Raw genomic sequence first — 144,179 nt, 5'->3', positions numbered from 1 at the left:
TGTGCAGGTTTTTCTCTTCTCTAGTTGTGGTGTGTAGGCTCCAGAGCATGTGGGCTCTGTAGTTTGTAGCACACGGGCTTAGTTGCCCCGAGGCATGTGGGATCTCAGTTCCCTGACCAAGGATCGAACTCCCATCCCCTGCACTGGAAGGTGGATTCTTTACCACTGGACCACCAGGGAAGTTCCAGTTAAAAATATTTAATGGCAAGAAGATGGTATATTCACATTGTATTGGAAAGCCAATAAATACTCAGCAGTTTATGTGATATCAAATTTTGAAATTAATTTATTTGCTATTAATGTGGCTACTGTTCAATATTCTACACAAAATATGAAATTTAACATGTCACTAATCATTACTAAATTGTGAGTTCCTTTATCTCTTTCCATAGATAAAACACTAAAAGTAGTTTTTTCTGCTAGAAATGGTAGAGTTGAGTAGTCATAGTTCCCTATTCCCAAAAACTTCAGCAAAGCAAATATGTGAGTATGAAGAGCATATAGTCAACTTCATCATCAAAGCAAAATACAAAGTATATTATGAGCCTCAAGACTGTTTATAAATATTTTCTCAGGTGTTTTACATCAAAAATTATATAGACCCCACAGTACAATGTTTTTCTTTTACTTATTCATCTATTCATTCATCAATGCACTCATCAAACCATCAATCATTTGATGACTATTACTGCCTAGATCATTTTAGAATCTATGCAATCTTAATTCCACAACCATACTATATTAGAATTGTATGAGAATAGTTATTGGACAATTTTATTTATGAACATACATGCACAAATTCTCAAAAATATTAGCTTAAACACAATAGCATTTTAATAGTGGAGTTTGTTTTAGGAATTCAAAGATGGTTCTATATAAGGGAAAAACTATTATAGTTCACCATTTGAATAAACTGACAAAGAAAATTTAAATGATTATCTCAACTGTTCAAAATTACTTGATGAAGTTTAACACATACTGATGATAAAAACTCAACAATATGAATACAAGTGTATTCCCTTAACTATGTAAAGTTTATATATCAAATACCTGAAACAAATATCTGAAATAACTTTTGAAAGATTCCTTTTAAAATCAGGAACAATATAAAGATGTGAACTTCTGCAACTACTTTTTAACAAAGTACCAGTGATGCTGACCAATGTTATAAGGAAAGAAAAATTAAAAAAAATAAGAGACAGACAGACAAAACTGTCACTATTATTAGGAGATATGATCATCTAAAAAATAGATCAACAAGAAAACTATTAGAAAATTTTGATGAGTTTAGCAATCTGTTGGATACAAAGTCAACAAAAAATAACAATAGCATTTTTTCTCACACCAACATACACCAACTGGAACTTATAATAAAAGTACATTTCACATTAGAGGAAAAAATATAAACATTAATTTTCTAGAAATTAATTTACTCAAGGAGTCACTTTGAAAATAAAGTCTATTTTCATATAATATTTATAATACACATACTTCAGGCATTATAACTATAAAGTCTAAACTATTTTACTTAAGAAAACCAATTCAGAGCACACAGACCTAACAAATATCTCATGTCATTAAAAATAGGCAATTCCATTAAATCCATTCAAAGTTCTTCAAGGTTTTATGGGAATGAAAGAAAAAGAGGGTCTTAAGCTAAAGTATTAAATATGAACTGTAACTTAAATAGTTGGGAGTTTCTGAGTGATATATTTCTTATATTAGGATACCCTATCTAAGAATGAGGAATTTTCCTCTAATTATTTAGATGACCTATATGTCTTTTATCACAGCTTTAGTGTTTTCTTCACACCCTGGAAATAGGATATCCAGGAAGAGGTCAAAGAACATAAAAACAAGAGAGAAATGTTTACATGTGGCCTGGCACTGAGATTAAAAAGGATAATGTATTCAGCTTCTAGGCAGTTGACCTGAGGGCATAAAGTCTGCCAGTCTTTCAAACATACTTCCCTACTTAGTATCCTCCATATGTCTGAAGAAGTAAAAAAAAAGATCCAGTTAAGAAGTGAAATACCACCCTGCTCTACAGGCTTCTCAAATACAAAGACTGCTTGTTTATCTTTGGACCTCCTATATTCCAGAATCGTTCCAGGTATAGAATAGATAGAGGTATGTATGTCTTTTAAATTTAATTACCATAGGAGCCACATACCAATCAATATCCTAAAAAATATTTTTTACTGTTTAGATTTCTTGTTCCTGTTAAATCAAACTTCTTGGACAAATTGATTATGAACACATGTCAAAGTGTTTGTGCAAACTTTTCATGAGAGAAGAGGCCCCTTAAAAAAGACTATTCAAAATTTTCTGTTCTGCAGGAGACATTTTATAAGAAAGAAAAATTGTTAAATAATTATTGTTAAGATGGTTAAAAAATATGTATCTCTGATAAAATATTTTTATTACTTTTACTCAGTTGTATGGGCAACCTTAGCTTCCCAGAATTTCTTAATCTCATTTAGGTATATCAAAAACTTACTCGTGTTTATCATAAATCATAATTACTTCCTAGTTGGAGGTCATGAATTATGTCAAGCAAAAATGATCTGTCTCAGCCCAGGTTTGGGAAACACTCTTTTCTCACTAATTTTATTATAAAGTGTACCAAGACAAAGTAGGTTAAAACTATATAGCATTCCCTATTTAAAATTAATTTGGATATTACTTGATTGGTGGTTGGCTCCTCTGGCCAGCCTTTTTTTCCTTTTTGGTGGAGAAGAAGAGAGGATATGCAGTGGAAAGGTCATGGACATGCAGAAATTGGTAGGCAACTTCTTCTAGGGAAGCAAGGAGACAAAGCAGGGATCTCCAGATCACTAATATTTACTTACTTTCTCTGTTGCTATTTCCAGCCACCCAGGAAAAGCTATAAAATTTATATAAGATCCCAACAGAAAAGTGAATTTAATTACTTGGTATGTTATTCTCAAAAGATTTATCAAAATAGCTTGTAGCCTCTTAATTGTTATTTCCTTTTTTGTCCACTCCAGAACCAAAGTACTAAATGCTGGTTAATTACTTTGCAGACTCAGAACCTAGGGTATTTTGGGTGTGAATTTTTTAGCTGCATCCCAAAGTGAAAAGGAAAGAGAGATTGATTCAACTTAGGCTGAGAAGGGTCCCAATATGAAGCCAGCTAAGATGTGGTCTATCCATCCTGACTTCTCCCAAAAAGAGATGAGCTTTTATTATGTTTATCTGCCATGCTACAAAAGGTTAAGTATCACCACGTTCACTATTTGCATTAAAAAAAAAAAAAAGAAAGAAAGAAAGAGAGAAAGAAAGAAAGAAAAGGACAGCTCTTTATTTAGAAGGCCTAGATGCAACTCTTAGCGTTTCACAATTTTTCACAGCCTCCCAAAGAGGCAGTATTTTTCCACTGCTGGTGGAACTCGTAACTTAAACTGGCTGGTCCTGTCAAATTCAATTTGACAGCGTCACTTTGAAAATAAAGTCTATATTTCATATAATATTTATAATACACATACTTCAGGAATTATAATTATAAAATCTAAACTATTTTACTTAAAAAAACAATTCAGAGCACAAAGACCTAACCAATATCTCACGTCATTAAACATAGGTAATTCCATAAAATCCACTCGAGTTGTTCAAGGCTATATGGGAATGAAAGAAAAGGAGGGTCTTAAGCTAAAGTAAATATGAACTGTAAGTTAAATAGTTGATATAATATATTTTAAAGGTCATTTAAATTTTTTGAACTATTACTCCAAAAGGAGTCACTTTGTGCCTTATAAGAGAAATCCTTCTGCAACATATACATATACAGTAAGAATCTGTCATTTTATTATTGTAATATTTAAAATATTTTATCCTGAGTATTTTTATCTGCTGTCAAACTTGCTATCATTGTACTTAAAATTAATATAACAATTCAAAATGTTCCATGGGATAAATGAAGTATGCTGTTATTAAAATAATTAGATTGAACTCTATTTTATCATTTCTCTTACTGCATGATTATGCAGTATTTCTTGAGTACCCAGAGTAACATACCAAAACAACTTAAAGTGTAGAGTGTTTAGTTCTCTTTAACTGAGGATTAACTAAATAATTTATACTCATCAAATTTTTATTAAACATCAACAAAGAACTCAAAACAAAACTAGGTCACAAATAAAATCTCAGTTATTACCATAGAATTTCAATCATGCAGACTGTGTTCTCTGTTTAAAATGTACTGAAATTAGAAACCAGTAACAAAACTGTAATTAACTCACATATATTTGAAAATTTAAAAAATAATAACGTTCAAATAACTGTCTGGTGAAAGAAGTAAGCATAATAGAAATTAGAAAATATTTGGAATTGAATAATATTTCAAACATGATGTATCAGACAAATGAAAAAGTTATTGAGTACTCACATTAGAAAACAAGAACTAAAAATTAACTAACCAAGTGTCCATCTCAAGATGTTAATAAAATAAAAACAGAATAAACTGACCAAAAGCAATAAAAAAGAAAGAAGCAGAAAATAATGCCATTAAAAACAATGCAACAATAGAGATGATCAAAAAAACAAAAAAGTGGTGCATTATGATGAGAGCTCCTGATATCTACTTCCTTAGCAAATTTCTTGTATTCAATATGATATTATTAACTATAGTCATCATACTGTATATTAGATGTCTGGATTTATTCATCCAACATAACCTTAACCTTGTACCTTTGACCAACATCTCCTATTCCACCCACCTCCCTGGCCCAGATAACCCTAGTTCTACTCTCTGCTTCTATGTATTTGACTTTTTTAGGTTTCACATATAAATGACACCATGCAGTGTTTTTCTGTCTGTGTCTGAATGATCTTCTGACTATAATAATGATTTCACTATGTACATGTATATCAAATTATTATGCAGTGCACCTTAAATATACATGATTTTTGTCATAAAATAAATAAAAAGTTGTTCTCTGGAAGTTTGCTTCTGACCAATACAGAGTAATTCCCCCATAAAACTCTATAAAGAAAGAGAGAGAAGAGAAGAGGAGAGGGGAGAACAGGAGAGGAGAGGAGAGGAGAGAAATGAGGTGAGCCTGACTGTAATGGTTGCCACAGCTTACTGCCTTGAGAGAGTTTCCATGATATAGCACAGAAAGGAGGAACCCAGATAGAGCCAGGCATTGCCTGATTTAAGGAGATCAAGCTGAGATTTGGGGGAGAAGAGGAAGCCAGAGTTCAAAGAATTCAGTGCCAGAGAGGAAAGAGCCACACAGAGAGAAAACTCTGGAGATCTGAATAGCAGCCCCCTGAAGTAACCAGCAGAGTACTCAACAGACCCTGTGTGCAGGGAAACAGTCCAAGGCCAGAGAAAGAACCATGCAATTAACATAAAAGGTAACAGTGACTGGTGCTCACACAGGGTCAAGAACAGCACCTGTTCCTACCAGTCTGACTGGACAAACTCAACTTCATGGGGCAGAGAGTAGTGCAAACAGAAGAAACTTGCCTCAGTTTTGGGAAATAATTACCTATAGAATAAGCAATGCTCCAGTCCCTCCTAAAAAACACACACACAGCTCAAAAGAGTAAAACTTTTTTTCTAAAATACTTAGCTACATCCCAAAACAAAGCTCAAGAATATTTATAGGAATACAGATATACTCAGAACCAAGCAAGGTAAAATTCACTATATCTGGCATCCAATCAAAGGTTACCAAGCATGTCAGAGATGGAAAAGAAATATAGCCCACAATGGGGAGAATAATCAACAAATCAAAACCAACCCAGAACTGATGCAGATATTAGAATTAATAGAGAAGAACATTTAAAAAGTTACTATAATGGCAACACACATATTCAGAAATTTAAGTAGACATCATATAAATATATGGAAAAGATATTAAAAAGATCCAAATCAAACTTTGAGAGGTGAAAACTACAATGTCTAAGATGAAAAATGCACTGGATGGAATAAATGGCAGATTAGACATCACAGAAGTAAAGCCTAAGAAACTTTGAGGCATACGATAGGAATCATCCAATATGAAACACAGAGAGAAACACCAACTACTAAAATGAAAATAGTGTCATTGAGTTATGATACAATTTCAAACAATTTAACATAGATATAAGTGGAATCCCCAAAGTAGTGGAGAGAAAAAAAATATTCAAGAAATAGGGGCCAACAGGGAGCCTGCTGAGATCCCAGGCCAATCCCCTGCCCTCCAAGCCCCCTCCAGACTGCGTGGGTCCTTGGGGACATAGGAGGGAGGCCAAGGAGATCAGGAGAGGCAGGTGGCAGGAGCCCTGTGAGAGGAGTGGGAGAGGAGCAGAGGGCGATTGCCCCACCCACTTGGGCCCAGGGAGCCTGCTGAGCTCCCAGGCCAATCCCTGGCACTCCAAAGTCCCCTCCAGGTCATGTGGGTTCTTGGGGGCATAGGAGGGAGGCCAAGGAGAGAACAGGAGAGGCAGGTGGGAGGGGCCCTCCCAGAAGAGTGGAGGGATATTGCCCCGCCCACTCGGGCCCAGGGAGCTTGCTAAGCTCCCAGGTGAGGTCCCCTGCCCTCTGAGACCAGGGGTGGGGGACACGCCTGGACACCTTCTGTTCCTTGAGCCTAAGCCCCACCCTCCAGAGCCCCCAGGACCTTTTCCAGCCCTGTGGGTCCTGAGCATTGGTCCCGCCCACCACCCAAACCTCACCCTTGCTTAGGCCCTGTTCTCCACAGCCAAGGCCTTTCCCCCCACCCCCTTTTATATTTTTTTTCTTTTCTTTTCCCTCCTCCTCTTTTTTACTATTGTGGTACTGATGTACCTTCCAGTTGCTGATTCATCTATATTTTAATTTTTACATTCTTTCTAACGTATTTGTTAGTTTCCTAGTCTAATTTTATTTTTTACTTTCTTATTGTTCTCTTTTTTTTTTTTGCCACCCTACATGGCTTGTGGTATCTTGATTCATGAGCCCGGGGTTGGGCAGAAGCTCCTGTGGTGGGAGCTCTGAGTCTGAACCACTGGAATAACAGAGAACCTCAGACCCCAGGGAATATTCATCAGAGAGAGGTCTCATGGAGTTCCTCATCCCAGCACCAAGACCCAGCTCTACCCAATAGCCTACAAACTCCAGTGTTGGAAGCCTCAGGCCAAACAACCAGTAAAACAGGAACACAATCCCACTCATTAAAAAACAAAAAATGAGATGGCAAAAAAATAGGTCACAGATGAAGGAGCAAGGTAAAAACCTACAAGACCAAATAAATGAAGAGGAAATAGGCAACCTACTTGAAAAAGAATTCAGAGTAATGATAGTAAAGATGATCCACAATCTCGGGAATTGAATGGAAGCACGGATTGAGAAAATACAAGAAATGTTTAACAAAGATCTAGAAGAACCAAAGAACAGACAGAGATGAACAACACAATAACTGAAATGAAAAATACACTAGAAGGAATCAATAACAGAATAACAGAGGAAAAAGAATGAATAAGTGAGCTGGAAGACAAAATGGTTGAAATAACTGCCAAGGAGCAGAATAAAGAAAAAGAATGAAAATAATTGAAGACAGTCTCAGAGACCTCTGGGACAACAGTAAACACACCAACATTCGAATTACAGGGGTCCCAGAAGAAGAAGAGAAAAAGAAAGGGTCTGAGAAAATATTTGAAGAGATTTTAGTGGAAAACTTCCCTAACATGGGAAAGGAAATAGTAACCCAAGTCTAGGAAGCACAGAGAGTCCCATACAGGATAAACCCTAGGAAAAACACACCAAAACACATATTAATCAAACTAACAAAAATTAAATTGAAAGAAAAACTATTAAAAGCATCAAGGGAAAAACAAAAATGACATACAAAGGAATCCCCATAAGGTTACCAGCTGATTGTGCAGTGGAAACTCTGCAGGCCAGAAGGGAGTGGCATGATATACTTAAAGTGATAAAAGAGAAAAACCTACAACCAACATTACTCTACCCAGCAAGAATCTCATTCAGATTCGATGGAGAAGTCAAAAGCTTTTCAGATAAACAAAAGAAGAGAATTCAGCAACACCAAACCAGCTTTACAACAAATGCTAAAGAAACTTCTCTAAGTGCGAAACACGAGAGAAGAAAAAGACCCACAAAAACAAACCCAAAACAATTAAGAAAATGGTAATAGGAACATACATATCAGTAATAACTTTGAATGTAAATGGATTAAATGCCCCAACCAAAAGACACAGACTGGCTGAATGGATACAAAAACAAGACCCATATATATGCTGTCTACAAGAGACCCACTTCAGACCTAAGGACACATACAGATTGAAAGTGAAGGGATGGAAAAACATATTCCATGCAAATGGAAATCAAAAGAAAGCTGGAGTAGCAGTACTCATATCAAATAAAATAGACTTTAAAATAAACACTGTTACAAGAGATAAGGAGGGACACTACATAATGATGAAAGGATCAATCCAAGAAGAAGATATAACAATTATCAATGTTTATGCACCCAACATAGTAGCCCCTCAATACATAAGGCAAATGCTAACAACCATGGAAGGAGAAATCGACAGTAACACAATAATAATAGGGGACTTTAACACCCCACTTACACCAATGGACAGATCATCCAAACAGAAAATAAATAAGAAAACACAAGCTTTAAATGATACAATAGACCAGATAGATCTAATTGATATTTATAGAACATTCCACCCAAAAGTGGAAAAGTGCACTTTCTTCTCAAGTGCACATGTACCATTCTCCAGGATAGATCACATCTTCGGTCACAAATCAAGCCTTGCTAAATTTAAGAAAATTGAAATCGTATCAAGCATCTTTTCTGACCACAACGCTATGAGATTGGAAATCAACTACTGGAAAAAAACTGTAAAAAACACAAATACATGGAGGCTAAATAGTGTGCTACTAAATAACAAAGAGATCACTGAAGAATTCAAAGAAGAACTAAAAAATAGAAACAAATGACGATGAAAACACGACGACCCAAAACCTATGGGATGCAGCAAAAGCAGTTCTAAGAGGGAAGTTTATAGCAATTCAATCTCACCTCAAGAAACAAGAAAAATCTCACATAAACAATCTAATCCTACATTTAAACCAACTAGAGAAAAAAGAACAAAGAAAACCCAAAGTCAGTAGAAGGAAAGAAATCATAAAGATCAGAGCAGAAATAAATGAAATAGAAACAAAGAAAACAATAGCAAAGATCAATAAAACTAAAAGCTGGTTCATTGAGAAGATAAACAAAATTGATAAACCCTTAGCCAGACTCATCAAGAAAAAAAGGGAGAGGACGCAAATCAATAAAATTAGAAATGAAAAAGGAGAAACCAAAACTAACACAGCAGAAATACAAAGGATTACAGGAGACTACTACAAACAACTATATGCCAATAAAATGGACAACCACGAAGAATGGACAAATTCATGGAAAGGTACAATTTTCCAAGACTGAACCAGGAAGAATTAAAAAATATAAACAGACCTATCATAAGTAATGAAATTGAAACCGTAAGTAAAACTCTTCCAACAAACAGAAGTCCAGGACCAGATGGCTTCACAGGCAAATTCTATCAAACATTTAGGGAAGAGATAATGATAACACTGATCCTTGGCAAACTCTTCCAAAAAATTGCAGAGGGAGAAACACTCCCAAATTCATTCTACGAAGCCACCATCACCCTGATACCAAAACCAGAAAAAGATGTCACAAAAAAAGAAAATTATAGACCAGTATCACTGATGAACATAGATGCAAAAATCCTGAACAAAATAATAGCAAACAGAATCCAACAGCACATTAAAAGGATCATACACCATGGACAAGTGGGATTTATCCCAGGGAGGCAAGGATTCTTCAATATACGCAAATCAATCAATGTGATAGACCACATTAACAAACTAAGGAATAAAAACAGTATGATCATCTCAATAGATTCAGAAAAAGCTTTTGACAAAATTCAACACCCATTTATGATAAACACCAGAAAATGGGCATATACAGGACCTACCTCAACATAATAAAGGCCATATATGACAAACCCACAGCAAGCATCATACTCAATGGTGAAAATCTGAAAGCATTGCCACTAGGATCAGGAACAAGACAAGCATGTCCACTCTCACCACTATTATTCAACATAGTTTTGGAAGTCCTAGCCACAGTGATCAGAGAAGAAAAAGAAATAAAAGGAATACAAATTGGAAAAGAAGAAGTAAAACTGTCACTATTTGCCGAAGACATGACACTTTACATAGAAAATCCTAAAGATGCCACCAGAAAACTACTAGAACTAATCAATGAATTTGGTAAGGTTGCAGGATACAAAATTAATGCACAGAAATTTCTGGCATTCCTATACACCAACAATGAAAAATCAGAAAGAGAAATTAAGGAAACACTGCCATTTACCACTGCAACAAAAAGAATAAAATACCTAGGAATAAACCTGCCTACGGAGGTGAAAGACTTGTACTCAGAAAACTATAAAACACTGAAGAAAGAGATCAAAGATGACATAAACAGATGGAGAAATATGCTGTGTTCTTGGATTGGAAGAATCAATATTGTGAAAATGACTATACTACTCAAACTAATCTACAGATTCAATGCAATCCCTATCAAGCTACCAATGGCATTCTTCACAGAATTAGAACAAAAAATCTTACAATTCATATGGAAAGATAAAAGACCCCGAATAGCCAAAGCAATCCTGAGAAAGAAAAATGGAGTTGGAGGAATCAGGCTCCCTGACTTCAAACTATACTGCAAAGCTACAGTAATCAAGACAGTATGGTACTGGCACAAAAACAGAAATATAGATCAGTGGTACAGGATAGAATGCCCAGAGGTAAACCCACGCACATATGGTCACCTTATCTTTGATAAAGGAGGCAAGAACATACAATGGAGTAAAGACAGCCACCTCAATAAGTGATGCTGGGAAAACTGGACAGCTACATATAAAAGAATGAAATTAGAACACTACCTAACACCATACACAAAAATAAGCTCAAAATTGATTACAGACCTAAATGTAAGACCAGACACTATAAAACTTTTAGAGGAAAACATAGGAAAAACACTCTTTGACATAAAACACAGCAAGATCTTCTTTGACCCACCTCCTAGAGTAAAAGAAATAAAAACAAAAATAAACAAATGGGTCTTAATTAAACTTAAAAGCTTTTGCACAGCAAAGGAAACCATAAACAAGGCAAGAAGACAACCCTCAGAATGGGAGAAAATATTTGCAAATGAAACAACAAAGGATTAATCTCCAAAATATACAAACAGCTCATGCAGCTCAATATCAAAAAAAAAAACAATCCAGTTAAAAAATGGGAAGAAGACCTAAATAGACATTTCACCAAGGAAGACATACAGATGGCCAAGAAGTGCATGAAAAGATGCGCAATATCACAAATTATTAGAGAAATGCAAATCAAAACTACAGTTTGGTATCACTTCACACCAGTCAGAATGGCCATCATCAAAAAAAGCTAGAAACAATAAATGCTGGACAGAGTGTGGTGAAAAGGGAACCTTCCTACACTGTTGGTGGGAATGTTAATTGATACAGCCACTATGGAGAACAGTATGGAGTTTCCTTAAAAAACTAAAAATAGAACTACCATATGACCCAGCAATCCCCATAGTGGGCTTATACCCTGAGAGAACCATAATTCAAAAAGAGACATGCACCACAATGTTCATTGCAACACTATTTACAATAGCCAGGAAATGGAACCAAACTAAATGTCAATTGACAGATGAATGGATAAAGATGTGGCACATTTATACAATGGAATATTACTCAGCCATAAAAAGAAACGAAATTGAGTTATTTGTAGTGAGGTGGATGGACCTAGAGTCTGTCATACAGAGTGTAGTAAGTCAGAAAGAGAAAAACAAATACCGTATGCTAACGCATATATATATAGTCAAAAAAAAAAAAAAAGGTACTGATGAACCTAGTGGCAGCACAGGAATAAAGACGTAGACATAGAGAATGGACTTGAGGACATGGGGTGGGGAGGGGGAAGCTGGGGCAAAGTGAGATTAGCAGTGACATACATACACTCCCGAATGTAAAATAATTGACTGGTGGGGAGCAGCAACATAGCCCAGGGAGATCAGCTCGGTGCTTTGCAATGACCTAGAGGGGTCGGATAGGGTGGATGAGAGGGAGGCTCAAGAGGGAGGGGATATGGGGACATGTGTATGCATATGGCTGAGTCGCTTTGTTGTGCAACAGAAACTAACACGGTATTGTGAAGCAAATATACTCCAATAAAGATCTATTAAATAAATAAATAAATAAATAAATAGAGGACAAAATTTTCCAAAATTTGGTGGAAACTTCATATCCACAGAACTAAGAAACTCTACAAACTCCAAGCACAAGACCATAAATAAAACTACAAAAATACCTAATAATTAAATTTCTCAGAACCAATGGGAAAGGGAAATTCTTAAAATCTGTTTCAGGAAAAATTACACAGGAACAGAGAGAAAGATGACATCATAATTCTCATCAAAAATAATCAAAATGAGAAGACAGTGGAATACTATTTTAAAGTTCTGAAAGAAAAGAAAAACTGTCATCCTAAAATTCTATATGCAGCATACACATCTTTCAAAAATGAAGGCCAAATAAAGACATTTCAGACACACACACAAAAGCAGAAAGATTTCATAAATAGCAAAACTACACTATAAAAAATGTTGAAGGGCAGAAGGAAGATGTAAATATGGATCTACACAAATGAGAAGCAATGAGAGGGAATAATTACAAGGATAAATACATAGGATTTTTTCTCATTATTTTAACCTCTTTAAAAGATAATTAACTGTTTAGACAAAGATGATAATACTATAATGTGAGGTTTATACATTATGTAAGAATAAAACACATGCTAATAATAGCAAGTCATAATGGAGAATTTAAAGTATACTATTAAACTTTCTTATACTATATGTGAAGTCATATAGTATTCCTTGAAAGTAGAGTATAGTAAGTTAGATAGGTATACTATAAACTCTAAATTAACTGTTAAAATAACAAATCAAAGAGTTAGAATTAATATTCCAACAAAAGAGATAAAATATAATTGTAAAATATGTTCAACTAATTGAACAGAATGCAGAAAAATAGGAGGAGGGAAGCAAAGAAGATATGGGACAAATAGAAATAAAATAGGAAGATTATAGATTTAAAAGTAACCACACAATAATCACTAATCCAATAAAAATCAAAGATTCTTAGATTAAATATATAGTAAGACCTCATTTTAAGCTGACTTCACAAAATACACTTCTAATATAAATACACTAATAGGCTTAAAATAAAAGAAGAGAAAAAAATACACCATGGTTAACATAAGCAAGTAAAAGTTGAGATGCCTATATTAATATTAAAGTAGGTTTCAAATCAACAAATATTACCAGTGTTAAAGAGGGTCATTTGGGCCAATTCACCAAGAAGAACATAACAGCCCTAAATCTTTATACAACTAATTCAACCCAATAAGACTTTGCTGAGACACATTATAATCTAATTCTCAAAACCAAAAGACAAAGAGAATTTTGAATGTGGCAAAATATATATATATATATTTCATACAAGGGCACCTCCCTTAGACTACCATCAGTGGATTTCTCAGCAGAAACTTTGCAGTCCAGAAGAGAATGGGATGATATGTTCAAACTGCTGGGAAAAAAAACAAAACAAAAAACTGCAACCAAGAAATAATATAAAAATATTAAACAATAAAATTATAGGCCAATGCCCCTGATGAACATAGATTCAAAAATCCTCAACAAAATACTAGCAAAAGAAATTCAACAATACATTAAAAGGAGCATACATCATGATCAAATAGGATTTATCCCTGAGGTGCAAGAATGGTTTAACGGATGCAAGTAAATAAATGTGATACACCAAATTAACAAAAGAAGAATAAAAACCATATGAATATCTCAGTAGATGCAAAAAAAGCTTTTGACAAAATTCAGCATGTTTTCATGATAAAAATTTATGTACAGAAGGAATGTACCTTAACATAATAAAAGCCTTAAATGACAAGCCCACATATAGCATCATACTCAGTGGTGAAAGGCTGAAAGCTTTCTTCTAAGATCAAGGAATAAGACAAGAATGCCCACTCTTGCCACTTCTATTCAGCATAGTACTGGAACTCCTAGCCAGAGGAATTAAGCAGGAAAAAGAATCCAAATCAGAAAGGAAGAAGTAAAGTCATCTCTGTTTGCACATGAAATGATCACATATATAGAAAACCCTAAAGACTAGACAGACAAACAAACAAACAAAAAAACCTGTTAGAACTAATAAACAAATTCAGTTTAGTTTGCAGGACACAAAATCAGCATACAAAAATAAGTTGTGTTTCAAATACTAACAATAAACTATCTGAAAAAAAAAATTTTTTAAGCCCATTTACAACTGCATCAGAAAAAAAAAATTACTTAGACATAAACTTAACCAAGGAGGGGAAAGATCTGTACAATGAAAACTATAAAACAATGATGAAAGAAACTGAAGAAGACACAACTACGTTTAAAGATATCCCATGGATTGGAAGAAATAATACTGCTAAAATGTCCATACTACCCAAAGTGATCTACAGATTCAATGCAATCTCTATCAAAGTTCCAATGGCAATTCTCACAGAAGTGGAAAAAAACAATCCTACGATTCATATGGAACCACAAAAGACCTTGAATAACCAAAATAATCTTGAATAAGAAGAACAAACCTGAAGGTATCATATTTTCTGATTTCAACTATATTTCAATACTATAGTAACAAAACAGTATGGTACTGGTGTGAAAATAGACACATAGACCAATGGAACAGAATTGAGAGCCCAGAAGTAAACTCACACATATACAGTCAATTAATCTTTGACAAAGGCACCAAGATTACAAAATGGGGAATCAATAATCTTTTCAAGAAATGGTGTTGGGAAAACTGTATATCCACATGCAAAAGAATGAAACTGGACCATTATTTTACATCATACTCAAAAGTAAACTCTAAATGAATTAAAGACTTAAACGTAAGATCTGAAACAGTAAAACTCCTAGAAGTAAAACATAGGAGAAAAACTCCTTGATATTAGCCTTGGAAACTACTTTTTGGATTTGACAACAAAAGCCCAGGCAACAAAAGCAGAAATAAACAAGTGGAAATGCTCACACTAAAAAATTATCTTCATAGGAAGCAATCAACAAAATGAAAAGGCAAACTACAGAATGGGAGAAAATGTTTGCAAACCATATATCTGATAATAGGTTAATATCCAAAATATATAAAGGACTCATACAACTCAATAACAAATACACAAATAATGTGATTTAAAAAGTGGGCAAAGAACCTGAATATACTTTTTTCCAAAGAAAATACTCAAATGGACAGATATACCATGTTAATGGATTAGGAGACTCATTATTGTTCAAATGTGAAATGCCCACAATTTACCTATAGATTCAAGGCAATTCCAATCATAATCACCACAAGCTTTTTAGATATTTACAATATGGTTTTAAATTTTTTAGAGAATGGCAAAGTAATTAGAATAGCCAAAATAATTATGAAAAAGGTAAAAAAAAGGGATTCCACTCTATCCAACTTCAAGACTTACTAAATCTACAGTAATCAGAGTAATGCTGAAAGGATAGACATAGATTAATTAAACAGAATACAGAGACAACTAACTGCTGAACAATCATCGACAGGAAGACACTGGAAAGCACCAAAAAAGATACCCCACATGCAAAGACAAAGGAGAAGCTGCAGTGAGACGGTAGGAGGGGTGCAATCACAATAAAATCAAATCCCAAAACTGCTGGGTGGGTGACTCACAAACTGGAGAACACCTATACCACAGAAGTCCACCCACTGGAGTGAAGGCTCTGAGTCCCACGTCAGGCTTCCGAATCTGGGGGTATGGCAACGGGAGGAGGAATTCCTAGAGAATCAGACTTTGAAGGCTAGCGGGATTCGATTGCAGGACTTCAACAGGACTGGGGGAAAAAGAGACTCCACTCTTGGAGGGCACACACAAAGTAGTGTGTGAACTGGGACCCAGGGGAAGGAGCAGTGACCCCATAGGAGGCTGAACCAGACCTACCTGCTACTGACGGAGGGTCTCCTGCAGAGGTGGGGAGTGGCTATGCCTCACCATGAGGACAAGGACACTGGCAGCAGAAGTTCTGGGAAGTAATCCTTGGCGTGAGCCCTCCCAGAGCCCCCCATTAGCCCCACCAAAGAGCCCAGCTAGGCTCCAGAGTTGGGTCGCCTCAGGCCAAACAACCAACAGGGAGGGAACCCAGCCCCACCCATCAGCAGACAAGCAGAATAAAGTTTTACTGAGATCTGCCCACCAGAGCAACAGCCAGCTCTACCCACCACCAGTCCCTCCCATCAGGAGACTTCCACAAGCCTCTTAAATAGCCTCATCCACCAGAGGGCAGACAGCAGAAGCAAGAACTACAATCCTGCAGCCTGTGGAACAAAAGCCACATTCACAGAAAGATAGACAAGATGAAAAGGCAGAGGGCTATGTACCAGATGAAGGAACAAGATAAAACCCCAGAAAAACAATTAAATGAAATGGAGATAGGCAATCTTCCAGAAAAAGAATTCAGAATAATGATAGTGAAGATGATCCAGGACCTCGGAAAAAGAATGGAGGCAAAGATCGAGAAGATGCAAGAAATGTTTAACGAAGATCTAGAAGAATTAAAGAACAAACAAACAAAGACGAACAATAAAATAACTGAAATGAAAAATACACTAGAAGGAATCAATAGCAGAATAACTGAGGCAGAAAAACGGATAAGTGTCCTGGAAGACAGAATGGTGGAATTCACTGCTGCGTAACAGATTAAGAAAAAAGAATGAAAAGAAATGAAGACAGCCTAACAGACCTCTGGGACAACATTAAACGCAACAACATTCATGTTTTAGGGGTCCCAGAAGGAGAATACAGAGAGAAAGGACCCGAGAAATTATTTGAAGAGATTACAGTTGAAAAATTCCCTAACATGGGAAAGGAAATAGCCACCCAAGTTCAGGAAGCGCAGAGAGTCCCATATAGGATAAACCCAAGGAAAAACATGCCGAGACACATAGTAATCAAATTGGCAAAAATTAAAGACAAAGAAAAATTATTGAAAGCAGCAAGGGAAAAATGACAAATAACATACAAGGGAACTCCCATAAGGTTAACAGCTGATTTCTCAGCAGAAACTCTACAAGCCAGAAGGGAGTGGCATGATATACTTAAAGTGATGAAAGGGAAGAACCTACAACCAAGATTACTCTACCCAGCAAGGATCTCATTCAGATTCGATGGAGAAATCAAAAGCTTTACAGACAAGCAAAAGCTAAGAGAATTCAGCACCACCAAACCAGCTCTACAACAAATGCTAAAGGAACTTCTCTAAGTGGGAAACACAAGAGAAGAAAAGGACCTACAAAAACAAACCCAAAACAATTAAGAAAATGGTCATAGGAACATACATATCGATAATTACCTTAAATGTGAATGGATTAAATGCTCCAACCAAAAGACACAGGCTCGCTGAATGGATACAAAAACAAGACCCATATATATGCTGTTTACAAGAAACCCACTTCAGACCTAGGGACACATACAGACTGAAAGTGAGGGGATGGAAAAAGATATTCCATGCAAATGGAAATCAAAAGAAAGCTGGAGTAGCAATACTCATATCAGGTAAAATAGACTTTAAAATAAAGAATGTTCTGAGAGACAAGGAAGGACACTACATAATGATCAAGGGATCAATCCAAGAGGAAGATATAACAATTATACATATATATGCACCCAACATAGGAGCACCTCAATATATAAGGCAACTGCTAACAGCTCTGAAAGAGGAAATCGACAGTAACACAATAATAGTGGGGGACTTTACCACCTCACTTACACCAATGGAGAGATCACCCAAACAGAAAATTAATAAGGAAACACAAGCTTTAAATGACACAATAGACCAGATAGATTTAATTGACATTTATAGGACATTCCATCCAAAAACAGCAGATTACACTTTCTTCTCAAGTGTGCATGGAACATTCTCCAGGATAGATCATATCTTGGAACACAAATCAAGCCTCAGTAAATTTAAGAAAATTGAAATTATATCAAGCATCTTTTCTGACCACCACACTATGAGATTAGAAATCAATTACAGGGGAAAAAATGTAAAAACACAAACACATGGAGGGTAAACAATACGTTACTAAATAACCAAGAGATCACTGAAGAAATCAAAGAGGAAATCAGAAAATACCTAGAGAGAAATGACAATGAAAACACGACAATCCAAAACCTATGGGGTGCAGCAAAAGCAGTTCTAAGAGGGAGGTTTATAGCTATACAAGCCTACCTCCAGAAACAAGAAAAATCTCAAATAAACGATCTAACCTTAAGCTAAAGGAACTAGAGAAAGAAGAACAAACAAAACCCAAAGTTAGCAGAAGGAAAGAAATCACCAAGGTCAGAGCAGAAAAAAATGAAATAGAAACAAAGAAAACAATAGCTAAGATCAATAAAACTAAAAACTGGTTCTTTGAGAAGATAAACAAAATTGATAAACCATTAGCCAGACTCATCAAGAAAAAGAGGGAGAGGATTCAAATCAATAAAATTAGAAATGATAGAGGAGAAATTACAACAGACACTGCAGAAATACAAAGCATCCTAAGAGACTACTACAAGCAACTCTATGCCAATAAAATGGACAATCTAGAAGAAATGGACAAATTCTTAGAAAGGTATAACCATCCAAGACTGAACCAGGAAGAAATAGAAAATATGAACAGACCAATCACAAGTAATGAAATTGTGATTAAAAATCTTCCAACAACAAAAGTCCATGATCGGATGGCTTCACAGGTGAATTCTACCAAACATTTAGAGAAGAGCTAACACCCATCCTTCTCAAACTCTTCCAAAAAATTGCAGAGGAAGGGAAACTCCCAAATTCATTCTATGAGGCCACCATCACCCTGATACCAAAACCAGACAAAGATACTACAAAAAAAGAAAATTACAGACCAATACCACTGATGAATATAGATGCAAAAGTCCTCAACAAAATACTAGCAAACAGAATCCAACAACACATTAAAAGGATCATACACCATGATCAAGTGGGATTTATCACAGGGATGCAAGGATTCTTCAATATACACAAATCAATCAATGTGATACACCATATTAGCAAATTGAAGAACAAAAACCATATGATCATCTCAATAGATGCAGAAAAAGCTTTTGACAAAATTCAACACTCATTTATGATAAAAACTCTCCAGACAGTGGGCATAGAGGGAACCTACCTTAACATAATAAAGGCCATATATGACAAACCCACAGCAAACATCATTCTCAATAGTGAAAACCTGAAAACATTTCCTCTAAGGTCAGGAACAAGACAAGGATGTCCACTCTCACCACTATTATTCAACATAGCTTTGGAACTCCTAGCCACAGCAATTAAAGAAGAAAAATAAATAAAAGGAATACACATTGGAAAAGAAGAAGTAAAACTGTCACTGTTTGCAGATGACATGATACTATACATAGAGAATCCTAAAGATGCCACCAGAAAACTACTAGAGCTAATCAATGAATTTGGTAAAGTTGCAGGATACAAAATCAATGTGCAGAAATCTCTTGCATTCCTATACACCAATGATGAAATATCTGAAGGAAAAATTAAGGAAACACTGCCATTTACCACTGCAAAAAAAAGAATAAAATACCTAAGAATAAATAAATAAATACTTTAAATAAATAAATACTTATGGAGACAAAAGACCTGTATGCAGAAAACTATAAGATACTGATGAAAGAAATTAAAGATGATACCAACAGATGGAGAGATATACCATGTTCTTGGATTGGAAGAATCACTATCGTGAAAATGACTATACTACCCAAAGCAATCTACAGATTCAATGCAATCCCTATCAAATTACCAATGGCATTTTTTACAGAACTAGAACAAAAAATCTTCAAATTTGTATGGAGACACAAAAGACCCCAAATAGCCAAAGCAGTCTTGAGGGTAAGAAACGGAGCTGGAGGAATCAGACTCCCTGACTTCAGACTATACTACAAAGCTACAGTAATCAAGACAACCTTGGTACTGGCACAAAAACAGAAATATAGATCAATGGAACAGGATAGAAAGCCCAGAGATAAACCCACGCACCTATGGTCAACTAATCTATGACAAAGGAGGCAAGGATATACAATGGAGAAAAGACAGTCTCTTCAATAAGTGGTGCTGGGAAAACTGGACAGCTACATGTAAAAGAATGAAATTAGAACACTCCCTAACACCATACACAAAAATAAACTCAACATGGATTAGAGACCTAAATGTAAGACCGGGCACTATAAAACTCTTAGAGGAAAACATAGGAAGAACATTCTTTGACATAAATTACAGCAAGATCTTTTTTGATCCATCTCCTAGAGTAATGGAAATAAAAACAAAAATAAAGAAATGGGACCTAATGAACCTTCAAAGCTTTTGCACAGCAAAGGAAACCATAAACAAGATGAAAAGACAACCCTCAGAATGGGAGAACATATTTGGAAACGAATCAATGGACAAAGGATTAATCTGCAAAATATATAAACAGCTCATGCAGCTCAATATTAAAAAAACAAACAACCCAGTCCAAAAATGGGCAGAAGACATAAATAGACATTTCTGCAAAGAAGAGATACAGATGGCCTAGAGGCACATGAAAAGCTGCTCAACATCACTAATTGTTAGAGAAATGCAAATCAAAACTACAATGAGGTATCACCTCACACCAGTTAGAATGAGTATCATCAGAAAATCTACAAACAACAAATGCTGGAGAGGGTATGGAGAAAAGGGAACCGTCTTGCACTGTTGGTGGGAATGTAAATTGACACAGCCACTATGGAGAACAGTATGGAGGTTCCTTAAAAAACTAAAAATAGAATTACTATATGACCCAGCAATCCCACTACTGGGCATATACCCAGAGAAAACCGTAATTCAAAAAGACACATGCACCCCAATGTTCATTGCAGCACTATTTACAATAGCCAGGTCATGGAAGCAACCTAAATGCCCATCGACAGATGAATGGATAAAGAAGATGTGGTACATATATACAATGGAATATTACTCAGCCATGAAATGGAACATAATTGGGTCATTTGTAGAGACGTGGATGCATCTAGAGACTGTCATATAGAGTGGACACCAAGGGGGGAAAGCGGCAGGGGTTGGCAGTGGTGGTGTGATGAATTGGGAGACTGGGATTGACGTGTATACACTAATGTGTATAAAATGGATGACTAATAAGAACCTGCTGTTTAAAAATAAATTAAATTAAATTGAAAAAAAAAAAGGAACTGAGTCTTAGAAAAATTTATCCCTTGGTATTGACAATGCCAGCAGACTTCCACTTTGGTTAGCAGACATCAAACTGTATTAAAAAGTGAACCTAAAATTTCTTCAGTGGTGATAAACATTGTTAAAATTGAAATAAAGATGATTAATGTCAAAAAGAAAATACAGAATAGAGAGCTCAAAAGTAGATCTAAACAAATACAGTGAACTGACTTTTTACAAAAGTATAAAGACAGTTCAGTGGAGACAGAATAACCTTTTCACATAATGATACTAAAATAACTGGACACAATTTACAAAATAATAAACACTGACATATGCCTCACACCTTATACCAATATTAATTCAATATGGATTATAGCTTTAAGTGTAAAATGTAATACTAAAAACTCTTCTAGAAGAAAATAAGAGAAAATCTACATGACCTTGAGTTTGATTAGGAGTTTTAAGAGATGACCTCAAAAGTATGATTCATAAAAGAACATATTAGTAAACTAGACTTTGCCAAAACTTTTGACCCGTGAAAGACATTTTTAAGAGAACAAAACGATAAGGCACAGACACCAAGAAAATAGTTCTAAATCACACATCTGCTAAAGGATGTATATCTAGAAAATGGAAAGAATACTTAAAACTTAACAATAACAAAACAACCCAATAAAAATAGTAAATCTGAATTGTCTCATCACCAAAGAAGATTTATAACTAGAAAATAAACATATGAAAGAATAAGCTGATCATTGGTTATTAGGGAATTGCAAGGTTTTTTTTTTTGAAGTATACCTCTATACCTATTAGAATGGCTAAAATAAATTAACTGAAAATTTTAAGTGGTAGTGAGGATATAGAGGAACAGAAATTCCCATCCACTGCTATTTGGAATGCAGAGTATCACAACCACTTTGGAAAATAGTTTTCCATTTTCGTATAAAGTTAATAATATGCTTACCATATGATTGATCATTTATACTCCTAGGAATTTACCCACATGAATTGAAGATTTATGTTAGCACAAAAACTTGTACATGAATGTTTCTAGCACCTTTGTTCATAAGAGCCAAAAATGGAAAACAACTCACATGTCCTTCAACAGATGAATGGATAAGCAAACCATGGTGCATCCATCTAATGGACTAATACTTAAAATAAAAAAGAACAGACTATTGATTCATGTACCAACATGGGTGGATCTTAAATGCATTTTGCTTAGAGAAAGAAGCCAGATTTCAAAGTGTTGATATTGTATGTTTCCATTTGTAGGAAATTCTGGAAAAGGCAGAATTATAGGGATGGCAAACAGATCAGTTTGTTGCCACGGGTTTAAGGTAGTGGTACTTTGAGTACCAAGGGGTCGCACGGGAATTTTTAGAATGATAGAATAGTTCTGTATGATATTGTGGTGATGGATATATGACTCTATGTAATTATCAAAATACATAGAACTGCACATCACTGAGTTACTTTTACCATATGCAATTTTTTAAAGTATCCCCTAAGATGTTGGGAGAACTCAGGATAGGATACAGACTTTTTAAACTTGTCTGTTCTGCAAATGTGTGACATAACCTCACTGAAGGAGATGGGAAGAAAAAAAGAAGACCTAATTACCTTTGAAAAACCATGTTTTGCCAAAATACTGTAAGACAAAAGAGAAAAAAAAGTATATAAAATACCTTCCCAGTACACTTTGAAAGAGTCAAGGTCATGAAAGACAAGGAAAGATCAAGAAACTGTCCAAATGGAGACTAAGGAGACAGGATAACTAAATGCAATATGTGGTATTCTGGATTGGATCCTAGAACACAAAGGACATTAATGAAAAAAACTGGCAAAATCTGAATAAAGTCTGTAGTTTAGTTAATAGTATTCTACAAATATTAATATCTTAGTTGTGATAAATGCATAGTGGTTATGAAACATGTTAACATTAGGGGAAGCAGTGTGAAGAGCGTGTGGAAGTCTGGAGAGGTAGCTTGGATCAAATTGTGAAGGTTTTATTTATCTGTTATTATTATTTTTTAATTACAAGCTAACAAGGTTATTTTCTATCCTGAAACCAAAGAGCAATAGTGTGTTTCAGTAGAAAAATGACATGATGATTGATTTGCTTTTACGTTTTTGTTTGTTTTAGGTTTTGTTTTTTTTACACAGATCACTGACTACAGTAGGGAAGACAGAGTTGGGAAGACAGGCAACAGTGAAACCGATTATCCAATAAAACTATTATTGAGAAACTATGATTAAAACTATTATTGGAAACTATGATTAAACCTACTATTGAGAGGATTTACTTTGTGTTCAATTATGAGCAACTGCCAACCTTTTTAAACTAGTATTAATGAACATTATTCAATCTTAATGAGAATGATGACACAAAGAAGATTGTCTCTTATCTGGTCTGCAATAGCGTAATTTTGATTCTGGTACACAGGCATTCCTAGTTGAAACACCTTCACAAACAGGAGGTCGAGCCCTAGAGGTAAAGTCAAAGCTTCAGGATCACCAGGGGCTGATAACCAGTTTTGCTAACTCTAGTCCAGTGCCCCTTCACTAGTGGCACCTGGTGGATTAGGCAGACATGAAGACTGACTGCTTGGCTGTATTTCATGCTGATGCTCTAAGGTAGAGCTGAGGAGAACTGAAACTGGGAGCCAGGGTTTGAGGACGCATCTAGCAAGGGGTACAGTGGAACTGGGCATACTATCTTGACAGTTACTTCTCTTCATTTTTGGAGGAATGACATGATATCATTACTGCCAATTTATATTTGGTGAGTGGTGCTATTTTTTATATACCTATACTGGGCATCTATTGTTTTTATCTGCTGAGCACACTGCTTAGTTCTCTTGGTAATAATAGCGATTCTCTTTTCCTTCCTTTTGGGGATTGCTCCTCATTCACTCTCTGAATTTCTGACAGGCCACTAGTCACAGTACCCTGCCCCTCCTGTCTGGGTTTGTCACTCAGGTCAGGAAAAGCAAAGCACTACACCTCCCTTGGTACCTAGTTCATGACAGACAAGAGCTCTTCCCAGGACTTTTCAGAACTAGAGTTGAACGGATGGCTCTCTTCTTCCCATGCATCATGACCTATATGTACATGACATTAGTCTTGCTGGTGGTCATGCCTCCCACCATGAAAAGCAACCTAAGAGAGAAAGGCCAAGATGAGAGGCAGAGAGACAGGGAGAAACATGGTGATTGTAATAGTTTGAGTTGCCCCAGGGGCAGACCCTTAGACAAGTATTCCAGGGTAACTAGTTTACTTAGAAAGTAAAAGAAACACCATCAGAGGAGTGTGGAAGTGAGACAAAGAAGAAAAGGAGGCTCATAAAGGGTAAGTTACAAAACCACTTACTACTGTGATAGTGCACAATCCAAAATGATATTTTTTTACACGTATAGTGGTTCCAGATTGAGATGTATGTGCTGGTGTTTGGAAAGCAGCACCTCCCTGGCTCTGAGGGAAACCAGATGATAAACAGATGATTGCTTCTAAAGGATGCAATCAGAACAAGAGGGCTTAGCCATTGGATTCAACATTCAATGAGCTCAGTCTGGACAAGCAGGAGCAACCATGAGTCCAGTCACTCATTCTTCCCCTGGGCCATGCTGGGTATGCAGAACCCATTTCCCCTCTCAAACACCTTAGATTCCTGTTTCATATCCTCTGTCTCCCTCTCTCTCCCTCCTTTCTCTCCTCTCTCTCTCTTCCTCCCCTCCCCGCCACCCACCAGCTCTCAATCATTGGTGGTTACTGTGTATCTGACACAAAGAGCTTAACCTGCATTATCTCAGTTGGTTAATTTTCCAAGCAGACTTATGATTTAGGTACTACTAGTTTTATCTTCTTACAGAGGGGGAAGCTCATGCATAAGAGGGTGAGACAGCAGCCAACTTGCGTTTATGTATTGATTAGTGTTTAGAGTTTGGGTGTATTTCTAAGGTATCAACAGCACTCCGTATCACTTTCCTTCAACATTTGCTCTTACTTTTACCTTTTATTTTACCTTTTATTTTTCTTTCCCTCCCAAATGCACTCTGCACTGCCTCCTCTTCGGCTTTTGATATTCCTGCTTTTATACAAAGTACTCAATATTGAGTCTGAAGAGGCTCAGGATTGAAACAGGTATGTTTTACCAACAGATTTTTAAGCTAAGGTATTTAAACTAAGGCAAGTGGCTTAAGCCCTCCAAGATTTTTCCATCTCAAAGTTGAAGCCAATCCTCTGCAGGATCCACCTCACACATCAAATAAAGTCACAACATGGAATCTCTTTGCTAACTGGCAATTGCTATGAAGATTAAGGTGTTGTGGAAGTGGGAGAGGGCATGTGTGGAAGTGTGGGTACAGTGGGAGAGGCAATAAGGCAGGGCTTAGATGGCCCCATTCCACATTTGAGATGGCACACAAAACAACTGTGGAATAGAGTCTGCAAGCTGGAAAGGGGTTTACAATTGCTGAGGTTTGAAAGGATCTGCTAAAGTGGTTTTAGAAAATTGTTGACTAAGTAGTTTATCAATCCTCATGTTATCAACCTGCACACATGTTTCATGCTCTGCAGCATCTCAGCAAATGCTTTAGTTAATTACCCACTAATTATAACATCATTGAATGGCTACACTGAGGCAACCACATAATTATGGAGCAGAAAGCTCTGAGCAATTACAAGGCTGAGCATATTGGTTGATTACAGTAAATCCCCAGCTCATTGTTGATATTTGTCACCTGCTTAATGTTCCTAATCTCTTGATGCATGTGATAAACCATGTGCAACAGAGGAAACAGGGCCTATGGAGAGAAAGCCAAATTTACGGGAGAAATAAGAACATATATGCAATGAACTAATGAGTAGATAGTCTGTTCACCTCTATTTGTCTAGCCAGTATGTAGGAGGTAACTGCTCTAGTGGTTCTCCTCCTCTAGGGCCTCCCAATCCATGAGAGGAGACAGTCTTGTATGCACAATATAGTGAATTAGCCTTGGTAGAGATGGATGTGAAGTCCATCTCTACCAATGGGAGCCTGGTAAGACAGTGACTTGGAACATTGGAGAACATTCCAGAAGATCTTCACAGAGGAGGTAATATTGAGGTCTGTTTTTGAATGATGAAAATATTGCTAAGTGTACAGGGGAGAAAGGGAGTCTCTGCGAATATACAGTTTTCTTTAAAGCTGTTAGTGAATCAGCAAGAACACACACAGAAATAAAATAACAATATTTTGTTGCATCTCCTGAAAATAATGCCCAGCTTCAAGTAAACAGAAGAATGAGGGAGATAACTAGTAGAAAGAAACTCCTGTAAAAGTGTATTTTAAATGGTTTGATTCTCTCTACCACACCCAGCTTCCTCAAGCTGGAAGGAAGCAGGAAGCTTGTGTTTCTGAAACAATTGTATGTAAGAGCTTCCCTTGGCAAATCCTATAATTGATCTCCATGCTTGGATAAACAAAGGAACCTTGAATCAATCTGGAAAAAAAGTTGTAAAATGTAATTAGGTAATTATAGAAGAGTTACATTTTCACATTGCCTTCAAGACAGCATTGTTTTTAGCCTTCTATCTTTCCCTCCAAGTCTAAAACTTCTTGAAGTGTCTCGGGTATTTTCACCCTAAACATTTTCTTAGACAGATTGTAAATATCTCAAAACATTGGATTGACATTTTTTGTATACGGCATATGGATTTCTCTAGATTTTTTTCAGATCCTGTAGGCCAAAATCAAAAATTCAGCTACTATGTAATTAATATTTACCTTTAATACCTAAGATTGGCCCATGATCATTTCACTGAGGAAACTGAAAATTAGTAATTGAATGTATTATATAGCTTAGAGCTATAGAAGTAGATTTTTCACATAGAACTAAGTTTCTGTTCCCAGGAGGGAAAAATGAACACATGGAAAAGAAAAGTGACAGTCAAGTTCCTTTGGTACACTATTTCAACAGTTATGTACTGCTCTGCACATAGTAAGATTCAATAAGTGTCTATTGACTGAATTAGAAATTTTCAGTCACCTTGACAGAAATTTGTGTGTGGTTATAAGAGATCAGATTGGGGATAATGTAGGCAAAACACTGTCTGAGAACTCTGCCCACAGCTAAGTGTTTTAAAGATCAGCCATTTTATTATAGCTTTTCTCTGCACAGAATTGGAGAGTCAGCACTGTTCTGTAAAACTCCTGCCCAACCAAATTGCCCTGTGTGAAGAACCAGTGCTCTCTTTGGAAGAGGCATTTCCCACTGAACTTTCCACACCATTCGCTACTTGAATGCTCTAATGAAGTCACCAGTTTCCTTAAGCATTATTCTACTATTTTAGGAAAATCTCTTATTGACATTTGTAAAGAAATGTCAATTTTATAAAATTACAAATAAAAGTAAAGATTTTATCATTGTTTTATCACAACCTAGACCTTTTAGAACCCTATATGTCAACATTGTGTCTAGCACAGTGTCCTAAAGGTACTCAATATACTCTTTTTTTTTTGGAGGCGGGGAGGTATTTTGTACATTTAGCTTCCCATTTTTACCAATGAGGTTTAAATTATACTTTTCCTATATATGTTAATATATTTTGAAAATTGGAAATAGCTGACCTATTATATAGTTACTAAACAGAATATAGTCAAGTATAACACATTCCATACTCATGCTAAACAATTGAATGTTTATTGCATTTCAAGATAATTGCTCTTAGATTCAGTTTCCCATTAACAAAATGGGAATGGAGATATTTATCTAGCCCTACAGCAAAGTGCAAAGGATATAATGACCTTAAAAGAACTTTGTGGATTATAAAACTGTCTGCACAGGCAAGGAATTGTCATCACTGTGAAAGATCTTCAGTGATTACAGTATTATGTGTGCCATTGCTTCATGTTTGAGACTCTCAAAACAGCTAAAAAATGCCCAGTTTTAAAGTGGAGACAAGGGATGCTTAAGCCAAAAGTGACAGACCTTTCCCTACCTTTCTCAGTGTGATGCAAACTCCAAGCCAGCCTGTCTGGCCATGCAGAGACTCCTGCTGAGGCCACTACATCATCTTTCCAAAAAGCACTGCACTAAAACATTGTCATTTAATCATTGAATCCTTGGGCTCAAAGACCATTTAGTACATTCATCTCTTTCCAAACTGAAAAGGTGTTGGTAAACATGACTATAAATCAGTATTACAAATTCTAGATTTGGCATGAGTATGAAGAGTGTTTAGTGTCACTAGGACTCTGGTCCAGTACTGAAATTCTCATATTGCCTTTTTTTTTTTTTAATCTACATATCTTTAAAACACATTATTACATCCTTATATCATTCTGCATCAAGTGAAAAGACTATCTTAAAGTATAAGAAAACTTGAAATATATAAAAAGAAAAGTAATGTTTTCTATGTTCAAGAGGGAAACCATTTGGATTAAGAGGTAACACTGGTCTTCATGGTTTAACCTTAAAGATGCTTATTTGAATATTTAGATGATTTTTAGAATTGAAATTGGGACAAGTATAGCCCTGAAGAATCATCCCATACATATTAGTGTCCTGATCATGTGACATTCTAACTCATGGAACTTGGTTTACTGTTTTTTGGGTTTTTTAAAATTTAATTTAATTTTTTTTATACAGCAGGTTCTTATAAGTTATCTATTTTATACATATTAATGTATACATGTCAATCCCAATCTCCCCATTCATCCCCCAACCCCACCGCTTTCCCCCCTTGGTGTCTATATGTTTGTTCCCTACATCTGTGTCTCTATTTCTGTCCTGCAAACCAGTTCATCTGTACCATTTTTCTAGATTCCACACATAAGCATTAATATACGATATTTGTTTTTCTTTTTCTGACTTACTTCACTCTGTACAACAGTATCTAGGTTCATCCATGTCTCTACAAATGACCCAATTTCGTTCCTTTTTATGGCTGAGTAATGTTCCATTGTATATATGTACGACATCTTCTTTATCCATTTGTCTATCAATGGGCATTTAGGTTGCTTCCATGACCTGGCTATTGTAAATAGTGCTGCAATGAACATTGGGGTGCGTGTGTCTTTTCGAATTATGGTTTTCTCTGGGTATATGCCCAGTAGTGGGATTGCTGGGTTATATGGTAATTCTATTTTTAATTTTTTAAGGAACCTCCATACTGTTCTCCATAGTGGCTGTATCCATCTACATTCCCACCAACAGTGCAAGAGGGTTCCCTTTCCTCCACACCCACTCCAGCATTTGTTGTTTGTAGATTTTATGATGCTGTCCATTCTAACTGGTGTGAGGTGATACTTCATTGTAGTTTTGATTTCATTTCTCTAACAATTCGTGAGGTTGAGCAGCTTTCCATGTACCTCTTGGCCATCTGTATGTCTTCTTTAGAGAAATGTCAATTTAGGTCTTCTGCCCATTTTTTGATTGGGTTGTTTGTTTTTTTAATATTGAGCTGCATGAGCTGTTTATATATTTTGCAGATTAATCCTTTGTCCATTGATTCGTTTCCACATATGTTCTCCCATTCTGAGGGTTGTCTTTTCATCTTGTTTATGGTTTCCTTTGCTGTGCAAAAGGTTTGAAGTTTCATTAGGTCTCATTTGTTTATTTTTGTTTTTATTTCCATTACTCTAGGAAATGGGTCAAAAAAGATCTTGCTGCGATGTATGTCAAAGAGTGTTCCTCCTACGTTTCCCTCTAAGAGTTTTATAGTGTCCGGTCTTACATTTAGGTCTTTAATCCATTTTGAGTTTATTTTTGTGTATGGTGTTAGGGAGTGTTCTAATTTCATTCTTTTACATGTAGCTGTCCAGTTTTCCAGCACCACTTATTGAAGAGGCTGTCTTTTCTCCATTTTATATCCTTGCCTCTTTTGTCATAGATTAGTTGACCATAGGTGTGTGGGTTTATCTCTGGGCTTTCTATCCTGTTCCATTGATCTATATTTCTGTTTTTGTGCCAGTACCATATTGTCTTGATTACTGTAGCTTTGTAGTATAGTCTGAAGTCAGGGAGTCTGATTCCTCCAGCTCCGTTTTTTTCCCTCAAGACTGCTTTGGGTATTTGGGGTCTTTTGTGTCTCCATATAAATTTTAAGATTTTTTTGTTCTATTTCTATAAAAAATGCCATTGGTAATTTGATAGGGTTTGCATTGAATCTGTAGATTGCTTTGGGTAGTATACTCATTCTCACAATATTGATTCTTCCAATCCAAGAACATGGTATATCTCTCCATCTGTTTGTGTCATCTTTGATATCTTTCATCAGTGTCTTATAGTTTTCTGAGTACAGGTCTTTTACCTCCTTAGGTAGGTTTATTCCTAGGTATTTTATTCTTTTTGTTGCAGTGGTGAATGGGATTGTTTCCTTGAGTTCTCTTTCTGATCTTTCATTGTTAGTGTATAGGAATGCAAGAGATTTCTGTGCATTAATTTTGTATCCTGCAACTTTACTAAATTCATTGATTAGCTCTAGTAGTTTTCTGGTGGCATCTTTAGGATTCTCTATGTATTGTATCATGTCATCTGCAAACAGTGACAGTTTTACTTCTTCTTTTCCAATCTGTATTCTTTTATTTATTTTTCTTCTCTGATTGCCATGGCTAGGACTTCCAAAACTATGTTGAATAATAGTGGTGAGAGTGGACATCCTTGTCTTGTTCCTGACCTTAGAGGAAATGTTTTCAGGTTTTCACCACTGAGAATGATGTTTGCTGTGGGTTTGTCGTATATGGCTTTTATTATGTTGAGGTAGTTTCCCTGTATGCCCACTTTCTGGAGAGTTTTTATCATAAATGGGAAAACTTGTTTTACTGTTGATCGAATCCAACCTACTGCTATATCAAGCAATTCATTATAACTCTGAAGGATATTCTTGAGAATTTTTTTCCCATAGTTCTTGAGGTTATATCCTCCCAGGAGAAAGCCTCAGGGACACTGGGATTTCAAATCCTCTGTTCAGACTGTTGTTATAATGCAAATAAATATTTAGAAAAACCGATAATTGTTTTTCATTACAGAAGATAGAGAATGAAAATATTAGAAGACTAGTTTTGGGAGAACCTGGTATCAAAGAAGAGGAGACTAGCCTTGCTTGAAGCAGTGGACTCTGTTGGCTTGTTTAAGGAAGCTATATCTAGTCACCTGATGTCAAAACATTTAACAAATAACAAAGAAAATAAGAAGTCCCCACACCAAAAAATAGTCAAGAAAAATATGCTATTTACATCCTTTGCCTGTGAGTTTTGAGAGGTTGGATCTAAAGTTCCAATATGATTCTTATTCTATGTGAGGTGTTTTAACAAGAGGACTGTTGTTATATGGCTGTTCAAGCCATAAGAGGTGGCTCCCACTACTTTGGCCTTTGTTTTGGAAACAATACACAAGTTCTCAGTTGATTTCCATGTATTACATATAGGCACGAATATACAGGCTCGTATCTAATTACAAGGGACTAATACTAAGTCCTAAACATAACTAGGGTCTGAAGAAATATGAGATTGAGATGTGCACATATATCACTGCATCAGAATGCTAGAGATCATGAGGAAGTATTTAGTGTTAATGTGATGTTTGCTAAGAATGCAGCATCATGTAAAAAGTAATTCTACAGGGATTTTATTTTTATAAATTCTGGCTCAAATTGCTGGCCAACATAGTGATGGTCAAAACTCTAAATTTACATGTGTTGTTTTGCTCCATATATACATAGCCTTAAAATACGTATTCTTGTTTATCTAAAGACTCTGACACCAATTTCACATTATTTGTCCTTCTCCTTTTTTGGAAACTTAGAGTAAATGGGCCCAAGATGGCACACAAAGCAGTCTTCATGTGATTAGATGTTCTGAGAATCATGCTTGTGAGCAATAACTGTTGTATTCTCTACTCCCTCCTTCAAAGATGGTGGCCAGCTTGTCTTTGATTAATGTTTCTAGGTTGCCACTAGTATGTGATCACACCCATTTTTCCAAGCAAAGATCAACACTGTCAGTCTTCACCTTCTGTTTACCCAAATTTGTAGCATACACACATACCTGCATCAGCTCCTTCAACAGACATGGATTCATAGCTATACTACATGGTTTGGCAAGGATAATAGGATGAATAAAACATGGTCATTACACTACATAAGCTTTGAGTCTAAAAGGAAAATGTGCAATGTAGTCAATGAATATATTACACTAAGCAGATTAGGTCACTTGTTCTAGAAGAGATTAACAGACACTGTGGTCCTTCATAAGAGGGAGATGATATAAGGCTGTGGGGCAGTTGGGCATGGGGGTGGAAAGGGAGGTAAAGATGAAGAATATTTAGGGGAACATGAGATTTGAAGTGATTCTTAAGAGAACACAATAACCCATGTGGGAATCATTGCTACTATTTAAATGTAGATGGGATGGAGGAAAAGATTGTGTTCTGTAAGCATCTTTGACTTTTTAGAGTGACCAACCAGTCTGTTTTAACCAGGTCTGAGGGTTTTCTCAGGATGCAGAACTTTCAGTATTAAAACTAGGAGAATCCTGGGCAAACTGGTCACTCTACGTTTCCTCCTCTTACCCCAATGCACACTTGTGATTTAAGGGCGACCTGTGGATTTCATCAACTGAATATTTCTTTAAAGTGTCTTGTCCTTTCTTTCGTCATTTTCACATTTTTTGTTCAATTTTCGTAATTTCTTGCCTGAATTACTCCAAAAGTCTTCTATCCATCCTCCTCCTGGATAATAGATGATCTTTCTAAAATACAAGTTTGGTCATGTCACTCCCCTGCTTAGAATTCTTCAATCACTCCTCATTACCTTTAGGATAAAATCCAATGTCTTTAGAGTGTATAATAATCATGCAGGAGGAGAGATTCTTTAAAAAGTTAAATGCCCATTCATTCATGTGTGTATTAATCCAACAAGTATGTGTTAAGGGTCTATTATATGTCAAACACTGTTCTAGGAATCAGGTTTAAGATGGTAAGCAAAGCAGACAACATCCCCATCCTCACATAGCACGTATTCTAGTAGGGCAGGGACGGACAGTACACAAATATATACTGAGTACAATGCCAGATAATGATATGCTGTTAGGCTTTCAAAGAAAACAAAGGTGAGTAAGAGAAGAGAGGGTGGGTACAATTTTAGATAGTGTAGTCAGGAAACACTTCTCTGACACCTGAGCATGAAACAGGGTCTTGAGGATATTTGCAGAAAAGAATGTTTTAAGAAGAGGGAACAAAAAATACAAACATCCTGAGTTGGAAGAGTGTTCAGTGCCCCTGAAGAGACAACAGGAATTCTGAGTATGGCTGGAAAGGAGTGAGTATGAGAAGACTGACAGGAAGCAATAGCAGAGGGAGAAGCCAGGAGCCAAAGCATCTAGACACTTGTAGGCCATTTTGAAGATGTTTGATTTCATTCCAATGAGATGGTCAGCTGCTTAGAGTTTTGAGCAAACGAGTGACATGATTTGCATTTTAAAAAGGTCTCTCAGGCAGTATGAAAAGAGTATTAGAAGAGTAGAATCAGGGAGACATGTAGGAAGCTAGTTACTATAGGAAGGAAATGATACTGGCTTAGAATACAGCGGTATCAGAGGTGTTAAGAATTGGCAGTGCCTCAGGCCTCACTCAACACCTCCCTCCAGCAGCCATACCTCACTACTTACATGCTTGCTCACACCTCTGTGTGTTGTTGGCTCTGCCAGTAATTCCTTTCTCCTCTCCACATGCCTTGTTCTAGATACCTCACCTTTTAAAAAAAAAAAAAGCCTAGTAAAATAATCATCTCTTTCAGGAAGCCATCCATAGGTCTGGGTTTGGATTTGATGTTTTGTCCGTGCTGCACTGCACCTGTCCTTAATTTACACACCGGTTGTGATTGCCTGTTTACATGTCTGTTTACAATCCACCCAAAGCTCACACTTATTCTCAATATCTCTCTATCTCTCTGTCACACACACATACACACACACAGGCACCACAGCTGTGATCCCTTTGAGGAAAGTGACTGGCATATAGTAAATGAAGAATACACGTTGTGTTGAATAAATGAAGGAAGGAGTTTGCATATCAAAATGAAAAGACAAGAAATTGGGCCCTACTTGTAAAGGCGTTATGAAAACAGAAATATTCAATCAATGGACTCCTTCATTCATTCAGTGTACATTGTTTAGCATCTATTATATGCAAACATGCAGATGCATGCTAGGTGTTGGAGATACAATGATGATAAGACACAATCAGCACTGATTGCAAATCCAATCATCAGTATATTCCAATTGTGACTGAAAAGTACATTATCAAAAATACCTAAACCCAGCTAGCAAACGATACGTGGAAGCTCATACATTGTGAAATAATCACAGATGATACTTTACAGAAAGCTCTCACTCCTACAGTTATACTTCAATGATTAAACAGAGTAAAATTTTTAAAATGTATAACAAATGTCCTCTATTCCAAAGAGTACAGACAGAAATGATTTTGATAGAAACCATGGAAATGAATTACGAGTGACATGAGACCAATCCCTGTCCAGGTCAGGGACAAGCTATAAAACAAAGCGCAGGCCCATAATAGAATCAGCACTATGCCCAGTATAATTCTATGGCATGAAACACTGATAGCAGATATAGAGAACAGTTGTTCTTTGTGTATAGACACTATAAAAGCCTAAAAGCAACTTACAGGTCAGGTGGCTTGTAGCAAATACCACCTTCTTGTAAAAATCATACAAGACTGATGAGAAAATCATGGGGTGAACCCAGAATAAGCCAAGGTCCCCAGGGCATGGAAAAACCAACCAGGGGGCATTGACCTTTCTGTTCTCATTATGACCAGGTTTTGCAGCAGAGCTATGCCCTTCTACTACCCACGTTGTCCAACAGCTTGCAGCTGGAGTAAATAGCTTAATTACTGACATCCACAAATGCAGTGGCCAACAACTCCCATGGGGATTTCTGAACCCACTCAGCTACAGATGGAAGAAGGGAATCTGCAGCAGGATAAATAACTGCTTGGATTAGAAAGCATCAAGGCAATCATGCCTGCTGTGAAAACCAAAACGGAATACTGCTCCTGTCTGTGGCTGAGTCTCTGAGAACTGATTACTGATGGACTAAAATTTCAGGGCACTGTATAGATTCAGAGACATCATCAGAGTCAAACAAACCTGGGTTCCAAGCATAGGGCTTTGTACATTTTTATTAACTGATTGTGAAATCTTAAAATTATTTATTTTTCCTATTCTTTTTTTTTTTTTCAGTAAGGACCTTTAATAGCATTATGTATCCTATCAGAATTGATCAACATTGTAATATTGAAACATGTTTTCACACCTTTTTTCTTTCTTTTGCCTCTTTTTTCATTTATTCTGTTCTTGTAGTTATTCCTTCAAATGCAAACAAAATACCCAAAAGAAATCTTGTGGACAAAGGATTTAAAAAACAATTGAATTCAGATCCCTGACATTCAGGAAATGATTACTAGAGAAATTCCAAAAGTCCATGTCTTCCTCAGTGTTTTCTTAAATACATTATCACAAAATTCATCACCATGCATCAACCAAAGGTGAGAAGTTATCAATTTTATACACATCTATTACTGGAAACTAATCTCTAACCCAATTTTAGTACTGGTACTGGTAGAAAGGGCATCTATCATTGTGCTCCAATTTCACAGTTTTATCCTATCCCAAGTGTTCTTTCTGATGCTTAATTGTGTTAATTGCAGATTACTAGCTAACATTTATTATGTCTTGATATCATGTGAACATGTGAATCATCTTTTTGAACTAATTGTTTGAGAATAGGAGAAAAAAAATTGTCATAACGGAAAAATACTGGATATGGATTATAAAAACTGTAAGAAATAGCATTAACAATAAAACATGATTTTCAGTGTTTGCTATATACCAGGCACTATGCTTATATTATTACATTGGGTTGGCCAAAATGTTCATTCGGTTTTAAGTAACAATAAAAGACATATTTTTCATTTTCTCCAAGACCTTTATTGAACGATGTATTCACTAATCGATCAAACTTTTTGGCCAACCCAATATTTAGTCAATTTAATTCTTGTCCTGGTATTTATTAATTTTGTATATCTGAACAAAGCTCTCTGAGACTCAATCACCTTCTATAAAAAAAAGGTATAGTAATATCTCTCATATGGGATTGTTGTGAGGATTAAATGAAACAAATATTCAAAAGTAGAGTGTCTGGTATGGGAATAGATAAATGTTAACTGATTATTTTAAACTTGGCATCAAGAACTGACCCCCTATAAAACTGGAAAAAGAAAAATTAACGTGCTACTTATGGCTGTTTCCTTTAAAACTGTTCCTTCATACAAATCCAATGAAGGAAAATATCAAAACCAGGAGCAAAGGTTAGAAAGGGAGGGGAACCACAGTCCTGAATTTCAATGGTTAAGTACAGAAATTTCAAGAGCTGTGAACATTCAGGAGCCTGATTTCACTTCTAGTAAGTGGTAAAACTTAAGGGCAGGGCTAATATGTGAGCTAAAGGAGAAGAAAAGATTGAATACTTAATGCTTTTAGAAGGTTGAATATAACATGATGCTTTGTAGTTATAAAGAGAGAGTTGTCTGCTATTTAAGATGACAGGACAGATCTTGGAGGAAAGATATTTGTAGATGAAAGTAATGAGATAGAATTCAATGAAAACAATGAACGGCTCAGAGATTAGTATGCAATAAATTACTCTCAAATTACTCTTTCCCCTCAAGTTGCCACCTTCAAAAATATCACATCCTTGACCCCACATTCCTTTCTTTATCTTATCTCATACTTTTCATTCACAGAGTATTCACTGCCTCATGAGCTTTCCTCTTATTCATTCCTAAGGCAACCCTTACCTCCCTCTTACTCCTCATATGTTGCTATTTCTCCGAATCTATATTTTTGGTCCGTAGCTGTTCTCAACCTATTCTTCCTAATCTAGAACTGACTCACCTTTGCAATAATTTAAAACCACATCTCTACAGAAGACCTCTCTCTTGAGCTCCAGCCCAAAGACTGGAGCTCATCATGACTTGAACAAGCCAAAAACTCTTCAATGGTCTCAAATAAACATGTTCATTTGTGGTAACTTCTCAAGAAATTATACCATCAATCAATCCACTGGCCTTAAAACATCCCAGATTTCTGCCTTTTCCATACCACTCACACGAAGCCGTTTTAACTTTAACGCCTACATATCTAACTATGCCCCATATACTCCATGCTCAACTCCAAATTTTAATTCTGAACTACTTCATTTCTCACCAGAATGACTATAGGAGTATTTCTAATGCAGACATTTGTTAAACCATGTTCTCCAAACATTGGGTATTTCCTGTACTGAAGAGGGAGGGGTGAAGGGAGGCAGAACAATCAGGTCCTGAGTTCCTCATCCCTATTTCAAGCAAGTATATCCCTCTCTATCTAAGGTTTCAAATAATATTTCCTTTGAAAAGTAAAGATTCTACTATTTAGAATATGTAAATAATTATTCTATATCTAATCCATTTTCCGTATTATCGATATCATGCTAATGTGAAAATCTTATATCATTTCCTTGATAAATAGCCTTGGTATCAGTTAGGGATTTTTCCTACAGCTCAGGAAACCAGAACCATAAGTGATAAGGAATAATAGATTTATTATAGAGGTTAGACCCTACACTATTGTGGAAACTGTTAAAGAGGTCTGTGGAAGGTTGTTGCTTATGCAATGTGTGGTGAGCTGAAGTCACTGTAGGTCAAAGGATTGGCAGTCAGGAAGAAAAACTGGAGGGAGAGTGAGAAAAACAAGCCCATGAGGACAGCTAGAATGTACTGCACAAGGCCAAACTGGAACTCACATCTGTCTCTCACTGATTTCAACCTTGACAATACATGTGACCTGCAGAAGAAGCCATTATCCTTCACACATACCTGCACATGTTCTGGCTTAGGACTCACCGAAACTGAAGAAGGAGATATGGTGGGAGGTGAAGGAGCCGTGACTCTGCCAACAAGATGAGTCTCCACATATAAGCAGCAGTGTGAACAAGTTATGGTAGTGTCTAGCTCCCATACTGACTTGCAGTATAGTGACTGTTACTTCACTTCTGCCCTTAAATCTTACACAGATTTGTGGGCAATACTAATCTCAAAGCATACAGGGAAGCAAATTCTCTGAAATATAGCTCCAGTTTGCTAAGCAGACACTATATCAAACCACAGTTCCTTTCAGTTGGCACCTATAGCCTTCAGGGGAAAAAATGTCATACCTCCCAGCTAATACAGAACTGTTTTTACAACCTTGTCTCAGTTTGCCTCCCTAGTCTCATCTCTGGGCATACTCTTATGTTCTAGACATATCAAATAAGTTTCTGCTCCCAAGTTTCTGCTTTTTCAATCTTTATTGCCTTTGTGCAGTTTCTTATCTAGAAAGCCCTTGTTTTCTTTGACTGATCAGCTACTACTCATTCTTCACTTAGTAGGTTAAATCTCAACTCCTCTAGAAATCCTTCTTCACACCTCCTTGTAGGTAGTCTGAATAAGATGTATTCGAATATGAACACTTCCATATGGTAGGTACTACCATAGCTATAGCTTTTGGTAGTTACTGATGGAAAGTTCTGGACTACTTATTCACTTTATTCACTATATTTTAAGTTCTTTGAGGACAGAAAATATGATCTTGTACATCCATGTATATAAATACTTCAAAGAATGCCTGGGTTATCATAAATATTCAAAAGATATTTGTTGACTTATTAATCAGTAAAATGAGTAAATGAATAAACGTATGAATACATGACAGGAAAGAAGACCAAAGGAGAACTACTGCTACAAACTGGTGATTCTAGTAAAGAATTGCTCATAAAGAATTGGGTGATAATTCTAGTGTGAAAAGCAAGACTTTCCTCTGTAAGAGCTTGCTTTCATTCACTACAGATGAAAACTCCAATCTCCATCTCAAAACTCACATGTTTTTACTTAAAGGTGAGTTTATGTTTAGCAGTTCCTACAGGAGAACTTCCTGCCTATCCCAAGTATACCGAGGAGTTGTCCATGTAGATTGAAAAGCCTGTCTCCATATAATGCGTGTTACCTGACACATTCACACACAGTTTTCAGTAAAGTATTAAATCATCCATGTCAATGGCTTACATTGGCCAGGCAGGGGTAGCTTCACGGCAGCCAGGGAACTGCATGCATTGTAGTCACTTCCCTTAGACAGCAGTGGGCGAAGTGAAGGATAGATTGTGGCCATCGGTCAATTGTGTATGTGGACTTCACTAAGGTGGTCGAGTCTGTCAAATACATCAGTGTGTGAGGAATCCTATGAGAGATCTGCTGTCGAGGGAAGTTTACACACATCGCTCTCTTACTTTATAAGGGAATCATGAAAAAAGATGTAGCTGTGAGAGAGACAGCAAATTCATTTACTGTGACTAGGTGTACAGGCCAAGATGACATCTCTCAGCCATTAAGATGTGCATTCCAGCAGTATTCCACACTGCCTTCAAGTACAGTATTCCAGCAAGGGGGAATCACTGTATGTGATTTTAGTTTTAGAAAAAAGGACAAATATCCTATGTTATGGACTACTCACAGAATAATTATGCAGCAGATGTGGTTATATTTAGGTTATATATATTGACTTGCAGTCAGTACTACCTTTTGACTTTTTTAAAAACAGAAGATGACAGGTTTTAGTGTATTTTACAATTTAGAGATTTCTATTACAAGTATATATCTCTAGTCCAAATCTCTTTCCCAGTCCCCAACTTCCCTAAAGAATATTCAAAATCAATGTGTACAAGTTCCACTACTTTCCCTTCTGTCCCCTGAACATATATATACCCAATTGGAGGATTAATTCTATAGACTCATTTTTATCAATTATTTTTTAATTTCCACTCTAACTCAGGCCCATATTACCTTTTATCTTTGAAAGCACAAGTCAGGAACCTAGAATAGAACTTTTTTTTTTTTTTAATTGGGGTATGGTTGATGTACAATATTATATAAATTTTAGGTGTATGACATAGTGACCTAAACTTTTAAAGGTTATATTCCACTTATAGTTAATATAAAATATTGGCTATATTCCAGAATAGAACTTCATATGTGCAAATTCCAGCTAAGCTTAAAAACAAGGCTCTTATGCTGACACCTGTATTTGAGCTCTTTGCGACTTTCGTGTCCCAGATACTCTTATAGGATTCTGTAGCTATCCCCCAAAGACTGACCATACTCTTGAGTGATGGCCAGTTTTTTCAGGTTTCCTTGAATACGTCCCTCTCTGCTGGTCAACGTTTGTCTCTTTAGAGTCTAACATACATTCTGAAGCCCTCACCCCAGCCTCTCTGGAGTGCATCAATGTCTCCCAGGGAAGGCTGACCTGACTGGTTTCTCTGTTCCTCTTAACCTGTTCCCTGTAGGTCCCACCGTTTCCAGATAACTCATAAGATAATACATTAAAGGGAAATGACTCTATTATAGAATGTTGACCAAAGTCAGGATCAGAAATCCAAGATAAGAAGATACTAAATGTGTTAGGAAATGGACTACAAAGAAATTGATTTTCCAGTATGTTGGAAGGTGGTAGGCAGAGATATTCATCAGACATCTTGTGCCCTACCTGTGCTTTCTCTTTATGAAACAATCCTCTCATATACCCTGGATGAAAATATGGTCTTACTGGCACTGACTTTAGTCCAAAAGAAAATCTGCTATTTCTCAATACTATTCAATGGAAACACACAGATTGTGTAATTTCTTTACAAATCATGCTGCAATGCCAAAGTAGAAAATGACTGTGACATAGTAAGAATTGAACTTGTCAGGACTTGCAAGACCCTATCTTATAAAGACAGTGTCATCCACATGCTGTGTGCTCATGCTTCCAACCCCCTTAGGTTCTCTGGAGACCAAGCAATTGCATTGAGATTTACTGTAACTCTCTCCTCTGTGTGACCACCTTACTTCTAATTAGACTTTGTAAAAATTAAATCAGAAATGCTATCTTACAATGCATGAATGTGTGACTTCCTACCTTAAATCTACAGCCTACTTAAAATGTTTCAGACATTCAGGAGGTGCCAAATAAATACCATCTATTCAGTACGGCCTTCAAGACTCTCCACAGTACCATTTCAACTGCATCTTCAGCCCTGTCACCTACAAATGTATGAGTGTATTTTATCTTCAGCTAGATGAATTATGAGTTGTTATTATCACCATCATCTTTCCATACCTGTGCCTTTGCTCTGCTGCTTTCCTGGTAGACTCTCCTTATGTCCACCTCTAAATTTCCAAGTCATCTCAAGTCCCATGTCAAAGCTGCCTCCTTCACAAATCCTTGGTTATTTTTCCCCAATATGTGCTGGTGTCTCTCTCTGCCGAATCCTCAAGGCACTTTATTAATATTGATTTTTTTTGCATTCTTCTTAATCTTCCTTTTGCTATTGTATTACCAACATGACACTCTTGCAAATTTCTGCTGGATTGTAACATTGTATCTTTTGGAATCAAAATGTATAGGCTAATTTAAGTTGCATATTTTCAAGAGGAAAAATCCCTTTTTAAAAAGGAGAAGCAGAATCTTCAAAGTGAAACCAATAGCAGTGCTTTGCAAACTTTAGTGGACAAAGCCAAAAGGAACTTCATTTATGAGGCCTGTGATAGGTTCAGAAAGTTGCATTTTTAACAAGCAACTCAAGTGATTCCATGCAGGTGGTCTGAGCACCACATTTCAAGAAACAATGCCAGAGAGAACATACAATTGCTAAAGGGAGCAGACAGGCAGTACCCAATGTGTATAACAAACAATTATCTGTAATTTAAATTATCTGTAGTTCTGGATTCACAGAACAGAAAGCTGGTCCAAGTACAGAAATGGTTAGCTGTAAACAATAAAAAACTCATGATTAAAAAGGTACAGTGAAGGGAAATTACACTGGACAATTGTTCTACACAACTTGAAAAATGGACATGTAGAATTCTTTTTTAGAAACAAAATTTTAAATAAGCTTTCTTGAACTGATTCTGTTGGCTTTACGAATGGGAGGCAGGAATTTCACATAGATACCATGTAAGAAACTTAGTTAGAAACGGTCAAGACAAACATTAAATTGTGTGATATCAATCTAGAGCTTAACGTAGATAAAGTATTATAAGTGACAGAAAGAGTTAAAAATGTAGGAAACAATTTATAAATATTAACTGCTTACAAAAGAGGTATGCAATTGCACATGGGGATTTGTCTTTTAATTATGCCCTGATTTTCTGTTTCTTTAAATATATAATATTTATTTAAAATAAAATTTATATTTACAATATAAGATAGGTCACAAGCATAGCCCAAGTTTCCTCAGGTCTAAACAGCCTGAAAGTAAGGATAAAGTCACATTAATAGCCATGGTTCTAATCTTGCTCCTACTTGCCCTGCTTGCAAACTTTGCCAGTTCCCTAGCAAAGTCGTCTTCACTGCCTGTAGAAGAATTCAAGAAGTGTCATGTATACTCAGAAATAGATCCTTTTTTATTATGCACAGATGCTGACTTGCTTGGCATCATCTGGGTACCACTATTTTGCCAAGTTCCTATCATCTCTTGTCAGTCATCACTGAGTACCTCCTAGTCCGCCAGATGCTATAATCTCCTTCCACAGCCGAGTCATTGGCACCACCAAGATGATAAACCTCCATGGTGTTCTTTTGCAAAATGGAGAAGACTTCTTCTCTCTCCTTTGGTTCTTAACTACATTAGAATGCACTGTGAATGCTCTTGCTTAAGATCAACATTTTACAGAGCCCTTTTTGCTTATAAATAAGCCCTTTTTGCTTATAAACACTCTAATTTTCATGGAACTTAGTTATGAACCCAAAGGTGGCTGGACCAAGAAGCTAATATGAACTATACACATACCCACTGCCTTCTCAAATACTTATACACCCAGGGTGCATTGCTCCAAGAGCTTCTCATTTCTCATGTGAGTGAGCTTCTCTTGATCCTCCATTACTATCTGTGTCGTGTCCAGTTTCATTTATAGTCCAATAAAGACCACTGTTACTTAAATAATACTTTTGTTTTGTTAAATTAAGAGCTCTACTTTTATAGTGAAAACATGCTCAAGTGGGGAAAAATGTTATATTGTAAAAAATATAGGTATCATACTTATGAGAAGCTTTTTAAAAAATTTAAATTATAAAAGCTTAATCCAGAGACTACCAACTGCCTGGTGGATACTTATATAAACTATGTATGTAGTGGCAAGAATAAAAGAATTTCCATAAGACTTAATCAAAAGTTGCAAATTGAATATTTTTGTTTAGCCTGCACAGTTTTTTAACTTAAAAAATACTTAATTGTTAATAATTAAATAATTTTAAAAAACGGTTTCTGACATTTATTAAGTGTTTATTATGTAGGGTCTTACATGAATTTAACTTATTTAGTCCTCACAAAATCCTATGAGGTAGGCAGTACTACAATAATGCACACCTCCCAGGATAACAATAATGGTATGGTCTTCATAGCCTTCAAGACAGCACTATATTGAACTACATTTTCAGTTTAGAACACTGAGGCATGGAGCAGCTGAGTAACAGCAGAGTCACAGACTAGTAAGTGGCAGAGCCAGGATTCAAATGCAGAGTCTCAGGCGCCAAGCCTGCCTTGGGCTATACTGCCTCTGAAATCAGAAGATTTCACATTACAACTCCTATTTCTGTCCTCTGTGGAAAAATCAGATGATCTGGCAACATTAGCCCCTCATTTTGTCATGATTCCAAAGGGCTGAAGGGATGATGGATGCCCCCCTGTGCCAGCACACATATCCATTTTGCACAGCCCATTCCTCTCTATTGCCTCCCTGTCAGGGAACCCTTCAATGTTATACCTGCCTTGTCGTCCTACAGTACAGGTGAAGGGAAAGTGAAACATTCCTGAACCCAAAAGATAGTTCAAGAGGGCCTGGTATTCTATCCATCATTCTTTACAAACCTATATCACCACTGGCCCTGTATGCATGTGACTTTGTGAATTTAGATCTAGGTTTCCAAATCAAGACTTCTTTATGAAATAACAGCAAATCTCAGAATTATAATTGTAGCTATATAATATAGAGTTTCACTCCAAGGCTGTAGAATATATAGATTTTGATCACAAGGCTTTGGATTAGACAGACCTAATTTAAATAATAGCTTTACCACCTATAGCTGTATAACTTAGAATAATTAAATTTTAAGTCCTGAGCTTCAGTTTCTATTACTATTCAGTGTAGCTAATGAAATAAATAAATGCCCAACCCATCCATACTCACTGAATGAATAAATGATTAGGTGAATGAAAATATAAATGAAACATTATAAAGTGTTAAATGAGTACTGCTATTTCTTATTATTTTTATTCATTAACTCAGTTTCATGTTCGGGTGTTTGATAGGAAAAAGAAAAGTGCTGATATTAATCACTCCAGGCTATCTATATACTGATGATTTTGTCCTGGTAGCTTCTAATCAGGACGCCATGAGACAATGGTTAAATAATTTGCTAAAGCTGTACTTTTCTTTGATCTATCAATGCTAAAGGAAAATACCTTCCTGCAGAGCTAGCAGAGACACCTGGGAATTGCTACCAATATTCCTGGCCAATGATTTCATTCCACTAACAACTGAGATGACTCTTGCTACTTGAATGTATTCTTCCTCTAACATCAGCCTTGAGGAAGTAATTATTAGCTTGAAAATATACTCATTGTTTCTTTATTGACAAAGCATTTGCAGAAGGTGGATGATAACAAACATGAAACTACAGTGCCCATTATTTTCCTATAACATGCATCTCTTTGAATTATAATGTCTGGATACTTGGCTGCTGAAATATTAGATCCTTGGAGACTACTATTATTAAGAACTAATACTGAGGACCCAGCCAAGTGTTTTACAGAAAGCAGACACTCAGTAAATACTTGCTCAAGAAACAAATTAATCGATGTATAAACAATTGAACATGTAGCAGGAAGTTCACTGGATTCACACTTATTTGCATGAGATCACATATACAATCAGCCTCGGCATCAAGAAGGGAGAAAAAATAGATTAAAAATAGATTAAGTCATGGTCTCAGCAGAACGCCCCTCACTTCACTAGATTAGGGTCTTTCCAGATTTCCGAAGGTAAGCAATGAGGTGCAAAGCTGGTTTTAGCTAATCCTTTGAGCATATAATGATTTCCTAAAGGGAACTTGAAGGGGCTTCATGATTGCCCCCATTAAATATACAAAGATTTCCTAAAGTTCAATTCAAAGGGACATTTCTCATGGGAACGGGATGTAAAATCAAACTCCAAATGGCTGCCCTATACCACAGCATGGACCAGCTGTTTCCAGAGAATTCCGTGAATATGTCAGGATCAAAGAATATTGTGAAGCAGGCATTGAATGAGAAGCCAAGTTCCAATGAGGCATCTGATGGAACATTAGACTATTCTATAACTAAGGAACTATCAAGACATCCCTAAGTGCACAGTCCAAAATATAAATTATATTTAGCAAAAATAATTTCAACAAATGCTTACATTTTTATTCAGTACCTCAAACTTGACACCTATGAAGCCTCGGTTTATTTTTCAGTAAATGTTGCTATTAATGACTCCAAAATATAAAAGTACTTTCATATGTTCTTATCTTGTAAGTATCAGACTTGAGTAATTTGGAGAGGAAAAAAACACACTCCTGAGAGGGCAGACAGCAGAAGCAAGAAGAACTACAATCCTTCAGCCTGTGGAACAAAAACCACATTCACAGAAAGATAGACAAGATGAAAAGGCAGAGGGCTATGTACAAGATGAAGGAACAAGATAGAACCCAAGAAAAACAACTAAATGAAGTGGAGATAGGCAACCTTCCAGAGAAAGAATTCAGAATAATGATAGTGAAGGCGATCCAGGACCTCAGAAAAAGAATGGAGGCAAAGATCGAGAAGATGCAAGAGATGTTTAACAAAGATCTAGAAGAATTAAAGAACAAAGAAACAGAGATGAACAATACAATGACTGAAATGAAAACTACACTAGAAGGAATCAATAGCAGAAGAACGGATAAGTGACCTGGAAGACACAATGGTGGAATTCACTGCTGTGGAACAGAATAAAGAAAAAAAGAATGAAAGGAAATGAAGACAGCCTAAGAAACCTCTGGGACAACATTAAATGCAACAACATTCACATTATAGGGGTCCCAGAAGGAGAAGAGAGAGAGAAAGGACCCGAGAAAATATTTGAAGAGATTACAGTTGAAAACTTCCCTAACATGGGAAAGGAAATAGCCACCCAAGTCCAGGAAGAGCACAGAGTCCCATACAGGATAAACCCAAGGAGAAACACGTCGAGACACATAGTAATCAAATTGACAAAAATTAAAGACAAAGAAAAATTATTGAAAGCAGCAAGGAAAAAATGACAAATAACATACAAGGGAACTCCCATAACGTTAACAGCTGATTTCTCAGCAGAAACTCTCCAAGCCAGAAGGGAGTGGCATGATATACTTAAAGTGATGAAAGGGAAGAACCTACAACCAAGATTACTCTACCCAGCAAGGATCTCATTCAGATTCGATGGAGAAATCAACAGCTTTACAGACAAGCAAAAGCTAAGAGAATTCAGCACCACCAAACCAGCTCTACAACAAATGCTAAAGGAACTTCTCTAAGTGGGAAACACAAGAGAAGAAAAGGTCCTACAAAAACAAACCCAAAACAAATAAGAAAATGGTCATAGGGACATACATATCGATAATTACCTTAAATGTGAATGGATTAAATGCTCCAACCAAAAGACACAGGCTTGCTGAATGGATACAAAAACAAGACCCATATATATGCTGTCTACAAGAGACCCACTTTAGACCTAGGGACACATACAGACTGATAGTGAGTGTATAGTAAAAGATATTCCATGCAAATGGAAATCAAAAGAAAGCTGGAGTAGAAATACTCATATCAGAAAAAATAGATTTTAAAATAAAGAATGTTACAAGAGACAAGGAAGGACACTACATAATGATCAAGGGATCAATCCAAGAAGAAGATATAACAATTATAAATATATATGCACCCAACATAGGAGCACCTCAATACATAAGCCAACCACTAACAGCTCTAAATGAGGAAATCAACAGTAACACAATAATAGTGGGGGACTTTAACACCTCACTTACACCAATGGACAGATTATCCAAAATGAAAATAAATAAGGAAATAGATGTTTTAAATGACACAATAGACCAGATAGATTTCATTGATATTTATAGGACATTCCATCCAAAAACAGCAGATTACACTTTCTTCTCAAGTGAGCAAGGAACATTCTCCAGGATAGATCACATCTTGGGTCAGAAATCAAGCCTCAGTAAATTTAAGAAAATTGAAATCATATCAGGCATCTTTTCTGACCACAACGCTATGGGATTAGAAATGAATTACACGGGAAACAACGTAAAGAACACAAACACATGGACGCTAAACAACACGTTACTAAATAACAAAGAGATCACTGAAGAAATCAAAGAGGAAATAAAAAAATACCTAGAGACAAATGACAATGAAAACACGACCATCCAAAACCTATGGGGGGCAGCAAAAGCAGTTCTAAGAGGGAGGTTTATAGCTATACAAGCCTACCTCCAGAAACAAGAAAAATCTCAAATAAACAATCTAACCTTAAACCTAAAGGAATTAAAAAGAAGAACAAACAAAACCCAAAGTTAGCAGAAGGAAAGAAATCATCAAGGTCTGAGCAGAAATAAATGAAATAGAGACAAAGAAAACAATAGCTAAGATCAATAAAACTAAAAGCTGGTTCTTTGAGAAGATAAACAAAATTGATAAACCATTAGCCAGACTCATCAAGAAAAAGAGGGAGAGGACTCAAATCAACAAAATTAGAAATGAAAGAGGAGACATTACAACAGACACCGCGGAAAAACAAAGCATCCTAAGAGACTACTACAAGCAACTTTATGCCAATAAAATGGACAACCTGGAAGAAATGGACAAATTCTTAGAAAGGTATAACCTTCCAAGACTGAACCAGGAAGAAATAGAAAATATGAACAGACCAATCACAAGTAATGAAATTGAAACTGTGATTAAAAATCTTCCAGCAAGCAAAAGCCCAGGACCAGATGGCTTCACAGGTGAGTTCTATCAAACATTTAGAGAAGAGCTAACACCCATCCTTCTCAAACACTTTCAAAAAATTGTGGAGGAAGGAACACTCCCAAACTCATTCTATGAGGCCACCATCACCCTGATACCAAAACCAGACAAAGATACTACAAAAAAAGAAAATTACAGACCAATACCACTGATGAATATAGATGCAAAAATCCTCAACAAAATACTAGCAAACAGAATCCAACAACACATTAAAAGGATCATACACCATGATTAAGTGGGATTTATCACAGGGATGCAAGGATTCTTCAATATACGCAAATCAATCAATGTGATACACCATATTAACAAATTGAAGATTAAAAACCATATGATCATCTCAATAGATGCAGAAAAAGCTTCTGACAAAATTCAACACCCATTTATGATAAAAACTCTCCAGAAAGTGGGCATAGAGGGAACCTATCTCAACATAATAAAGGCCATATATGACAAACCCACAGCAAACATCATTATCAATGGTGAAAAATTGAAAGCATTTCCTCTAAGATCAGGAACAAGACAAGGTTGTCCACTCTTGCCACTATTATTCAACATAGTTTTGGAAGTCCTAGCGACGGCAATCAGAGAAGAAAAAGAAATAAAAGGAATACACATTGGAAAAGAAGAAGTAAAACTGTCACTGTTTGCAGATGACATGATAGTATACATAGAGAATCCTAAAGATGCCACCAGAAAACTACTAGAGTTAATCAATGAATTTGGTAAAGTAGCAGGATACAAAATTAATGCACAGAAATCTCTTGCATTCCTATACACTAATGATGAAAAATCTGAAAGAGAAATTAAGGAAACACTCCCATTTACCACTGCAAAAAAAAGAATAAAATACCTAGCAATAAACCTACCGAGGGAGACAAAAGACCTGTATGCAGAAAACTATAAGACACTGATGAAAGAAATTAAAGATGATACCAACGGATGGAGAGATATACCATGTTCTTGGATTGGAAGAATCAATATTGTGAAAATGACTATAGTACCCAAAGCAATCTATGGATTCAATGCAATCCCTATCAAATTACCAATGGCATTTTTTATGGAACTAGAACAAAAAATCTTAAAATTTGTATGGAGACACAAAAGACCCCGAATAGCCAAAGCAGTCTTGAGGGGAAAAAACGGAGCTGGAAGAATCAGACTCCCTGACTTCAGACTATACTACAAAGCTACAGTAATCAAGACAATATGGTACCGGCACAAAAACAGAAACATAGATCAATGGAACGAGATAGAAAGCCCAGAGATAAACCCACACACCTATGGTCAACTAATCTATGACAAAGGAGGCAAGGATATATAATGGAGAAAAGACAGTTTCTTCAATAAGTGGTGCTGGGAAAACTGGACAGCTACATGTAAAAGAATGAAATTAGAACACTCCCTAACACCATACACAAAAATAAACTCTACATGGATTAGAGACCTGAATGTAAGACCGGACACTATAAAACTCTTAGAGGAAACCATAGGAAGAACACTCTTTGACATAAATCACAGCAAGAACTTTTTTGATCCACCTCCTAGAGTAATGGAAATAAAAACAAAAATAAACAAATGGGACCTAATGAAACTTCAAAGCTTTTGCACAGCTAAGGAAACCATAAACAAGATGAAAAGACAACCCTCAGAATGGGAGAAAATATTTGCAAATGAATCAATGGACAAAGGATCAATCTCCAAAATATATAAACAGCTCAATATTAAAAAAACAAACAACCCAATCCAAAAATGGGCAGAAGACCTAAATAGACATTTCTCCAAAGACATACAGATGGCCAAGAAGCACATGAAAAGCTGCTCAACATCACTAAGTGTTAGAGAAATGCAAATCAAAACTACAATGAGATATCACCTCACACCAGTTAGAATGGGCATCATCAGAAAATCTACAAACAACAAATGCTGGAGAGGGTGTGGAGAAAAGGGAACCCTCTTGCACTGTTGGTGGGAATGTAAATGGATACAGCCACTATGGAGAACAGTATGGAGGTTCCTTAAAAAACTAAAAATAGAACTACCATACGACCCAGGAATCCCACTTCTGGCATATACCCAGAGAAAACCACAATTCATAAAGACACATGCACCCCAATGTTCATTGCAGCACTATTTACAATAGCCAGGTCATGGAAGCAACCTAAATGCCCATTGACAGACGAATGGATAAAGAAGATATGGTACATATATACAATGGAATATTACTCAGCCATAAAAAGGAACGAAATTGGGTCATTTGTAGAGACGTGGATGGATCTAGAGACTGTCATACAGAGCGAAGTAAGTCAGAAAGAGAAAAACAAATATTGTATATTAACGCATGTATGTGGAACCTAGAAAAATGGTACAGATGAACCGGTTTGCAGGGCAGAAATTGAGACACAGACGTAGAGAACAAATGTATGGACACCAAGGGGGGAAAGCGGGGGGTGGGGGGGGTCGTTGTGTGATGAATTCGGCGATTGGGATTGACATGTATACACTGATGTGTATTAAATTGATGACTAATAAGAACCTGGTGTATTAAAAAATAAATAAAATAAAATTCAAAAAAAACCCCAAAAGAACTAAAAAACAACAAAAAAAGACATTCTCAAATTCAGATTATGATTTGATGGTACAAACAATAACAGAGATTTTAAATATTTCCACAAAATTAATTTTAAGGTATATTAAATTATGAATAATTAGAGAAAGAAGAATCTAATATCTTCTAAGATAAAAGTCACAGGAATTCTTTATTATTTTCTGCAAAATAACACATAATGGACAATAGCTTAAAACAGAGTAAAACAATAATGTTTAATAATACCTGATGGAGTAAAGTCATGTTTATTTAATTATTCTCCCTAAGTAAAATAAATGATTAAGAAAAAAGTGAGCTGAAAATTCTAGCTACAGTGAGATTAAAAATGACTACAAACCTCAAACCATATTTTGTCAAAAATGCCTATCAAATATTATGCAATTTGGATTAAATCAAGGTAGATCTTAAAACTCAATACAATGTTTCATAGTTCAAATAGCATATGTAGTTCCCTAAAAGATATGTATGGGACTTTGAGAACCTAATTTTTAATACTTTCCTTGGAAAAATTAGGGGGAGGGTGGGTAGGAAAACCATTAGAATAGTTGACAACTTCTAGTGTGCATGATTCTAGAGGGAAGGTCAACAGGGGAGACAATGTTAAAGACAGAAAAGCACAGCTTAATCATATTTATTTTAAAAGAACCAATATCCTCTTAAATTTTATAACCATGAAAAAAATAAATGGGAGGAGAAGTAGCAATCAACTATTATCTCCTGATTTCATTCAACATGTCAAAGAAGAACAAAAAATTAAACAAAAGACCTGTGAATTTCAGAGATGGCACCTCAACTTTCTGTCATTTCCATAGGATAAAATTTGAAGATAAACATGTTCCCGAGATATAAGACACAGAAGACTGAAATTTGTTTTGGAGTGCTTTGGGAATCAACATCTATTGGGAAGTGAAAAAAGCAATATTGGGTAGAGTGAGACGTTTGGCTATTATGCAGTCACAACAAAGGTATGCACTGATCTCATGGTGACTCAGGAATTGGAATAGCCCTACAGAGTTGTACCAAATTGGCAGGAGGCATCAGCCTTTTATAATTTGACATTTCCAGTTACTGAATGCTTCCATAGAGGTTGGAAACCTCTCTTAAGCTGAGAGCAATTCCCAATAGCTGGAGGAATGAGTGCTTTATTTCTGAAGTTGATGGGTGGAGATTAGGGCAGTACATGACAGTGTTCACTAAACATATTTGAATCAGTGAAACACAGGATGTACAGGTATTGCTGAAAACAAAGTCTATGACTTAAAAGATTTTCTTGAGGAAAATTATCAAAATCTAAAATAAAAAGGAGCAATGATATACAATGCTTAGAAAGCATATGATAAAAAGATGGAAGACAAAGGATGTCCAGCATATGCATTACTAATATTCTCGAACAAAACAGAACAATAAAATAAGAAATAAATTCCTGTATGATAAGTAAAATAAATGAAAAACTGAAGAGTAATTTCAAAAGGAATAGAAAACAAATGATTAAGACTATTAATCCAATAATATTGTGATGAATTTACTGAATTCAAGTTTAAAGAAAGAGTCCCAAGGAAATAAAGACAGAATTAGTAGATCATCTCCATAGGGGGAACATTAGGCTAATTCCTTATTGTTTCATAGTAAATTTTGGTACCAGAAAACAATAGAAGAATATTTACAATATTTTAAAGAAAAAAATACGTCAAAGAACATTATTTCCAATTATTTGTTCTTCACACTTGAGATTAACATTAAGATGTAATGTGATTAGAAGCTATCAGTAAACCTATCACCCATGAACCAGGCTTTAAAAACAAAACTTAAAAACTGTAATGTGAAAAGCTAACATATGAATAAAAATAAAAATCTCAGAAACAGAAAATCTATTGTTGATATGAATGAACTGCAGTGAGCACTGAAGCCCAATTTAAGTACATAGCCAAGGTTTTTTAATAATTTAAGTCTAGATCTATGGGAATAATGATTAAAAACAAAATATAAATGTTATAAACTTTGGTACTATAAAAACAAAAATGAAGGGACAGGAGGGAAAATGGATATTTGAGGAAATTTAATTATGTTAATTTTTAAATCTTTCATGATGGGAACTTTCTATCAAAATAAACAAAACAGAACAAAATGAAAATACAATCCGTTTATGTATTGTATGCAAGTATGTAAAACCAAGGAACTCAAAATGATTATAAGTTTAAAAAATTGGGCCAAAACATAAAAGGGAAAAGTAAGCAAAAATCAAAATAAATCAGGTCACACACAAAAAAGATACACTCTAAAGAAAACATTATAACTGGTATTTCATCAAACTGCACAAACCGTACATGCAAGAAACACTTGAAGAAATAGATTGAAATACAATGGTAATTAACTCATTTTTGATACCATTGACAATTGAACATAAAATAAATAGATAGAGGACCTGAATAAAATGATTACTAATATTAGCTATACAAATAGATGGAAAGGTAGATAGTCCATATAAATGTTCACTCTGATATTAATCATTTTTTCTAAGACAAATGGAATACATTTTAATGACCCTGCATTTTAATAAATTCTAAATGTTATATAAATATCCTTCTACAGTTTATTTTTATACCCTTTCTTAACCAATTCTTAAACAGAAAACAAAACTAAACATGTAGAATACCCAGAAAACAGCAATAGTGAAAATAATCTCTCTTAAACATATGAATCCACTAATAAACTGAAAAGAATAAAGAATGAATTGAACTATCAACTCAAAATTTAGAAAAAGAGTAGAGAGGAGGGATTATTAAAGATATAAATATAAATTAGTGAGTTATAAAACAGAAAGGAAGTAAACATAACAGTTCTAATATTAGGACCTCTGATACAAGAAAAATAATAAAATAGAAAAATCATCCATATTAATTAATACAAAAGTGGGGAGAAAATATAACCTTATAAAATTGCTTATGAAATGTGGAACATTATCTGAAAGAGTAAATGTTTTTTACACATACACACACACACACACATCCATGAAAGAAAATAGTTTGTACAATTAAATGCAAATAGATTTGAACACAAGGTTGAAATAGGTCATTTTTCTTGGAAATATAAGTTAGCAAAAAGATCTCAAGGAAAGATATAAAAGCTGAATATACACTTGGGAATAAAAGAAATTGAGAAGGTTTCTAAAGGATTAAACCCCAAACTTAAGCCAGGTTCTATGACTTTAAACATCAAGGATAATCACAAGACTATGTAATCCTCAGCCCTCATTTTACTTGATGTGTCAGCAAGGTGTGGCAGAGTTGGCCCTGCTTGGTCCTTCCATTTTTCCCCTAGCCCTAGCCCAGACTCTTCCATTAGAGTAGGCTTTCATCACAACTAATGGAAACTATATTTTCCATTTGCTCAAGCCAACAAGCTTCATCATCATTTATTTTCTTCTCTTTTTCTCACACCACACATCTATTCCACCAGTAAATCCTATTGGCTCTACTTCAAAATATATCCAGTTTCTCTGATATCTAGCCTTTTATCATTCCTCTCGTCATACCATCCTGGATTAAACCACCATCATTTCTTGTCCGTATTATCCACTACCCTCCTCACTGATCCTCTCACCTCTGTTCTTGCTTCTTCTTCTTTTATTTATTTATTTTTTTTGAAAAATCTTTTTGTCCACCTGTTCACCTACAGCGTTTTTCAACGAAACAGTAAGAATGCTCTTCTTCAAAAAGTTAGAACATATTATTCCTTCCAAAGTTTTCCTATCTCACTCAGAATAAAAAACACTCAAAATCATCTAGAAGGCCCAAACTCTCAGACTTCCTGTTACTTCTCTGATTTTAATCTCCCATCATTCTCCCTCTTGCTCATATTACTCTAGCTACACCGCTATACTAGTCTTTCCTGTGACATGCAAAGTATGTTCTCTGGCTTCTGGGTCTTGTCACTTGCCATTCCCTCTGCTTGGAAGGTCCTTGTCCTATATAAATGCATAGCTCACTCCATCACCTGTTTAGTTCAAATGTCACTGTCTCAGTGAGATTACATTTGTTTTCTTTTGCTGCATAGCAGATTACCACAAGTTAGCAGCTCAAAACAACATAAATTTCTTACTTCACAGTTCTGTAGGTCAGAAGTCTGAGGTGGCTTGGCTGCTTTCTCTCCTCTAGGTTTCACCAGGCCCAACTCATGGTGTCAGCCAATATGGGTAATTACCTCCAATCTCTGGGGAAAACTATGCTTCCAAGATGATTCAGGTTGGTAGAATTTAGTTCCTTGCAACTGTGGGACTGAGATTTATGTTTTCTTGCTGGTTGTCAGCAAACAACTTTTTCATCTCCATAAGGTCACCTGCATTCCTCAATACCTTAGCTCCTCCATCTTCAGACCAACAAGAGTATGTTTCCCTTCTCACACTTCTAATCTCTCTGACTTCTTCACATCTCCTCTACTTCCAGCTGGAGAAATTCTCTTCTTTAGGGGCTCATATGATCAAATTCGGGCCACCAAGATAACCCAGGATAATCTTCCTATTGTGAAGTCTATAACCTTAAGCATATCTGCAAAGATCCTTTTTCCACATAACATATTATATCCATAGGTTCCAGAGATTAGTGTGTGCACATCTTTGGGGGTCATTCTGCCTACCACCCCACTTTGACTACTCTGTTTAAAATAGAACAGCCTATGTCCACACTACCAATCCCTTTATTATTTAGTTGTCTCATAAGCACTGATCATAATTTATTTATAAAATTTACTTGTTTGTTTATCATTTGTGAACACATGATAAACAAAATCCTAAAATATAATTTTATGAAGGAAAAGATTTTATACTGCTTCATTCATTACTGTATTTTCCTAGTACCTAAAAGGGTGCCTAGCATGTATTAGGCATTCAAGTATTTACTGGATGAACAAATTAAATAATATTTAATTGTCTGAGAATGTAGAGAAAAAGTAAATCTTCTATATTAATTTATTTCAAATGTAGTATAACACATTAACAAAATTTGACAAAGATAGCTCAAACAAGAAAAATATAGAAGAATGAAAATTTGGACACCAAACTGCTGCTGTGGTTTCCCTTGGAGAGAAAAGAGGAATTAGTGGAGGATATGAAGAAAAAAATTCTGAATAATTATTTATTCTTTACAATTTTATGATAAAGATACATTTAGTTAATACTCAGGTAATTAAAATGTATAAACTTTCACTTCAAAACTAAAAAGCAAACTAAAACAAACTTCTGACTATAGTCAAATTAATAAAAATCAAAATTCTTACAAGAATCAGTTGGACATTAACAAAATGGTTTTAATATTAACCTGAAAAAATAAATACGAACAAATGACCAGAGAATTTCATAATCAGAAGTGTAAGGAGGAGTAGTCATAAAGATATTATATTCAATAATACAGGTTTTATAAAAGTTTGGTATTGGCACATGGATAAACAGAACAGAATATAAACTCTGGAAATAGCACAGAATACATACGGGAAATTAACATATGATATAGGATTCATACCAGCTAGTAAGGATTTTTCACTAAGTAATGTTTGGATACCTTTAATAGTTTGAAAAACAGATGAATAAATCTGGGTCCATATCTCACTCCTCATACTCAAATAGATTCTAGCGAGAGAGTAGATTTTAATTTAAAAATAAAAACTATAATATTGCAAGAAAAACCATAGGTGAATATTTTTATGATCTTAAATTATATAAAGTCTTCCTAAGAAAAACATAAATCCTAGGACCAAAAGGGAAGCAATTGATAAGTTTTAATTACAGGAAAATGTTAAATTTGTATACAACAAAACTTCAGCTTCATTAATGAGGGTAAAATATGATTTTAAAAATCTGATAAAAACTACATATATGCATATGAGATATGAATTTGAGATATATACATAAATTGTAAATATGTGACAAAAGACTAATTTTTCTAAATCTTTTTTGAAATGACCAAGACTCAGATACAAAAAATGGTCAAAGGAAATAAACAGCATTGCCTAAGAAATGAGTAAAAACAGTCAATTGACATATAATTAAAGAAATACAAATTTTAACATTTTTGATAGCACTTTTCACAAATGAGATCAATAAAATGTTAAGAAATATTAATATACAAAACTCTCATGCACTCTGAGACTGTGATATGTAAAATCATTTTGAAAGGCATTTTGATTATCTATCCTCCTATTTACCTATCATCTATCTGTATATACATAGAGGATAGAGAATCCAGAAATGGTACATAAATACATATGAGAACATACGCTTTTTAATGAGCATAACTTTTGACCCATATCAGTTCCATTTTTGAATATGTGTGATATACTCACACAAAGATTGTGAAAGATGTATAAGTAGATTGATATCACTGCACTCTTTGTAATTATATAAACTGAAAATAAGTACATTTTAATAAAGTATTGTTAAATAAATTAATGCACTTTCATATGATGGTGTGCTCTGCAGATCTTATAAAGAATGAGGTAACAAGAAATATTTGAATTGTTTGCCATGTTTCTCCACCATAAAATTCCCCTTTATATTTAATAAATATCTTGAGGAAAATACTTTGATACTAGACAAATATCTTGTTTCTCCTCAAAGAGGGAAACCTATTTACTAACTAGAGTACAGTACTTCTTTTTTTTTTTTTAATTTATTTATTATTTTATTTATTATTTTTTATTTTTGGCTGTGTTGGGTCTTCGTTTCTGTGTGAGGGCTTTCTCTAGTGGCGGCAAGCGGGGGCCACTCTTCATCGCGGTGCGCGGGCCTCTCACTATCGCGGCCTCTCTTGTTGCGGAGCACAGGCTCCAGACGCGCACGCTCAGTAGTTGTGGCTCACGGGCCTAGTTGCTCCGCGGCATGTGGGATCTTCCCAGACCAGGGCTCGAACCCGTGTCCCCTGCATTGGCAGGCAGACTCTCAACCACTGCGCCACCAGGGAAGCCCTAGAGTACAGTACTTTTATACAGCTCTTACTGTCTTTAGCCTTACAATGTGCAGTCAAATACTGTTTTCCAAAGTTAATTATAGGAATTCTGTTCGTCCCTACCCCTCTCAGTGTAATTATATTAGTGGTCTGTAAGACTAATTTGTTATGGTTGGTATCCCATTTTAGGTTCAAGAAGTATGGTGAACTTGCAGTTTGTCTAGCTTTTTTCTTTTGCATATTTGGGAGTGACACTTTTCCCAGATCTCTACTTTCCCAAGTGAAAAGTAGAAGTTCTGATCTGCATTACTTTTCAAGTGAAGTTTTATAGATGAAAAAAACACAAATAACTAAATCTTGAACAATCTCCAGTTCATGAATACATTTCTAAGCATGTCTAATGCAATTATCAAACTGAATTTTCAGGAAGAGACACAATTCTAAGTATATTGCATGGATGCCCTTGGTTCCCTATAGTGAGACCTTGGTTTGTAAGTGTCCATAATTTGATTTAATAGATACTCAAGCCACATTTCAAATGCCATTCTTTGCTGCCTTTATTGCCCTTTGGGCTTTCAATGATTCCCAAAACATAGTTGTGCCTACATCAGCCTTGGTAATTACCCAAGCATTTCTGAGTTAAAATAAAGAAAACAGTAATTGAATGAATATAGTTCTATTTTGCCCTATGGTGAACTTAATTTTCTTTGTAAGTATCTTTACCATTCATTCTAAAGCTGCATTCAACATCTTAACTAATGTGGAGCTTTAGGGAAGAATTTCTAAGATGTTTGGAGAATCAAAGCAAGTGATTCTAAATAAGGTTGCACTGAGTTAATTTTAACTATAATTTACAGATGTGTTCAGATTTCCAAAATGTATAGTAGCATATTATGTAAGGGCACATTTACTTCTGTATTTAGGTTTAACTGTCATTCATAAAACACACATAGTACTGTACTATTATTAGAACAATTTGAAACACTTGACAATTGTTAAATAAACACAGTAATTCATTAAAACCTTGGGGAAGTTTTCTCTTTGGCAGTATGAATAGCTTTTCTTTTACTTCTGCACAGAATGCTAATGTAGAGAGCCTGTGATCAAAGTGTATTGGAGGTGCACTTTTAGGACAGGGAGTCACCCCACATTGGTGTTACTGCTTGATTCTTTTGTTCAGTAAAAACGCCACTTGCTGCAGAAGTACACACAGAGCGGGAGAAAGTGACAATTCTGAACAAGGAAATCAAGTAAAGTTGAGATGCTTTTGATATTCTGATAAATCTGAAAGGTTTTCCTTTGAAGCCCAGCCTTTGCTAAACATCTTTTTTTCTGCTGTGAGCAAAGTGACTGCTGGACCTCTACAGCCTCTCTTTCTAGCTGGCAGGAATGTTCCTAGAAGTTGACAAGAGGCCCTCATAATGTGGCTTGTATTCTTATTACTGAAGACAGGCTGAAAATGCATTGCTTGCTCTGATGCTCACTGTTGCAGCTGTTGCTAATGAGGTGCTTTTTTTGTTAATAACAAGTGAGACTATAGCCATTCTATAACAACTTAATGAATGTCCTTGTTTTTTCAGTTGTGGATCTTGATAATCCTGTCAGACTTGTCTGTAACAATCTTCAATTGTAAATGGCTTTATTTTACATGTATATACTACTGATGCTAGACTTTAGCTCTTTAACATTATTTCTAAATGCTTTCTTAGAAGCATTTAACTCTCATTTGGTCCTACTTAAGATGAAGAAAGTATATTTAAATTAAAAATTAGTCTACCTCCTTAATATCTCAGTCTGATATTTTATTTCATCTGTAACATGGAACTCTTACATGGACATATATTTAACATTAAAAAACTCATGTTTTCAAATAAAATTTAATAAAATTATTAAATAAAATATTTCTGTTATTATATTCATAATATGATGTAATATTATATTATATAATTCATAATATATGAATATATGATATATGAATTATATAATTCATAATATAATAACAGAAATATTAGTTTAAAAACAAAAATGTGATGTGACCTTAGTTCTGTAAAACCATATGTACCTCTACTAACATTACAATATGTTCATAGCTGAAACCTAGTTAAGAGTCCAGAAATAGACCCAAACATGTATGGTCGATTATTTTACACAAATGATCCAAAATAATTCAATGGAGCAGGGATAGTTTTCTCAACAAAAGGTGTTGGATCAACTGGACATCTTTATGCCAAAAATTACTTAATAAAATTTTTAAAAACCTTGACCTCACACCACATAAAAAATTAACTCAAAGTGGACCACAAACTTTTGTAAAACTTAAAACTATAAAACTTATGGAAGAAAATGGGAGAGAATCATTGTGACCTTGTGTTGGTCAAAGACTTCCTAGACATGATGCAAAGAGCACAAATGTAAATATAAAAGATTGTTAAATTAGACCTCATCAAAATTAAAACCTTTGTTCTTAGACATTGTTTAAAAAACGACAAGTCACAGAACAAATATTGCAAAACAAGAATAAAGAACTCTCAAATATCAATATAAAGAAAACAAAAAACTGAATGAAAGGTAGGCATAAGATTTTGACAGAACCTTCATTGAAGAAGATATATACAAGATAGCAAAGAAGCACATGCTAGCATGCTGTCACAATCATTAATCATTAAAGAAATAAAAATTAAAACCACAATAACATATCACTACTTATCTATTAGAAGGGCCCAAATTAAAGGAAAAAAAAAATCTTTCTATACAAAATAGTGGCAAGGATGCAGAGTAACTAGAAAGCTCATATATTGCTGATGGGAATGCAAATGCTCCAGCCACTTTGGAACAGAAACATATATCCACACAAAAATTTACATATGGACGTTCTTTGAGACTTTGTTCCTGATTGCAAAAAAATGGGAAACAAAGCAATGTTCTTCAACTAGTAAACAGGTAAATAAACTGTAGTACATCCATACTATGAAATTCTATTCAGCTATAAAAAAAAATAAGCTACTGATTCTCACAGAAACATAGATTCCTTTCAAAAGCATTATGCACAATAAAATAAGCCAGACCTAAAAGGCTGCATACTTTATGGTTCTGTTTATACGGCATTCTGGAAAAAGCAAAACTATAGTGACAGTAATCAGATCAGTGGTTGCTAGGGCCTCAGGGAGGGGGATGAAAGTGACCATGAAAGGATGCAAGGAAACTTTGGAGTGATTAAAATATTCTATATCTTGAGCATAGTGGTAGTTCCATGACTTATAAATAAATTTGTCAAATTTCATAGAAGAATGCATCTGAAATGGGTGAATTTTGCTATGTGAAAAATTTACCTCGACAACCAAGAAAAGTGTTAATAGTTATTTCTTGGTAATAGAGTTTTCTTCTCTTTGCTGTTTCATAATTTCAAAAAATTTAAAAATATTGTAGCATTTCAATACTGGAAAAGTGCATTTTTCTCAGTATTGTAAATCAATTTGATTGGAGGAAGAGACTAAAGCAGGCTTCACAGTACTGGCTGCTTCTCTAATACATCTCCTAAAGATGAAGAACACAAGTGAAAATTTTCTTTGGAAGAACAGAGAACTTGTATTTTGAAGCAACTGAATAGAGATACTGAAATGTAGAAAAGTAGGATCCTCTAAGACTCATCTATGAGCCAAGAGAAATCTCTTATTTAGCTCCTCTTCTTCTAAAGTAATCACTATATTCCTCTGGGATTTTTAAAAGAGGCTAAACAGCCCATATTTACTCAGGTTTTAGAATAAAGGGATATGGCTACTATGCTGTTAAAGTAGTGGTATGTAGTTATTTGGGAATCAAAAATTCTCTCAAGAGAAGTGGCCCTGGCAATCATTAAAGGGGCATTCACTCTTTCAGGTTGCTGTAGTACAATGTCAGGAGTCTCAAACTCATATGAGTATAGAGGTCATTTAAGCAACAGTAATAGATGAAGCCAACTTGGTGTAATATGATAGGCAACGTGGAAAATAAGAGAGTCTGCAGAATGCAGCCTTCTAAAAATGTTGACACTGAAAATTTTAAACACAGTGCAATTTAAATAAAACACTTCCCATTGAACATAGCCACCTGGATGCCCTTTTGATTTCTGGATTTATGCATTACAACCAAAAGCATAGTAATTGCTTTTTTACTTTTTATGGACCAGTTGCTCAGAAAATAGATTGTATTATCTGAATGGAGAATTTTTTTCCTTAAAAGTAACTTTAACTTTTAAATCAAATTCATACAAATAATTCAGTTAAAAATAATCCATTAATAAAAGATGAAATCCCACTGAAAATCAGAAAATAATTTGAATTGAACAAAAATAGTATAATTTCAGGATGCAGCTAAAGCAGTCCTTAAGGAAAAATCTATGTCTTGCAGTGCTTATATTAACAAAGAAGAATGATCTTTAAACAAAAACTTAAGTTTACATCTTAAGAAACTAATATAAGAAAAGTAAACTAAAATTAGGCAGAAAAAGGAAATAATAAAGATTAAAGAAGAAATTATTGAAATAAAAAACAAGAAAAAAACAGAGAAAGTCAATTAATCCAAAAGTTGATTCTTAAAAGTAAACAAAAATTGACAAACTTTAGCTAGACTGATCAGTTTATAAAAGAGAGAAACCACACATTACCAAACTCAGTAATGAAAGAGGAAGGCGTTATTCCTGAGCTACAGAAGCTAAAAGGATTAAAGGAGAATACTGTGTACAAATTTACACCAACCAATTAGGAAACTCTGATGAGATGGACAAATTTCTAGAAACAACTGCTGAAACTGACTCAAGAGAAAATGGAAACTGAATAAATCTATAACCAGTAAAGAAATGGAATTTGTGATAAAAGTTTTCCCTACCAATAAAAAGTTCAGACCCAGAGAACTTATCTTATGAGATCAGTAATTTACTTAAAGAATAAATGTTACCAGTATTTCATAAACTATAAGAAAAGAGAGAAGGCAACACTTTCTGCCATATTCTAAGAGGCCAATAATACTATGATACCAAATGAAATGTATGAAAAGAAAAGAAAGTTGACCAAAATGGCAGAGTAGGAAGACACTGAACTTACTTCCTCTCGTGGGCACACTAAAATTACAAATATTTACAGAGCAACTATCAATGAGAACAACCTGAAGACTAGCAGAAAAGAGTTTTCACAACTAAATATACAAAGAAAGAAACACAATGTTATGGACAGGAGGAGCACAGATGCAGTATAGTCAAGATCCATACCCCTGGTTAGGGGACCCACAAATGGGAAGATAATCACAATTGCAAAGATGTCCCCAAGGAGTGAGGGTTCTGAGCCCCATATTAGGCCCCCCAGGCAAGCGTCCTTCACAGGGAAGAAAAATCCCCAGAATTTCTGGCTATGAAGGCTAGTAGGGCGTATAAATGGGAGAGCCAGAGGACTGAAAGAAATAGAGACTCCACTCCTAAAGGACTCACAGAAAATCTCACATGCTCCAAGACCTAGCAAGAGGCAGTAATTTGAAAGAAGCCTGGGACAGACACACTTGCTGATCTTGGATAGCCTCCAGGAGAGGCAGGAGGCAATCTGGAATCACCCTGGAATTTTTTTTTTTTTAATTAATTAATTTATCTTTTTTTTTTTTTTTAATCTATTTTTGGCTGCGTTGGGTCTTCGTTGCTGCACACGGGCTTTCTCTAGTTGCAGCGAGCGGGGGCTACTCTTCGTTGCAGTGCACGGGTCTCTCATTGCGGTGTCCTCTCTTGCTGCGGAGCATGGGCAGTAATTGTGGCTCATGGGCTCTAGAGCGCAGGCCCAGCAGTTGTGGCGCACGGGCTTAGTTGCTCCGCAACTAAGTTGCTCTGCAACTAAGACTCTGGCAGCAACCATTTCTGGGAGTTCATTCCACATTGGGGACACTGGTGCTGGCAAGCAAAATTTTGGACTCCTCCATACAGGCTATTAATGCCAGGGGCTTACCTTTCCACCAACGGGTTGACACCAGCACTGGGACAGCCCAGGCTGAGTAGTCAGACATATGGGTACCCAGCCTTGCCCACCAGTGGAGGAGCAACGGCCCTAGGAATCCCCAAACCCTGCAGCTAGCCACCTGGGGATGGGCACCAGGATACCCCTGACAATGCATCCAGCCACCCCAGGACCCAGCACAGGCCACCAAGGGGTGTCACTGTCCCAAGGACCCCCAGGTTGCACAGCCAGACACCATAGGAAATGGGCCCAACCACCAGCAGGCCTGCAGTCTCTGCCCAAGGCAGGACCTGGCAGCCACCTGGGCTGGGGACCAGCCCTGCCTTCCATTATGCCCGCATAGGGGGCACTCCTACAGCATAAAACTCTGGTAAACAGAGGGGAGTGTGCTCCTGGGCCCCATAAGAGGTATCCTACATAAGGCCACTTCTCCAAAATCGGGATATATAACCAACCTAAATAATATATAGGAATAGGCACAGGTAATTAGGCAAAGTGAGGACACAGAGAAATACGTTTCGAATGAAGGAACAAACAAAACCCCAGAAAAAGAACTAAGAGAAGTGGAGATAAGCAATCTACCCAATAAAGAATTCAAGGTAATGATCATAAATATGTTCAAGGAAATTGGGAGAAGAAAAGATTAACACAGTGAGAAGTTTAATAAAGAGTTAGACAATATAAAGAAAATCCAAACAGAATTGAAGAATATAACTGAAATAAAAAATACACTAGAAGGAATCAACACAACAGAGGAACACATCACCAAACTGGAAAACTAGAGTGGTGGAAATCACAAAAGCTGAATAGAAAAAAGAAAAAAAGGGTTTAAAAAATTGAGGACAGCTTAAGAGACTTCTGGGACAACATGAAGCATATTAACATTCGCATTACAGGGGTCCCAGAAGTAAAAGACAGAGGGAAAAAGGCTGAGAACTTATTTAAAGAGATAATAGCTGAAAACCTCTCTAACCTGGGAAAAGAAACAGATATCAAGGTCCAGGAATCACAGATAGTCCTAAACAAAATCAACCTAAAGAGATCCACACCAAGACACACTGAATTAAAATGGTAAAAATTAAAGATAAAGGCAGAATCTTAAAAGCAGCAAGGAAAAAACAACTAGTTAGGTACAAGGGAACTAACTTAAGACTGTCAGCTGACTCTTGAGCAAAAGGGGAGTGGTCCTATATATTTAAAGTGATGAAAGGAAAAAAAAAACCTACAACTAAAAATATTATACCCAGCAAGGCTATCATTCAGATTTGAAGGAGAGATTGAAAGTTTTCCAGACAAGCAAAAGCTAAGAGATTAGCACCACTAAACCAACTTTATGAGAAATGCTAAAGGGACTTCTTTAAGTGAAAAGGAAATAACTACAACTAGAAATATGAAAATTATAAAAGGAAAGATCTCATTGGTAATAGCAAATATGCCATAAAGATAATAAATTAACCACTTATAAAGTTTGTAGGAATGTTAAAAGACAAAAGAAGTAAGATCATCTATATCTACAAGTTAAGGAATACACAAAACAAAAAGATGGAAAATATGAAATCAAAACATTAAATGTGTGGGGAGAGAGTAAAAATGGGGATTGTTAGAATGTGTTTGAACTAAAGAGATCAGAAACTTTAACAAATCATATATATAATATATATTGCTATATATAAACCTCATGTTAACCACAAACTAAATATCTATAAAAGATACACACAAAAAAAGAGAATGAGATCCAAACATAGCACTAAATACAGTAATCAAATCTCAAGGGAAGATAACAAAAGAAGAAGAGAAGAACAAAAAAAAGAACTACCAAAACAACCAGAAAACAACAAAATGTCAATAAGTACATACCTATTAAAATTACTTTAAATATAAATAGACTAAACACTTCAATCAAAAGACACAGAGTAGCTGAATGGATACAAAAATAAAACCCATATATATGCTGCCTAAAAAAGACTCACTTCAGATGTAAAGACATGTACAGACTGAAAGTGCGAGGATGTGAAAAGGTATTCCATAAAAATGGAAATGAAAAAAATCAAGGGTAGCAACATGTATATCAGACAAAATAAACTTTAAAACAAAGACTATAACATGAGACAAAGAAAGGCATTACATACTGATAGAAGGATCAAATCAACAAGAAGATATAACAGTTATAAATATATGTACCCAACATAGGAGAATCTAAATACATATACCAAGTATTAACAAACATAAAGGGAGAAATTGACAGTAACACAATAATAGCCGGGGACTTTAACACTCCACTTACATCAATGGACAGATCATCCATACAGAAAATCAATAAGAAAACACTGGCATTAAATGATACATTAAACTAGACGTATATAATAAAAAAATATATAGAACATTCCATCCAAAAGCAGCAGAATAAACATTCTTTTCAGGTGCACATGGAATATTCTCCAGGATAGGTCACATGCTAGCCCACAAAACAAGTCTCAATAAATTTGAAAAGATTAAAATCATATCAAACATCTTTTCTGACCACAATGGTATGAGGCTAAAAAGCAACTACAAGAAAAAAACCCTGCAGAAACACAAACTCATAAAGTCTAAACAACATGCTAGTAACAACTGATGAGTCACTCTAAACAATCAAAGAAGAAATGAAAAATATATAATTGGAACAAGTGAAAATGAAAACACAGTGTTCCAAAATCTGTGGGAAACAGCAAAAGAAGTTCTAAGAGAAACATTTATAGCAGTACAAGTGTACCTCAGGAAAAAAGAAAAATCTCAAATAAACAACCTAACCTTACACCTAAAGGAACTAGAAAAAGAAGAACAAACAAAACCCAAACTTAGCAGAAAGAAGAAATAATAAAGATTGGAGCAAAATAAATAAAATAGAGACTAATATAAAATAGAAAAGGTCAATGACTAAGAACTGGTTCCTTGAAAAGATAAACAAAAATTGATAAACTTTTAGCATGACTCATCAAAAAATAAAAAAATTTAAAAAGAGAGAGGGTTGAAATCAATAAAATCAGAAATGAAGAAGTTACAACTGACACCACAGAAATACAAAGGATCATAAGAGATTATGATGAACAGTTATACTTCAATACAATGGATGACCTACAAGAAATATACAAATACCTAGAAATGTACAGTCTCCCAAGCTTGAATTAGGAAGAATTAGGAAATATCAACAGACCATTTACCATTAATGAAACTGAATCAATCATAAAAAACTCCCAACAATTTAGAGTTAAGGACCAGATGGCTTCACAGGTGAATACTTCCAAACATTTAAAGAAGAGTTAGCACCTATACTTTTCAAACTATTTCAAAAATTTGAAGAGAAAGGAATGCTTTCCAAACTCATTCTATGAGGTCAGCATCTCTCTGATACCAAAACCTGAAAAAGACACCACAAAAAAAAGATTACAGGGCAATATCCCTGATAAACATAGATGCAAAAAAATCTCAAAAAATATTAGCTAATTAAATTCAACAATATATTAAAAGGATCATTCACCATGATCAAGTGGGATTTACCCCAGGGATGTAAGGATGGTTTGATATTTGCAAAAAAAAATCAATGTGATAAATCACATTAACAAATTGAAGAATGAAAATATATGATCATCTCAATAGTTACAGAAAAAGCCCTTGTCAAAATTCAAAATCCATGTATGATAAAAACTGTCAACAAAGTGGGTACAGAGGGAACATAACTCAACATAATAAAGGACATATATGACAAACCCACATCTAAAATATTCCCGAATGGTGAAAAGCTGAAAGCGTTTCCTTTAAGACCAGGAACAAAACAAGGATGCCCACTCTTGTCACTTTTGTTCAACATAGTATTAAAAGTTCTAGCCACAGCAATCAGACAACAAAAAGACATAAAAGAAATCAAACTGGAAAGAAAGAAGTAAAATTGTCACTATTTATAGATGCATGATACTATATGTAGAAAATCCCAAAGATGCCACTGAAAAACTACTACAACTAATAAATGAATTCAGTAAAGTTGCAAGACACAAAATTAATATACAAAAATCTGTTACATTTCTATATGCTTAACAACAAACTATCAAAAAGAGAAATTAAGAAAACAGTCCCATTTACAATTGCCTCAAAAATAATAAAATATCGAGGAATAAATTTAACCAAGGATATAAAAGACCTGTACTCAGAAAACTATAAGACATTGGTGAAAAAAATTGAAGACAACACAAACAAATGAAAAAATATACCATGCACATGGACTCGAAGAATTAATGTTGCTAAAATGACCATACTCCCCAAGGCAATCTACAGATTCAGTGCAATCCCTATCAAAATACCAATGGTATTTTTCACAGAACTAGAATAATTTTAAAATTTCTATGGAAATAAAAACAACCCCAAACAGCCAAAACAATCTTGAGAAAGAAGAACAAGCTGAAAGTATCATGCTCCCTGGTTTCAAACTATACCTGAAAGCTACAGTAATCAAAAGAGTGTGCTACTGGCACAAAAACAGACACATAGATCAATGGAACAAAATTGAGATCCCAGAAATAATTCCACAGTTATATGACTAATTAATCTACAACAAGGAGACAAAAATATACAGTGGGGAAAACATAGCTTCTTCAATAAATGGTGTTGGGAAAACTGGACAGTTACGTGCAAAAAAATTAAACTTGACTATTTTCTCAAACAATATACAAAAATAAACTCAAAATGGATTAAAGACTTAAATGCAAGACCTGAAACTATAAATCTCCTAGAAGAAGACATAGGAATTATGCTCTTTAACATTGGTCTTAGCAATATTTTTTGGATATGTCACCTCAGGCAAGGGAAACAAAAGCAAAAATAAACAAATGGTAGTACGTCAAACTACAAAGCTATTGCACAATGAAGGAAACTAACAACAAAACAAAAAGACAACCTACTAAACAGGAGAAGATATTTACAAATGATATGTTTGATAAGAGATTAATATCTAAAATATACAAAGAACTCATACAGCTCAACTACAACAACAAAAAGATTAAAAATAAGTAGAGGGCCTGAATAGACATTTTTCTTAAAAAGGTATACACACGGCTAATAGGCAAATGAAAAGATGCTCAACATCACTAATCATCAGGGAAATGCAAATCAAAATCACAATGAGATATCACTTTATACCTATCAGAATGGCTATCATCAAAAAGACAACAAATAAGTGTTGGTAAGGTGGTGGATAAACAGGGACCCTCATGCACTGTTGGTGGGGTTGCAAATCAGTACAGCCACTATGGAAAACACTATGGAGGTTCCTCAAAAAAATTAAAATAGAACTATCACACAATCCATCAGTTCCACTTTTGAGTATTTGCCCAAAGAAAACAAAAACACTAGTTAGAAAAGATATATGCACCCCTATGTTCATGGTAGCATTATTTACAATAGCCAAGCTACATCAACAGAAGCAAACTAAGTGTCCATTAACAGTCCAATGGATAAAGAAGATTTGGTATATATAAATCTATATAATGGAATATTGCTCAGCCATACAAAAGAATGATATCTCGCCATCTGTGACAACATGTATGGACCGAGAGGGTACTATGCTAAGTGAAATAAGTCAGACAGAGAAAGCCAAATACAAGTGAGATTTCACTTATATGTTGAATCTAAAAAACAGGATAAATGAACAAATATAACAAAACAGAAACAGACTCATAGATTCACAGAACAGGTGGCTGTCAGTGGGAAGAAAGGAAGGGGAAGGAGAGAAACAGGTGAAGGACATTAACACGTTCAAATTTTTAGTTGCAGCAGGGGGGTTGGTTGGTTTCTATCTATTATGCATTTCTCCCAGTACAAAAGGACAAGAGAAATAAGGCCCACTTTAAATAAGCACCTTCAAAGCAATTAATGATCTAATCTCAACTTAATAAGCAAGCACAAACTAATTTACCCGAGACCAGGGTTTTGTTGGGGTGGCAGAGCCCGGCAATTGCATAAAACTTAAAGCTTTATACTCAGAGGTTCAAACCCTCTCACCAACAAAATGTTTATAATTAACATTTTAATGCTCATCATCCCTATCCTCCTAGCCGTAGCATTCCTGACACTAGTAGAATGTAAGATCCTAGGCTACATACAACTCCGAATAGGACCAAACATTGTAGGCCCTCATGGTCTGCTCCAACCCTTTGCCGATGCAATCAAGCTGTTCACTAAGGAACCCCTGCGACCAGCCACATCCTCCACCACCATATTCATCACTGCACCTATCCTAGCCCTGACCCTAGCCCTCACAATGTGAATCCCTCTGCCCATACCATACCCCCTCATCAACATAAACCTAGGGGTATTATTCATACTAGCGATATCAAGCCTAGCCGTACATTCCATTCTATGATCCGGCTGGGCCTCCAACTCAAAATACGCATTAATTGGAGCTCTACGAGCAGTAGCACAAACAATTTCATATGAGGTAACACTAGCAATCATCCTCCTATCAGTACTCTTAATAAATGGATCTTTTACCCTAACAACACTAACTACAACACAAGGACAACTATGGCTATTCTTCCCATCATGACCGTTAGCTATAATATGATCCATCTCTACCCTAGCAGAAACCAACCAAGCCCCATTTGATTTAACAGAAGGAGAATCAGAACTCGTATCCAGCTTCAATGTAGAATACGCAGCAGGCCCTTTCACTATATTCTTCTTAGCGGAATAGGCCAACATCATTATAATAAATATATTCACAACTATTCTATTCCTGGGAGCATTCCACAACCCCTACACACCAGAACTATATACAGCAAATCTCATTGTTAAAACACTATTACTAACAACATCTTTCCTATGGATTCGAGCATCCTACCCTTGATTCCGATACGATCAACTAATACACTTACTCTGAAAAAACTTCCTACCTCTGACACTAGCCTTGTGTATATGACATGTCTCACTACCCATCATAACAGCAAGTATCCCTCCACAAACATAAGAAATATGTCTGATAAAAGAGTTACTTTGATAGAGTAAATAATAGAGGTTTAAGTCCTCTTATTGCTAGAATCATAGGAATGAATTGAACCTACCCCTAAGAATTCAAAGTTCTTCGTGCTACCGCATTACAATACAATCTACAGTAAGGTCAGCTAAACAAGCTATCGGGCCCATACCCCGAAAATGTTGGTTTATATCCTTCCCGTACTAATAAACCCCATTATCTTTATTATTATCCTAACAACCGTCATTTTAGGGACTACAATCATAATTACTAGCTCTCACTGATCACTAGCCTGAATTAGGTTCGAAATAAACATAACAGCTATCATCCCCATCATAATAAAAAACTTTAGCCCGTGAGCTATAGAAGCCTCCACTAAATATTTCCTAACACAGGCCACCGCATCCATATTACTTATAATAGCAGTCATCATTAATCTACTGCACTCCGGTGGTGGGATGAATTGGGAGATTGGAATTGACATATATACACTAATATGTATAAAATAGATAACTAATAAGAACCTGCTGTATAAAAAAATAAATAAAATTAAAATTAAAAAAAATTTAGTTACAAAAAAATAATGAGTCATGGGTATGAAATGTATGGAGTGAGGAATATAGTCAATAATATTGTAATAACTTTGTATGGTGACAGATAGTAATTAGACTTATCATGGTGATCATTTTGTTATGTATAGGAATATCAAATCACTATGTTTTGCACCTGGAACTAACACAGTGTTGTAGGTCAATTATACTTTAACTGAAAAAAAAATAAAAGAAAGAAAAGAAAATTGCAGGTCAATATCTCTCATGAATAGAATAAAAAAAGAATTTAATGAGATTATAGCTAAACAAATCCAGCAACACTAAAAGGATTATCAAACAGGACCAAATGAAAGTTATACCAGGCATGAAAGGTTGGTTTAACATTCAATATCAATTAATATATCATATTAATAGTATAAAAGACAAACCCCATATTTTCAACAGAAAATACATTAAACAAAATTCAACTACTATTCATGATAAGATATCTCAACAAATTAGGAATAAAAGAGAATTTCCTCAACCTGACAAGGGCACCTATGAAAAATATACAAATAACATCCTTCGTAATGTTGAAACACTGAATGCTGTCCTCATAATATGGACAGGAGGGCATGTCCACTCTCACCACTTTTATTCAATAATTTAGTTCTAGTCATTGCAATAAAACAAACTAAAATAAAATATAAAACTATTCAGATTTTAAGGAGGGAGTAAAACTCTATTCACAGGAAACCTGATCATATTTGTGAAAATACAGATATAACAACACTCACACGTGCACCCAAACTGATAGAATTAATAAGTGAGTTCAGAAAGGTTACAAAATAGAAAATCAATTGTATTTCTATGTACTACTGATGAATAATTAGAAAATAAAATTAGGAAAGCAATTACATTTAAACAGAAGTTTTAAATACTTAGAAAACACTTAACAGAAGACACTTACATGGGAAACTATAAGACACGAAGAGAAACTGAAGAGTATCCAAATAAATTGAGAGATATTTCATGTTCATTAATTGGAAGTTTCAACATTATTATGATGGAAATTCTCCCCAAATTTATCTATATATTCAATGTAATCCCTATCAAAATAACATCAGACTTTTATTTTCTGGATAGAGACAAGTTTACCTGAAAATTTGTTCATATACACAAAGGAACTCAAATAACTTAAATAACTTTGAAATAGAAGAGCAAATTTGAAGGAGTTACACTACCCGCTATCCATTAATTGAAGCACTGTGGTACCCTTGTAATAATGGGCATATACATAATGGAATAGACTTGAGAGTCCAGAAATAAACCCTCATATTTATGATTAATTTTTCATTTTGTTTTGTTTTTTTATGAATGTTCTGAAGCAATACAATGGGAGAAAAATAGTATTTCAACAATGATGCTAGGACAAATGGATATCCTTATGCAAAAATATGAATGAAGACACCCCACACCAACATAGAAATATTGACTCAAAATGAAGTACAGAAACAAAGATAAGAGTTAAAATTATAAATCTTCTGGAATAAAACGAGTTAATTTTTATGACAATGGGTTAAAGAATTCTGAAATGTGATAACACAAAGAAGGAAATAATTGATAAATTGGACTTAATCAAAATTAAAAACTTGAGAGTTTTGAAATGCACCAATAACAAAATTAAAGGCAAGTGCAGGCTTACAGAAAATATTTTTTCAGTCATACATCTAATAATGGGCTTGTATCCAAACTACATAAAGAATTCTTACAACTCAATAATTAGAGGACAAAAAACCAATTTTTAAAAAGGTCAAATCATATGCATAGGCACTTTACCAAATAAGATATATCAAGAGGTAATAAGCATACAAAAAGATGCTCATCATTATCAGTCTTTAGGTAAATACAAATTAAAACCCCAACAAAATATCACTATGTTCCCACTTAAATAACTATAATCAAAAAGGCAGAAAATAACAGTTGTTGGTGAAAATGTGGATAATCTTGCTTTGCATTGTTGATGGGAATGTAAAATGGTAAAGCTACCTTGGAAAACACTCTGTCAATTTATGACTCAGAGATCCTACTCTCATGTATGTACCTAAGATAAATAAAAACGTATGTCCAATGAATTTGGTAAAACTGCAGGATACAAAATTAATGCACAGAAATCTCTTGCATTCCTATACACTGATGATGAAAAATCTGAAAGAGAAATTAAGGAAACACTCCCATTTACCACTGCAACAAAAAGAATAAAATACCTAGGAATAAACCTACCTAGGGAGACAAAAGACCTGTATGCAGAAAACCGTAAGACACTGATGAAAGAAATTAAAGATGATACAAACAGATGGAGAGATATACCATGTTCTTGGATTGGAAGAATCATTATTGTGAAAATGACTATACTACCCAAAGCAATCTACAGATTCAATGCAATCCTTATCAAATTACCAATGGCATTTTTTACGGAACTAGAACAAAAAATCTTAAAATTTGTATGGAGACACAAAAGACCCCGAATAGCCGAAGCAGTCTTGAGGGAAAAAAACGGAGCTGGAGGAATCAGACTCCCTGACCTCAGACTATACTACAAAGCTACAGTAATCAAGGCAATATGGTACCGGCACAAAAACAGAAACATAGATCAATGGAACAAGATAGAAAGCCCAGAGATAAACCCACGCACCTATGGTCAACTAATCTATGACAAAGGAGGCAAGGATATACAATGGAGAAAAGACAGTCTCTTCAATAAGTGGTGCTGGGAAAACTGGACAGCTACATGTAAAAGAATGAAATTAGAACACTCCCTAACACCATACACAAAAATAAACTCAAAATGGATTAGAGACCTAAATGTAAGACCAGACACTATAAAACTCTTAGAGGAAAACATAGGAAGAACATTTTGAAATAAATCACAGCAAAATCTTTTTTGATCCACCTCCTAGAGTAACGGAAATAAAAACAAAAATAAACAAATGGGACCTAATGAAACTTCAAAGCTTTTGCACAGCAAAGGAAACCATAAACAAGACAAAAAGACAACCCTCAGAATGGGAGAAAATATTTGCAAACGAATCAATGGACAAAAGATTAATCTCCAAAATATATAAACAACTCATGCAGCTCAATATTAAAAAAACAAACAACCCAGTCCAAAAATGGGCAGAAGACCTAAATAGACATTTCTCCAAAGAAGACATACAGATGGCCAAGAAGCACATGAAAAGATGCTCAACATCACTAATTGTTACAGAAATGTAAATCAAAACTACAATGAGGTATCACCTCACACCAGTTAGAATGGGCAGCATCATAAAATCTACAAACAACAAATGCTGGAGAGGGTGTGGAGAAAAGGGAACCCTCTTGCACTGTTGGTGGGAATGTAAATTGATACAGCCACTATGGAGAACAGTATGGAGGTTCCTTAAAAAACTAAAAATAGAATTACCATATGATCTAGCAATCCCACTACTGGGCATATACCCAGAGAAAACCATAATTCAAAAAGACACATGCACCCCAGTGTTCATTGCAGCACTATTTACAATAGCAAGGTCATGGAAGCAACCTAAATGCCCATCGACAGACGAATGGATAAAGAAGATGTGGTACATCTATACAATGGAATATTACTCAGCCATAAAAAGGAACGAAATTGGGTCATTTGTAGAGACGTGGATGGATCTAGAGACTGTCATACAGTGTGAAGTAAGTCAGAAAGAGAAAAACAAATATCGTGTATTAACGCATATATGTGGAACCAAGAAAAATGGTACAGATGAACCGGTCTGCAAGGCAGAAATTGAGACACAGATGTAGAGAACAAACGTATGGACACCAAGGGGGGGAAAGTGGTGGGGGGGTGGGGGTGGTGGTGTGATGAATTGGGCGATTGGGATTGACATGCAAACACCGATGTGTATAAAATTGATGACTAATAAAAAAAAAAGAATTCAAAAAAAAAAAAACAACGTATGTCCATCCAAAGATTTGTGTACAAATGTTTACAGTAAAATTATTTATATTAGTAAAAAATGGAAACAATTCAAGTGCCCATTAATTGGTGAAAGGATAAACAAAATGTGGGGTATTCATCCAATAGAATATTATTCATGAATATAAGGAACAAGCTACTGATATGTGCTACAGTATGAATGGACCTTAAAACCATTATGCTAAGTAAAAGAAGACAGATGCAATAATCTACATACGGCAGGATTACATTTATATCAAAGGTCCATAAAAGGCAAAGCTGATCCATGGTTGTCTGATATTGACTTCAATTGGGCATAAGGAAACACTTTGGGGTAATGGATGTGCTCGAAAACTGGGTTGTGTTGATGGTTGTACAACTCTATAAATTTATTTAAAATAATTTAAGTGTACTCTTACTATGTGTGATTTATAGGATATAATTTATATACACCCAAACCTGTGAAAATTTAAAAAGTAAATGGGAAAAATAATACATGTGTTGGTGTCAGTTCTTTTCAAGTTAAAGAATTCTGAATAGCAGAAAAACTTGAGTTCTAGCAATGTTAAAAAAAAAAACAAACTTATTTTTGCCTTTTTTTTCCTTTTGCTTACCTAGTTTAAAGTTTATACATGAAAGTCCTCAGATTTTATTGGAACTCATAGCAGCAGGTAGGTCTACTAACTGTTTCTGTCCTACATTTATTCTTTACTCCATTCTTTTTGCAGCTTGTCTTGCTGAACAGTGGTTTATGGCCTTAGAGGAATCAAGTATCTAAGACAAAATTTCACGAAGTATGTTCCACCAGATGTTAATGGATGTAATTTCCCCTCTCCACAATCTCAAAATATTTTATGGATCAATAAGTTTGGATAACAGTAGGCTAAAATAAAAAAAGAAATAAACAGTTTTAATTACTGCAGAGCCTCTCGGAGTCCTCAGCATGTTGCTCCAATTTTGTTTTTTTCACAAAATATATATTACATGATCTCCTGCAGTCACTCAGAGACCTAGTGATGCCAACTTCAATGATCAACTTCAAAGCCCAAGCATATGATTGGGGGTCACTATATCTACCTGGAAGATAAGGAAAAAGAGAGTGTGTGCATTTCCTTGGTCAGAGTTCCATCATATGATCACGCTAAACTGCAAGGAAAGCTGGAAATATAGGCCAACACTGGGCATACGAAAAAGGAAAAGAAGTAATGGATATGATAGACATCTAGCCAATGTCGTTTTTTAAAATGAGAGTAAATCACTTGATTCTTTGGTTTGTACATCTCATAGATTTCCCAGTGACAGATGGAATATGATTACAGATAGATATATCCTACGTCTCTTTTATAGAAGAATATGATGTACCCAACACTTCTTCAAATTTTCGTATACTACTTTTCATCATCTGAGCCCTTTGTCCTCTACTATCTATGTTTTTTAAAAAATGCTTTGCATGAAACTGCCATAACCCATTTGGGGAAGGAGCAAAAGTGCTTTTTTAAAAGCATTTAAAGAAAAATTTTCTCTGAATGCACAATGTATTCATATTGTCTACATTTTCCTCAGTTCATTCCTTTAACAACAGCACTAATGTCTGTGGAATGCTTTTGGTTTTTACTAGTGGTTACCAGTGGGGAAAGGGAAGGGTGGAGGGGAAGTATAGGGGTAGGAGAATAAGATGTACAAACTATTAAGTATAAAATAAGCTACAAGGATATATTGTACAACACAGGGAATATAGCCAATATTTTTAAATAACTATAAAAGCAGTATAATCTTTAAAATTGTGAATCACTATATTGTATACCTGTAACATATAATATTGTACATCAACTATACTTCAATTTAAACAATGGGGAAAAAAAGAAAATTATTGGTAATAAGTAACCACACTTATTTCACACCTCTTTCCTTTACAGAAAAAAAAAAAATTACATGCAAAATTCCATTTAATCCTTACACTTGTCCTGGAAGATATATATTAATATCCTTATATTATAAAGAAACAGTGGATGGGGATGTAAAGTGTACCTTTTCATTGACACTGAAAAGTTTTGTAACACATTTTGGGGAATACCTCACAAGAGTACAAGTTCGAATCAGACAAGATTGAGGGATATTTTATCTCAGTCAGTCAGGGGCAATTTTAAGAACCTGACTTTAGGAAATAAAATCTACACTAAAAGGAAGGACTTACTCATGTATTCATTACATAATACCCCTAAATTCATTGAGTTCAGTTTTTAGATCCCTGTATTAAGTACCAAGATTACAAAGAGGTTTAAAAATCAACATTTTATTTCCTGCAAAAAGCATCAAATCTATCTGAAGTGCCAGAACTTGCATAGGTAACACTAAACAGTACTTGAGAACACCTGTGTTTATGCCAAATGAGTGCAATAATGAGTACTACAAGTATAGATCTGAAGTGAGTTCTTAGGGCTGGAGTAATCAGGAAAATCTCCCAGAGGCTGCTAAACTGAGCAGAGTTAAGGGAGTCCTTTAGGTGACTAAGAAGGAGAAAAGGAAAGGGAATCAAGGCATGAGGAATTGCAAGGACCTAAGCAGAGAAGTAGGAAGCAGTATGGGGTATCCAAAGAGCAATGCATAGACCTGCTCTACAGAGCAAGATTTCTTATTGGGAAACGAAGGTCCCTAAACACCAAAAAAAAAAAAAAAAGGTTAAGATTTTTCTATAGGCACTGGGAGCCAATTATTTCAGAACAATTATCCATATCTGAAATTATTCTATTTATTTGAATCCTCTCACTAGAAAATAAGGCAGTATTATGAGCAATTATATGTCAACCAACTAGATAACTTAGATGAAAAGGATAAATTCCTAGAAGAAATGGATAAATTCCTAGAAAATCTGAATAGACATATAACAAGAAATTGAATTAATTTAAAAACTTCCTACAAAGAAAAGTCCAGGGCCAGGTGACTTATTTGTTAAATTCTACTAAATGTTAAAAAAATTAACACATATTGTTGGCAAACAAAAAATAGCCAAGAGAATACTTCACAAGTTAGTCTATGAGGTCAGTGTCATGCTAGTACCACAACCAGACAAAGACATAAGAAAAGAAACCAGAGAGCAATATCTCTTATGAGTATAAACACAAAAATCATGAATAAAACTTTAGCAAACCAAAGCCTGTAAAGCATAAAAAACATTATGCTCCATGACCAAGTGGGATTTATCCCAGGAATGTAGAATTGTTTAATATCCAAAAATCAAATCATGTGATAAACCATATCAATAGAATAAATGACAAAAGAACACATGATCATCTCATTAAACATAGAGAGAGCACTCGACAAAGTACAACATCATTTTATAATAAAATCTCTTAAGAAACCAGAAATAGAAGGGAACCTCCTAAATCTGATAAAAGGTATCTATAAAAAACCAATATCTAACAGTATACTCTATGGTGAAAGACCAATTGCTTTTTAGCTAAGATCAAGAACATGACAAATATGTCTACTCCAGTAACTTTTATCCAACATTGTGGTGAAGGTTCTAGGCAAGACTATTAGACATGAAAAAAAAAAAAAAGACATCCAGATAGGAAAGAGAAGTAAAATTATGTCTATTCACAGATGACAAGATCTCATATACAGAAAATCCTGAGGAATCACAAATTAAAAAAAATATATATCAGAACTAGTAAGTTTGGCAGGTTACAGGATACAAGATCAACCTACAAAAATCAACTTCTATACACTGTAATAGACAACCTGAAATTTAAGAATACAGTTTCATTTACGATAGCATCAAAAAATATCAAATACTTGGGAATAAGTCTAACAAAATAAGTAAAAGACTCTTACTATGAAAACTACAAAACACTGATGAAAGCGATTTTAAAAGATCTAAATAAATGTAATGAAATCTCATGTTCATGAATTAGAAGACTTAATATTCTAAATATGGTAATACTCCACAAATAAATCATATTGAAAACAATCTCTATCAAGACCCTCAAATTCTGCTTTTTTGCAGAAATTGATGAACTGATCTTAAAATTTATCTGGAAATGCAAGGGTCCCAGAATAGCCAAGACAATCTTGAAAAACAAAAAAAGTTGGATGATTCACACATCCCAATTTTAACACTTACTAGAAAGCTATAGTAATCAAGATAGTGTCATATAAGGATAAATATATAGATTATCAGAATAGAGTTGAGAGTTCAAAAATACACTTTTACATTTATAATCAATTGAGTTTTGACAAAGATACTTAGTCAATTCAATGGGGAAAGGAAAATCTTTTCAACAAATGGTGCTGGTATAACTGGATATCAAAATGCAAAATCAAAATACCTCAAACTATATACAAAAAATTAACTCAAATGGATCTTTACCTAAATACAAAAGCTAAAACTATTCATAGAAGAAAACATAAATGTAAATATTTGTTATCTTAGCTTAGACGATGGTTTCTTAGATGTATTATCAAACTCACAAGCAACAAAAGAAAAAGAGATAAATTGGACTTCAGCAAAATTAAAAACTTTTGTACTGCAAAGGCCACCAGCAAGACAGTATTTGCAAATCATATATATTATAACAGACATACGTCCAGAATACATAATGAACTCTTACAATAACGAGTATATAAAGAGCTCAACAATAAAAAAAAAATAAGCCAATATTCAAAATTAGCCAAGGATTTGAATAAACACTTCTTCAAAGAATATATACAAATAGCTCATGAGCACAAGAGAAGATGCTCAGTATCTTTAGTCATCACGGAAATACAATTCAAGCCACAGGGAGATAATCCTCTAATATAGACCAGGTTTAACTTCAGTAGCTGCCTAGCTCCCCCTTTTCATGACCTTTTCCTCCCTCCTAATCCAAGCCTTCATTCAGTCTACAAAATATACTAACAAAAGGTCAACAGAATTTTACAATTACAGAGGGCGCCATTTACATTGTATTCTATTGTAATGATGGCCCCCTGGATTTGTGCAATATGTCAGTATTGCCTCAATATGTATGAATTGGAACAATTAATTGGAGAAAACCTTAATGGTAGTAACATCAGCAAGATAGCAGAGTAGGAAGCCCTGGACCTCCTCTCACCCACAAACACAGCAATTCAGCAACAATTCACAGATAAATTCCATTTGTGAAAAATCCAGAAACTAATTGAAAGGCTCTTGCACACCAGGAGAATATGAAACTCATCAAAGCCAGTAGGGAGATCTGGAAAAACCTATCACCAGAGTCCCTGCCGCAGACACAGAACCATACGATCAGCAAAATACTTCCTAGCCCCTATCTTCACTTAGGGGATGGAAGGGGTAGGTACACACATCCAGTGCCCCAACTTTTCTGAGGGGTGCCTCAGAGGACTGGCTTCTGTCTTGCCAATCTTGGAGCTTTGATAAGCCCAGCACAGTCTAGCCACAGTCTTCCCCCAGAGAGGGAAATGCTCAGGTTGTAGGATACCATAGATCCTCACCTTTCTTAGCACAGAATAAGCAAATGAAATATCCAAATTTTCAGCTTACCGCTAGGGAGGGAAAAAGTTGATTCATGTATCTAGAACTCCAAATTCTCCAGAGGTGCTCAAAGAAGTTTTGCCATTCTTGAAGTTTTGCCATTCTTGAAGCTTTGATGGGTCCAGCGCAGTCTAGCCACCTAGAGAAGAAAAGAAAGAGTGGCTTCGGTTTGTAGACACCACAGATTCTTCCCTTCATGCTAGCATGGAGTATGTGTATGAAAATTCCCAGCTCTTAGCTTCCCCCAGAGAGAGAAAGGGTTGATCCATGCATACAACACACCAATTTCTCTGGGTCTGCCCAAAGAACTAGTATGTGACTTGCCAGTCTTGGAGCTTTGATGGGTATGGCACAGTTAGCCATCTGGGGAAGAACATGAACGGTGGTTTGGACTACATGCCACAGCTCATTTCCACCTCAACTCAGCACAGAACGAATGGAAAAAAACACAGCTGCCTGCTTATCCCTGGGTAAGGAAAATTTGGTAGAGACCCCCAGAATCTTGAGTCAGGCTGATTGGTGGGGGGGTCTTCACCCATAAAAGCCCAGTTTATGAAGACTGGGAGAGGCACCTGCTTTGTCTAATGCATAGACAGTTTTTGTAGGTGACTGAGCTTAAGTTGTTATCAGCTTAAGTAGACTGTTAATAAGATATTTTATGTAAGCTTCAAGGTCACCACAAAAGAAAAATAAAAGGAGAAAGGAATCAAAGCATATCAATACAAAACATCAACAAAACACAAAGGAAGACAGATAAAAAGGAAAATACATACAAAAGAAACACAAAACTACCAGAAAACAACTAACAAAATTCAATAGTAAATCCTTCCCTAATGATAATTATTTTAAATGTAAATGGTTTTAATTCTCCAATCAAAAGACACAGAGTGACTAAATGGATTAAAAAAAAAGAAAGAAAGAAAGAAAAGGACTCAACTATATGTTGTCTACAAGAAACTCACTTTAGATTTAACTGCACACATAGGCTGAATGAAGAGATGGAAAAAGATATTTCCTTCAAATGGCAACCAAAAGAGAGCAGGTGTGGCTTTACTTATATCAGACAAAAGAGACTTATTCCAAAAACTTTAATAGACGAAGAAGAATATTTTATAGTGATAAAGAGTACAATTCATCAAGAAGAAATAACAATTATAAATACATATGATTCCAACATCAGAGCACCTACATATAGATCAAACACTGGCAAAACTGAAGGGAAAAATAGATAGTGATAAAAAATTGTAGGAGACTTCAATATCTGACTTTCAATAATGGAGAGAATATCCAGACAAAAGATCAATAAGGAAACAAAGGACTTGAATATCACTATAGACCAAATAGACCTAACAGCCACACACAGACGATTCAGCCAAATAAGAGCAGAATACACATATTTCTCAAGTACACATGGGTCTTCATCAAAGATCAATCACATTTTAAGTCACAAAACAAGTCTTAACAAATTTAAAAATATTTAAATCATATCAAGTATATTTTCCAACCACAATGTAATAAAACTAGAAATCAGCAGCAAAAGCAAAACTAAAAAATTCACAAATATGTGGGAATTAAACCAAACACTCTGGAACAACAATGCGGTCAAAGAAGAAATCAAAAGGAAAATTAAAAAATACTTCAAGACAAAAGAAAATGAAATGAAACATAAACAAAACTTATGGGATGCAGCAAAAAGAGTATTAAGAGGGAAGCTCATAGCAATAAACACCCACATTAAAAAAAAAGATCTCAAATAAACAACCTAACTTTACACTTCAAAGAGCTATATAACAAAGAACATATTAAACCCAAAGTTAGCAACAAAAAATAAATAAATACATAACAGAGCAGAGCTGCATAGCACAGGGAGATCAGCTCGATGCTTTGTGATGACCTAGAGGGGTGGGATAGGGAGGGTGGGAGGGAGTCTCAAGAGGGAGGGGATATGGGGTTATATGTATACCTATAGCTGATTCACTTTGTTGTACAGCAGAAACTAACACAACATTGTAAAGCAATTATACTCCAATAAAGATGTAAAAAAAAGAGCAGAAATAAATCATGTAGAAATTAGAAAAAATAGGAAAAACATAACAAAACCAAGAGTTTTTTTAAAAGATAAACAAAATTAATGAATGCTTATTTTAAAAAGAAAAAAATAATTCAAATATATAGAATCAGAAATTAAAGAAGAGGCATTAGAACTGATGCCACCAGATTAAAAAGGATCATAAGAGACTGCTATGAACAATGATATGCCAATACTGCCAAAACTAAATGATAAACAAATAAAAAGTCTGAAAAAATTTATAACAGGTATGGAGATTGAGTTAGTAATCAAAAACCTCCCAAAAAATAAAACCCAAGATGAGATGGTTTCAATAGTGAATTCTACCAAACATTTAAAGAGGAAGTAAAACTAATCCTTCTCGAACACTTCCAAAATATTGAAGAGAAGGGAGTACTTCCAAATTCATTTCATGAGGCTAGCATTACCCTGATATCAAAGCCAAACAAAGACACCAGGAGAAAAGAAAACTACACACCAATATCCTTGATGAATATAGATGCAAAAACCCTCTACAAAATACTAGCAAACAGAATCCAAGAGCAATTCAAAGGATCATACACCATAAACAAGTGGGATTTATCCCTGTGATGCAAGGATGGTTCAATATTTGAAAATCAATTAATGTGACACCACATTAACAGAATAAAGAATAAAAGTCATATGATTATCCTAATAGATGCAGAAAAGCATTTTACAAAACTCAATACCTTTTCATGATAAAACTTCTCAACAAACTAGAAATAGAAGGAAATTACTTCAAAATAATAAAGGCCATATTTGGAAAACTAATTTCTTATATTGTATTCAATGGTCAAAACTGAAAACTTTTCCACTAAGATCAGGAACAAGGCAAGGATGTCCACTTTAGTCACTTTTATTCAACAGAGTACTAGAAGTCCTAGCCAGAGCGCTTAGGCAATAAAAAGCAATGAAAGGCATACAAATAATCAAGAAAGAAGTAAAACTGCCCCTGTATGCAGACCACGTCATCTTGTATATAGAAAAATCCTGAAGACTCAAAAAAAAAAAAAATACTGTTAGAACTAATAAACAAATGCAGTAAAGCTGCAGGATGCAAAATCGACATAAAAAACATCAGTTGCATTTCTACACACTAACAATGAAATACCCAAAAGGAAATTAGAAAAGCAATATCACTTACAAAGGCATCAAAAATAATAAAATGAATAGGAATAAACAAAGAGGTGAAAGATTTGCATACTAAAAACTACAAAACACGACTAAAGAAATTAAGGAAGACACAAACAAATGTAAAAACATTCTATGTTCTAGATCAGTAGACGTAATAATATTAAAATGTCCATATTACCCAAATCAATCTATAGATTCAATGTAAAATCCCAATGGCAATATTTAGAGAAATAGAAAAAAATAATTTTACAACACATATGGAGACTCAAAAGACCATGAATAGTCATATTAATAGTGAGAAAAACAAAGTTAGAGGCATTACACATCCTGATTTCAAATATATTACTAAACTACAGTAATCAAAACAGTATGGTACAGACAACCTACAGAATGGGAGAAAATATTTGCCAACAGTGCGACTGACAAGGGATTAATCTCCAGTCTCCAAAATACAAACAGCTCTTACAGCTCAATATCAAAAAAAACAAACAACCCAATGAAAAAATGGGCAGAAGATCTCAATAGGAATTTCTCCAAAGAAGACTTATATATAGTCAACAGGCACACAAAAAGATGCTCCATGTCACTAATTATTAGAAAAATGCAAATCAAAACTATAATGAGGTATCACTTCACACTGGTCAGAATGGCCATCATCAGAAAGTCTGTAAATAGTAAATGCTGGAGAGGATGTGGAGAAAAAGGACTCTCCTACACAGTTGGTGCGAATGTAAATTGGTACAGCCACTATGGAGAACAGGATGGAGGTTCCTTAAAATACTGAAAATAGAGCTACCATATGATCCTTCAATCCCACTCCTGGACACATATCTGGAGAAAAGTATAATTCAAAAAGATACATGCACACCAATGTTCAATGCAGCACTATTTACAATAGCCAAGACATGGAAGCAACCTAAATGTCTACTGACGATGAATGGATAAAGATATGGTACATACAGACAATGGAATATTACTCAGCCATAAAAAAGAATGAATTAATGCCATTTGCAGCAACATGGAAGGACTTAGAGATTATCATACTAAGTGAAGTAAGTCAGACAGAGAAAGACAGATACCATATGACATTGCTTATATGTGGAATCTAAAAAAAAAAATGATACAAATGAACTTATTTACAAAACAGAAATAAACCCACAGACATAGAAAACAAACTTATGGTTACCAAAGGGGAGAGGTGGGGGAGGGATAATTTAGGAGGTGGGATTAACATATACAGATTACTATATATAAAATAGATAATCAACAAGGAGCTATTGTACAGCACAGGGAACTATACTCAATATTTTGTAATAACCTATATGGGAAAGAATCTGAAAAATAATATATATATGTATATATATTTGCATGTGTGTATGTGTGTGTGTGTATATATATATATATATATATATATATATACACACATTTGTATATATATATATATCTGAATCACTTTACTGTACACCTAAAACTACACAACATTGTAAATCAACTATACTTCAATTAAAAAAAAATTTTTTTTAATTTTAAATAAATAAAATAACTTGGACAGGAAAAAAAAATCTACCTTGGATTAAACTTTAAACTGCTTAATGCTTGTATCAGATTTGAGAAGGATCCCAGGAGTCTTCCTTGAATCATTTAATAAGAAAATTAAGAATTACAAACTAGGAGACATGAGAACTACTTCAATTAAAAACAAAAAAACAGTATGGTACTGGCATACAGACATATAGAACAATTGAACAGAACAGAGAATCCAGAAATAAATCCATGTATTTACAGTCACCTGATCTTCAAAAAGGGTACCAAGAATACACGAAAGGGAAAGGACAGTATCTTTAACAAATTATGTTAGGAAAACTGGATATCCACATGAAAAATAATGTTTGGAACCATATCTTACACCATGTACAAAAAATCAACTCAAACTGAACTAAATGTCCAAAACTGTAAAACTTCTAGAAGAAAACATAAGGGAAAATATCCTTGATATTGGTCTTGGCAACAATTTCATGAATATGTCACCAAAAGCACAGCCAAGATGTAGAAACAACCTGATGTTTATCAACTGATGAATGGATAAAGAAAATGTGGTTATTAGTTCCATATTTCTTTATCAATATACACACATATCATACACACACATACACACACATACACACACACAATAGAATACTTTTCAGCCTTCAAAAAGAAGGAAATTCTGTGATACAGCACAACGTCGATGAACCTTGAGGACATTATGCTAAGTGAAATAAATCAATCACAGAAAGGCAAATACTGTATGATTCCACATGTATGAGTATCTAAAACAGTCAAAATCATAGAAGCAGAGTGGAATGGTAGTTGCCAGGGGCTAGGAGGAGGGGTATACAGGTAGTTTCTAGTCAAGAGGCATAAAGTTTCAGTTAAGTAAGATGAATACGGTCTAGAGATCTCCTGTGCAACATTGCCCTTATAGTCAACAAACATATATTGTAAGCTAAAAAAATTATTTGGAGGGTAGATCTTATGTTAAGTGTTTTTAGAACAGAAAATAAAATTAGGGGAAAAAAGAAAACCCTAATGAATAGCGGCATCAAACTCTGACCACCTGACATATACCCTGCCTCTAGAGTAGTAGATATGCCAAAAGAAGTTGCTAATTCCATCATTTGGATAGTGTTCAACAGAAGCTGAAGAATCTAAAGGTTTCCCTTTGTCTAAGTCACCATTCTTCTATTGATATTTTGACCACAGAACTATTAGAACTTTATTCAGGTAAATATCCTTCTACATAGGTATCCATGAACCAGCCATATCATAGGGTTACATCTGCAGATGACTAAGTTCATTAAGTTTGATTCTCAGTGTTTTCACAACCAAAAACTGGCTCTTGCCTTACAAGCCACCAAATATACTGATTTCTTTATTACTGCAGTTTGTGAATAAAATATCAGTTGGAGAAAAATTTGATCTAAGTACCCTGCAATATTAATGTAGTAGCCATAATGATGTCAGTCAGATTCATCAATAGGGCTTGCTTAGGGATTATATTTATCCCTCTTGGACTCAATAACACATGGGGGAATTTTGTTGGGAGACATTGGTCCATTTCATTTTATTAGATTCCTAGTGATATGTAGCATAACTTCCCTGAACATAGAACTATAAAACTTTACATCCCACTCTTTCCCCCATCCATAAGTTCTAGATTTTTTTCTTTCTTTTAACATCTTTGTTTTAATTAGGAATACTACAATTCTTTACGGTTTACACAAGGCAATTATAATAACTTTTAATTACATACAAATGAATTGAGATGTAGAGGAATTGTACTACACATTCTTAAGACTTTCAGTTGCTAAGAGTTGAGGCTCAGGATTCTGGGAAGCTAGAAGTCCCTAGAAATAGAAGTATCTGGAATACTATTAACGTGTTATTACTATGATACCTGGATGGTTTTAAATCCACCAGACACAAGTGTGTTAATATAATCCATTAATGAATCTTTGCTATAACTTGTGCTTTGTTTTTTGGAAGGCTAGCCCTTAAAGAATTTTCCCAACACTCTACATCAATCATAAATGAATTGTATTTTAGCATAGCAGATTTTTTTTTTTTTAATTTTAAGGTGATGTATGCTACTGGATTGCAAGTAAACTTTTGAGCCTCAGAGATTAACAGATTTCAAAATGGGACTTCTATTCCTTTCAATCTGTTGACCTAGAGTGAGCTATTCAGTCTCTTAGACATCTGTGACCTCAACTTCAGAACAGGTTGGGGTATACATACCTCTCAGGGGCATTCTGAGGTTTAGATAAGGTAGTGTGTGTAGAAGCACCTAGCACAGTGACTTACACATGAAGAGCGATAATAGAAGTTCATTAAATAAACTGTTTGTTGAACATTTGCTGAATATCCATAATAGGTCATGAGATATTTAATAAATATAAACTGATTTTGGATTAAGGGATATATTTGATAGTTCCTGAATGATTTTTTAAAGACTAAGAATAATAAGTTCATACAAGTATCTTACTGTAGCATATATAGAGCAAATGAAGAGTAGAGGAATCACTAAAATATTTCAGATTCCAAACCCATTCTTAATGCTAGGAGTCTGAACTTTCCATATAAGTTTCCTGCATTACAGAATGATAATGCACAGTGGTTAAGAGCATGGGCTCTGAAACCATACTTCATGGAATCAAACCTCTGCTCTGTCCCTTCCTATCTCTTTGACCTTGGGCAATTTACTGTACTTCAGAGTTCTCACTTGGAGGTTAGGAACATAACAAAGCTATCTCATAGAGTTGTTTTGGGGATTAAATACATCAATTCATGAAAGGCCTGGCACATTGTAATAATTAACTGTTTTTGTTTTTATTGCATAAACTTATTTAACCTCCTCTTTACTTAGTTAGGCAGACACAGAGTAAGACATTAAGAAGCAGGATTTCAACTTCCTAAAAGATATTTTAGTTTAGCTCAGAAATTTTTGCTTTTAATCTTTTTTGGCAAAGGCTTTAAACAAACATTATGCTTACCATGGGAGGCATGAATTTTTTGCCTCTTTTTGAAAGTGATTATAATTCTCTCTGTCTTTTTTTTTTTTTTTTTTTTTGGTAATTCACAAACATTTCCAGACCTCCTGAGAAAATTTCTCACATTTTTAATCAGAAACTGGGGGAGAAAAGCACAAATCTTGAACAGGTTGAGAGACAACTACAAAAGAACAGATTCTCTGACAATGGGAACAAAACTCCATAATAGACGACCAGAGTGTCTTCTTTCATTTTTTGACCTTTAATTGAAAGATTAAAGATAAGTAGTTCCTGTGATAAAGCAAAAGGCTGCTTCACTTGCCCTGTAGCTTAAGGTAAAAAAGCTTCCTGGAAGCCTTACTATATATTATGAATCACTCTCTTGTCACTCTAAGAAGTTCATAGCTAAGTAAAATGCTAGAAATGGATTGATGGTGCTGTGACAGGCACCAGGGCTAGAGGAAGAGGTGAAAGGCCTCTAGATAATACATTTGGGCCTCCCTCAAGGCATTTTTGTAAAGCTGATGTTTCTGACCTAAGGCTTTCCTGTCTCACTGTATCAGAAAAGACTGTTCTTTAAAAATTCCCACTATCTTAAAACATACGAATCTGTAGAGTAAGGTTATGAAAAGCCAATTTCTTTTTTTGCCCCTTCAATTTAAACATTCCCTGTGCCTTTGGAATTATCCCAAGGGTGTATCCAAAGATAAGTCCTAAAATACTAGTAGTCTTTATTTAGGAAGTCATTGAAAATCCCATAATAATCAGACCCTGGGCAAGAAGCTGCTGAAAAAAGGAAAAAGTTGGATTCAGGCCAATATCTGACACGTCATTTTAACAATCCATACAATCACTTATCATTTTTTCCATCACTTTTCCTCTAACTCAATCAAGCTAATGTCTTTTTGCATTTACTTACTATAATTCAGCCATAATTATTAATCCTTTATAGATTTTAAAGCTTTCAACAACTAGGCCCATCTAAATATGGAGTGGTTGGCAGCCACTTCCTCATGCAAATTAAAGGATCATTTGTTTCCTCCCCCAAATTTCTATTCACTATACTGGATTTATATAATATGCAAAGCATTATTATAAACACTGTATCACACACAGTGAGACAGACCTCAACTAGTGAAGCTAGTTGATTGAAGATAATAAAAGATTTATTCATATTTTATAGAATTTGAATTTTTATTATAATAGAAGGTCACTTAAAGTTAATGTCATATACAAGTGTCAAAAATTCAATGGGCTCTATGTTAGGGACAGTTCAATTATGGTGGGGAGATCTAGAAAGCTTACTGGCTTCTTGGATCTTGGAAACTAGGAGTGAAAGGTAAGGGACAGAGGGAAGGAGAGAGACAGAGACAGAGAAAACATCTTAGGTCTAGGGAACTCGAGGTGACATTGTACAGAGGGCAGAAAGTGAAATGTGGTTTGTGGCCCTATATGGCTTGAAGGTAGGATATAAGAACTGAAGAAGTAGTCAATAAAGTTAGAAAAAAGGGTTGAGTGAGGGCTGATGGGTGTCTTAGTTAACATTAAATGAATAATTTAGCCATTTATTAAGCCATAGAAGAAAGGTCACTTGTAATGAAAATTGCTTAATTTTGCTATCATATAGACTTAGAGTCACATAACAGATCTGATTCCCACTAATTGTATGATGCTAAGCAAGTTACTTAATCTATCTGAGCCTCAGTTCTCTCATTTGTAGAATGAGAATCACATCTAATTTTCAGGGTTGTCTAAAGTTTACAGGCAATATATATGAAATATGTATCATTATGTTTGGCAATATTTAGGCATATAACAAAGTGATTAATAATAATAAGCATTCCCTGGAGTTTACTATTTTATAGAAATACATTGTTATTTTTTAATTATTATTATTTGTAGAACTAGTGTGTTCACCAGAATTTAAGCTTCCTGAGGGCAGGGACTTATTTATGTTGTTTATTACTGTATCCCTAGTGATTAAAACATTGCCTGGGTTATAACATTTGATCAATCAATATTCATTAGATGAATGAATGAAAAATAATCATATTCAGTTTGTTATAAATATTCATCCCTGTCAAAATAAAACTTTAAGAGGATTGATCTGGAAGTTCTACATAGGGAGAATTAGAATGAGAAGAGATAGGGGCCTCCTTTGTGGGAATGCCATCACATTAACCTAGATGAGAAGTATTCCATAATTGTAGTGAGAATGGATGGAACAAAAGGGAGCTATTCAAAAGACAACATGGTGGATGAAAGAAATGCCAGATTTCAGCAATTGATGGGCTGAAAAAGGATAGGCTGTTTCAATGCAAATTAAGGAGTTGACGATGCTTAAGGTTTTGAGCCTTAGCATTTACAAGGATATTGATCTTAATTCACCAAAATGAGGATGTCAGGACAAAGAGAAAGTGAACAAGTCAACTCTAGATATTATATATGTTTATATACACTTATTGAGTGTTTTCCATGTCAGAAACTATGCCAAGGGCTTCATATACATGACCACATTATATCTTTCTCAATGCTCAGATGAGGTGGATATAATAATTACTCTCTCTTTACATAAACCAGGAGACTGAGGCATACAGTGATTGGGTAACATGACTAAGGTCAAGCAGATAGGCTGTGTCCAAAGTAGGAATTTGAACACAGACTTTCTTCACTCCAGAGATTCTAACCATGAGGCTCCACTGCATAGTTTGAGTATGAGATGCTGTTGGGCTTTATGGGAGGGGAAGGAATATTTGTCCAATAATTGAAGGGAAGGGCTTGTCTTTTCACTATTATAATAGTCTTATGATGCATCATGGATGAGTTTTTACTTTTAAGAAATCTCTTTCATATTATTTCTGGAAGTAGTTACACAATAGAACCCTTTGCCAGACAATTCCAAATTTATTTGTTCAATCACAAATACTTATTTAATTCTAAGCAGAGGTTGCCATAAATAGGATTCAGTTAACTCCTGGGGTGGGTGTGGTAAGGACCACAGTGGAGAAATGGACAGCAATGGGAGAAATTCTAGGTGACACTGACCTTTCTGCAGACTTAATCTGACAACATTCATCTGACGTTTTACCATAAACTTTGCAAGTTCTTATTTTCCACATGAATTTCCTCAGAAACTATTAGTAATATATTTATTTAAATACTCCCTGGTCAATTTCCCATTTCAAACTATAAGTAAGGAAAGTAGTTTTTAGGTTGTACTTAGTTGATTCATGGGATGAACTTTAACCAGTGTTCTTGAGAATCTCCCCTCTGTCTCCTATTTATTTAAACAAAGAACACATTGTCATTCTAGTGAAGTTTGTAACTTTAGCAACATTTCTGATTCATCAGGACCATTCTCTTTGCTTACATTTTAGCTATCATGTTATATTTTAACAAATGCTTAATTGCAAATCAAATACGTTTTTAGGAAATGATATTTTAAGCATCTAATTGCATCATGCTGTCAAGGCTAGCATGTCACATACAAATTGAAGGAAAGACTGATGCTCAAACAATAGTTTATACTTGAGTTTACTAGACAGGAAGTAGCTGTGTGTCTCATAATCTACAGTGATACTAAAGCAGTCTTCAGTTAACTAGAAGGCCTTGTAGACAAAAAATATGTATATTTTACATTAGTCCTTTAATGGGTAGACAATATTAAGTGTAAAACAGACTATTAGGCCAAGTGTTTGTGACTATGTCTTATGTCAGAGGCTCAACTAGGAAGCACTCATGATTAGATATTATTAAAGCTTCAATATGGGGCCAGAAGTTGCCTGTATATATGGAATTTTGTACTTCTCTATTTGATTGCTCATGATTTTTTGAGTTCATAGGAGGGAAAGCAAAAGCTGCCTTCTTCAACTCTATATCCTTCATAATCCTCAGCACAGGTCCCTGCTCTTGACACATCTTCTGTGAATATTTATTAAATTGAAAAGAAGTTGAGATTCTGAAATAACTTAAATCAGATATCAAAGAAGCTCAAAGGGTGTAAACTTTCAGTTATGAAAGATAAATAAGTCCTAGAGATCTACTGTATAGTTTAGTGCCTATAGTTAATAATACTTTATGGTATATGTAAAATTTTGCTAAGAGGGGAGATCTTAAGTGTTCTTATCACAATAATAATAATAATAAACAAATAAGACAGGAAGAAACCTTTGGTAGTGACAGATATGTTTATGGCATAAATTGTGTTAACAGTTTCATGGACGTATACTTATCTCCAAAATCATTGTCATATACATTAAATATGTTTTTTGTATGTCACTCATACCTCAATAAAATGGTTTTAAAAATATGTGCTATATTCTGGGCTCACATGAGGTATCTTGCCACTTAAAATCCTTAGCTCTGGTACAAATCAATATTGGGGTACCTCAGTGGGCATACAGTGGTCCCATGTTCCCTAACTCAGGAGGACCTGGAATTTGCCAGCTCAGAAACAGATGTCAGCATGCAGTGTGCTTATAGAGCTAGAAGCACACTTGTAGTGAGGAACTCTGGTGAGGGAAGTCAAGATTTATTTCTCATGGGTTACGTTTCCCATTGTCTTTCCCACCAGATATTCACAAGATCTCCCATCCCAGACGTGTGTTGGAACTTTGAAATGTGGCAGTATAGACCCTGAACTGGAGTCTACTAAACAACTTTCTTTTCTAGGACCTTCTAATTTCTTTAACAATTACAGCAATCATTTCTTTGAGTAGAGTCAAGAAAAGGGGGTACATAGGGAAGCCCTTTACAGTAATGTATGTCTTGACTCCAGGAAATAACAGGTCCTCACATGTATCTAAGACTCTTTCTTGACTGCCACACCGAAGAGGTTCCTCCTGACCCCTTGCTGAGCTCACTTCTGCCCTTGGTGTAGAAAGCATACTACACAGCCTGAGTATGGAGTAAATGTCCAATGGAGACATGTGGGTATTCACAGACTAGACTGTTATCATTCCAACAGCTTCATATTATTAAAGAGAGAGGCTCTTTTCCTTAGGATTAATTTGGTTTATATTACAAAGGACGCAGTGGACAAGTGAGAATCTTTTAAGCTTTTTCTAGCCTCGTAAAAGCTTGGGTTATCCTGGAAAATGGAAATGGAGACAAGAAGGCTTTCTAGGTCTCATCTCTGAAAAGCATCTTTTGCTATCAAAGGCAGAGCTACTAAGCAGAACTGACATTCCGAATCAGTGGTGGCAATAATATCTCATGAAATAAAATAAGGTAAAAAATCTCTACTTGGACTCCACTAATTTGGAATGTATTATAATATGGAGCCAGACTGGACATAAGTCTACTTTTAGAAGGAGTTTACCACCAAAAACATGCAATAAAACAAAATGTTATCATAGTTCCCATCAATTTAGGTTCTTTTTCAAGGTTCTTAAGCAAGAACATTTGCAAACAATTAATAAAATATAAGTAAATAAAGAATAACAAGTAATGTTCATTTATTCATTAAAATGTCAGGATGTTCCCTGATAAGAGCTTGATATTTTCATTTTTGCTAATATTCATATAGGTATCAATTATTTTAAAGACAGGATTACAGAGAAGAGATTTGTATCGGTGACTTGGAGAGAATGTATTGGCGTCAATCTATATTAAGAATGGCTGACTTTTATTGAATGTTTAATATGAGCCATCACTGTACTTGCATTATGAAATTTAATTATCACAATAGACATAGCAGGTGAGCACACCCTTGTTATGTTTTATAGACTAAGATACCATAGCTCAAACAGTTAAAAGCAACTTGCCGCAGGGCACAGACAGGGCTTAGAGACAGGTCTGATACTGACTCATGTGCTTTTAACTCTTCTGAAATATTGTTTCTGTATTTAAGATTATGAAAAAAATTTCCATATGTAATCTCTTCTCACAGCAGCATTAAGACATTAATAAACTCATACACAAAGAAATACTATATGATGTATAAACTCATATACAGCCTATCAGTCAGACTTTTAAAAACCATGTTTTGTTAATTCTCAGGGACTTGTTTATGTGGGTGTGTGGTAGGGTACAAAATACTAAAGTTGGGAAGGACATCAGTGGAATAAATGAGGGGTAACAACGTGAAAATGGGCAATTCAGGAGTGAAGGGTCACCTTAGAGTTGTTAAAATAAAAAGCAAAAACTCAAGTCCACAAACATTAGCCTCCAAAGATCCTATTACCATTTTGGGCCATTCCTTACTTTATGTACTGAAATCACTGGTGAATATATTCCTAAAGAAGTTACATCAAGATCCTTAAAGTTTGCTAATATTTCAAAATCAAATTAGAAAATCTGCTTTGGTGAGAATATAAATATATTTATAAAAAATATTTTCTTAAAATAGTATAAATTTAGATATCACTAATTTAGACTATCATTCCCTCACTAATTATAAGTTAAATGAACTTTTATGTTGTTCCTAAGTAGAGGCTGACTCTAAACTTATTTGGCATAGCAAACCACTATTGAACCACACATTAAAATAACCCACTTAGGCTTTTACAAAATAGACTGTAAGAGCCTCAGAGGACACACTACTGGTGCTGCTGTCAATAATTCATGGATTAGAGTCTACCCACAGGCTTTGATTTGATAGATTACAAGATACAAATGATCAAAAAAGTGTGCTTTAATGCATAAAAAGAAAATTCAATATTTGTCTAGGATCATCTTTATACTTCTCTTTTTTAAAATTTAAGACTTTGTTCAGAGTTAAGGGAAAAGTTGACTTTTTCTTCCTCATGATCTTCTCACACCCCTTTAAAAAATGAAAACTAAAGAGAGAGCAGGGGAGGGAGAGGAGAGAAGAAAGAGGGAGATGGGAGAACTGATGGAAATAATAGCTGGGATTTATTTGTCACTGGCCAAAAAAGGATAGAGGGATTAGTGTATGAAAAGTTATGCCCAACCTAAGGAGAAAATTTAGGACTGGATGGGATTTAATTCTTAATTCTTAATGTTAGTCATTTGTCAAGCTAAACTATATGAGGAATAAATATGCACTACCTGGAAGCCTAAACCTGGACCATCACAGGAAGATGAGAGTCAGCAACGTAGGAAGGGACATTAAGACACTGTATATGTTAAGAGAAGTCATCCAGTGCCACTGTTTCATCAAATATGTATTTGTGACTAGATGCCTAACCAGGTGGGAAACATTGAATAAAGACAGAAGAAGCAAATATAAATCAGGGACTCTTCCTTAGAGGAATTCAAGTCTAGTTAAAGAGATAAGATATATACAGATATAACTCAGTTAAGTGACTACATGCCATCAACTAAATTGTGTCTACTCAAAAATCATATGTTAAAGCCCTAACCTCCAATGGGACTATATTTGCAGATAGGGCTTTTAGGAGGTATATAAGGTTAAATGAGGTCACAAGGGTGAGATCCTAATCTGATAGGATTGGTGGCTTATAAGAAGATAAAGAGAGAAAGCTCTCTCCATGCACACACACCAAGGAAAGGTCATGTGAGTACACAGCAAGAAAGAGGCCTTATGCAAGCCAGGAAGAGAGCTCTAAGTAGCAATCAAACCAGTCAGCTCCTTCTTCTTGGACTTTCTACCTTCCAGAACTATAAGCAACAAATTTCTGTTGTTTAAGCCACTCAGACTATGGTATTTTGTAATGGCAGTTCAAGCTGACTAATACATTATATAAAGAAGGAAATTATTTTTGACCAAAATAAATGTCATAGATAATTCAGAGAGAAAACCATTGCTGGGGCAATCAGGGAAGCTTTTATGGAAGAGGTAGGTCTTGGGCATTCCTGCTTTAAAGAGCAAAACAAAGAGTTGGATAAATACATATTGGACCTAAGAATGGAGAGGTGGGCTGAGCATGTGTAGGGGGATGGAGGAGGATGGAGTCACAGGACTAGACTGGATCCAGACCATGGCATTTTCAATACCAGGCTAAGGAATCTGGATGGAGCAATGAAACAAACTAAAAGTTTAAGAAGTATATGGGGTGGTTGTGTATTTGAAGGATTGGAGAAGGGGTAGTTGTAAAGCAAAGAAACCAATTTGAATGTTTTGCTTTAATTTAATCAGTAGATGAGAGGTTTATCCCTGATGATGACAGCTAATCAAAGGTTTTATAATCTCATGAATTAGAAAAGAGTAAATGAAACTATTACATTTTCATAGCACTAAGTTCTGAGGGGATCTAAGATAGTTCCCAGCTCAAGGGAAGTTGTGAAAACAGCAAAGATCAAGGCACAGCCTGAGGAGTTCTGAAGAAAAGCACAGGGCCACATACAAAGTTGCATTTGAAATTTATTACTGAATGGTGATTTTTATTTTCTCAACTGTTACTTTAGTTAACCCTTATAAACATTAATGATTCACAAATTTCTTCTCTAATTAATTAAATCATTAATGTTTAATTAATCATTAAACATTAATGATTCACAAATCTCTTCTCTAATTAATCATTAAACATTAATGATTCACAAATCTCTTCTCTAATTTACCTATATCTTTAGCTGCTTCAAGGGTTTTTTCCAGCGCCGTACTGGATGATGAGTACTTACTGTATTAGACTGAGTTCTCCAGAGACAAGGAAGTCAATAGGAATTGATTATCCTATCAATAGGATAGATAGATGGATAGATAGATAGATAGATAGATAGATAGACAGACAGACAGAGAGATAATAAAGAATTGGCTCATGCAGTTATGGAGGTTGAGAAGTCCCAAGATCTGTAATCTGTAGGCCTGATGATGGGAAAGCCAATAGTGTAAATTCTAGTCTGAGCCTGAAAGCAGGAGAAGACCAATGTCCCACTATCAAGACCATCAGGAAAAGGTAGTGAATTCTCTTTTGCTCAGCATTTTGTCCTGTTCAGGCCTTCAGTGGATTGGATGAGACCTGCCTACACTGGGGAGGACTATCTGCTTTAGTTAGTCTACCGATTCAAAGGTTAATATCATCCAGAAACACCCTCACAGACACAGCCAGAATAATCTCTAACCAAATATCTGGGCATCCTGTGGACCAGTCAAATTGACACATAAAATTCATCATCACAAGTACCTCAAAGTAAAACATTCCAAACTGAAATCACCTTTTCCATTCCTATCTCCACAAATAGAGCCACTGCCAACCCAGCAGCCCAAGCTTCTTCTGCTTTCTCTCTCCATCCTAATTTCAAGGGGTTAGGAAAGTTAAATTAGCCCAGAAATATGCCCTTTCCCTTCTGTATAACACTCCACTGCCTTTATTTGGATCTCCATCTTCAATGGCATGGACTATTGCAAAAACTAACCTTCTGGTCTTCTTGCTTCTAATCTCACCCACTTTACAACTTTCTCCACTACCATAAAGACTTATTTTTTCTAAAATGTAATTCTGATCATGGTATTTCTCTGTTTAATATCAGCCTTTGTTTCATCATTATTTACAAAATAATTCCAAAGTCTTTACTATGACATTATCCAAATTTGGGTTTTGACTACCTTTATAGTCACATATTTCACCATTCTTCCTGGTGTATCATTTTATCCTATGGTTGAATCAAAATACTTCTAAATCTATGAATACATATGCTATGAACTGAATTTATCACCCCCAAATTCATGTGTTGATGTTCTAACCCTGAGCACCTGAGAACGTGACTACACACAGAAATGGGGACTTTAAAAAGGTAATTAAAATTAAATCATTGAGGTAGCCTTAATCCAGTATGACTAGTGTCTTTATGAGAAAAGGAAATTAGGACACAGACACATATAGAGGGGAGACTTTGAAAAGATACAGAAGACAGATAAGATGGCTGACTACAACCCAAGAAGACTGTTTTCGGAAGAAACTAATCCTGCCAACACCCTGATCTGCAGAACTGTGAAAGGATAAATTCCTGTTGCCTAAGCCACCCAGTCTGTTGTACTTTCATATGGCAGCCATTAGAAAACTAATACAAAATAACATTCATTTAAGTTTCCAACACGGTATTTATTAAATGTTCTCTTCCCCCAACCTAAGATTCCTTTCCTTGTATTGTCTCCTTGGTAAAATTCCACTCATCCTTCACTACTCATCTCAGTTTCATCTGAGAAATGCTCTCTTTGTCCTCTACAAGTACTTTATACACCCTTATGGCACATATAACATTATGCTTTAATTATCTTGTTAATATGACTTTAATTGGAAGAATATTTTGGACTTAACAATTTACTCTGGAGGTCTGGAGTTATAGAAATTCCAGGATTAGGCAAGATATTTGCATGGATTTTTACTGTAATAAACAGAATCAAATAACCTCTACTCCTTTGTCTCAAGATTGTTTTCCCCTTCATATCCAGTTGATATTCAAGATGAAAAATTCTGGGTATTCATTTGCTGGTCTATTAATGCTAGATAAGAGGGAGAAATAAAAGTACCAAGGTGTTTTTACAAAACTTAAATGATGTAATACTCCTAATTGAAGTGTCACAAGAAGATAGGAGGTAAACTCCCAAGACGGGGAAAAGCATTTTATAGTGGTTGGAATCCAATTTGTACTGATACTTCCTTTACCCACTTCAACCCCATATCATAAAATAATTATCCTTAATTGAGGACAAGTGTTGGCAAATATTACCTGTAGCACCAGATAGTACATATTTTCAGCTCTGTGAGACATATGTCTCTGTTGCAACGATCGAAACCTGCCATTGTAGCACAAAAGCCACCATAAGAAATATGTAAATAAGTGTCCCCATAAATTTTTATTTAGAAAACTAGATGATGAGCTGGATTTGGTGTGCAAGCCTAGTTTGCTAACCTTTTATTTAGGGAATAGGGGGAAAAAAGTGAAAGGATATACCTTTTACTTGGCCAAGTTAGCCTGTACAAATATACTAAAAAACAACCTATAGGTATTTGAAATTATCAGTAGAAGAGTTTTATAGAGAATAACAGAAAGATAAGTCTTAAACTTAAGTCTTGGAATATTGCTATGATGAAAAGCTAGGAAGAATAAATGGAAGGAAAAAATAGAAGTTGGCTAGGTGAATATGCTGATGAAGCAATCTTCTTAATCATAGATTCCTTTCCCAAGTATTTCTTCTCTACCTCTTAATTCCTATCATCCATGTCTCCAAATCAGGGATTGTGTGTTTCAACCCTTTATACAATTTGCTCATAGTTACTTTTTTAGAATACAGGAACACCCTTTCGATTCCAGTAGTAGGCTCTGCACTCCCTAAAATGTGTAGTAATGGAAGTAAAAGGCAATGATAAGTTCTAACCCACTCTACTTGTTCCGTACTAAGAGTATCCCAAATTTGTTCAGGGTACCAAATGTACCCGGCTAAGAATTCCAAGTTCTAAACTACCTTGCAACTAGGGTATCCATATGAATTTACCTGAGCAATGACATAAATCTGAAAAGGCTGAGTGGGCCTTCTGGAAAAGCTCTGCAAAGATGTCATTTTGCTACCTGCTCACTCATCTCTTCATCTTCTTCCTTCTTGGGGTGAGGATGAGATGCCTAGAGAAGTGGCAGCCATCGTACAAAAATAAGAATGAAAAAAATCTGCTAAGAATGACAGAGCAAGAAGCTAAAATGAGTCTGGGTCAGGATGAGCAGCAGCACCTGCCTTGGGCTACCTAACTCTGGATTTCTTGTTACATGAGAAAAAAAACTCTGTCTGTTCAAGTCAGTGGTAATTGGACTTAGCATTTTTTTCTTTCTGTTTACATCCAAATTAATAAGATGAGTAAGAAAATCCATGGTTGTAGCAAACATGAGATCATGGAAGTATTAGTTTTCTATGCCTGCTGTGGCTACCAACTTAGTAGTTTAAAACAATGCAGACGTCACTTTACACTTCTTTAGGTCAGAAATCTGATGCAGGTCTCACTGGGCTAAAATCAAGGTGTTGGCAGTTCTGTACTCCTTTCTGGAAGCTCTAGGGGAGCTTCCTTTCCCTTTCCCAGTTTCTAGAGGCCACACATATTCCTTGGCTCATGCCTGCTTCCTCCATCTTCAAAGCCACTCCTTGGTAGTTACATTTCTCTCCGACTCCAGCCTGGAAAGGTTCTCTGCTTTTAAGGACTCACATGATTAGACTGGGCCTGTATAATCCAAGATAATCTCCCCATATCAGGGTTCTTATCTTAATCACACATGTAAAGTTCCTTTTGCCAAGTAAGGTAAATATTCACAGGCTCTGGGGATTAAGATCTAGACATCTTGGGTTAGCTATTATTCTGCCTACCAACAACTACATAAAGAAAACTATATAAGGTTAAATGACCATGTTTCTTGGTATAACTCAATTTTTTTGTACAGAGTTATGCAAATAGTAGAAGAATAATGAAAAATAACTATTTTTATCAGACATAAGAAGTATTGCACCATTTTTAAAAAAAATTCTATACTAAAGTAATACTATTATATCAGCAATAATCTACCTTTCCAAGATGGATAATGAGCCTGAACATCCCTTAAACTGGGAAAGCTAAAAATTGAATTAGGCAGAAATAATGAAAAATTTCTATTATTCACACATGGGTTGTTGCAATTTTTCAGCAGGACAGATTATAGAGGTAGAAAATTTTATAGAACAAATGACTGCTTCTCAAGAAAAGAAGTAGTTGTAGAAATCAGGAAGCAAAAATCTATACAAAAACTTATGTAATAACAAATATTTTTAAATATTTTACAATTTATAATGTGATTTTTTCACATTATTCATTCCACTTAATCCTACATTCTTCCTAGAATTAATGCACATTAAAAAGGAATATTTGATTACTCTATTCTACTTTATCTTCTATATATAGTAAACCACCAAATAATTTGATAATTTTTCAGGGAATCCTTCTGGTTTCCATGTCCTTGCCAAACCCACTGTCAAGTCATGTCCAAGTAAGACATAATTTAGTTTTTAGATTGCCTTGTTTATTTGATCTTAAACTCTTACCCTATAATACATGCCACATGCTGTTTCTAGAACAATCCTAGAAACATAAAATTTTACAATATATTTGATTTGTAATGGATACACTCATTTAAGGGAAGCTTGAGAAGTAGCCATCAACCCATTAGTTTCTGCCACTTCCAGGGGCAGATAATGTTGTTTTGCAAAGCTCTCCATACTATATATATATAGCATTGGTAAACTTTCTGATTATTTGGAAAACTTCCCTTCCTATTTTTATTTAACTCCCTATTTTTGCCTTTTAAAGCAACATGCATTAAATAAACTCTTTCTCCAGCATAATATATTTTCAAATATTTGAAGATAGTTATCATATTTCTTCTTAATCATATATTGTCTCAGTTAAACTTCCCCTGTTTATCCAACTCTTCCTCATTGCAACTGAAAACTCAAGATTTTTCTGCTCTCCTCTGGATACATCACAATTCATCAATGATCCACTAAAAGTTTTTTTGGTTGAGTGAAATTGAGTATTCCTAAGACCACCACACTGCAGCATATGGAGAGCAGGTAAATCTGGCTGTAGTTTTTTTATATTGCCTATGATTCATGAATTCTGTGACTTTATATTTTCTTCCATCTTTCATATGACCTACTATCAAACATGATCTCTCCCATCCTGATCTTTTACAATTTATATATTTTTTTTTCTTTTTTCTTTTTTTAATTTTTATTTATTTATTTATGGCTGTGTTGGGTCTTCGTTTCTGTGCAAGGGCTTTCTCTAGTTGTGGCAAGCGCGGGCCACTCTTCATCGCGGTGCGCGGGCCTCTCACTATCATGGCCTCTCGTTGCGGAGCACAGGCTCCAGACGCGCAGGCTCAGTAATTGTGGCTCACGGGCCCAGCTGCTCCGCGGCATGTGGGATCTTCCCAGACCAGGGCTCGAACCCGTGTCCCCTGCATTGGCAGGCAGATTCTCAACCACTGCGCCACCAGGGAAGCCCACAATTTATATTTTTAAATAAATATTTCATATTACACATGTAATACCTATTCATTGTAGGAGATAAAGATAAGTAAAATGAAAAAAATAAAAATCATAAACTTGGCATTCAAAGAATTATTAATCATTTGAATCTAAATGTGAAAATCATACTTGCTTTTTAATAGTAGATAAAGCAACTAGATCAATCTTCCCACCAAGGACAACTAGAACAATCTGATAGATAGATAGAAAGATATAAAGGTATATAAATATCCTTGAACACTAATAAAATTTAGACATTTTACTGATACTACATATAATTGAAGTTAGAAATCCAAAGAGGTAAAACAACACTTGGAGCAGCTTTTCTGCTGGTAGCGTTTGACATGCTGAGAATGTCAGAAGCACTTCTGAAAACATCTTGGGGCAGGGAATAAATCTTTGGAGTTCAGGATTCAAAAAACATGGAAGTCTTGGTAATTCTAATACTTTGGATTGGGACTCTAAAAAGCTGCAACCTAGGAAAAGAGTGACCTGGAAATAGAACTAGATTGGCTCTCATAGAGACTTTGAAAAAAATCCTCAAATATTCTCAATTCCTGGGAATTGATTAAAGTAATATCAGATTTCTGGTGTCCCCAGATACTTAGGAGAAGTAAAGATGAGTCCTCCATGTAGGATTATGACACTAATCTAATCCTCAAATCATTTCTAAAAATAAATTTCCAAATATAATGTTAGTTACACAATCAAAATGATCAAGCCTACAGGAGATAAGACTACATGAATGGCCCAACACTTAATATAGATCATAATACAAATGACTATATATGAGAAAACTCAGTTTTCAGCAACTTGCCTGTTGTCTCACACCATAAGTAACAGAACCAGGAGTCAAACTGAAGCAATGTGACTGCAGAGTCTGTGTTTTAACCACTACAACACACTGCCTCTTAATTAAAATGTGTAGGTGAGAAACAAAGGAGAAGTAGGTAAGTGTGTTATCTGGACTGGAGTCAGATTCCTTGGGCTTGGATTCTGGCTCCAGGCCCTTATGCAAGGTACTTCATGTCTCTTTCTGTCCGTAAAATGTGAATGTTGTTAGCACCTACCTCACGTGAATTCTGTAAGAATTCATGAAAATTGTGCATACTGTGTTTGGCAAGTAGTAAGGTGCTCAAAAAAATAGCTATTATTTTTTATCATTATGTGCCCCAAACAGGGGCCATCGTATTTAAAATTTGTTTTGTAAGAAGGGAGACACCATATCTGATTTATAATATTAAAATAAATAAAAAATGAGGTAGTCAAGGAAAAATATTTCTCCTCTTGCCTTCTACAGAAATAAAAAATTACAAAAGCAGAAAGAAAACTGTAAAAGGAACAAATTTGTCAAGAAAGACTAAAGAATATTGGCCACTCTTACAGTTATCTCACTTATTATTCACTTCAATCCCACAAGAAAAGTGATTTTATTCCCATATTACATTAGGAAAACTAAGTCTTGTTGATTATTCATAATTACAGAGTCAGTAAATGACAAAAACCAGGAGGATATGAAACCATATCTTCCTGACATCATAGCTCTAATTTAAAACAAAGAGAGACTATATAAATGAAAACTAAAGGAAGAAACAGACAAAATAAACAGAACAACAGGGGGTCAGGATATTGGAATTACAACTCACATAGGTTAATACAGAAAGTAAACTGAAAATTTTGGAAGAGAATTAGTAACAATATGAAGGGAGTTAGATTTGAAAGAAAATAAAACTCTTATAACTGAAAAAATAACAGATATAAAATTAAGAACCTAATGAATAAATTCAAGAAGGTAATCTCTCTTACACCATAAAAGCAAAAGTCCTTATTAATGAAATTTTAGAATATTAAATCCAACACTAAATTAAAAGGATAACACATGATGACAAAATGTGGTTTTTTTCAAAATGCAAGTTTGATTTAACCTTTGAAAATCAATCAATATAATTCACCTCTTCAGCAAAACAAAGGAGAAAAAGCATATTGTTCTTTCAATTACAGCAAAAAAAAAAAAAAAGCATTAGATAAAATTTAATTTATCCTAAAAACTCTTGGCAAACTAGGGATATAAGGACATTTCCTTAATCAGACAAAAATACCTATCAAAAGAGCATACTAATAACACTGAAAAATTTACCCTGATTCAGGAACAAAACAAGAATGCAACTATCTTGATTTGTTTCACACATTGTACTTGAGGTCTTGGCCAGTACAAAAAAGCCATAAAAAAGACTTCTGGTTTTGGTTAAGATGAAATAGCCCCATTGTTCTCAGGCATTGCCTCATAACTGAAAACTCTGGACATAACACAGCAGACAAGCACCAGAAGGCTCAGAAAGGTGGAAAGAAAAAGGCAAACTGCCTAGGGACCTTGGGACCTGAGGAATGGCAGGACAGTGAGCTCCCTGGTTTCCTTACTGGTTGACATTACATCCCAGCAGGGTGCTGCAGAAGCCTTCAAACCCAAGACCTGCAACAGGCACAAACAGAAAACAAAAACAAAACCAAAAAAGCTCCAAGAAAAGCCTGTTCCACTTAGCCCAAGGACCAGAAATCCATGGCCTTACAACAAAAATCCTTACTGGCAATACCCTACTCCGGTCAAACACCAGCAGCAAAAAGTGCACCACTCACTGTAAGAATTCAGAGGCTGAACAGGAAACTAATCTTCTACCAGCCCTACCCCTGCCCAGCAGAAACCAGGCAGCAGCTCTCCAATTCTCCTCCCCAGTGGTATGGGTGTAGCCAAGCTGGGAGCTAACCTTCCATCCCCAAACTGGCCGAAGCTGGCAGCACTCCAATTCCCTGATAAAGTGGTATCATCGTTCTGAGTCTGGAGCTTATCTTCTATCCTCTGTGTGTCTGAAGCAGATGGTAATGCTCCAACTCCCCGATCTTCCACCTGGAAGTAGGTGGTGCTAAAATTACTCCACCATGGTAGCGTCAGGGGGGTCAAGCCATAAGCTAAGCCTCCACCCCTTCCACAGCACTGAGACTGTACAAGGCAGTGTGAGTCAGGACTAGTCAATATTCTAAGTCTTCCTCACCCCTGCTCTTACCAGTGCCCCACAGGGAGCTGAACCTTCACACACACCCAGCAGCAATGAGATTGAATGAGGCTGTGAAAAGTAAGGTTAATTGACATGAATGCTGGCCATCTCCCAGTATCAGTGGGGCCCAGTGGGGCAGCTGAGTCCCCACCTCACCTAGCATTAAGGAGGCAGGATGAGCTAGTTGGCACTCTGCTTCCTCTGTTCCCCTCTACTGGTGTCAGTGGGGCCCAGCAGGAAGCTGAGCCTAAATCCCCTCTTGGAGGCAACAAGGAGGTACAAATTGGTGCCCCAGTTTCACCTAGAAGGTGTCAGTGGGGCAGAGAAGAAACTGGATTTGTCTGCAATAATGCAGTGTGAGTTGGCACTCCACTTTTGCTAGGGTGGTTTTGGCAGGGCCTGGCCCGAAGCTGAACGGACACATCTACCTGCCCCAGAGGTACACCTCAAATGGGAGAACTACCTACTACAATAAGAAGATTACATAGTATCCAAAGTTTCATAATATAATACCCAAAATATCTAGGGTACAATAAAAAATCACTCATCTTTGAAAGAACAAGGCAAATCACACCCTGAATAAAAATATATACCAGATGTCAACACTAAGATAAATCATATGTTGAAATTATCTGAAAAGGATTTTAAAGCATCCACCATAAAAAGGCTTGAAGAAGAAATTGTGAATCTTCTTAAAACAAATAAAAACATAGAAAATATCAACAAATAAATAGAAGTTATGAAAAGGGACCAACTGGAAATTATAGAACTGAAAAATACAAAACTGAAATAAAAAACCTGCTCGATGGGCTCAATAGTAGACTGGAGATGACAGAGGATAGAATCAGTAAAATTAACACATCAATAGAATTTACCCAATCTGAACAAAAATGGAAAATAGACTGAAAAATAAAACAACAACAACAACAAACCCAGAGCCTCAGGAACCTGTAGGACTATAACAAAAGAATTAGCACTGGTATAATTAGAACCCTGTAAGAAGGGAAGAGTGAGAGTGGAACTGAAAAGTTGTTCAAGGAAATAGTGGTTGAAAACTTCCCAAATTTGGTGAAACATATAAATCTATAGATTCAAGAAGCTGAGCAACCCAAAGTAGGATAAACCTCAACACCAAATGCTGTCAAGGATGTGAAGAAACTGGATCACTCATATATTGATGATGGAAATGTCAACTGATACTCTGGAAAATAGTTTGGCAGTTTCTTAAAAAATTAAACACGAGCTTACCATATGACTCTGTAATGGCATTACTGGGCATTTATCCTTGAGAACTAGAAACATGTTTACACAGGAACTTGTACATGAATGTTCACAGCAGCTTTATTCATGATAGGCCCAAACTGGAAATAAGCCGTTTGTCTTTCAATGGGCAACTGGTTAAACAAAACGTGATACATCCATACCATGGAATATAAGAAAGAAGAAGGAATAAACTTTGATACAACTTGAATATTGTATGATGGATGAATCTCAAGGTCATTATGCTTGGAGGAAAAAAAATAGTCTCAAAGGTGTCATGCCATTTACATAACATTCTTGAAATGACAAAATTATAGAAATCAAAACCAGATTAGTGGTTGCCAGAGCTGGGGGCAGGCAAGGGGTTGCAGTCAGGGGGGAGGCAACTGTGGCTGTAAAAGGGTAGCACAAGGTATCCTTGTAACGGAACTCTTCTGTATCTTGAATGTGAATGTGGTCACACGTTATGATAAAATATCACAGAACAAAACACACAGACACACACACACACACACACATATACAAAGCAGCACATGTAAAACTGTTGAAATCTGACTAAGATTGATGGGTTGTATCAATATCAATTTCCTGGCTATGATATTGTACTATAGTTATGCAAGATTTAACTGTGGGGGCAAACTGGGTGAAGGGCATATAGAATTGTACTGCATTTTGTCTTACAACTGTATGTGCATCTATAATTAACACAAAATAAATTTGTAAAATGCATAAAACTATAAATATTGTAAATTAATAAACTTTATTTGCAGATGACATGATCGGGTATGTAAGAAAAATCATCCAGAAGAATTTAAACTGTTGGAATTAATTAATTTAGCAAAGTTGCAGGATATGTCAATATTCAAAAAATAATAATTCTCTGTACCAGCAGCTAACAATTATAAAAGGAAATTTTTAAAAATGTTTCATCTACACTAGTTTGCCTAGGAGTAAATATAATACAATATGTGCAAGAATTATACACCAGAAACTATGAATCACTGCTCAAAAAGAATTTAATAGCCCAATTTTAAAGGATTAGAAAATCCCTTATGATTAGTATGAAAATTCTCCTTCAAATTTATCTTCAAATCCTCTGCAAACACAGCATATTTTGGGGGAAAATTGAAAAGCTGATTCTAAAACTTACACCTAAGTGGAAAGAACCTAGAATAGCCAAGACAATCTTGATGATAAATAACAAAGTTGGAGGAACTACATTATTAGATTTCAAGACTTATTCTAAAACTAGAGTAATTAAGAGACCCTAGTTTGGCATATGCATAGAAAAACAGACCAGTGTAACAGAATAGACAATCTAGTAATGGACCTGCAAATGTATAGTCATCAATGGTTTGAGCTCTAATTCACTGGAGGAAAGGATGTCTTTTCGATAAATTATACTGGGACAATTGCCTATTTATTAGTTTAAAAAAAAAAAAGAAGAACATAGACTCCTACCTTACATGCTCATAGGATACGTACAAGTTTATTCAAGATGGATCATAGACCTACATGTGATTGGTAAACAATAAAGCTTCTAGAAGGCAATAGGACAATATTTTCACATCTTTGGTGTAGGCAAAAGATTTCTTAAACAATACCCAACACCACTAATTGAAAAGAATATAAATAATCCTTTGATTTTATGAAAATTAAAGATGTTTATCAATCAAAAGACACCATTAACTAAGTGAAAAGATAGTTCACAGACAGGCAGAAGATATTGCAGTTCACATATCCAACAAAAGATATGACTGGAGTATATAAATCGCTCCTGCAAATAATTTTTTTAAAAAAACACCCAATGAAAAAGGGCAAGTCTTGAACAGGGACTTCATAAGAGGGAATCAAATGGTCAGTAAGAATAGGAAAATGTGCACAATATTTTTACCTACAAAGGGAATGCAAGTTAAAACCACAGTGTGATACCACTACATATTTCCCCTGAACACTCAGATTCCAAAGAGTCACAATACTAATGTCAGCAAAAATGTGGAGTAACTGGAACCCTCAACAATCATTGTTAGGAGTGTAAATATTTACCAGCACTTTGAAAAATACTTTGGCAATATCTGTTAAAGTTATACCACTCCTAGTCATATTCACAAGAAAAATGAGTGCATAAGTTCCTCCAAAAGTGTATACAAGAATATTTCATAATAGTCCTAAACTGGAAACAACCTTAATTTCTATCAACAGTAGATTAGATTAATAAATTGTGGAATATTCATATAATGGCATATTATAAAGCAATAAAAAGAAACTATAGATACATAGAACAATATAGATGAATCTCATAGTTATTATGTTGAGTGAAAGGAGTTGGGCATTAAACATACAAATGACTCCACTTATATTAATTTTAGAACAAGCAACACTAACTGATGGTGATATAAGAATACTGAATACCCCTGAGAGATGAGAGAACCTTCCAGGGTTCTAGAAATGTTCTATATGTTGAAATGAGTGGTAATTACAAAGGTGTAAATATATGAAGATATTTACTAAGCTGTACACTTAATGCCTTTTATACAATCAATCTATAGTATCTAAGTTACACCTCCATAAAACAAGTTTTAAAAAATCATAAAGGTTCTTAATGATACTATCTCCCTCCAAGGAGGGTTAATTTTTTTTTCTACAGGCAGAAAGACTTTTGGCAGAGCACTGTGATAGTATGGAGGCATGGTGTCAGGTTTCCTCAGGACTGCTTCTCTTCAGATTTTCCCTTACTCTCAAGCTATGAATCTTATTTCTTTGATGGGTCCCTTACTCTTAGGACGTGGCCTTTCTGGAGTCTCACTTGAAAGCCCAAGGTGTTTATGAAGTCTTCTCCACCTTTAAAATGCTTGAATTCCAACCTCTGTCTCCACAGCACAACACAGATGCTAAAATCTCTGCTCAGTTTTTCAACATTCTAGATGTCATATTTTACTGAATTCTAAGGTGACTTACCCTATATACACGTAGTTTAAGTACTGGCCAAAGACTCATGGGAGTGTATAGGCAGATTTTTTAGTGTCTTCACTGAACTCTCCTTCTGTCCAGAATTTAGCCTGTAAAGTACCAACAGACCTGAACTCTGTCTTCTCAGTCAGTTAATTCTATCAATTTCCTTTCCCTAGCAGCACAGTTTGGAAAATCCCCTTAGAAGATAAAGCTGGGATAAAAATGGAACTCTCCTACTGTGCTTTTTTTCCTCTAAAGGATCATAGACCCTGAAGCACTGCCTGCATTGGTTGCTCTCCATTTTCTTTCAATAGTTTTTATTTCTTTTTTTTAATTTCTAAAGTTATTTTTTCCAGTTTTTGTATTCCCACCTACACTTCCTGTTCCCTCAGTTGGAAAGTTAATCGGATACAAGCTATTCTTTCAGGAGAGCTTGAAGTCTATTTGTTTTCTTCACACATGGAATATACAAACTTAGGAGTGAGGAAACACATCACAAACTTTTTCAATTCTTAAATTACCTAATTCCTTTTTCAGGTCACAGTTTCTCCTCAGAAAGTTTTTTGATTGCTTCATTTTAATTTGAATAAGAGGCAGGAAAACTGCAGACAGCAGTTGTGAGCAAATTACTGTGTGATAGTGAGAGAACCTCAGTTAAATTTAATACTGGGTAGAGAAGGACTAATCCTGTATCTCTTTCAGGTAGTTGGGTCTGTGGGAATGATCCTCCAGTGAATTACGATTCTCTGATGCCTCCCTGTACATTTTTCATGAGGCAGTGCAGAACAGCAATCACAATTCCTTTTGACATTGCATTTGTGATTCATAAATAGAAATATCTACTTTCTTGAAATGTTTCAGAAAAATTATATAACAGATGAGGAAACTGAGAATCAGAAAAGATTAGAAAAAGCGGAGAATGGAAGCCAACTGTCATTGAATCTCCACTAAGAATCATTGTGCAGATTTCTTACACATAGAACCTATTTTAATTCTCACAGCAATCCTAGGGGTAAATGGTTGGTAATTTTCAAAGAGATTAATTCTTTTTTCCTAGTTTCTCAGGTAATAATGAAAGGGCACTGGAACTTGAATGCGTCCTCTGACATATTCCAGTGCAGGTTCAGACAGAATAGTAATTAGTGCACACTGACTCTAGAATAAAGCATGCGAAAACCTCCTACATACCAAATTTGAGGGTCTTAGAAACAGAATGTACAAAAACAACAAAGGCTGCTGATTGATAGCAAATTTAAGAAGCTCTTTGTGATGCAAAACCATTAATAAAGGATGGAATACCAGTGTGTGGTTTGGAACAACTCTCTCCTTTTCTAAATGTACAAACATTATTCAAATGCTACACCCAAGTACTACATGTAGAGCTTGAAGATTACTTGGAAAATGATACCATAAAACTAGAAAATATAAAGCTGACACCACATGATTTCCAATATTTTTTCTTGTGTTTTATGCTATTTAAAGGTAAATTGTTCCCATTTGACCTAGATCAGCACTGTGAACTGAAGAAGACACTTAATTGAAACAACAGAAAGTTTTTAAATATATAAAAAATTATAGGCAGTCTAAAAATGTGTTTATAGTTGATCAAAGAATTTATCACATCATATTCCTTATAATTTGGCCTTTCAATAAAACCATAACCAACTTGGAAGTGAGAAAATTTTTTACAGTGCATAAAAATGATTTTGCTAATTTCAAGTAATGAAATCAGTAAAGGTTGTATTCTTTGATTATGAAGTAGCATAAGGACTTTTGAAAATCAGACAACTGCTCCAACTGTACAACTAGATCTTGATTAGGTGTGCGTGTAAGGGAGCCTGGGCAGAGCCAGACAGAAGAATAAAAAAGTTTGTCACATTCTGGCCTTCAAGGCTGATCTGTTTCTCTGTGTGCTTCATAAATATTGTGATAGGAGAACCACCTTCTCTGGGGAAACCTGGACACAATCTAGTCTGTAATTTCACCAGATTAAGCAAGGAATCTTGACTTTTAGTAGAGAAAGCTTGACCTTGCAGCCATTTTTTCTTCTAAGGTGTAAGATTTTTCTGCTAAAGTTATAACACTCCAAATCTTAAGCTGTTGACACTGAACTCCTTCCTGGAACACACTATACTTGCAAAGGTCTAAGGTGATCCAGCTGTTCCAAATGAATTACAAGTAATCCTAATTTAGCAAACAAAACCTAATATTTATACAGGATCTTGTCCAGAGAAATCCAAATCCTTTAACATATTACCTGTATCAAAACACATTATTATAAAAAAAAAAGTTTTCTCAGAAAGTAAATACAAAAACACTCCATTCTTGCAAACACATTATTTACGTAAGTTCTAAGCTACCACATTTTCTATAATTTCTCTTTTAAATATGAAGCCATTCATGAACTATAAAAGAATAACCGATAATATGATTCTCATACCATCTTTACTATTTTCAGATAACTTTTTTCTATTCTACTTTATATTTTCACCTAACATTTCTTCTACGGAATTAGTATAATTTAAAAATTTCATGAGTTGTAGACATATCTTATGATTAGCCTTTCTCACTGGTACTTGTTTTTTTAAAGATTAACTCTTATTAAAATTTCAATCTTTCTGTCTCTGGAACATCCAAATTGTCCACAGGATGCTCCTCCAAATCCTTGACATTAAATCACCCACATGTTGGTATCTTAGCAAATTTTCTCTTCTCCATAAGGACTTCTTTCCTTTGAAACTCCACACTATCTACTCATTAAGTCTCTGTCCTATTTCTTACTTTTGACTAAACTAATTGAAAGTGTGGTTTGTGTCCATTAGTTTCTTATTTTTTCAATTATGACTCACTCCCAGGATGATTTTGTTTTTACTTAGTTCATTTTTGATGACATCATCAATGAACTCTTAATTGCCAAAAATTATTCCATCATTAGTCCTATACTATTGACCATCCCCTCTTCAGGTAAGATCTCTGCTCCCTTAGCTTTTGGCACACTATTCTCTCCTAGCTCTTCTCCTCACTTTTATAATCATTCTTCTTGTCAGAATACCCCCATTCTGCTACTCCTTTTAGGGTTTATGTTCTAGAGGGCACTGCCCTTTGAAGTCTCTTTTTATCACAAGTGCTTTTTCAAGCTCTTTTTATAGGCAGGCATCTTGCAAAAGTCTATTTTCTGAACCAATTTCTCTCTTGAGCTCCAATTATCTACTGGATATCTGCACCAAGATAGTCCTTAGACATCTGACACATTGCCACAAGAGACATTTGATTACATAGTCTTTATACTTCTGTATTTCTCAAAGATTTCATATAATGTACCAATGAGTGCACTTCATTTCACTAGGATACCTTTCCATTTCACCAGTGGTGAAAGTCTTGACAATTGCACACTATCCCATTCCAGAGGTTATCCAATGATGGATGTGTCCTGCCTTGCTAGATATTTAGTTCAAAATCCCATTTCAGAGCTATCAATTGCAGAGCTTACTTACATACAGTGCTGACACATATTATTTTGACATAAAAAGCCATTACAGCAAATTCAAAACAAACTAGATGGTTTTAAGAATAGTTTTGTTAGATTAGTACCTGCTAGAATTTCTATTTCCAGTCTGCAAAATATGGAAGTATAGGGAGAGGTTTAACATCTGTGTAGAAAATTTAGAAATAGAAGGCTCTGTAGGAACTAAAATAAGAGAAATTGTGTTTGAATCTTAGTTTCACACTTTAAAACTGACTTTTAAAGAAATCAATCTCTCAAGATCTAAATTTCATCATTTGTAAAGTGGTAAAATAATATTAAATTGTTTATATGAGATCTGCTTTCTCTGGCATGTAAGAAATATTCAATTATCAATCATTCATTCAACAAATATTTATTGAATACCTACTATATGCCAATCATAGTTCTGGGTGTTATTAGCTATTTTGTTTTTGCTATCATCATTTGTATTGTTTTTGGCTTTATTATCATGCCATATGGATACATAGAAGGAAAAGGAAAATATCACATCTACTTATTTACCTCCTGACCTACCTTAAACCTTTGGAACTTTGGTACAGTGTTTTCTATAAGAAGATCTTAAAGTTTATTCCAGTTGATCCATGTTATTCCATGGTTGGGCAGTTTCCTGCTTATACAATTAGCTCAAAACTAATTATTAAAATTGGCAAATGCTATGTTTATCTTCAGTTTGTCTTCCTTAAATCTCTAGCAGTAGAGAATAGAGGTATAAATGAGCAAGCCTGGAGCCTGCAGTTTAGTGATGTGGTTTTAAATCCACTCCTTTATGGCCTGTATATAGAAAAGTTATTTGATCTCTTTCTGATTCAATTTATTTACCTATGAAATGGGAAAGGATATTAGCAACTACTTTCTAAAGTTGCTGAGAGTTGAATGAGTGCTTAGAATAGAGCATGGTCCAAAATCAGCCCTCAACAAATGTTTCCTGTTCTTCTCATAGGACTAGAAGATGGTCTCTAATTTACCAGACATGTGAATACTGTTACTTTAAGTTTACTCACTGGGTCACTATTCCACTGAGCCCCATAAAGATTCTATGATCCCCAGATGTTCCATCAATGTTTTCTTCAGTTATCAAATGGATAAGAGTTCAGACTTCCTTTCTTCACTAGCAGTGCCAATGACACATAATTACACGTCTTCACATCTTAGAGAGTGAAGGCTACATGGACAATAACCAGCAAAAACATTTATTCAATATTCTTCATTGTTTTTTACTTTTAATCAGAACTAGATTTCTATGGGGCATAGATTGGAAAAGGACATAATTTTGGTTATAAATCTACTTTCAGGGGGATGTTTTCTGTAATGAGAGTAAAGGTATAAAAAAACAGACACTGAAAACCATCTGATAAAACATCCCAGTTGAGCATTATACATATTTCAACAGTATTAGATCTCACTATCTCTCAGTCTTGTTTTTATTTTTCCTGGCTAACACTATTTCTACTTTACTAGGTGAATAAAATATTTTTACACTTGGTTACTTGTTCTATTGCTTTGTCTTTACTTAATCATTCTGTACTTGCTTTTATTGGCCTCAGAACTAATTATCTCTGTGGTTTCCTTAGCATACACTACTGTAGTAATTGCTGAAAGCAACAATTTGATACAGTATCTCAATCTCTTTTTTATTATTACTTGTATATTCTTTTAGTTTCATTATATATCAATCAGCTGTTAAAGTTAATGATAGCTAACTTTTATTGAACTCATATCATGTGCCAAGCATTGTACAATGAACTTTGCATGTTATTTATTTTTCACAAATTCCTTTGAGGTCAGTGCTATCTCTACCATTTGGAGATAACTGATGCTCAGACTAGATCAGCTCCTCCGTTATATTTTCTCTTAATACATTCTGTACTTTTTTAATAGCACTTATCATAATTTATACTTGTGGATTACCTAGTTCCTCATAATAATATAAACACATTGGGTGAAGGGACTTAATCTGTTTTACTTATCCTTGTTTTTCCAGTACATAGTACAGTGCTTGGCATATAGCAGGCACTCAATAAATATGTATTGAATGAATAAATAAATGTCAACTTAAAAATTTTTAAAGATTCTTTTTTGCCTGATAATTTACTTCAGTAGAGGGAGAAATGTTTGTTTCTGCCATCCTTCTAATGAAATGGTCATACCTTCTGTTGTAAGCAGATCTTAACAACACAAGGAGAGTCACTCACAGCTGCGAATTAGTACAGGACGTTAAAAACAGACAAAATTTTCTATTCTGATATAATTACAGACTCCCAGGAAACTGCAAAAAATGTACATAAAGTCCCATGAAATTATTTTTAGTATATATGGTCATCAAAAAGAATTTTAAAAAAATAAAAGTACAAAGACCAAAATAATGATTTTCTCAGAAGTGACAGAAAGCAGTAACCATTGTTGATATTTTAGTGCATTGCCTTCCACAATTATCTATGTGTAAGCATTTCTACAAGACTGAAATCAAATCATATGTGGTTAGTATCCAAATTATGGCATGAGCATTTTCCTATTATATAGGTAGCTCTGAAAAATGCCACTATAATACCTAACCAGTATCACTTCAAAAGAATTTATCATAAATAATTTAATCATTCTATTATTTTTGGGTAATTGATTTGTTCATAATTTTACTATTAACAATTATGCTTCAATTAACAGTTTGAAAAGTCATCTATGACAAAGTTTCTACTTCTTTAGGGTAGATTCCTTGATAATGAAATATCTGATAAATAATATGATTATTTTAAGTACTCTTAATTCAAACTGACAAATTTCTTTCCAGAAAACTTTAACCTATTTATTTTTATGCAAGCAGTTTATGACAATGATTATATCAATTGATCCTTATCAAAAATTGATATTACACTTTTAAAAAAGCTTTGCTAATTTGATAAACAAAAAGTAGTGCTTTAGCTATTGTTACCTGGAAACCACACTACCAATGGTGGAAATGGCCTTGTTCTGGAGCCAGCAAAATAGTGTATCTGGGTCCAGATAGCCAAGGATATGGAATTGCAGCACTATATGGAGATACCAGAGACCCCAGGCTTCCCTTCAGAGACAACTTCATCACACTTCTCTAAATATTCAGATCTTCAAAGGATAACACTAATGAACATTTGAGGAAAATCAGACACCGAGAAGCCATCCTATGGCATTGGATGGGGTCAGCACACCAGGTAGAATAAAGATAGAAAGCTCATCTTGTGTAACCAGGTCTTTGTAAAGAACAGGTCTCAGCAATGAGGGGCACAACTGCATCCTAGGAACAAACACTCCAGGAAAAGGTGACCAAGTCAACCAGCCTTCCAAGAAAATCCATATACCTCCAGCTGCTCCAGGCTCTTGGGTTGGGACCCACCTATAACCAACTCAGCCTACTGACCTATTGTGGAGATTGCCTATGTCATCCACACAGCAATGGCATTCACAACTCAAGCCAGCCCAGCTCCTTAGGCTTGCATGCAGGGATATTTTGGGGGTTATTTCTGGAGTTGCCTCTGCCCCTTAAATCTCATGTAGAGACACCTTCATTCATTGTGCTAGGGCAAGATGCCATTCTCCGGTCAAATGAACCTCTGGGGCTTCAACTAGGAATTTCCTCAGGGTAGCTTCTCACATAAGGAGGAACAATGTTTCTGTATCAAAATTGGCCTTTGAGTTCAGTATTTGTATATCCAAGCATTACTCTCATACAAAACTGTGCCTTTCTACCTTCCTTTAACCCATCGCCAATTCCCCAGTTACCCCCCCAGCCCCAGTGAAGTCTGCTACCACAGTTTTGAGTACTTATTAATCCACCTTGTAAAACACTCTAACAATTAGGGAACCATATAGTTTAGTGAGCACTTACTGTGAGTTCTGTCAGAATACATCTATGTTTTAAATTTAACTTTCTTTATGTACCCTGGATATACTTATTGAGTTTATTAACACATATTTCTTAGTTCATAGAAAATTTATCATTAACTTAGGCAAGGCCTCTCCCTTACTTTTTAACTCTTTAACCCCAAAGCACAATGCTACCAGTCACTTACCAGGTTATATTTCACAAAGATCCTTAACAATGTACATATATAGAACTGCTTTTGCTGTGAGGAATAACTGCCTTGCCCTCATGCCACAAACAATTAGAAATGACACAAAAATATACTAAATAACATTATTTGACTATAATTAATGCAGGGCAGAGATTCCTGAGAGAAAGAAACAAATGAAGTGAGTTCTACGATCATCCTTGTTTTGTACATGGAGGACCATTCCAGTCTGTGAAAGAAAGACAGGGAGCTCAAGCAGAAAATGTCAGCCATACTGGGTTGAGAAGACAGAGATTAGAAGTGGGTGGAGAGACTAAGGTAGCTGGAATTTATGGGCTGTGGTGGAGTAGAGGAGAGATGGGAGATCAGCAGCGATAGCTTCAGAAAGTGAACCCCCTGAGGCTGTTCCAGACCATAAATTGTATACATATGGTGAGACTTCAAGCAGCTAGGCAAAGGCAAAGAATTATAAGTTGAACAATTTCTAGAGGTCACAGTACAGTACAAACTGCACACTTAAAATCAGTGATTTGTATTGTTTATGAATTATAACTCAATAAAGGTAATTTAGAAAAATAAACAATGTGTATAATCTTATAAAATATAAAATGGTGTTTCAGGTGTATGTTTCTAATGTAACTAAATGAAGTTGTGCTAGAAATCTCACATTTTTAATATTTTTTTTCATTCAATAATCTTTTCCAAAGATCTATCCATATCTCTGTTTATTATTTATTGTTTTTAGGTATTTAAATTTATGTGAATAAAATTATAATGATGTTTTTATTATATATTTTAAATCTGCAATTCGTCTGCTTACGTTCCTCTTACCTTTCCTAATACTGTGTGTGTCTTCCTCTGGTTATAAAAAGAAATCTCAATTAAGTTTTGTCTTTTAGTCTTTGCCAAGAAACAACTTTTGTCTCTTAACAATCTTCTCTTGAATCTTTTGCTTTATACCTGATTGATTTCTCCTCTTACTTTTATATTCTTTCTCATCATTTATTTTAGGTTTGCACCCATATTTTACTTTCTCAGGCAAGACATGTAATTAATAAATTTTATCCTTAATTCTTTTTAATAGAAATGTTTTATGTTATAAATTGCTCTATAAATGCATACTGTTTCAGTGCATCCCATAGTTATGATATGTGGTATTTTCATTATTGTATTTTTAAAACTAATCATTTTTAAAGTAAAAATAAAGTTGCTTTTACATTTGTCATTTATCTATAGTAAATAGCTAATCAAACCAAAAATTATCGTTGCACTTTCTATTGATAAATCATACATATAATGCTCCAATAAATGTTGATATTATAATGTAGTAATTATAATTAAAATTAAAATATAAACAACTCACATGTAAGATTAACATATAAGTGATATTTACCAAAAACTTTTCTGAAAATATAGTTCCATCTTTAATTTGAATTAAGTAGTCAACAATTCTTAAACTTATAATAAAAGAGAAATACTCTAAACTTATCTTGATGAGCTCCTAAAAAAATTCAAGATTTTCTGGGTGTGATTCCAGAAGTACAAACAGTTGGTTTACTTAAAGGTTGAATTAAATTTGAAGAGAATCTCTTCTATTTTCAGGACATGAAGTTGATGGAAAAATCAAGCTCACAGAGAAAATAAGGACTTCTTCCACAATATACCCCCACTTTTTAAAATGAAATCTAACCAAGGATGAGCATTATATTTAGGTGTTATAGCTCTTGACTCTATTTTTACATTTTTATTGATGTACTATATACACACTCTTGAGTTGTCTTTCTTTTAGACAGAACTCTTCTATTTATTTTTTACATTATGTATTGTTGGTGCGATGAGACATTCTGTGAGGTGTACATATGGCTATAAATGTTCCTCTGATGACTGATGTAACTGCATCCAACAGATTTTGATATGTGATGTTCTCATTATCACTCAGTCTGAAGTATTTTATATTTTTTCTGGAGAATTTTTTGACTCGAGTTATTTAGAAGGGAATTATTCAATTTCATCTGTTTCATTCTACTTTTTAAATATGGCTACCAGAAAATTTTATACATGAGTAATTTTAATTATTGATTCACACTACATACAAGCTTTATATTATGTTTTTATTAAAGAGTACTGTTCTATATTTTTACTAATTTTTAGACTGATTTATCAGTTTTAAGAGAGATATGTGTTTGGCTTGTATCAAGTTAAAGATTATTGCCTGCATTACTAGTTTTATGAATGTTTTCATCATAAATATTGTTGAAACTTATCAAATTATTTCCCTGAATCTATTAAAATAATCATATTTTTCTCCTGTAGTCTAAAAGAGTGGTTAATTACATACAAAAATAGTAATATCTCATTGTTGATTTAGATTGCGTCTTTAATCAACAGTTAAATTGAAAGTTAAAGACAGAGTATGAGAATTCGGAGTAAGAAAAGTAAACTTCAAGATAGTAGGCAGTCAATGAAACCAAGGTTAGCGGTTGTTTCCATTTCCCTGAAAAAGAATGAACAGTCAACTAATAAGATTACTGAAAGATCACTAAAAAAGTTGTGCAACACAGAAGGCAAATCTAGAAAGATTGATTTTGCTGAGATTTTGTGGAGTAATCAAAAATAAAATTGTTTGAAGATATAGCAGAAAGTGACAAAATAAGAACTAAGCTTGATCATGCTCATTTATTTACCTCTAATCCAGAGGTCTGTTTCATGAGAGAGGAGAAAATCTACACCATGACAATTCTATCTTCTTCATCCTAAGTACCACCTACCCATTTCCTCACACACATACTCCAAAAGGAAAATTTCCCTTCACATCTCAGAAAAATAATTTGTACTAAAGAATTAATGGGGCTTCCCTGGTGGTGCAGTGGTTGAGAATCTGCCTGCCAATGTAGGGGACACGGGTTCGAGCCCTGGTCTGGGAAGATCCCACATGCCGCGGAGCAACTGGGCCCGTGAACCACAATTACTGAGCCTGCGGGTCTGGAGCCTGTGCTCCGCAACAAGAGAGGCCGCGATAGTGAGAGGCCCGCGCACCGCGATGAAGAGTGGCCCCCGCTTGCCACAACTAGAGAAAGCCCTCACACAGAAACGAAGACCCAACACAGCCATAAATAAATAAATTAAAAAAAAAAAGAATTAATGGATGCAAGTACAATTGTTTATCATCCTAACATGGTATATTAATTATCAGACATTGCCTTTAATTTCAAAAAGCTATTACCATAAATATAAAGCAGAAAGCTCTGAAGGAAAAAGAAAGTTTTTTTTTTATATCTTAATATTTTATCAAGTAAAGCCTCATGTGACCTTCAGGCAGAGAAAAAAGTCACATTTGGTAATTGAAGCCATGCTCCCATTTCTTGTAAATAGTGAACCATTATATTACTTCCCTATAACAACCTAATTCTCATTGATATTTTACTAAGCTCTCTCCAAAACTGAGATGTTTATCAAGACATGGATGGGAAAATGATGTAAATCTTCATGTTCAACACCATGAATATCTGGTTTATTCCTGTGTAATGACTTAAATTATCTTACCCACAGGCTTTAGACCAAAATTAGTGTAATATACATTTTCAGGTCTAATGCATAGCAACCCAGTCTTTATTTGACATTAATGTTAGTGGTATAAAAAGCATTTAAACCAGTAATGGGATTTATAACCTTAATGAATAAATTCTCTATTCAATTACACTTCCATAGTCATTATGGAGTTCTTACTTTTATATTTATTTTCCCAAGCCTAATGATTAATTTGAATTTTGAAATATTGCATGATGATCCACAAGTAGTTTCCAAATGTATCATAATCTTTTTAAATTCCTGGCAGACTTCCCTGGTTATCCATTTGCGAGACTTGATGCCTCATGCATTTGAAATTACATAACCAAATAGGGTGAGAAAAAACAAATATTGTACATAAAAGTTTCATTACATCTCTCAATTTTTGAAAGAACTAAATAATTATCTTACAACAAAACAAAATATGAACTGTCATGGCTTTCCTTATTTTTAATTTTTGTTATGGGCAATGGAAATAATTGATTTTTTCAATCACTTTTTACAGTAGAATATAATTATGAAATATAATACATCTAGAAATATGACACTTTGTGATTGACTTCTTCCATACTTACATGCAAAGAAAAAGTTCCTTCCTTGATCTACATCTGTACTATCTTTATAAATTTTAGAGCGATTATGTAATGGATTAAACTGAGTTAGAAATTATGCTATGTGGCCTGTATTACATTACTGAAATTACATGTGCTAAAATTACATAGAAATGAAAATGCCCATTTCTCACAAAAATTCCTTTTTAAACCAAATTTATGTCCAGTCAGTAAGTCAGACTAAGCAGATACGTCACCACCACACATATATACCAAACATATAGAAATGTCAGATAAAATATGGAAAAATATTTACATTATAGAGCTAAGCTTGAAACAAAAAAGAAAAATATCTAGGTACCCAAAATGTTTTACTGATGATTTAGAAGAGAATTAAATTCCATATAACAGAGGAGTTCAAGCTAAACACCTGCTGTACATGATTAAAGCCAGGATATCCCAAAGCATTTCTCTATACAAAAAATAAAGAGTAGGAAAACTCTACCTACTGATCCATAAAGGAAGCAAGGAAATTTGCCATCTTTCTGGAGCCATAGGTAGAAATAAAGAACACAGCAACAGCACTGAAGGTCCTTCCTGTGCCACATCCATGTGTGAGCCAAAACACACAATCCTTGTGCTGTGGAATCTCAAGACAAACATTTAACATAGAAATAGTCTGTAATCAATAAAATATATTAGGCCTGATAGCAGCAAATATGAAGTCAGCTCTTTAAGTCACTTTTATAACTTGGGCACTCCACGGAAAGTAAGTATCAGTGAATTTTAATTCATAATAAAAAAATCACAATCCACCATTTGTGAAATACTAGATAGTTCTAAACCAGAACTACTAGATTATTTAAAAGTGACATTTAGACTAAGGCTTTTCTAAACGTTCAAACACAATTTTAAAAATGAAATGGAAACCATAAGGCAAGAACAGGACAGTATGAGATAACAGAGTAGGTCTTTAAGTTAAACACTCAAAAAGACTAACATGTGTCACTAAAGATTGGGATCAGTTTCTGAATCTAGTCTGAAAAATCATAAAGGAATGGAGATTAGTGGACCTCCTGATGTGAAGGTTGCATTGAAGGTAAAGTGCTTTTCCATTTTAATATGCACTCTCAATGTCTTTCAGGGCCAAGAATGCATGAGTGATTCCTTTGGACTAGATGTCGGTCATGTGGAAGAGAGAACATTCCTGGAGGAATAAACTTATTTAGAATTGGAAAGCAGACATATAGCTAGATAGCCAGGCATTTAAGAAAGAAACAGCAACAAACTCTAATCAGAATACATTCTCCCTAATGTAGGAAATACAGATGGGAGTTCCCTACAAATTAGGTGGGGGTGAAGGAAAGAAAAGAGAAAATATTTGAAGACCCATCAAAGTACTCAAAGAGAAAGATTTAGCCTTACAGATCTGCTCCTGCTTTATATTCCTGAAGGCTTACCCATAAGAGTTACATCAAGTCTTTAGCTGCTGGTTGATTTCAGCCAGTGGAAAAAACCCACAGGATATTTGGGGGTTTGGGCCAAGTGGGATGAAAGAGAACCTGGTTTATTTATTCTCTTAGTTCTCTCCCTGCTTGGGCTGTGGCTTGGCAGTGTCTGTATTCCTCCACCTCAGGCCTAAGCTGTTGATGGGTGACCTCAGGTATGGTGGTGGCTTTTCACTCTTCCTAACCATGGGGTGTTTCACCTTTCCTTTTAAAACACTCTCTTCATTAAACTCTTAGTAATCATCCCTTTTGGATGTGCCACCTGTTTCCTGCCAGGACCTTGAATGACACTAAGTCAGAACTTTCTTCATCTCTCTACATCTCCTAGCTACCCAACCTCCATCAACTCTCGAGGCCTCAGACACGAGATTAAAAAGCCAAGGAAAGCCCTGTAGAAATTCAAGGCAGAGGGAGAGAAGCAGACCATATGTGCCCCATCTCAACCTTACACTTTACTCCTATACTTGGCCCAAGACAGAGGTGGAAAGAAGTTTCAGCATTAAATCAAGTTTAGAGTTTTGACTATTACATGAAACTCTAATGATCCCAGACCTGAAAATTTAATTACCAAATTGAGACAGTATTTAGTGCTTCTAAATAACCATATGATTCTTTATTAGCTAAGGGCAATTAGAAATGTCACAGACTACTTGAATTTTGCCTATTACTTGGGAAGAGTAAACACCCACAGTGTAAGTATAAAGGAATAGGGGAGACATATGAAGTGGCTTCATGATTAAATCCCACATATTCATGGTTATCCAATTTACTAATTACATATAAGAGCAAAACATAGGTTGGAAGGATACACACCAAAACCTTTATGGTAGTGGCCCTTGGGGAAATGGTAGCCAAAGTTAGTTCAACATTATACATGTATCTACTTTATATCTTTTATCAAAAACCTTACATCTAAAGCAGCAATGTCAATCTTTTCAAAAAATTGTGCATGTGTGGTATATGAATGTTTATCATATTATTCTTGATACTTTTTCCTCTCTCTTTTAAAACTGGGCCTCAGTGTTAAATCCATATATCCTTCATCTTCACAAATTCTACTTTTGTTCAAGCCACAAAGGCATGTTGCTTTATTCGGCTAGCCTGAAAAATGGCCCTACTATTGATCATTTCTTAGTTTACAATCTGATTTGAAACTTCAAGGGTCCTCACAAAGGCAGGAATTCAAAACTCTATTGCAGTGATATAAATGCTAATGGGGAACTAAATGACATTGTTAACTACAGCTCATTTTGCAGTTATAATTCAGGGCAGCCAGACATGGGCCTGTAACTCAAGAACTTAATGGGAATCCCTGAAGCAGAACTACTGAACTGCCAAGTATGTCTGTAAGAACTAGACAAAACACACCCCAGCAAGACTCTTTCACTGAAATGACTTCTTAAATTTGGAAATTGACACTTGTCTACTTTTTGGCTACGGTTTAGAAAAAGATTTTTCCTTACTTCACAAACCACTCCAAACCCTTCAGTCAATATTAAATTACTATTTTCCTATTTTATTGAAAGCTGCATGAAAGCATTTTTGCTTTTTGACAAGACAGTCCCCATGCTTTGAGAATGATTGATGCGCACTGAACTTTGATATAACCTAAATTAAACTGGGCCATCAGTTGGCCAATACCAGCCAGATATCAAAACTTAAAGAAACTAAAACCAACAACTTACCCTCACAAGAGAAAATCAAAAAACACAAACAAAACAGAAAAACAACAACCTAGTAGCATAATGTAGTTCTTGAAGCCTATTGATGAGATGCCAAAAGAGAAATTATGTTATATAAAAAAAGAGCAAAACTTTCCAAAAATTATATCTGCCTAATTCTAGTCTAAATCTCTCTCACAGAGAGTGGCATGGACAGATATACACTACCAAACATAAAATAGATAGCTAGTGGGAAGCAGCCGCATAGCACAGGGAGATCAGCTCGGTGCTTTGTGACCACCTAGAGGGGTGGGATAGGGAGGGTGGGAGGGAGGGAGATGCAAGAGGGAAGAGATATGGGAACATATGTATAACTGATTCACTTTGTTATAAAGCAGAAACTAACACACCATTGTAAAGCAATTATACTCCAATAAAGATGTTAAAAAAATAATAATAATAAAAATAAATAAAATAAAATAAAATAAATCCCTCTCATAATATGGCACCTACTCCCCAAACTCTCTTCTTCTCACCATTACTCTCCATCTCTAAGCCACTCCTCTTACTCCACACCCCCCTTCTCACAACTATTTTGTCCTTCAGAAAGGATTCTCCCATTCTTTCTACTCTAGAATGAAGGTATCCTCTTTTACTAATTATCTAGTCTCTTCTTATCCAATACCCCAATCAGAACAATAAAATCCCAAGGGTTCAGCAGATCATAAAGAGTATTTTCCTAGGAAAACTTGGTAGAAGGGACACAGACTTGCCAGGTTTTGCAAATAAAAATATAGGCGAAACAGTTAAATGTGAATTTCCAATAAAAACAATTTTTTTTAGTATAAGTATGCCCCAAAGAGATAGTTTGAAAATATTTATACTAAAAAATATATTTGTTGTTTATCTGGAATTAAAATTTAACTGATGGTCTGTAATTTATCTGCAACCCTTGCAGTGGGGATTTGTAAATATGTTTACATTATATTTTTGTCCTTGTGAAACCTATAAAACACGAAGATCAAAGTAACAACTCCTTCACCTCTGTATGTTGTGATATTAATTATTTATGATATGCCTACTTCAATTCATACAGCACCCTAGCTTGGTGAGGGTTAGTTTCCTAAACTTTTCACTGGCATTTCTGCATATGTTTGATGCCTGCAATATAATTCTGCAAATCACTCCAGGAAAATACTGTCATTTTTTAATGCTCATTATCAACAAAAGGACATTTATAGAAGAGTATAAAGAATGTCATTCAGATAATCTCACCATGGACAGGAAAGGCTCTCATTATTGTCACTGCAGTCAAAACCTGCATTAATAATACTAGGGTCTACTCAGACTCTAAAAGAGAATAGCAAAAGAAAACAGAGGAACTCAACTTCTAAGATGCCTTGAAACTGAGGGCAAGCATCATTGATGTGGTCTAGAACATTCAGATTCAATTCCTGTGCTGAATTAGATGTATGATCCAATTTTCCTTCTTAATCTTTCTCAAAAAAAAAAAAAACTCTCTTAGTTACTTAATAACTAAGGATTTTAAAGCAATTGACTTAAAGCTTCCTCCTTTAGTGGCTTTCATGCTAATGTACTTGGGACAAATTATTTAAGTTGTAAAGCGATAGACTTAGGACAAATTTGCTGTTGTTTCATGTCATTACTAGTTACACAGGCCATGTGCACTATTAATTAAAGTGGTAAAAACACATCTTGGGGCAAATAGCATAGCACATTTAATTTTAGAAGTTGGATATACAAAGGTTGATTGAAAACTGGGTATGCTTTGACTTCTCTCGCTAATGATATATTAGCTAAAGGATGGATTTTTAAGGAAAAAAAAAAGCAACAGGTTCATATCTGCAGAATTCATCGTTTTCAAAGCATATCCTAATGTTTGAGCCTTTGGTTTGATGAAAGAGGGAAATGAGTGTACTACTGAAAGTTCACCCTTAGCACCAGCATATAGATAACTCTATGGGTTCATGGTGCTGTCTTACAGGATACAATGTACCATTTAAGATAGGAGCCAAAATATGGTTCTATTTTCTCCATACAAGCCAAGGTACCAAAAGAAGGACTGACTTTTCTTCCTATTACTCCTATTAACCCAGTTGAAGAATCTGAATCCTGTCTCTACAACCTTGAGCTCAATGGATTTAGAGATCCTAAAGCCCAAGGGAAGAATGTTATTACCAAACACTACCATGGTTCAAGGGATTTGGATGCTGCAGCCACTACTGGCCATGTTAGTTTCTTTATAATGGTAAACCAACATTCAGAGAAGGAGGTCAATTTACTGGTCAGAGTGATTGATCATGATTACTAGGCCAACTGTATTGATGCTATGTGGTGAACACAAGGAATACTGTTTGGATCCCAGGGAATTCATAGTATTCCTTTTCCCAATAGTCAAAATAAATGGGAAACTGCAGCAACCCAGTAAAGACAAGACCATCAAGAACTCAGGTCCTGCAGGAGTGAAGTGCTCTGTCACCCAACAAGTAAGTATCATTGTTCAGTTGATATTCTGGCAGATGGGATGGGCAATATGGAATGAGTTTTGAAAGAGTATAGGTATTGTTGTGGAGGAGGAGTACCTCTCACCAGCTACAGAAATGGTAGCAATGGTCTATGTAGCAGCAGTTATGGTTTATGTTTAATGTTTTATGTTCCTTGATTTTTCCAGTCTATAAATGTTTCAGCTAAGATTTTCAGTTTTAGATGGAAGTATGACTAAACTGATATCATTCCATGATGATACAGTAATTGTTGTGACTTTGTATGCTCCCGGTGTTGGGTATGTAAATTTTTATCAGAATGAATTAAGGATGAGTGTACAATAGAGGTACCGGGGTGAGATGTGCTAGATAATTTCTTTTTGCCCTCCATATCTACTTTCTACTTTTCTCAATCTTGCTAGGGCTACATACTAACTTGAAAATCATAGGGAAGATACTCAACTTTTAAAATATCAAATTCAATGTACTATTTTATACACATAAAAATACACATAATATTTACATAAGGTTTACGACATACAAAAAGATAATATTTACATAAGCTTTAAAGCATAATTTTATTCATTTATCTATTTATTTTTTTAATTTTGGCCGTGCCACATGGCTTATGGGATCTCAGTTCCTCAACCAGGGATTGAACCCAGGCCACGGCAGTGAAAGTGCAGAATCCTAACCACTAGAGCAGAAGGTTAAAAGGAGCACATGTGAGCCATCTATACAAAGGAAAAAGTAGAATATTGCAAACATTCTTAATGTTGTACTTTTCATTCCTTTGTTTCTGGTTAACTTTTATAAACATTTGTTTTCTGATATATAAAAGAAATAACAACCTACCTATCATCAAATCTCATTGGTTCAGTCTTCAAAATACCTCTAGAATCTGGTCACATTTTGCTACCTCTACCACTAAAACCCTGGACTCCCAGACCAAGTCACCATGATCTCTTCTTTGAACTATTGCTATAACTTCCTAACTAGTCTCTCAGACTTGTCCTTTTGTCTCCCTGCCTTCTATTCACCCCATAGAAGGCAAAATGGTTCTTTTAAAATATAAGTCAAATGGTGTAACTCCTCTGCTCAAAAACCTGTACTAATCATTTCCCATCTCACTCAGAATAAAATCCTAACTTCTCACCACGGCTTAGAAGGTGCCACATGCTCACGTCATTGCCTCCTTCTCTAACCCCAACTTTTCCCACTCTCACTTCATCCACTTCACTTCAGCCACCCTGATCTTCTTTCCACTTCTCAAATTTCTCTGTTAACACTCTAACTTCTGTACTTACTATTCCTTATGATTAGAATGTTCTCTCACATTTCCCCAAAGCTCATTCGCTCCCTTAGTTTAATTCTTGCTCTTTTCAAAAGCCATCTTCACAGAGAAACTTTTCAGATAACCCTACCCTATGGTACTCACTTATCTCATTGTCCCATCAACTCCTTATTTCTTTTCCCTATTTGCATTCTATGAACATATTATGTATTTGTTCATAGTATACTATCCACCTTTAAAATGTAAACACAACAAAGACAGGAACTTTACCTCTGCTGTTCACTGCCATGTTTCCAGCACGCAAAGCAGTGCCTACCCCAAGATACTGATACTTGATACCTCAGCCTCTGGGTGACTAACCCAGCCTGTTTGCTGGAAACAACCATATGTGGTTACTCCAGTGTACTAATATTATCATTGCCTAAGTGTACTCTGATGTTATAATGCAAAATTCTGGAAGGGCTTGATTACAGAGAATAAAATAAATAAGATATACAAATTCAACTCTTATGCTAAAACTTTTATGACAGTCACGCAAAACCTATAAAAACATAGGAGATGAGTAAATACAATAAACAAAACATTGTGTCAACACATGTTTAATACACAAATGAATAATTGAAAAATGAATGCTTCTCTAGGCATTCAATTTGATGATAAAGCACCATGGGATGATAACATAGCTTTCTGAATGAGAAAAAGTTGACATATAAATATCAATAGCAAGATTAAAAAAATCTATGAGATGATGAACCTCTAAGTGATCACTAAAATATCAGTGGAAGAGATTTGAAAATAATGAAAGAAGTTCCTGAAGATATTTTCTTCATGTGTTTTTTACCTCAAAATACTGGGCATTTACAGGAAGGGCACCGAAGACAAAGGCAGAAACAGACTACTTTGGTTTCTTTGAAGGTATAGGTTTACAATCAGATTTACACTTACTCTAAAAGAAAGCTTATCCCTGGAAGGAAGCCAGACAAACATGTCTAAAATAACTGAAGGTCTTTTAAGGACAGATTCCATAAATGACTTCTTTCAGATGTATCTATATATAAATAATTCCTCAGAAAGCAATTCTGCATAGATACAGATAATAGAGATGTTTGTACTTTTTATAAAAATCTTCTGAGAATATTCAAATATTATAACAAAATATTCCTTTCATTTCAGCATAAGATTTCTCCTATTTTTGAATTCTTCACAGCGAAAAATAAGAGCCGTGTTGTCAGCTAACACCATCAACATTTATTTTCACTTCTGCTAAGTGTAGCAAGGAAAAATAAAAATATAATAGCAATAAAAATCAAAAAAGCAGGAGGAACAGAGCAAGAAGCAGGTTATGACTTAAGAAGCAGCGCACAATGTATGTAAGGTTCTCAAAGAAAATAATTCTTAGATGATACTTTGCATACCTTAAAATGTGTGATCTTCATTTCGTATCTCTTCGCGTATGAAGTATCTGTGATCTCCAGTGAACAAGACAGAGCTCAGTCAATTAACCAAATTATGACAAAGAAGCAAAATGTTTGTATGTCAGGTATACAATATCAACTTCTTAAACTATCCACAAAGTTGTGCAAATGCAACTGCAAACTTTTTTAAATGTGAAGGAGGCACAATTATTTTTTACTTCTGTCATAACATTTTTAATAAATGCCCTATCAGTATGAGCATCTTTGTCAGAGATTCTTCATGAATTTTCAGCATAAAATGGAGCATAAAAGTTACAGAGGGGTTATTAATCTATCAAGTAAACAGTAAATAGTGTTAATTTCACCCACATACACTGTCATGTCACAATCCATAAAAATTACCAAGAAATCCCAGACACTGTGCCAAATAAATTCTGACAAAATCTGCACCATGTCATAATGAAAGGATGTATATATGGAAGCCAATCCCAAGAGACCCTTGTTGGTATATTTATGGTGAATATTGTATAATGACAATCCCTATAAATTATTTTTATTCAAAACTCATGTAGTAGCCATTCAATAATAGATTTTGTATTACATATTGTTTACACTTCAAAAAAACAGGAAGATCTGAGTTGAATTATTCATTTTATTTGGGGATTATTTGTGTTTTGCTTTCAAGAAGTATTGACTATTTAACACAATTTTCTTATCTCTTATAATCACAAACATGTCAATAATTTTCATCCAAAAAATATACCCAAAGTCATAATATTCAACACATTAAAACAGGAAAGAAGGTCCTTATGTTTAGAGAAGAAAATAAGCAGAATTACATATGCTCAGATACCTCCTCCATCTCTTTCTGAGTTTCAGAGCATTTATTTCCATGTATTAATCTCTTTGCTGTAGAGGGTTGAACATCATTATTTGATTTTTAGAATCTCAAGACGTAATCATATGGAATCATTTCTTTGAGTTTGGCTTCTTTCAATGTTTAAGGGAGTCATTCACGTTGTTGCATGTATTGATGTTTAGTTCCTCTTTATTACTGAATGACATTTTATTTCATGAATATGCCATGATTTGTTTGTACATTCTCCTGTTATTGGACATTTAATTATTTATAGTTCTTGGCTATTATGAATAATGCTTACTTAAAATTATTATACAAATATTTTTGTGGATAGATGCTTTATTTTTCTTGGATGCATAACTGGGAATGGATTTCCCAGGTCTTAGGGAATTTTCTAGCATGATAGAAACATTAGTTAAAGGGGTGTATGTGTGTTTTATATTGAGTTGTGTGTCTTTTAATGTAATTTGAATATTAACTCCTTATTTGATATATCATTTGTGAATATTTTCTTCCATTCAGTAAAATGCAAATTAAAACAACACCTGACACTTATCAGAATGGCTATCATCAAAAACAATAAACAACAAGTGTTGACAAGGATGTATAGGAAAGGGAACCCACATGCACTATCATTGGGAATGTAAATTTGTGCACCATTATGGAAAACAGTATGGAGGCTCCTCAAAAAACTAAAAATAGAGCTACCATGTGATCCAGCAACTTCACTCCTGAAATACATCCAGAGAAAAAGAAAACACTAATTCAAAAAGATACATGCACCCCAATGTTCATAGAAGCACTATTTACAGTAGTCAAGATATGGAAGCAACTTAAGTGTTCCTCAACAGATGAATGGGTAAAGAAGATGTGAGACATATATACATATAATGGAGTAGTACACAGCCATAAAAAAGAATGAGCTCTTGTCATTTGCAACAGCATGGAAGGACATAGACAGTATTATGCTAAGTGAAATAAGTCAAACAGAGAAAGGCAAATACTGTATGATTTCACTTATATGTGGAATCTAAAAACCAAAAGAAATGAACATACAAAACAAAATAGAAACAGACTCATAGATACAGAGAACAAGCTGGTGATTACCACAGGGGATGGTGGGGGAGGTTGGGCAAAATAGGTGAAGGGGATTAAGAGATACAAACTTCCAGTTGTAAAATAAATAAGTCATGGAGATGTAACACACAATGTAAAAAATACAGTCAATAATACTGTAATTATTTTGTATGGTGACAGATGGTTACTGAACTTGTCATGATGATCCTTTTGTAATGTATTCGATTGTCAGATCACTATGTTATCCACTTGAAACTAACATAATATTGTACATCAACTATACTTCAGTAAAAAAGGAGTGTGTACATTTGTCAACATTCATCCAACTGTACACTTAAGATCTACAAATTTTACTGTATATCTTTAAAAAAATACTTGGAATGTATTTCCCATTATTTTACTTCCTATTAAGTTTATTTATAATATAAAAATTCAAGCATAACAAATTATCAGCCTTATTCATAGAGTAACTTATGTTATTTAAAAACCTTTTATGTACATTATTAGAATCTCAAATTTTACTTGCAACTCTATTTGGTATCTAGAGAAAATATTATCACTCACTGTAGACAAGGAAAGTGAGGCACCCAGAGAGTAAATGGCCTGACCAAGTTACGTAACAACAGATATTAGGAGATCTCAGAGTCCTTTGTCCAGTGGAGCCAACTAATAATAACTATTTCTTGGAACTGTTTTCATGGAAATCTTTCTGCATCATGTTTAGAACATTTTTCCAAGTGAATAGATTTCAAAAAAGAGCTTCTAATTATAACCTAATGTACTGCTACTTCAAACTAGATGCAATGGTAGGAGATATTGCCCTTTAAAGATTTCCTAAATGTACTTGGAGTTAACTGAATTTACTCTCTCTTATTTGTTCACTGGGGTTGTGCTAGAACAGAAGAGCTTTTGCATTTGCATGCCCACTGTTGGTTCCATCACATGAAAATTTCAGAAGGCTGAGGAAGAATTGGTAGAAATTATTGAATTTACTAGACCAAAGAGAATGACAGCATTCCAGTAATAAAGCTGTGCTCAGAGCAGATACTCATCTTCAATGCAAACAGCTCTTCATGATATAATCATTATGAATCAGCTACATTACTATACGGTTACCATTTTTATGTCATGTGGACCTAAAAAAATCCATTATTTGTGTATCTTCCTCTCACATTTCTATACCCTTCTCCTCTACCCGCTGTATTGTTCAATGACTCACAAGGATAGCAGGCCATAATGAAGCAGATTACTTTCATGTCCAGACTCTGACCCAAGGCCATAATTAGCTTTTTTCTTTCAAATATATATATATATATTATATATATATATATATATATATAATATATATATATATAGTGAATTTTATGGGAAATATATGAAACAGTGACTCCTCATCTCTTTTTATACCTTTATTAGTAATGGAGTAATAATGTGAAGATAGGCTTGGAAGTTCCATGTAATGTCCTCTAATTGGGGCTAAAGATCATAAGGGATCAAAAACTGCAGAACAGAGGATGGTTCCAAGATTGGGAGAAAGGTTTGGTAGGAAGTTACACTGTTACTGAAGCCTAACACCATTTTAGCACACCCATAATAGCAAGGGTCAGACAAATTACTAGTTCAGAAATACTTATCTAAAACAGAGTATCTTTTCCCCTGCAGAAATTCAAGTACGGGTTTCCTACAGCTTTCCATTTTTTAAAGAAACTGGAAATCCAGATTTTTATGTAAAATCTCAAAGATCTTGGACGTTGGAAACTAATTCTGTTTATTTTAAACACTATTCAGGACACACAAGTCCATCAGTGGGTCATATTCAGTTGAAAAGCCACCATCTTGTGTCTTCTGCTTCGATAATAGTTTAACTTCCTACCAACCCCTTCTCCCAATCTTGGAGCTACCTTCTGTTCTGCAGATAGTCCACCCCTAACCATCTTTAGCCACAGTTAGAGGACATAATAGGAAACTTCCAAGCCTATCTCCACATTATTATGCCAGTACTAATAACACTGAATTCCAAATGGGTATCTTTTGACTTTTCTTAAACCTTGACTCTCTCCCTTCCTTTTGGGACAAGGTGGCTGAACCTATCTTTCTTAGCTTTCCCCAACTTGACTAATCCATTGCATTTTGAACACTATGTCTGAGATGCGCCTTGACTACTCTCGATCTCCACCAATACTGAATTTACTCTTAATTATAGTTGTCTCTCCCTTGTTTTTCATAAACAGACATCATAAACAGGTCTTTATATTAATCCTACTTAGCTGTCTGAGCTAAGCAGGCATTTTTCCAGAAAACACTAACAGAAAGTGAGAACAGCTAATAAATATTTGGAAATAAATGAACTATTGATACAAATAAAATGTCATAAGTCTCTATACTTCATCCAGATACTTCAGAGAATGGTAGAATACTATTAGTAAATATCACATAGTACAGACTCTCCAAAAGTTGTCAAAACACTAACTTTTTCTCTAGTATAACTCTTTGCAGTTTGTAAAGTCAAGGTAGGTGAAGTGAATAACATAGTTTACATGGTAATTTTAATATTCCATTTTCCCATTTTCACCATTTTCATTTCTCCAGCCCAACTTCTGGCTAACCAAGTTCTCTTACCCTTTTTCTCCCAGGTCATTGGGTAATATCCCAAACCATTTTTCAAACCAATGATTCTTTTCTTTCCATCAAAGTGTGCTTTACAATGATGTATTCCCTTAGATCCTTCACTATACTTGCTCTTTTTCTTCTCTCAACTATGCAATATTCTGTCCCTATCCTTTGTTCTAGGTTGATGACTTCACTTCTTATATCATGTAAAATACAGAACCAACCAAAATTAAATAACCTCAGCATCCCACCAACAAGCCCACCCACCTACCTGTACTTGTTGCCCATATAATCTTCCTTCCTGTTTTAATATATAAGTCACTCTTGATTTTAGCTAATGCCAACCTCTCTCTCTATGGACTGTATACCATTCTCTCAGTCTCTAGTGCCTACTTAAGTTCTTTGCTCCCTCAATTACCCTCTAACTTCTGCATAACCAATGTTTACTCACATAATAAACTTTTTAATCAAAATACAAACATAGCAAGCTTACCCTTCCCACTCCCCAAATGTAAAATAGCTACCTAGTGGGAAGCAGCTGCATAGCACAGGGAGATCAGCTCGGTGCTTTGTGTCCACCTAGAGGGGTGGGATAGGGAGGGTGGGAGGAGGACGCAAGAGGGAGGAGACATGGGGATACATGTATATGTATAGCTGATTCACTTTGTTATACAGCAGAAACTAACACACCATTGTAAAGCAATTATACTCCAATAAAGATGTTAAAAAAAAATACAAACATACCAAAATATTTCTATCCAAAAATAATCCTCTTTATGTTAGGTCCTTTTCCAATTGAGGCTACATTTTTTGTTCCCATTTATTTTAATAGGTCCCCAAATTGTCCATATACGCCTACTCTCTTCACTTAATTCACATGCCATTTAGCCTTTCTTTGCTACTACTCCACTGAAACAATTCTTGTCATACTCAAAATGACTCCATCTTACCATACACAATGGTCAATTTTTAGGCTTCAATCTATTTACTTTATCAAAATCACTTGACATATTTAGTCACTCCTTTCTTGAAACAATTTCTTTACTTGGATTCCAGGACTCAACATTCCGGTTTTAGCCATACCTCACTGTCAATTTTTTGTTTTTGTTTTTGTTTTTGATTTTCAATGTTTCTTGTCCCAGAACTCTGCACATTAATAGTAGCAGAAGAATGATCTCCTTGGTCTCTTACTTTTCTTTGTCTATAATCACAAACTAACACTGAATTGAGTTCTATGGATTCAAACACATTCAATATGCTGATACTTACCAAATTTGTATTTTTAGTCCTGACCATTTCTCTAAGCTCCAGAATAATATCCCAACCACTTATTACACATCTTGTGCCATACATCTTCTACTTGCCCCTCCAGATTCACTTTTCAACCCTCTCTACTCTGGTCTCTACCCTGAAAATCTGATGTATATATAACAAGAGTCCTTACGACCTTTGACTTCCGGTCGCCTTCATTTATCGTAAGGGAAATGCTAATTAAAATCACACTGGCATATAAATATGTATGAACCAAATGAGCCAAAATGAGAGACACACACACACACATACACACACACACACACCCCAAGCGTAGATACAATGAAGATGTGAAGAAGTCAGAACTGTCTTACACTGATGATGTGGGGTACAAATTGATACAACCACTTGATAGTTTAAAATACAGAATAAATCTGGAAATATACAAACCTTAGGACTTTTAAAATTCATTCTTACATCAGAGCAGATATACAGAAAACAGAAAATTGTAGCTTTTTAAATCAAAAGCCATGGACTAGAATGTTCATAGCAGTACATTTGGTAATAGCCTCAAATTTTAAACTGCACAAATGTCTACAAAGCATAGGATGGATAAAATAAGTGTGGTATATTCACAAAATAAAATATCCTACAGTACTGAAAATAAATTAATTTTAACAATTTGCAGCAATATGAATCATTAGTATACACATAATATTAAGCAAAGGATCCAGACACATAAAAGTATATAATGCATGATTACATTTCTATAAAGTACAGAAATAAGCAAAATTAAATATGCTGTTAGAAGCCAAAATGGCAGTTACGTTAATTAACAGAAGGGAATATTAATGCATCTTCTGGGGTAATGTTCTGTTTCTTGATCTGAGATATTATATATAGATATACTCAGTTTGTAAAAAGGTTAAAGGTTAAAAAATGAATATGAAAAAAAAGCGTTCAGCAAATACATTAGAGAGAATTATAAAACTTTTGAGAAGGATATTAAAGGAGAGATGAACAAATGGAGTTAAATGCCATGTTTAGTGATCAAACACTCATCATAAAATTATCAGTTTTTCCTAAATTGACCTATAAAATAGATGCAATCCCAATAGGCTCTTTAAAAATTAAACTTAAAACATAATTTTAAAACTTACATTGATAAGGGCCAATTATTAGCAAGATATACCTAAAGATGAAAAGGTGTCAGGCATGTTCTAACAGCAGTTTTTAAGACAGTGTGTTATTAATACACAATAGACAAAATGGCCAAAGAAGCATCATAGAGATTTCAGAAATAGACTCAAATTTATATGGAAATTTGATTAAAAAAACAGAAAAATAATCGATGATAACTCAGGAATGTTGATTCTTCAATACTTGTTGCCAGGAAAAATTAGTTATCTTTGTAGAAAAAAATAAACTAATTCAATCACCACCTCAAGTCGTAAAGTAGATCAATTCCAGGTGGTTGAAATAATAATGGAAGGAGAAACAATAAAGCCTTTAGAAATCATTATAAGATATCTTTAAGCTTTTAGGGGAGAGAAAGATGTCTTTAAAAAGATTAAAAATGAAAAATATTGCTAAATTTGGCCATATTAAATTTAAAAATAGTTCTTCACTAAAATAAATCATAATGAATATAAACAGGTAAACCACAAATTGGGAGAAATCATATAATCTACAATATATTAGTTGGCAGAATATACACAGGAATTTTACATGGAAGTAAGAAAAAGATCAAAAAGAGAAAATATAAAAATGTATTTTAGGAAGCTCAAAGGAGGGGGAATGAAAAAGACACTTAAGATACACAGGAGGAGCTTCAAGATGGCAGAAGAGTATGATGCGGAGATCACCTTCCTCACCACAAATACATCAGAAATACATCTACATGTGGAACAATTCCTACAGAACACCTACTGAACACTGGTGGAAGACCTCAGACCTCCCAAAAGGCAAGAAACTCCCCACTTACCTGGGTAGGGTAAAAGAAAAAAGAAAAAAGAGACAAAAGAATAGGGACGGGACCTGCACCAGTGGGAGGGAGCTGTGAAGGAGGAAAGGTTTCCACACACAAGGAAGGCCCTTCGTGGGCGGAGACTGCGGGGGGCGGAGGGGGGAGCTTCGGAGCCACGGAGGAGAGCGCAGCAACAGGGTTGCGGAGGGCAAAGCGGAGAGATTCCCGCACGGAGGATCGGTGCCGACCAGCACTCACCAGCACGAGAGGCTTCTCTGCTCACCCGCCGGAGCTGGGAGCTGAGGCTCCGGCTTCAGAGGTAAGATCCCAGGGAGAGGACTGGGGTTGGCGGCTTGAACACAGCCTGAAGGGGGCTAGTGCGCCACAGCCAGAAAGGAGGGAGTCTGGGAAAAGGTCTGGAGCTGCCGAAGAGACAAGAGACTTTTTCTTGCTTCTTTGTTTCCTGGTGAGCGAGGAGCTGGGATTAAGAGAGCCACTTAAAGGAGCTCCAGAGATGGGCGCAAGCTGCGGCTCTCAGCACGGACCCCAGAGATGGGCATGAGACTCTACAGCGGCTATTGCAGCCACCAAGAAGCCTGTGTGCAAACACAGGTCACTATCCACAACTCCCCTCCCAGGAGCCTGTGCAGCCCACCACTGCCAGGGTCCCGTGATCCAGCAACAACTTCCCCGGGAGAATGCATGGTGCGCCTCAGGCTATTGCTACCTCACGCTGGCCTCTGCCGCTGCAGGCTTGCCCTGCATCCGTACCCCTCCCTCCCCCTGGCCTGAGTGAGCCAGAGCCCCCAAATCAGCTGCTCCTTTAACCCCGTCCTGTCTGAGCGAAGAACAGACGCCCTCAGGCGACCTACACGCAGAGGCAGGTCCAAATCCAAAGCTGAACCGTGAGCTGTGCGAATAAACATGAAAAAGGGAAATCACTCCCAGCAGCCTCAGGAGCAGCGGATTAAATCTCCGCAATCAACTTGATGTACCCTGCATCTGTGGAATATCTCAATAGACAACGAATCATCCCAAATTAAGGAGGTGGACTTTGAGAGCAACGATATATAGATTTTTTCCCCTCTTTCTCTTTTTGCGAGTGTGTATGTGTATGCTTCTGTGTGTGATTTTGTCTGTATAGCTTTGCTTTTACCATTTGTCCTAGGGTTCTGTCTGTCTGATTTTTTTGGGGTTTTTTTTTTGTTTTATTACTTAAATAAAACTTGTTTCCTAATAATTATTTTTTATTTTAAAAACTTTTTTTTACTTTTACTTTATTTTATTTTATCTTCTTCTTTCTTTCTTTCTTTCTTTCTTCATTTTCTCCCTTTTATTCTGAGCGGTGTGGAGGAAAGGCTCTTGGTGCTCCAGCCAGGCATCAGGGCTGTGCCACTGAGGTGGGAGAGGCAAGTTCAGGACACTGGTCCACAAGAGACCTCCCAGCTCCACGTAATATCAAATGGTGAAAATCTCCCAGAGATCTCCATCTCAATGCCAAGACCCAGCTCCACTCAGTGACCAGCAAGCTACAGTGCAGGACACCCTATGCCAAACAACTAGCAAGATAGGAACACAACCCCATACATTAGCATAGAGGCTGCCTAAAATCATAATAAGGCCACAGACAACACAAAACACACCACCAGACGTGGACCTGCCCACCAGAAAGACAAGATCCAGCATCATCCACCAGAACACAGGCACTAGTCCCCTCCACCAGGAAGCCTACACAACCCACTGAACCAACCTTAACCACTAGGGACAGACACCAAAAACAACGGAAACTACAAAGCTGCAGCCTGCGAAAAGGAGACCCAAACACAGTAAGTTAAGCAAAATGAGAAGAGAGAGAAACACACAGCAGATAAAGCAGCAAGGCAAAAACACACCAGACCTAACAAATGAAGAGGAAATAGGCAGTCTACCTGAAAAAGAATTCAGAATAATGATAGTAAAGATGATCCAAAATCTTGGAAATAGAATGGAGAAAATACAAGAAACTTTTAACAAGGACCTAGAAGAACTAAAGAGCAAACAAACAGTGATGAACAACACAATAAATGAAATTAAAAATTATCTAGAAGGGATAAAGAGCAGAATAACTGAGGCAGAAGAACAGATCAGTGACCTGGAAGATAAAATAGTGGAAATAACTACTGCAGAGCAGAATAAAGAAAAAAGAATGAAAAGAATAGAGGACAGTCTCAGAGACCTCTGGGACAACATTAAACGCACCAACATTCCAATTATAGGGGTCCCAGAAGAAGAAGAGAAAAAGAAAGGGACTGAGAAAATATTTGAAGAGATTATAGTTGAAAACTTCCCTAATATGGGAAAGGAAATAGTTAATCAAGTCCAGGAAGCACAGAGAGTCCCATACAGGATAAATCCAAGAAGAAACACACCAAGACATATTAATCAAACTATCAAAAATTAAATACAAAGAACGAATACTAAAAGCAGCAAGGGAAAAACAACAAGTAACACATAAGGGACTCCCCATAAGGTTAACAGCTGATCTTTCAGCAGAAACTCTGAAAGCCGGAAGGGGTGGCAGGACATATTTAAAGGGATGAAAGAGAAAAATCTACAACCAAGATTACTCTACCCAGCAAGGATCTCATTCAGATTTGATGGAGAAATTAAAAGGTTTACAGACCAGAAAAATAGAATTCAGCACCGCCAAACCAGCTTTACAACAAATGCTAAAGGAACTTCTCTAGGCAGGAAACACAAGAGAAGGGAAAGACCTACAATAATAAACCCAAAACAATTAAGAAAATGGGAATAGGAACATACATATCGATAATTACCTTAAATGTAAATGGAATAAATGCTCCAACCAAAAGACATAGACTGGCTGAATGGATACAAAAACAAGACCCGTATATATGCTATCTACAAGAGCCCCACTTCAGACCTAGGGACACATACAGACTGAAAGTGAGGGGATGGAAAAAGATATTCCATGCAAATGGAAATGAAAAGAAAGCTGGAGTAGCAATTCTCATATCAGACAAAATAGACTTTAAAACAAAGACTATTACAAGAGACAAAGAAGGACACTACATAATGATTAAGGGATCAATCCAAGAAGAAGACATAACAATTGTAGATATTTATGCACCCAACATAGGAGCACCTCAATACATAAGACAAATACTAACAGCCATAAAAGGGGAAATCGACAGTAACACAATCATAGTAGGGGACTTTAACACCCCACTTTCACCAATGGACAGATCATCCAAAATGAAAATAAATAAGGAAACACAAGCTTTAAATGATACATTAAACAAGATGAACTTAATTGGTATTTATAGGACATTCCATCCAAAAACAACAGAATACACATTCTTCTCAAGTGCTCATGGAATATTCTCCAGCATAGATCATATCTTGGGTCACAAATCAGGCCTTGGTAAATATAAAAAAATTGAAATCATAACAAGTATCTTTTCTGACCACAATGCTGTGAGACTAGATATCAATTACAGGAAAAAATCTGTAAGAAATACAAACACATGGAAGCTAAACAACACACTACTTAATTACCAAGAGATAACTGAAGAAATCAAAGAGGAAATCAAAAAATACCTAGAAACAAATAACAATGAAAACACAATGACCCAAAACCTATAGGATGCAGCAAAAGCAGTTCTAAGAGGGAAGTTTATAGCTATACAAGCCTACCTTAAGAAACAAGAAACATCTCAAATAAACAACCTAACCTTACACTTAAAACAATTAGAGAAAGAAGAATAAAAAAACCCCAAGGTTAGTGGAAGGAAAAAAATCATAAAGATCAGATCAGAAATAAATGAAAAAGAAATGAAGGAGACAATAGCATAGACCAATAAAACTAAAAGCTGGTTCTTTGAGAAGATAAACAAAATTGATAAACCATTAGCCAGACTCATCAAGAAAAAAAGGGAGAAGACTCAAATCAATAGAATTAGAAATGAAAAAGGAGAAGTAACAACTGACACTGCAGAAATACAAAAATCATGAGAGATTACTACAAGCAGCTATATGCCAATAAAATGGACAACCTGGAAGAAATGGACAAATTCTTAGAAATGCACAACCTGCCGAGACTGAACCAGGAAGAAATAGAAAATATGAACAGACCAATCACAAGCACTGAAATTGAAACTGTGATTAAAAATCTTCCAACAAACAAAAGCCCAGGACCAGAAGGCTTCACAGGCGAATTCTACCAAACATTTAGAGAAGAGCTAACACCTATTCTTCTCAAACTCTTCCAAAATATAGCAGAGGGAGGAACACTCCCAAACTCATTCTACGAGGCCACCATCACTCTGATACCAAAACCAGACAAAGATGTCACAAAGAAAGAAAACTACAGGCCAATATCACTGATGAACATACATGCAAAAATTCTCAACAAAATACTAGCAAACAGAATCCAACAGCACATTAAAAGGATCATACATTATGATCAAGTGGGGTTTATCCCAGGAATGCAAGGATTCTTCAATATACGCAAATCAATCAACATGATACACCATATTAACAAATTGAAGGAGAAAAACCATATGATCATCTCAATAGATGCAGAGAAAGCTTTTGACAAAATTCAACACCCATTTATGATAAAAACCCTCCAGAAAGTAGGCATAGAGGGAAATTACCTCAACATAATAAAAGCCATATATGACAAACCCACAGCCAACATTGTCCTCAATGGTGAAAAACTGAAACCATTTCCACTAAGGTCAGGAACAAGACAAGGTTGCCCACTCTCACCAATATTATTCAACATAGCTTTGGAAGTTTTAGCCACAGCAATCAGAGAAGAAAAAGAAATAAAAGGAATCCAAATTGGAAAAGAAGAAGTAAAGCTGTCACTGTTTGCAGATGACATGATACTATACATAGAGAATACAAAATTAATGCACAGAAATCTCTTGCATTCCTAAACATTAATGTTGAAAAATCTGAAAGTGAAATTAAGAAAACACTCCCATTTACCATTGCAACAAAAAGAATAAAATATCTAGGAATAAACCTACCTAAGGAGACAAAAGACCTGTATGCAGAAAATTATAAGACACTGATGAAAGAAATTAAAGATGATACAAATAGATGGAGAGATATACCATGTTCTTGGATTGGAAGAATGAACACTGTGAAAATGACTCTACTACCCAAACCAATCTACAGATTCAATGCAATCTCTATCAAACGAGCACTGGCATTTTTCACGAAACTAGAACAAAAAATTTCACCATTTGTATGGAAACACAAAAGACCCCGAATAGCCAAAGCAATCTTGAGAAAGAAAAACGGAGCTGGAGGAATCAGGCTCCCTGACTTCAGACTATACTACAAAGCTACAGTAATCAAGACAGTATCGTACTGGCACAAAAACAGAAATATAGGTCAATGCAACAGGATAGAAAGCCCAGAGGTAAACCCACGCACAGATGGTCACCTTATCTTTGATAAAGGAGGCAAGAATATACAGTGGAGAAAAGACAGCCTCTTCAATAATTGGTGCTGGGAAAACTGGATAGCTACATGTAAAAGAATGAAATTAGAACACTCCCTAACACCATACACAAAAATAAACTCAAAATGGATTAAAGACCTAAATGGAAGGCCAGACACCATCAAGCTGTTAGAGCAAAACATAGGCAGAACACTCTATGACATCAATCACAGCAAGATCCTTTTTGACCCACCTCCTAGAGAAATGGAAATAAAAACAAAAATAAACAAATGGGACCTAATGAAACTTAAAAGCTTTTGCACAGCAAAGGAAACCATAAACAAGACGAAAAGACAACCCTCAGAATGGGAGAAAATATTTGCAAATGAAGCAACTGACAAAGGATTAATCTCCAAAACATACAAGCAACTCATGCAGCTCAATATCAAAAAAAGAAACAACCCAATCTAAAAATGGGCAGAAGATCTAAATAGACATTTCTCCAAAGAAGACATACAGTTTGCCAACAAACACATGAAAGAATGCTCAACATCATTAATCATTACAGAAATGCAAATCAAAACTACAATGAGATATCATCTCACACCGGTCAGAATGGCCATCATCATAAAATCTAGAAACAATAAATGCTGGAGAGGGTGTGGAGAAAAGGGAACCCTCTTGCGCTGTTGGTGGGAATGTAAATTGATACAGCCACTATGGAGAACAGTATGGAGGTTCCTTAAAAAACTAAAAATAGAACTACCATACGACCCAGTAAT

The sequence above is a fragment of the Eubalaena glacialis genome, chromosome 2, assembly GCF_028564815.1.
Source record: "Eubalaena glacialis isolate mEubGla1 chromosome 2, mEubGla1.1.hap2.+ XY, whole genome shotgun sequence".
NCBI classification, from domain to species: Eukaryota; Metazoa; Chordata; class Mammalia; order Artiodactyla; family Balaenidae; genus Eubalaena; species Eubalaena glacialis.
Note: the sequence above shows the minus strand (reverse complement) of the source record.